At 35.3% G+C, this 120263-nt stretch overlaps 5 protein-coding genes across 6 annotated transcripts; 3 read left to right on the top strand and 2 right to left on the bottom strand.

Moving 5' to 3' along the window:
* Nucleotides 1–1092: 1092 nt before the first annotated feature.
* Nucleotides 1093–5246, top strand: LOC100243420 (40S ribosomal protein S24-2-like). Of its 2 annotated transcripts, XM_002276485.4 has the most exons (5): nucleotides 1093–1365; nucleotides 2036–2077; nucleotides 2214–2384; nucleotides 4763–4849; nucleotides 4935–5246. In XM_002276485.4, exons 1-5 carry the CDS (start codon nucleotides 1294–1296, stop codon nucleotides 4974–4976), a joined length of 414 nt encoding a protein of 137 aa, XP_002276521.1. In that variant the 5' UTR covers nucleotides 1093–1293; the 3' UTR covers nucleotides 4977–5246. The 2 variants fall into 2 exon arrangements, with proteins under 2 accessions (XP_002276521.1, XP_059598458.1); XM_059742475.1 differs by lacking the exon at nucleotides 2036–2077 and having other exon boundaries at nucleotides 1180–1385; nucleotides 2189–2384.
* An 8419-nt stretch (nucleotides 5247–13665) lies between these two features.
* On the top strand, nucleotides 13666–21737 carry LOC100248555 (guanosine deaminase). The gene is made up of 5 exons (XM_002276458.5): nucleotides 13666–13968; nucleotides 15584–15643; nucleotides 16229–16419; nucleotides 21096–21200; nucleotides 21304–21737. Exons 1-5 carry the CDS (start codon nucleotides 13953–13955, stop codon nucleotides 21490–21492), a joined length of 561 nt encoding a protein of 186 aa, XP_002276494.1. The 5' UTR covers nucleotides 13666–13952; the 3' UTR covers nucleotides 21493–21737.
* A 13120-nt stretch (nucleotides 21738–34857) lies between these two features.
* On the bottom strand, nucleotides 34858–36542 carry LOC100253879 (probable transcription factor At3g04930). The gene has a single exon (XM_002276389.4). It carries the CDS (start codon nucleotides 36201–36203, stop codon nucleotides 35016–35018), a length of 1188 nt encoding a protein of 395 aa, XP_002276425.1. The 5' UTR covers nucleotides 36204–36542; the 3' UTR covers nucleotides 34858–35015.
* A 5290-nt stretch (nucleotides 36543–41832) lies between these two features.
* Nucleotides 41833–42787, top strand: LOC100259018 (uncharacterized). Its single transcript, XM_002276370.4, has one exon. The coding sequence runs from the start codon at nucleotides 42067–42069 to the stop codon at nucleotides 42667–42669; it is 603 nt and encodes a 200-aa protein (XP_002276406.1). The 5' UTR covers nucleotides 41833–42066; the 3' UTR covers nucleotides 42670–42787.
* Nucleotides 42788–45962: 3175 nt separating this feature from the next.
* On the bottom strand, nucleotides 45963–119732 carry LOC100253751 (5'-3' exoribonuclease 4). Its single transcript, XM_010661627.3, has 22 exons — nucleotides 119305–119732; nucleotides 106870–106972; nucleotides 106715–106791; nucleotides 106439–106630; nucleotides 106147–106266; nucleotides 105911–105973; nucleotides 105706–105828; nucleotides 105423–105587; nucleotides 104904–104981; nucleotides 99972–100058; nucleotides 85392–85472; nucleotides 66524–66619; nucleotides 62257–62327; nucleotides 61746–61874; nucleotides 61514–61590; nucleotides 61388–61428; nucleotides 61212–61286; nucleotides 51595–51746; nucleotides 51377–51481; nucleotides 51216–51291; nucleotides 47716–47798; nucleotides 45963–47258 (listed from the first exon to the last, which is right to left on the bottom strand). The coding sequence occupies exons 1-22, from the start codon at nucleotides 119497–119499 to the stop codon at nucleotides 46520–46522; spliced, it is 2928 nt and encodes a 975-aa protein (XP_010659929.1). The 5' UTR covers nucleotides 119500–119732; the 3' UTR covers nucleotides 45963–46519.
* Between the last annotated feature and the right edge of the window lie 531 nt (nucleotides 119733–120263).

The raw sequence follows: 120263 nt of genomic DNA, 5'->3' as shown, positions 1-120263 counted from the left end.
TCCCTCATAGATGTCAATTGCTTTTATCCCTCAAAAGGAGCCTATTATGGTTGAATTAAAGGAAAATGATAAAAATATTGGCTTGGCTCCCATTTGCCACTCTACCTATGCATGCCCTTCATCTAGTGATGGCACGAAGAAGCCTATCAATGGTTCCACTCCTATGCCCTCCAAGTCCGCTCCTCAACCAGTAGTCACCTTCATTAATGAGATTGTTGATGTTATAAGTCATTCATTTTTTTATACTTTATTATGTTCTTATTTTCCAACCAATTGTTTTTGCATGCATCAATGTGCTTCAGCTATTGTATTCCTTGTTAATCACTGCTAATAGGTGCAAAATAGGATGAACTTAATGAAATTTGCTTTGTAAAGGAAATACATCACATTAAGAAATGTTCAAAGTTGTTGACTTTTATAAGGTTGACATCGCTTATATTTGAGTTAATGATGGCTGGTCTTAAGGAGGGGAGCCTAAGGAATTCATCATTTTCAATATTTTTTCCATTATAGGAAATTTAAGGTTTTGGATATTAACACAAAATATGATGCTTTGGATATTTGAAAATATATAATTGAATTGTTTTATTTTTTTAATTGGATTTAGGATTATTGATTTATTATTGGTCAAATTATTAGCTTTAAAATGTTTTATACTAATTATATAAAATAGAATAAATATGAAATTTATTATTTGAGGATGATAATGTAAATTATTTATTTGTAATTTTATTATTATAATAATTTTTATTATTTTGAGATTTTTAAAAATGTGTTAAATTATTTCTTGGTGAAACGAGAATTAATTTTCTTAATGCATTAAGATACTGATTTTTAATATATGAAAAACAAACAACTGAATAACTAATACAAGTAAAATATATATATAAAAACTTAATACTTAAAGCTATTAAATTATATCTAGATTTAATAAGTTTGGTTTAGAATTAAGCAAAAAAAAAAACATAAATAAAGGAGTGAATTCATCAATATTAATATATGTATATAATTTTTTTTTTTTTTAAAAAGACGGAAAAAATAATATCATCGCCGGAGCCAAAAAGGGCCGGGCCCAGGCCTAGAAGATGCCCAACTCCAGAAAACAAATGGGCCGGGCATGTGATTTGGTCCAACACAAACCCTAAATTTTTAGGGCAAAGCTGGAAACCCTAAAACTATAAACACGCTAGGGTTTTATGGTTACAGCTCCCTCCCGCATTCGGCTATAGCTACCATTGTTGAGAGGCTGAGATCGCCTGTGTCCTCCTCGACAGCCGACTCCAAGCAACAACAATGGCGGACAAGGCCGTTACCATCCGAACCAGAAAGTTCATGACCAACAGGCTTCTTTCTCGCAAGCAGTTTGTGAGTTTCCTTTTCTTCCTGTTTGGTTCCTTGGAAAGCAAAAGAAAATGAAGGAAAATTTTTGTTCCTGTATTTATCTTAGATTCAATTTACTTTGTTCGTGAGTTTCACAATATTATGTTTTCTTTCGAGAAACAACGAAATGGATTACTCGAGGAACCTCAGAGATCTGAGACCTAGCCCTAGTTTTCAACTTGTTTAGGCGCAGTTGAGTGTCTATTTTCTTTCTCATCAACCAATCGGAGTGTTATCGTTTTGTATGATCTCACTTGGAGAACTTATCTGTAGGAGTAATATAGGTTTTTTTTTTTTTTCTCCAATGCTGATATTATATATTTCTTAGGAGCCAAAGGGAGTATCATTGTCTAATTTGATTTCAATAGAAGAAACTTATCTTTAACTCTCTAGTTTGATTTCAATGGAAGAAACTTATGAGTGACCCCGACCTGGAGTTTTTTGTTTTCTCCCGAGCAAAGTTTCTTTGTTTCTCAGCAACCAAACAGTGTATCGTTGTTTTGACTGGTTGTACTTGCTTCCTTTGATTTTTGACCAATGAAGTGAAGATTTTTGTTTTAAAAAGTTTGATCCTATAGGTTCTGTTACCATTTTCTCCTACCCAATTAATATTGTTTTGAGTACTCACCAAAGTGTTTATTTTTCTGTCTTGCAGATCATTGATGTTCTTCATCCAGGAAGACCCAATGTTTCTAAGGTAATCTCCGCAATCTCCCTTCAGTATTTTATTATCATTTGAAAATTTCATTGGTCTTTGTGCTTGTAGTTTATATTTGTGCATTTCTATAGTGCCTGCTCTGTGTTGTAGAGTGATTGATTATTTGTTTGTGAAGGCTGAGTTGAAGGATAAACTGGCAAGCATGTATGAGGTGAAGGATCCCAATTCAATTTTTGTTTTCAAGTTCCGGACTCACTTTGGAGGTGGGAAGTCTACTGGATTTGGTTTGATTTATGATTCAGTTGAGAATGCGAAGAAGTACGAGCCTAAGTACAGGCTCATCAGGGTAAATTATATAAATCTCTTTTTCTCATTTGATTTCATCAAGCATCAAGCTATTCTGTATATGAGGGTTGTGCGTTTTTGTATTTAGATGATCTTTATTTGATGTGCACATGAATGGATGACAATTCTTGGAATGTCCTGGCTTGTTATATTTTAAATTTAGGCATGGTAAAGCTGGTCTTGTTTTATTGGTAATTAAGGAAATATTGAATGGATGATGTTTGTGACCCAGTATCTGCTTGTTGTTAAACAGATTCAATTTGCAGTATCTGTTGGATTGTAAGTTTGCATGGCTAAAGGAAGAAGCAAATCAGCAACTAAGTGTTCATTTGAATACACTTTCTGTTTTTTGTTTTTAAAACTAGAAACTTCTGCATAGAAATGAAACATCTTGTACAAAAAGTATAGATTTATCTTATATATTTAAATCACTTTCAGAAATTTTAAAATTTGAGGTAGTAAAAAGTTTTTTATATCATAATTTTTTTAAACGGTTTTTAAAGGTAATTACCTTTTCAATGTAAGCCTTGAAGAGTTCTTGTATCTTATATGAAAATTTCTACTATTTTTTTTAAAAAAATCAGAAAATAGGAAGTGTATGTTAATGGACACTAAGTTAATTTCTCTTTGGATCATATGAACATTTCTTTTTTGTGCTATTAACTATCCTTGAATTGTTTGCCGAATGATAACTCTTCACTTGCCACTGATTCTCTTACTTAAGTTCACCTTTTTTTATTTTTTATTTTTCATTTTTCATATTTTTAGGGTGTCTCGTACCTATAGCCTACTCTTTGTGAGGGTCAGGTTTTGGGAAGATGGTTCCCCCAGTTTTCTTTAAGTGGTTCTCTATTGGTGGGTAATCCAAAAGTCAACTTGTTAACTTTGCTGGTAGTTTTCCGGGCTTGAGATATCTAGGAGGGTTAATTGTTATTATTTTAGCATATATTATGGATATGTTGAAGTGCTGGCAAAGCAAACTTAGGATTTAAATTCTGATGTGTTTTAGATAATTAAGATTTTGAGCCTGTCCGGGTAGCCCAGCTGGCCAAGGCGAACACTGGAAAGTGGTGTCCCGGTAAGTGGCATATGGTTTTGGGTTCGAATCCTACCACTAATGATATCCTGAATTTACCCGGTGTTGATTGTTGTGGTGCGGTTAGCACCCTGAGGTTTGGGTCCCCATGGAGAGTCCTAAGGGCTTGGTCATGAAAGGTCCCTCGGTTATATTAAAAAAAAAAGCATCAAAAGGATTGAGGACATATATCTGTAAACTAGAGTGCTCAGTTAATTACAACAAATCTTTGATCACTGTTAGGGGGGGGGGGGGGGGGCAGGAGCATTGGGGATTCAGGACCTGTTTTGTGAGCCAGTCGAGAGTTTTGTTCTGTGATTGGGTTAAGGGGGCTTCAGCTTTCGTGGGTATGGTCGGTTAGTTAGGGTGGTTGGTGTTTACTTTCTTTCTTTTTCTTTTTCCTCTTCCTTTTGCTTGCCCTTTGGCCTTTTTGTACACTCTTTGTGTGCTCTATTGCACCATTTTGCAAGCGCTTTTAATATATCCTCCTTATTTACTTATTAAAAAAAAAAAAAAAAAGAGGATTGAGGACAGAGATGGAGTTCCTCTAGAAAATTGAGACCTTCTCAATGTGGTAACTGGTTTTTCTAGATTGATTTGTGGAGTGGCTGCAGAGTTTGCATATTTAGAACTCATTGTTTGGCAATAAAAATTGAGAATCAGAAGCCCCAATTGAACTCTCTGCCTGACTCAGAGACTGGTTGCACATAAGATATCTGATCCACCTACTTTGTAAATCTTGTGCTATGTGAAGGGACCTTGGTAGCATATAAATCTTACTATTTTAATCCTCATGATTTTTCTAAGTAAGCCTTGTGGATTCATGTCACAAAATCATTTGAAAAAATAGTAAAGGTTAAAATTCTCTGAGTGAGCAGATCAATGCACAGTTGATGGTGGTCATTTAGTGATTTTCTTTTGATTATCTGGCCCCATTTTAATTGATTATTGAAATGTCTAGCATCTCATTACCTCCTAGTGACTGTTTTTGAATTTTCAGAAATTCCCTTCAGTTAGCATTGCTTCTAAGGAGGGGTAAAGGTGTTGAAATCGATAGGTTTCATATTCATTTCACTTGCTTGTACCTAGTCTTTGTCTCCTACTTTCTTTTGTTGCTTTGTATGTCCTTTTTATTATATGTTTCTTCTGGTACATACTTATTAAATTCATCATTAGGTTAGTGATATTTGTGTTTTTTTCCTTCTTTTTAAAAAAATCACGTCTTCCTTTTTTCTTTGAACTTTAATTGCCCTCCTCTCTCTACCCCATTTTCTTCTTGCATTGAATTTGCTGTTTGGTGGCAGAATGGATTGGATACCAAGGTCGAGAAGTCTAGGAAGCAAATGAAGGAGAGGAAGAATAGGTCCAAGAAGGTCCGAGGTGTAAAGAAGGTAAGAAGTGAATAAATTTGCAGTGGTACCTTTTTCTCTCATTTAACTCATTCTCACCTCCCTATTTCCCATTTCTTGCTAACAGACCAAGGCTGGAGATGCTGCCAAGGCCGGAAAGAAGAAATGAGTTTGCTGTGATTTTAGTTGCATCCTGGACCCCATATCTGGCCATGGGGTTTCTAATATTCATATCTTTCTTCTGTGTTATTTAGAGATATTGCCTTTTTGACAAGTATCTTTCTTCTGTGTTATTTAGATATTGCCTTTTTTACAAGTGAGATGATGTTTTATTATTGAGCATTTCCAGCATGCGTTGTCTGTGGTAAGGTGATGAAACCTTAACATTAGAATTAGATAACGTTAGTAAAGGTTTTTGATGTGAGCATTGACTTGAGAATTGGCTACCTGATTTCCCGCTATATTTTTGGTGTGGATGAAAATTAGTTTTGCACTGATTGAGTTATCGAGTTGTGGTATGCTCCTTAATGCAAAGTTTAATTGGTTGGATATAGCAGGAGTTAACATATCTATCTGGTTGGTTTGTGATGGGATATCTTGAACCAATGTGAAGTGTTCCCCAATTCGACAATGGACCGTGCCTGAATCCACTTTTTTTCTTGTTGACCTTTCCTTTCGTGGAGATAACTAGACTAATTCCTGCTCATCAAGGACTGCTACAGCCCCTTCTCGCATCAGGTGTTACTCTCATTGGGAGAGAGTGCTAGGGTTATAAAGTGAACTTCTTGAGGACCCCTTCTTTCTTGGTAGATATTCCTGGAATCATAATCTTTGAAATATGGGACTTTGGGAATGCAAACCATTGCTTCTTTTGCCTCTTTCTTTACTCGCTCGCACTAAGGCTCATAGGAGGAAGGTCATTGAATATGTTAATTGTAATTTGAGATATTTGAATATATATTATAAATTTAATTTTTTATTAATTTTTTAAAATTCTTTTATATAACTTATTTTGCAATATAATTTTGATTAAAAAAAATTAAATTTGTAGTAAAAAAAGAATTAAAATTCAAGTATATAAATATGATATATATACCCCTATTAGAGTAATTATTAGAATGTAATATAATTTTTATTTTATTTATTAGATTAAAAATGGATCTTATTAATATAATTTTCAATATATCTTAATATATTGAAATTCATATATCATCAGAACTCAAAAGTGTATGCATGTTCTATACCTGTACTGTGAATCAAATATGACCTAACCTAAAAGCATAGTGCAGTGTTAAAAGTAAAAGTAGAGGAGAGCCCTTGTGGACAAAGGGTTGTGTCTGGCTTCGTTGCATGCGTCATTTCATGGGTAGCGTTCTATTTCATAGGAAATGAGGAAGACTGCGTCTCCAAAAGGAGATGATGTGCCACAAGAAGTGTGCTTGATTGTATAGGCTTTTGGCCTGAGTGCATAAATGCTATGCCACCAAACTTCATCTAGAAGCCATGTTTTAAGCATGGTTATCTACATTTGCAGGAAGCCAAGTTTTAATTTAGGGTGGAACGTCTCTAGTTGCCATCATCATTAAGATGATGAGGTGGAAAAGCTTATCAGTGTCTTAAGCATTAAGATGATTATGATTCACCGAGAAATCACTTTCGTGCCGTATGCTCCAAGAACCGAATGCTACTTGTGTGATCGCTTTTATTTGTTGGGCCTATGATAAATAGTTATCAGAAAAAATGCTTGGATATCGATAACCCACGTCCTAATCTTGTCTTGTGTAGGCGTCGCAGGCAATTTCTTAACCCTTTCAATAAACAGACTGCAATGTCCTTTCATCTACTTCTGCTTTAAATGCAGGTGGCTGGGGTTTCAACGTCTACTCAAATTATGGAGGTGGTCGGTGATAAGCTATGTTTGGACCCCATCTCTCTCTTTTTCAGACCCTTTTCCCGCTCGTTTTCCGTATGAACATACTTCGTTGACGCAGCCATTGTGGTAGAAAAAGGATTTTCCTCATCCAGCCCATTTCATGCATCATTCTCTTGCGGTGGCTCCGTCTTTTCCAATGAAATCAAGTTTTGTTTGAATTCTAACTTTGAAGGTTATACGTCAAAGACTAAGATTACGTTTGTGATTGTTTTCAGTGAAAGTATTTGTTATAAAGTGTTTTTTTTAAAAATATTATAAAAGTCTGTTTGATAATGATTTTACGAAGTGTGATTAACCTAAAAGGTATTTTTGAAAAAATTTATGCGTTTTGATAAATTTTAGAAAATATTTTTAAAAAACTGAAAAATCACTTATAATGTTTTACGAAAAAACACTTTATAAGTGATTTTCTCAAAAATATTTTAAGAGAAAACATTTTTATTAAAAAAATACTTCGAATAAAAGCATTGTCAAATAGATTTAAATAATTTTTAAAATTTTTAGAAGTGTTTTTTAAATTTTCTCAAACACCTAGCGTTTTAAAAAAAAAACTTATTAAGTTAAAAATACTTTTTAAAATCACTTCTAAACAAACTCTATTAACAATCATTTTATTAAAATGTTTTTGAGATATTGATCGATGAAATGCTTTTTCCAAAAACATTAGAAGTGACTTTTCAATATTTTTAAAATATGATCTAAATTTTGTTAAAAATTTGATTTTTCTTCAATTGAAATTGCTTTTTAAAAGCTTGTCAAATAAACTCTAAATACGAGCTTTTACCACAATTTATGAATACAACTCAGCAACATGAAATTAGAAGGTTTGTCTGGAATCTTTATTTATTGATTTTAATACATGTGACTTTATTTATTGATTTTCTTTAATAAAATCTTTATTAATGAGTTATACTTATATTTGATTATATTTTTAATAAATCATCTCACTAAACAAGCTAAATTAAAATTTATAATTTACATACACGTTTATTGCATGGGTTATGTGAATCTTACAACTATATGTCCAATAAAGAGAATATATTATCATTAAAAGATCATTTGTTTCCTAATAGTGGCATTTGGAGGTCGGTGCTCCACTTAAGTTGGTTTTCTTTGCTTGAGAGGCATCTTGAGGGAAAGTCTTAACTTTGGACCAGATTTAAAGTAGGTGATTCCATTTGGCAAACAGATGTTTTTGTTAGAAATTTGAGGCTAATCTAACCTATGGTAATCACTCTAAAGGGGGGGTGAATAGGGTGATGGTCTCTTTTCGCAAATTTAAACAAGTGAATGCAAGAGACACTTATATGCAAGTATATAATAATCAATATATAGACAATTGCATATAAATTAAAGAGTAGGGAATAGAGAATGCAAACACAAGAGTTTATAGTGGTTCGGCGCAACCTGACCTACATCCACTCTCCTCTAGCTTCAATCCCGAGCTTGAGGTTCCACTAATCCAAGGCTTCCAAACTAAGCCTTTAAGTAATACAATTGGATTATGGTTCCAATTCACCCTCTTGGACTTTTGGCTCCAAGCACCCTTTACACTTCTCAAGAGATATCCCACTCTTGAACAACCCCTCAAGTGATACCCCACACTTGAGAAACTTCCTCTCAAAGATTTACAAATGAATGATCTCTCAAAAATCCTAGTACAAGAACTTTAAGCTTAAATGATACAAGAAAAACTAGGATTAAATGGTGTACTAAAGATATGCAAGTTTTGAAATAATGGTGCACTCAAAAGTACTCTTCCAAGGCTCAAATATAAGCAAGAAAGATTTGAAAAGGTTAAGCTCTTGAAACAATGAAAATTGGAGCCTTTTTATAGAAGAAAAAAGTCAAACTAGTTGTTGGGGGTTCGACCGGTCAAGCTAGGGATCGATCGGTTGACTAGCCGTTAGCATTTAATGCTTGGCAGGTGACCGTTAGGCTTCAATCGAACCTCAATCGGACCTCAACCGGACCTCGATCGGACCTCAACTGGTTGAGGTTCAACCTTGACCGAGAAGAGAAGGCCACTGGGAGAGAGAGAAACTTTTTGGCCTCCCTCAACCGGTCCTTGACCGGACGAGCACAATCGGTCAACTGGTTGAGCCATTTTTTGGCTCAATACCTAACATTTTTCAACTTAAAACCTTTAACACAAATTTGAAAATCATTTAATACAAGGTTTTAGTTGAAAACATGAAATCATTCAATTCTTAATATATTTAAAACAATATTACTCTTGGATGATTTTGGTGCATAAATAAAGAATGAAATGCGTGAAAGTCCTAGTGCACCAACAACCTTACAAAGAGATCTTATGAAGCTTGGATCTTGAAAAACTCTTCTCTTTGAGGTGGTCTTCTTCTTCATGATTTCTCCTTGGCATGATTTGTCTTTGTGATTGCCACTTTGGAAATCGTCTTGCCTAATCACACTTGAAATATGATCATTAGTTCTAAACCTTGTTTTGTTATCATCAAAATCAAGATTAACCAAACCTTGGTTTCACAATTTCCTTTACCTTTTTGAAGTAGAGACGGTTGATCACCTTCTTTTATACTCTACAAAGGTTCGAGTTCTTTGAAATATGTTTTTTTTCCCTTTTTGATGTGTCTTAGGTTTTCACTTGTTCAGTGAAGGAAACTCTTCTTAAGTAGTATGGATTTTTCGTGGGTAAAACTTGTAAAAAAACTTGGTGAGCGGCCTCTTTATGAATATTTTGGGCAGGTGGAAGGAAACGAACATGTTAACGTTTGACAATGAGGAGTTATCAATCAAAAGATTGAAAAAAAAATTTATATGTAATTTGTAATCTTGGTTTAGGGTGCTTATAGATATGAACTCTATTTCTCTTGTTAGCTTCATTGATTGGTTAGGTTCAAAGTAAGGGGATGTGATATTTTCTTCTTCTTTCCCTCCCCCATTAGGATGAGCCTTTAGGCTATTTCTGCATACTTCCTATATACTTTGAGGATGTTGCTTTTGGTGTTTCCTCCTTTCTATTTATATTACTTTTCTTTATCTATATAAAAAAAAATATTCTAATTAAAAGATTTTGTTTTCCACACCCACATCTTTTGGAACACTTTTGATGAAGTGCTTGAAAATTTGAATTCTTTCTTATATTAAAACTTGTGATCCTCGTGGAAATTGAATCCAATTTAATTAGTAAGGCCTTAAATCAAACCTAACCTATTAAACTATTACCTCATTTGAAAGCAAACAATTCATATGTGTTGTTGAAAACTTGAAATGGTGATGTGCTTGTATCCATGGGTCATGGCCTTCTACTTTTTCCATGGCTTCAAGTCAAATTCAACCCAAGTTATATTAAGAAATTGATATTGTGGATGTTGACGTTTGATTAAAAATGGAACCTAGTAGAGAAGGTTTGGTGGCTTGAATCAATTCTCTTCCTCTCTAATGGAAAGACACCATGGCAAGGCAAGCAATAAGGGAGATTGTCCTAATTTAGCATCTTTGATTTTGGAATAGTTTTTACTTTTTCGGATTCTTTGGCTTTGTTTGAGAATTTTTCTTGAAAACAATTTTGTCGTTTTTACACTAAAAGGTGGTTTTTCAATAGCAGAAAACAATGTTTCATAAACCTTCATTAAAAAATTTGTTGTGAGAATATCTTACTTTTCAAAATAAATTTGAGTTTTCAGACTAACAACAAGGTGTCTGTAGGCACGGATAAAAATGATACAAAAACGAGATTTGAATGTGAGACCTCTCGTTAAACCAAACTTTGGTATCATATTGAATTATCAATTTTTCGAAAAGATAAAACACATAGGATTTAGATTCAATATGCATATCATACTCTTTAACATAAAATAATCATAAATTTGTAAACCTAATTTTTCATATTTTTAGGCTTAAGATTCAATTTTTTTTTTATACAAACACCCTTACTTTTTTCTTTTTTAAAAATAATTTATTTTATTTTATTTATAAAACTTACAAAGAAATAATCAAAATATTAATAAAATATTTATGTAAAAAATGAGCTATTTTTCAAAGGAAAACATGGGAAATATTACATTTATAAATTTAGGATTCCTTCATCACTTTTAATGAAATAATTCTTAAAAATATGAAAAATATTTTTGAAAAACAATTTATTTTTAATATTTCATGAATCACTCATCTTCGTCCAACTTGGCTCCATGCCAATTTCTACCAAGATCTAATAAGGAGAAAAGTAAGGGAAGGGGTGGTTGGAAATGAAAGGGAGAGGTTGGGGTGGATGTGAATTGAGCTGAAAAGGTTCGGTATGCTTGCGTAATCCATTCCCACGACGCCAGCATTCCACGCCTCTATCTAGAAGGGGGCAGAAATAGTAAGAGAATATAAAAGCAACAATAAAAAATATTATTCATATTTCGATAAATGTTTTTGTTTTGAAAACTATTATCTACAATTTTATAAAAGAAAAATATACTTAAAAATTTAAAATATTTTTAATATTTTTAAATACATTTTAAAAATAATCTTATATTTAAAATTTTTTTTCTAATCATTTAATATATTTTAATAATTATTATTTTTAAAATAACTCTAAAAAAAATTATAATAACTAAAAAATATTAAAAATATATTTGACAGTAATTTTAGAAAATATTTTTAAAATTATTTTTAAATACATTATAAATTAATACAAAAATAGGATCTCTCCAATTAACTCGTGAGCTCCTTTGACATAATTTTAAAAAATATTTTTAAAATTACTTTGGAATACACCGTAAATTAATACAAAAATAGGATCTCGGCAATTAACTCGTGAGTTCCTTTTAATGACATTGCTCCTCCCCAATCTTCCCTACATGTTGAGTTGGCAGTGAGTTGGTGTGGGGTAATAGACCCTGGTGAAGTCCAGGACAACCACGTGGGTGGCTACATCTTTATTTAATACATAGAATGGAATAGTGAATTTCCAAATCATCCATTCTCATCTATCATCATCCTCTAGTTTCTTCTATCAGAGAGGGATAGAGAAGGTTTTTATTGAAGTCTTGGGCAAAAATGATTTCTTTAAAAAAAAAAAAAAAATATTTTTTTAAATGGTTAAAACCGTAATTATCAATTACGACATTAAATTTAAACTTAAAACCAATGTTAATTATTACAATTTACGTTTAAAAAAATTTCAAACATAATAAAAAAATTCTCGGATCACGTGTATGTGTAAGCGACGGAGATATATTAATTTGAAAATTACTTTCATTGAAAGTTTAGTTTATGGGTTTTTTTTTTCCAAATATATTATTTTTGCTCAAAACTCGTTTTTATTGCCTCAAAAGTATAAAATATTTTCAAATAAAATTCATAGGGTAAAAAGAAATCATGTGATTGTATAAACTTTTCACCATGGTAGTCATTATAAAATATAGGAATTTTTGTGGTCTATGCATCAAAGGGTTGGTAAAATAACTTGAAGCTTATTAATTAATATTTGTGATAGTAAATATTTTAAGTCTAATAATTTTTGAAAATTCTTAAGATAATTTTGTCAAGTGTTTTTAAGTCAACAAATTTATAACTTAGTCCATTAAGATTTAAGTCCTTGATTTAATGAAATGTCACATGGGTCCTTCCATTTTAGGGTACCCATGGTCCCACTTTGAATTAAATGATTTTGAGATGTATATTGTTTGGCATGAACTCAAACCCTAAAGGAGAGTAGAATTAAGAAGAAAAAAGAAAAAAAGAAAGAAAAAAAAAAATCCCTCTATCCCACTAGCTAGTTTAGAAAATAGGGTACTTAAGGAATATGAGAAAAAATGGATGTAGGAAAATGAAACATAATATCTAAAAAAATCATTAAGTCATAAATGCAAATTATATGAAATCTAATGAGATCATATTCATTGATGAGAGTAATGTTGAAAAAAAAAAAAGAATTGATCAAATTCCCATGAAAAAATGATTAAAAATGAAAAATTCGATAATGTTTTTTTATGAGAAAAATAGATAAGGGTATGTTTGGTAACTATTTTTTAAAAACAATTATGAAAAATAGTTTTTAAGAATTGTTTTTAAAAATTATTTTTTAATTTTTGTAAAACAAAAGTCTATTTGAAAATCTAAAATATTTTTAACATGTTTTTAATAATTTTAAAAATAATTTTTATACCTAGTATTTTATTTTAAATATTTTTATGTGTTTGTATAATCACTTTTTAAAATAACCCTAAGAAAATAAGTGAAAATAATATAAAATAATTAAAAGATGTTCTCTAAAATACCTTATTTTCTGTTCTTAAGATCAATAAATAAAAAATAGTTTTTGATTGTCAAACATGTTTTATATATTTTTTATTTTAAAGAGTAGAAAATTATTTTAAAAAACAGTTTTCAAACAAGTCCTAAATAACTTCCTAAAGGAGTTATAAAAACACAATTTTTAAAAACTTTAGGGTCTATCTAGCAGTGATTTTAAGAAGCGAATATTTTGAATAAAAATAAAAATAAAATATTTGATAAAATTTACGAAACACTTCTAAAAATTCGAAAATTCACTTAATTATTAAAAAATTACTTATATTATTTTTTGAATAAACACTTGATAAGTGACTCTTCTAAAAAGCATTTTCTCTAAAAATATTTTGAGAAATATCGTGTTTTTAAAATCTTCTAGTTTTTTTAATATTTGAAAGATAAAAATTTTTAAGTGTTAAAAAAATTAGAAATATTTTAAGGCTTTTATAATCATCTCATTTTCTTGTAATCCAAAAAAATATGAAAGGAAAAAAAAAGGAAATTTTTTATAATCTCCACAACTATGAAAAAAGTTTACAAATCTAATTGTTGTTAATTTACATAGCTTTTTATGGAATATGAGAAGGAGACTCATTCCTAAAACTTTTCCAATAGGGGCCTTTGCGTATTAGTCAGCACAAAATTTAAAGTAAACGGAGAAAATGGAAAAAATAAAAGTACATTACAAAATTTGAGGAGTAGTCGGAGAGAGAATCAGAGAAAAGGATTCTCTTCTTCACCATTGTCTCACCTGTCATTGCCCTTTTCTCTTTCTTTGCCTTTTTGTCCACTGCTTTCTCTCTCATCACTCTATTTCCCTATAAATAATCCAATTCGTGGACTAGTTTTTCTGCGTCTCTATAACAGCTTCCTCCCTCTCTTTTATCTCATTTTTATTTTTTGTTCAATACCCATTTCCAGAATTCACTGATTTGTCTTCTGAGTTTCATCATGGAGGATGCCAAAGGTGAGGCTCTTATAATGGTTTATCCGGGTTCTTTTTTTCTTTATTTTCTTTTCTTCTTCTTCTTCTTCCTTTTTTTTTTTTTTTACTTTTTAATTTCTTTTTTTTCTTTCTTTTTGTGATGGCTGGAGATGATTGGTTTTTTGCTTCAATGTTATGGCATATGGTGCTTTGATCTCTTTTCATTGTTTGTTTATGAATTTTTTTTTAGTTGTGTGTTGAATTCTACCTGGAGTTCTGTTCTTGGTGATTCTGAATGGTTTGAATATTGATTGGTATGCTTTTCGGATCTCTCGGGTTTTATAAATGATGGGTTATGTGCAAAATTGCAATTCTTTGAGCTTTTGGATTTTTGAGTTAGGTTTCTCAGATGGGTCTGTTTCGTTTCATCTTTTGGGGTCAAATCTGCGGGTGGGGTTGTGTCATATTGCACTTTTAGGAGTTTTTTTTCAGTATCCACTCTTTGGGTCTCTCTCTCTCTCTCTCTCTCTCTCTCCATCTGAATTGAATTGTACTTATGCCTGCTTTGTACATTTAGGGAATTGGGTTCTCCTTGTTTGTGCCTTTGCATCTTTGTGGACTTTTGTTGCTGATGGCAATACAGTGGCAGACTAGAATCTTGAGCCATGGATGGGGATTGAATTGAAGCCGCTTTACTGAAATTGTAATCATTTTTAATTACTGAAAATACATGATATCATACAACAATCCGACTAATAGAAATCGATACATATTGCAAAGAAAATTCAAATTCAAATTTATTTTTAAAGAATTAATATATTAATCATTGGTTAAAAATTAATCATAAAAGGGAGAGAGAAGAAAAATAATTCTTCAAGAAAAACTATATTCTTGTTGTCAAAAATAATGTTTGTAGGTAATTAAATTTATTCTAACAATAAATCTATGCATTAAACTCATATTTTGTTAAAGATATAGTTTAACTCTTTAAATCCTACTATCTTTCATGAAATTGGTTATATATCACTCTATGGTTTATGCTTCTGATGCGCGTGCACACACACATTTATACATAATTTCTTCTATATATTTTTTACCATATAAAAAAACTTATAATACATAGTATGATATGATACACGAGACTGAAAAATATAAAAACAATACATGATACATTTTACGAGTTAACAACTATGATCCTAATACATGGCTTGTATATTTTATAATGTCTTTCAAATCCTTTGTACTTCCCTCATTAACTTAGCAATGATGTTTTTAGGGTGTAGAATGGTGTTATTCAATTATCACTTGATGAGATCCAAGCTAGCTCACCCTTTTGGTTTCTTATTGACAATGATGTCCGGTTTATTTGTATTTTTTTTCCATAATGGCCTACATGACTCTCATTTTCTCATTCATGGCTAAATTAAAGCCTACTTTGATACATCTCTGGGAATTGGAATCAGAAAATAGGTGAGATTGTCAGTTTTGATTGTATTTGACTTTCCGACTCTTCCTTGTGCTTATAGTTCACAGCTGTAGTTCCATTTCATTGGAAACTTTTGAAAAGTGTTTTTTTTGTTTTTAATTTTTTTAATTTTTAAAGTAATATCTGAATTATTGAAATGGTACATTCACTAACTTTATTTGTGTTCATTAGTGGTGGAAGCAAAAGATGGAACCATTTCTGTAGCTTCTGCATTCGCAGGCCATCAGGAAGGTAACTGAATCTTGTCTCTTATTTCAATTTGTTCAATTGTTCTTTTTCTAGGAAATTTGTTCAATGAGTTTATTTTTAACAAGCATAAATGATGAGGTTTAATATAAATCACATCAAAATAAGTTTTGGTCAACCAACCTATCACATCTTCTCTTTGGGTAGACAGTTGGGTTTCTATTTCATTTTCTTCCTCTATTTTTTTATCATACTTATTTCCAGACCACATAATTTTTCCTGCCTTGAGATATGACACAATCAGATGGGATGATTATGATTCTGTATGCCTTCCCATTTGGTCCATGAATTTTCCCTTTGTTACCATGTCATTGTGATAGTTTGGATCAGTATCATGCTTAATGAATCAATTTTCTGCTTGGTGATTGCTGTTGCATGTTCGTTCTCACAACTCTTCTTATATATCACATGGATGGGCATTTGATTGACCATAATATGCATAAAGATGAATAGCTTAGCTTAGTCTATGTTATTTAATATTAATTTTGTTGAGGAGGGCTGCAGTCTGAAGCCTACAAAGGTGGTTTATGGTAGTTATCATGGTTTCCTTTCGGGTGATTGTTCAACCAGTTGTACAGGATAGAGACTACAAATTCTTAACAGCAGCAGTTGAGGAGGCATATAAAGGGGTTGAATGTGGAGATGGAGGTCCATTCGGTGCGGTTGTTGTTCATAATGATGAAGTACTTGTGAGCTGTCACAACATGGTTCTGACAAACACCGATCCGACTGCACATGCAGAGGTTACTGCAATAAGAGAGGTCAGACAAAGAATTTATCCTCTGGTCACTTTTACTTTGTTGGTTTGCATTTAAGTTTGGTGGTGCCAATTATTTAGGAATCCTTGTTGCTCTCGAACTGTTTACTATTATATTTTTAGCAAGAAATATTATAGGGTAATTACATATTCATCACAAGCAACCATCTTTTAGATTTGATAGATGTACATTCATGAGCATGATTATAGATCATGATGGCAAACATAATACTCATGTCTTTGGTTGCTCTCAGAAACATATTTTGTGCTTTTTTATTTTCTCTTTCTTTTTCTTGTTTTGTTTTCTACTTAGTTCTTTATTCTTTCTCTCTCATCTGAGAATTGATGCACAAGCTCTCTTCTATTGTTCATAATAGACTCTATGTCTTAGGTATATTGAATGGTAAAATTATGTTCTCAAGATTTGTAAATTTAGATCTTTTTTACTTGTTAGAGTTTCTAATTTGGGAGCTTAGTGTTTTACATTATGAAGAGGGTGACATCTGTACTTGACATCCTCTCTTTTCTCCTTTTGGTTATGTTTCTTATTTCATTGAACAAGGAAAACTAGAAAAAGGGTAATGAGTATCATACATCAACGGTAGTAATGTTGAGATGTTTTAACATCTTTTGGTTCTTTTTTCTTTTCCTTTGTTTTAATAAGGTTTGTAATTAGGAAAGGACTTCTCATCCTTCTCAATTTTACTTTGTTAATAAAAATGTTTATGTTTTTGATCCAAAAAAAAAAAAAAAAGGAATATCAAACATAAAAAATATATCAAGGTCAAATTATGATCATGGACAACATGCATCTCACCTGGTTCTTTTGTATGGTTACCGAACTGATACGAAAATTCTAATAAAAAATTGTTGTATCCTGTCCATGATCAGAAATTTTTAAAATTCTTTGAAGCCGAAGCATGTATAGTTGCTTTTTTTTCAACCCAAAACAAAAATTCATCAATACCGAGTTAGAAGAACATGAGAAGGATGAAAAATCTTTCCCAAATATACAAACTCTAATCAAAAGATCTAATGTATAAAATGGCTTTTATATACTACACATAACTAAACAACAGGAATGAGGTTTTATTCTCCTGAGAAATCAAAGCATCTACAAAAGGAGGTTGAAGCTTTGCTCCAAGATTTGTTGTTTTAAAAACTCTATTCATCAATGTTAAAAAAATCAGCTGGACGGGCTAGTCCAATTAGTCAAACCATTGACTGGAGTGTGGTCCAGTTCAATTCACACATTGAGATGAGGAACTTTTGAACCAGGGTTGAGCTGGACTAACCAGCGGTTCAAGCCCCAAACCAGTGAACCGTTTCAGCTGGTTCTGGTTCTCTTTCATTTTTTGGATTTGGGCAAAAGGGTCACAACCCATGCTTTTGGGGTTTAACATTGGCTCTAGAGGCCACTAGTATGCAACATTGGAATGGCTGAATTTTAATTTTAAGGGCCTCTCTTTCTCCATCAATATCTGATGTGTGCAACCACTAAGCCAAGTGCCAGTTTTGTTAACAATTGCATGTTTAGCTAACTATATCATGTTCATTTATGTAATAACAAATTTGAAAATAATATTAGCAAAATAACCTAATATCTTTTAAAATTATAAAATAATTTGATATTTAATATATAAATAAAATTAAATAATATAATATTCTTTTCATTTTCAATTAATTTATCATATTTATATTTATCTATTGTTTAATTTGAGAATATCAAGCATGAAAAATACATATTATTAATTTGAAGTTTCTTTATACATATTTTAGTTTTTTTATAATTATTTTTAATTTTAATAAAATATAAATTATATATTTATAACATCACTGTTTCGTCCACGGTTCAACCATGGTAATTTTTCTGGTTTGATGACAAGTTTAATTTTGAAAACATTGCCATTTACACACCAAGTTCCAATTGAGCTGAATAACGCTAATAAAAGTGCCCTTGATATCTGAAGCTGTTGAAACCCACAAAGAGGAATAGAAGTAGATTATGTCCTATATTGATTCTATACTTCTCCATCTATCCTAAAAAATCCTTGCATTTCTCTCCTATCATACCATTTGAATCAAAGTGAGGGAAGCAATTTTCCAAAGAGTTTTGCCCCACCTTTATTCTCCAGGCCTTTGAAGGAAAAGATCATCATGTCACTTATACTCCTACGAGGAACCCAATCTAGTTTGACCATGCTGAATAATCTATGCCAAAGCACTATAGTCATCGAATTGTGTAAAAAGAGATGATCAATCATCTCATCACTTATCATATACATAGGGCAATGGCCATGACTAAGGGCTTTGTGAGGTCTTCTCACCTATAGCAAGTCATTGACATTGACCTCTTGTTGGCCACTAGCTAGGCGAAGGCCTTAACCTTAGATGAGGCTTCAGATTTCCATATGAATTTTTCTGGAGAGGAATGAATAGGAGTTGATAGATTGGATTGGCCTAAAAGGAAGGATTTTATTGAAAATATACTTGAAGAAGATAAAGACCAAACTCTCTTGTCAAGGATAGACATAATCAAGTGCACATGAGAGAAAGGAGACGTTAACTTTCCAAATCCTTTATCTCCACATCAGTGATGGTTATATATGCTTGATTAGAATAAGCTTTGCTAAAGAAGTATCTACTAGTTTGCAAAGAGTTTTCAGTGGATCAATGTCCTCTTCATGTTATGGCATGAGGGAGATGCATAGGAAGTCCTTTTTTTCCCTGTTATAATCTGTTTCTTTGGTTGGTTTCTTATTTTGTTTCTGAATTGGCCAGCTGAATATTAATTGTTGTTTCGGTTATGCTTAAGGACCAAAAATGAAAATTTTTGTTTCAGTTCTTGTTCCTTCTATTGATTTATGTATTTCAATTATTTGGTGCAAATATGGTCTTATGTGGGTTGTTAATAAATTTTTTTGTCCATTGTTTCTTCGTCATCACTGGCCTATTTGCTTTCATTTTTCTAGGATTTTGGAAGGAGGGTGTTTTTTTCCTTTTCTTTCTCCACTGACATTCAGGGTCCAGCCGAAATCTCTTGGCATCCTAGGTTGGGGATGGAGTGGAATCTGGGGTTAGCATTTCTTATTAAACTTCATGAAAGTTGAAAATGAGTTAACGAGTTTGATGGAAAGAACTAACTCTGATCTCATGAAAGAATAGGTGTTGGAGAATATGACATCCTGAAGATGTTAGGAGTTTTGAAGATTGTGTTGGTTGCATTGTTTATAGACAGAAAAAAAAAAGGTCATTGTTAAGAGGAGTCATGTGAAGACTTTAATAGGAAAGCGAAAAACATGAAATCATGATGTCACTTAAGTCACTTAAGTCATTAAACATTTAAGTATTCAGTTTTACTGAGTTAATAATTTAACTTAATGTCATGTTTAATCTCTTGTATTTCCCTTATCTTTTATATCTTTGTGGTAGGTGGATGGCCGACTTAAATCCTTTTTTGGTAAGCAAGAAATTTTATTAAAACCACTATAGAAAATATGTACAAACAGTTGAATCATTTACAATTGGATTCACTAATAAATGAAAAAACATTGGTACCTTTATTTGTTTATTTTTGTTCTCTCCTCGTCCTCCTCTTCTTTTTTTCCTCTTTTTTGTTCTCTTATTTTGACAAGAACTTGTGCGACTGAATTCTGTTTGCAATTTCCAAATGGTTGCATGTTACCTTGCCCTCTGTTTGCTTTGAATCTGCCTATGCTCCATATTTTTGTTACTTGCTCATACAAGTTAAACCATTGATTAAACACATTAGTGATCATTAAACTTGAAATGCTCTTTTATGTTTTCTCAAAATTTTAACCATTTCATTGGGAATTATTATGAGCTTCACCGCAGCCCTTTTGGCCAAGTTCATAGGCAGACTTCTAGCGCTTAGAAGAATCCAGAAGGGCCTGATCTATGACCACCCACTATTTTGGATACCCAAGGACTCAAATCATATGGATATGTAAATTACAGGGTTTTCCATCCTAGTAGGAAAAGGAGGGAAATGGATACTCAATGCAAAGTGAGTAAACAGTATTCCATACTCAATGGCTACTTACCCATTCAGTGACTTTGGCGCTGGATGTTCTCAAAATGGTACTATTGGGTTGGGTGAATTCAATAATAGACACCTGTTCCCTGAGTAAGAACCATTGGATCATCACTTATTCTTTTCTTATTCAATGAAAAAACTATAAATATAATGACTTAAATTCAATGCATTGATCTTTTAAATCACATTGACAGACTGTAGCATGGGAAGCATATGGATTGTTTGTTAGGATTTTCCAAGCACTCAGGTGCTACCCTGAATGGTTTTCTTGCTTGAACTTGATAATTATTGGCTGTGTAAGTAGCTGATTGCAATAGATATTGCATTTATTGTATAAATATGGTTATTTTTGCTGTTTGTCGTATCCAATTGGATCAATACTGGCTGGTTTGTAGGTAGGTATAGGTAAGGAAGTGCTGCTGCTGCTGACAGTGGCAGATGCAGTCCAACATTGAAAAATTAGACTCTGCCCTTTCGATATTGTAGGGGTAGAGTATGAAACTATTTCCTTTGTGTTGGCCAAAACTAGATTGTGCTCATTGAATGACAAATCTGCAAGTGATTCACTTCTCTTTTCAGTGATACTCTTTGTTTCTCATGCTTGGAATGAAACCTTCCTGCAGGCATGTAAGAAGCTCAATCAAATTGAGCTATCAGACTGTGAAATCTATGCCTCTTGTGAGCCTTGCCCAATGTGCTTTGGTGCTATACATCTTTCAAGAATTAAGGTCTAAATACCCTACGTCTCTTCATTTTCTTCTAACGTTAACCATCGTACATTACAGCAATTTCCTAATCATTTTTATCCTTCGTATTGCTCTTTTGCCGCAGAGATTGGTCTATGGGGCCAAAGCTGAAGCAGCTATAGCTATTGGATTCGACGATTTTATAGCAGATGCCTTAAGGGGTACTGGATTTTACCAAAAGGCTCACTTGGAGATCAAAAGGGCTGATGGTGATGGTGCTGAAATTGCGGAACAAGTTTTTGAGAATACAAAAGCCAAGTTTCGTATGTATTGATTTCTTCAGCTTGCTGCCTAACTGTCTCAATCTTTAACTTGATGCTTATAATCTGTTCATTGCAAAAACTATTTGAACATGCTGGAAAAACCTAGCTTATGATTTGGGGGTTTGCCCATAAATAGGATAGGATTGTTGATCTCATACTTGTATGTCAACTCTCCCTTTGCTTTCTCCAGAATATCCCATAAATTCTTCTCAAGAAAATGATGATTGAACTGGGCAATGCTCTATTTGATTGCTAAGAAGATGTGCACCATTTGTTGGCTCTTTGCCCATAATGATCACTTTTTACTCTATAGCCAGTGTTGTAGGAGAAGACTTCAAGCTGTCTCTGCATTTCAGTGGAGTTTCATAAAATCTTATGCACCAATATTTATATTTTTAGAAAAAAAGAAGGGCAAAACAGATCAAATGATAGTCAAAGCCATCCTTTTAATATTTAAAATAAAAAAATAAATGTTTGAGGATTTTAATATTTGTTGCTGGATCAACAGAGAAGGCCTTTAGACCAACCACAAGTTAAGGTTTCTTGAGACAAAAGTACAGGTATCTTGTATCATATGATAAGATGGTCAGAGGTGGAAAAGCAAAAGCATTTTGGTTCTCTGTATCTGACAACATTTACTTTGATATATTTTATTAATTGCCCCCATTATTTTATTCCACCCAAGTCCTCTGTTTATATTTTTGGGTTTTTAATTGAGAAATGGTTGGTGTTATGGATCACTATCTATGTGAAGGTTTATGTCATAATTTAAAGTCAAAAGTGTTTGGTGGGACACAATAAAAAGTAAATGTGGAAAGGGGTAGGTCTGGGTTGCAGTGGGAGGAGGGCAGATGGATCATGGAAGCATGTGCTTGGCAACTAAGACTCAAGACTAAGAGGCATTTATAATGTTTGATGTTTGGTTCGATTTAGAACATAGAGCCACTATAGTATACCCACATGTGATGGCAGCAAGAATGGCAACATCCCATGTCCTGCATTTCTGATTCTGACCTTGCCTTCCATATATATTCCTGGCTGGTAGGGTTGGCATCGCTGGTGCTGCTATTAATCCAAGTGTGTAATCCAAATGAATGAGCATTCAACTCTAACATAACTTGAGATATTTAATTTAATTCTAACCTAATCTTATCTTTTTTAAAAGTTAAATTGAGTTCAAAGTTAGTGCATATTAATGTATGTGAGTGTTTTAATGTCCTCACACGTGGAGGATACGGGTATTTCATCACTTTCTTTGATGATTATATATACTTTAGGCATAGAAAATTCGAAGCCTTCTCATGTCATGATTTCAAAAGGTGTATAGTGTGATATCTATTATTGGATGTGATATGGTTATACATGTGAAGTGTAAATTTATAATTTATATTGTGAAAAATAATTGAAATAAGTGTTTCATAAATAATTTTGTTAAAGTCAAAAACCCTTAGGCATAGAAAATCCAAAGCCTTCTCATGTCATGATTTCAAAAGATGTATAGTGTGATATCTATTGTGGGATGTAATATAGTTATACATGTGAAGTGTAAATTTATAATTTATATTGTGAAAAATATTTCAAATAAGTGTTTCATAAATAATTTTGTCAAAGTCAGAAACCCTTCTCTACTAACTATGTTAGAATTAGGTAAAGTTGAATTAGGTTGAATTCATTATAATGAATTGATTTGATTTGATTTGATTTTTTTATATTTAGTTAGGGTTGGGCAAAGTTGAATTCATTTATAATGATTTTATCTTATTTTATTTATTTTACATTTATACTAAAATTAAAATAGGAAATATACAGTATTTTATGATAATAATAAAAAAAACATGATTTTCTTTTGAAATTATTTGAAAATCATATGAAATAAATATTACTAATTATGAATATTGTTGATGCTCAACTAACAATTTCTTTCTTTTTGGATAGCTTCTTCTACTTAGTTGTTAGTGGGACTTGCAAAAAGGTGTCCGGATGTTTATATGAGTAAAACCCCTTTGATGACTAAGTTAGTTTTGGGGAATTTTTGGTATGAGTTAGAGTGCCTACCTTTTCTCTAGGATTTGATGGGCTTTTATAGTGAGTGGTGTGTAATGTTGTTCTTGCTCTTATGATTGTGATTTATTGCAATTTTAATGCGTAACGCCCAATTATTGGTTGTCAATAACATCTAGTTATTTATGATATGTGATGGTTGTTTGATCAACAAATAATGTGTAACTAACACATTTATGACGTCCAACCATCAAGCCTTTTTGAGTGTCAAATCCTGTTTGAGTGTCATGCTACTTGGGTGACTGGCTTACCACTGACCCTAGTGCCCACAAATATCATAGAAATATTAAATTGGATTGGGTTGAGTTGAACCAGAACTAAGGTGGTGTTTGTTTTTTGGCTGAATAGAAAAAGCTAAAAGATTTGACTTTTTCTATTCAAGTAAAAGTAATTCATTTACATTAATCAATATAATTTAACTAAATTTATTGATAATAAGTTCATTTTAGTGATGTTGGTTAATATCAATAAGGTATTTTTAACTGAATAGAAAAAGTCAAATATTTTGGGTTTTTCTATTCAGCTAAAAAACAAACACCACCTAAGTTTCGATTGAGTTTTTATCGAAAATTATCATCCAACATTCATTAACAATGGATTTTGTTTGAGTTGAATCATATCGACTCATGCAAATTACAATCTTATTGGATTAGTGGATTAAAAGTAGAATTTATTATTAAAAACATTTTAAAAATTATAGATGACAATTGCCCACTTGATTCTACTTTAATGGGATGTTTAATTCTTTATGCTTTTTTTACCTTTTGTTTTTCCTTCCTTTTTGTCCACTACTTTAATTGTACAAATGGTGCCTTCCCATGGTGCCTTCCCATGATCCTTTCAAGAATTGTAAAACATCTCATTTCTCATGTCACCATGCATATCTAAAGTTTTAAATCATTGAGTAATTCACAATCTTTTCATTTACATTGTTTTAGGGTTAAGAGTTTAGCTACATTTTGGAAATTTTTTTTATGCTTTAGGGTTTTAATGGATACAGGAGAGGGCACTCCCTTGTCAAATTCTTTTGTCTGGTTTTAATGAAGGAAAATAATTTAAGATATTATCTATTTTTAAATTATTTATTCCATATATAGAAAAAAATTATTTTTAAATTATGTGGAACATAATAAGAATGAACAATGATAATTTAAGAATATTCAAGTAAAACGAGACTAGATATAATGTGGAAAAACCCTATTAAGGGAGATAAAAGGTTGTAGAAAAGTTTCTTTTACTTCAATAAAAATGAGAATAGAAATAAAATTTCACCAGTTTCTTCATCTTAATAACTAGTTGAAACATATATTAATGCTTGGGGTGGAAATCCAACACCTCCGAATAACAAAGAATAGGAAGAGCATAAGGCCTTGTTTGGCAATTGTTCTTTCAAAATTTTTTTTTCTTCAAAATAAAAAATAAAATACAGAAAAACACATTTACCAACCAAAAAAAATGAAAATAGTATTTTATTCTTAAAAACATAAATGTGACATTTTTAGATAATATATTTTAGTTATTTTTCAGTTATTTTCATTTGTTTTTTGTTGTTTTAAAAAATATTTATACATATATGAATAATACTTAAAAAATAAAGTAATGCATATGAAAGTTATTTTAAAACATGGAAAACATGTTGAAAATGTTTTAAGTTCTTAAACGGACTTTTGTTCTACAAAACAATAAAGAACGGTTTTCAAAAATTATTTATTTGGAAGTGTTTTTGAAAATAGTTTTGAAAAACACTTCCAAACAAAGCCTAAAAAATCATACCACATAAGGTTTTCCAAAAGATTGATAAAAAAACATGTATTTGGAGCCTTGAGTCTTAGGACAATACCCAGAACACAACTTTATTTTTCTCTTTCATTTTTCTCAACCACTTTCTTACCATTCTAAAAAAAACCCTAGATGTTACTTATATTTAGGCTAAGGGAATACCCAAAAAAGAATAATCCAATAGATGAACTTAAGAAACCATTCATGGGTTTGGACAAACTTAACCCAACAATCTCCCCTTCCAACACATGACAAAGGAATGCTAATTTATAATTCCATCACATGGAGTTTAAACCTGTCATGCCAATGCACAATTAAAGTTTCTACTTGGGAGCAACCTTTGCCAACATGTTTGAGACATTCTTCTTTGTGTGAATCTTCTTTCGCTTAGCTGCAATTTCTTCAATTATATCCCTCAACCAATGATATCTTACGTCAATATGCTTGGTTTGGGAATGATAATACACGATGCTCTTGCTCAAATCCATAGCACTTTGGTTATCACAATAAACCACATACTCATCTTACTCTAGACTTTGTTCTTGGAGAAAACTATTTAATCACAATATCTCATTCATTGCTTTAGTTGTTGTTGTGGGGAACACTAGATTACTTCATTCTATATCACAGAACTAGGTTAGATGCATGCAATTCTCCCTATGCTTATCTACATCCTACGCACAATGGAAAAACATGCATTTAAAACAAGTTCAAGATCTAGAACATGGGATTAAATAACTTACTTAGATCTGATGTTCCCAAATCTAATCCTTATGGTAAAGATTGTCATAGGATAATCCAAAAGTTGAATATGTTCTTGCAAACCCACAATCTTTGGTCCAATGGCTTGACCTTGAAGCTTGACACTAGAAAATGATAGAAATTTGGAAGGTGGAGGCTAGGGCTCTCTCTTTGGAATGTCGGGAGAATATAGGAGGTAGATTGAAACCTTAACCTTAAAGATAATCAATAGAAAAATAAGTACTTCAAGAATAACAAAATTGAAGCATCACTCCAACAATTTAAGAAAATAATAATAAATTAACCACAAAAATTATCAGACCACAAAAATGTAAAGTAAAAAGCCTAAGATCCTAATAAAATGACTCCCCCTAAAATATAGATCCTAAGTCCTAAAGTCATGAACACAAATATATTCCCTCTAATTGTGAAACTCTTCCCCTAAATTAAAGAAAAAGATTCAAGCACACTAAAAAACTAAGCCTTAAACAGGAAACATAAGAAAAAAAAAACCTAAAGACTCCTAAAACAATAATAGGGATAAGGATGAAACACTAGGCTATGAAACAAAAAATGTTATTGAGAAGGGAAAGTTCCTAAAGATTTATTAGGAGGTGAAATCCTAAGAGAATCTAGAGGAATAGAAAAATAGCAAACTAGACCTTTACTTTAAAGTTCAACAAGGACATCTTTCATAATCCAAATTTGTCTAATCTTAGGGACTCTAAAAGATGAATTTGAAGTACTAATATAGGAATCATGAATATTCATCATAGACTGAGCGTGGGTGGGAGCTTTTGAAACCCATTGAGTATTTTTTCTTTTCCTATCAAATATAAATTTATTTATTAATGCCTTAAACTCAACCACAAGCTTGCTAATTTCCCTATAAATTTCTTTAAACTTCCTAATGTGACACCTATCACTAGTGTGGCCATTTCTATGACAAAACTAACATGTGTGCACGACCTTAGTTGGTGTTTGGACAATAGGAATTACCTTTTTAGCCTTAACAAAATTAGTCTTTCCACTATTAGGACTAATAGACTCATCAAGATATCCTAGGCCTTGCTTATTTCTTGTGGACTTTCCTTTACTAATGATTTCATTCAAAACCTTAGTCCCAGAGTGAAAAATCTCATTGTTTGAAGAAATAGATTATTTTAATGGCGTTCAATCTCTTAAGTTAAATCGTTGTTTCTCTCAAGTAGAGATTGATACTTAGTTTCGAGAAATCGATTTTTCTCAATATAGTTTTATCTTTTCTTCATTTAACATCCCTATATAAGATTTTTGGGATTCATAGGCAATTGTGAGTTTAACATGACTTTGGATCAAATGTTGAAATTCATCAATCACATTTTCAAGAACTGAAGCATTCTCATGATCATTAAATTCACACTTACCATTTATATCATACTCAAAATTAACAAATGTAACAAAAGCAATGTAATCATTTTGATTATTTTTATTTTCATTTAATGATTTACTATCACTTGACTTAGAATCACTCCAAGTTGCTTCCTTTGCTTTTTTATTTTTCTTGGGACTAACTTTTTCCCTATATGATTCTTTCTCGAAATTATTTATTTCAAGAGTTAATGACTCTTTACTTTTATGATACTCATAATTTTCTTTTTCTCATAAAACAACTTTATTAGAAAGTGATAATTTTTCTTCATTCAAATTAACAATTATTTTTTGTTGCCTTTTTAATTCAAGGGATTAAGATTCACACAAAGATTCTAGTTTCTTGAGTTTTGTATTCAAACTTTTATTTTCTTTATGCAATTTTTCTTAATCATAAAAAACTTTTTCACAAGCCAAAAGTAATTTCTTTTTTCTTTTCTTTAAATTCCATGAAAACAAGATCAAAAATAGGAATTGAAGAAAATTTTGATTTATAAATTTTTCTTTAGTCTAATACCAATTGAAAGTTTGTAGATCTTACTTACAAAATATCTAGTAGAGATGAATAACTTAAGATCCAATAAAGTAACACCTAGAGGGGGGTGAATGAGTGTTTTTCAAATATAAGAGTTGACATTTTTCAATTTATTTAATTAATTCTTTGAGAATGAATAATAATTAAAAGCAATGAACCATAAGTGAGACAAATGATTTTTACATAGAAAACCAACCACAAAACGTGTGGATATAAAAACCACGAGATCAGAGACTTTAAGTCAACAATCTACTATATGAGAAAGTAGTACACAAAATTACCTAGCAGATACTACTCGTAGACCTACTTTCTAGAACCTATAATGCAACCTACGTCCGTGACACAGAACCTCGTGTGCTCTAGTGGATCACATCTCAACTCTTGACAAGATGTAGGTCTCTTTAACAACCAAACAAATGAAAAGTCAAACATATTTGAAAGTTTTGGGTTAAACGTAAAGAATAACGACCTAAAAGTTTAACCGCGTTTTCTCTTGAAAGAACTATTTCAATTGACATATATAAGAGAAAACTTAGCGGACTTGGAACCAATTTAGAAATCATATTTGGCTCTAAAATAATTTAAAAACTTAAGAATTTTAAAAAGATTTGAAAATTTTTGATATTTTAAATTCAAAACAATTTGGAAATATTTTTCTTTTAAAATTCCTAATTTATATTCTTTTTCAAATCTATTTTTCCAAATTTCTTAAAAGATTTAGAAGAATTCTTTTTTTAAAATTCTTTTCCAAATTAATTTTATTATTTGTAAAGATTTTTATTTTTAAATTCTTCAATTTAAATTCCTTTTCAAATTATTTTTATTGTTTCAAAAGATTTTTTTTTTTAAAAAAAAAATTCTTTCCAAATTAATTTTATTTCTAATTTCTATAAGTTCACTCTATGCCTTTTATGTCATTATTCTAAAAAAAACTCAACCATATTTGCCTCTTTACTCTCAACTTGATTATGCACCAAATCTTAAATCTTCAAAGGAGTGTAAATTACACTAGAGTACATTGAGTCCTAAACTAGTATGAATGGAACAAATTTGTCAACTTAATCTAACCTAATACACTAATAAAAATACTGTAAATATGAATGTTTAATAAATCAATTTATTACTTAAGATTAATGAAAATAAATATTAGTTAAAATCAAGGAGGATAAATATTAGTTAAAATTAATGAGGGTAAATATATCAATTTGATTAAAATTTTAGGTTAACTTTACTAAATAACCTTAATACTTAAGGTAAAAAATAAGTTATAAGTTTTAAATTAATAATTTAAAAATAATAACTTAAAATCAATTTAAATCATTAAGTAATAAGCATTAGGTTTTATCAAATACCCTCAAAATATTGAACAAAAAGATGGAAGCCAAGTCAATGTGGAGCTCTACATTTACCATCAAGACACAATTAACTTAGATCAAAGAGAAGCCTAAGGCTCTAAAGTCAAAGTGATCCCAAGGGGGTTCCAAAAGGTAGCATCAAGTCCCTACTTGTGTATACATCCTTTGGAACTAGAGAGTCGAATATTTGGCACTTCAATGGTGGGTGCTCTAGGCACATGATTGGTTCCAGGTCATGTTTTTCTATCTTTGAAGACTTGGAATAAGGGAGCGCATTTGGAGATTGGAACATCACAAAAGAGAAAAGCAAAGGGACTATTAAAACCTATGGTTTGCAATCTCTCAATGAGATTTTGTTCATTGAAGGTTCAAAAAAATTAGTCAGATTAGCATTGCTAGATGCATGACAATAATTATAACTTAAGTGTTACATATAGTTTGTTAACTCTCCTTGAGATTTTGTATATTAAAAGTTTAAAAGTGAATCTAATCAACATCCGTCTAACGTGTGACAATAACTATAACATGTGTGTTATTTATGATAAATGCATGGTAAAAGATAAAGCAATCTTTCTAGTTGGATCTAGAATCACTTATGATTGTTCTACTCTATAGGCTAATTTGACTTATGAACATAAGAGAGCAATGCTAAAGCTCATTCGATTAAGGCATCATTGATTAGGTCACTTGAACTTTGTAAATCTAAACTAAGAACTAATTAGAGAAGTTCTAAAGTTGTCTAACATTCCTTAAAGAGATGTGAACTCATTAGCCAGGTAAGAAGAAGACAGCTATGCCGACTCTTAAACTCTAGGACTTATTGCATATGGACTTGACATGGCATATCAGAGCTGAGACTTCAGGGGGTACGAGATATATTTGAGTTATTGTAGATAATTTTTTGAGGTATACCTAGTAGTATAAGTTCAAAAGGAGAAAGGTTGCACCGTAGTTTGAATTAAGAGTAATAGACATGAGGAATTTGATAACTCAAGCTTTGTGAATTTGTGTTGATTAAGAGATTAAGAATAGATTCTCAACTCCCAAAACACTTCAACAAACTGATATGACTAAGAGTAAGAACAAGGGTTTTCAACAAATGGTGGGAAACATGATTCATTTTCGTCTTAGTACTAAAAGGACTTGCAATGATAGTAATGATAAAAAGATGGTGACTAAACATTAAACCAAATTAAATGAAGCAATTTATGCTTGCAACATCTCTCCACTAAACCTATCTCGGATGATAGGTTTTATGAGAAGCTGAACCAAAATGATGTTTAATATTTTGTTCTTAGAGGTAAGAGGTGTAAACATAAGAGGAAATAAATGGATTTTTAAAAATAAGTCAAATAAGTTAGATGAAAAATAAAACTCGGTTAGTAGCTCAAGGGTATGCTCATCTTGAAAGAGTGGGAGTGATGTGTGGAAATATATCTTAACACTTCTGTTTGAAGATCAAGAGGTTGGAGGAGCCCTTTACTCAAGATTGCCCAAAGATCATGGAAGCATTTTCACTTCAGAAATCCATACCCCCTTTAGTCCATTTAGAGTATATTTGATGATAATTTTAGAAAATGTTTATACCATTTTTAACACTCAAAATTTTTTATCTTCAAATATTAAAAAAAATTAAAAACACTTTTTAAAATCACTATCAAACACGTTAATGGTGTGAATTAGTACAGCCAAGGGTGAATTACATTCCATGAACATGATACCCATCTAATGCGATGTGTGAAATAGACAAAGGTGGAGTGTTAAGTGCCCCTTGTACCTTCTGCTGATGGTCTTGCCCCCTTGTGGGTCCAGAGCTACAAACTCTATCGTAAAGAAGGTAAGATCAAAATCCTACATCCTAAACCCGAGGTCACCCTTCAATGCTGATAAAAGGTAAAGATGGGGAGGGCCACACCTCGCTGTTTCTTAGTGTGTACCCAGCTAAAACTGAAAAATGATAATAATATGAAAGAGAAAAAAGAAGAAAAACTCAATGATTTTGTACATGTAAAATGAAGCATCAGTACAAGCATTATAGGCAAATGGAGGGGCTCTACTCGACATGAATGTGCATGGTGGGTTAATTGCCCGTTGTAGTGGTGGTGGTGGGGAAGTGTACCACTACCATATCCCCACTACACTTGGAATATTTGTAAACCTGCTGCTCCTAAGCTCCCCCTTTGTTTTTATATATAAGCATCAAAAAGGCCCTGCTATTACAGTGCATTCAAGAATCTCTGTCTGCTGCAATCATTCTATTAAAAAACATTCTACTTTTGTTGTTTGTCTCTGTAAAAAGAGACCCTCAGACATTGATTTGTTTGATCTTAAAGTCTAAAACACAAGTATCTTATATGGGAATACAGCAAAAGTGAACCATTTCACTTTGGAATTAGGTATAATACATGGAAAATTCTACCCAATTCCGGATATGAGCCACTGATGTTTCCAGTAAAACTTGAGCTATTGAATGTACGTGTGCGCATGTGTATAAATAAAAAAAAATTTCAAGTTTGGATACAAAGTAATGAGACTATGATACAAACAAATGGAACTAAGGCAAAGGTACAAGCAAAAGAAACCATTTTTGTCCCATGACAGACTTCTCATCGACCATCATGTCCCTGTATGGTATTGGAAAGTAACTTTTTGGTAACATAAGATAACCCATGCATATACGTATGCCTAACTATGCTAATGACTCTCTAATCAAGCTCCAAACCTTTTTCAAGTGGCCTTGGAAAGGAATTTCAGACCATGTTCCCAGCTTCTTCAGCAGCAAAAGCTGCTTCATAAACAAACTCACAGTAAAAAACCAAAGCAAAGCATTATATTAGTATTTTGCACCAGAAGGATATGAAACAAAGGATCTGTGGTCAATGCAAACAAGACCTAGGCTGTAGGCTTTTCATAGCATAAAGCATAATAACTTGTGCATGTTTTTGCCATGAAGTCAAAATTGTGCAGAAACCCATACCAAACCTTTTCAAAGATATGACACAACTGATCATAACTACCAGCAAGGAAACATTTGGACATCCCATGTTGATTCAATGATCGTAAATATAGCATTCGCAAAAAGCATATGAAACAGAAACCATGATCACAACTCACAAGTTATGGCAGTCGCCTATGATTGTGAAACAACAGTATTTCATTTTTCTTTTCATTTATTAAACAAGCAAATAATAACATATAATAAATAAAACAGACACAATTGAATTTTCATAATAAGTTTAAAAGCAGCACAATCCTAACATTGTTTGGATATTATAACTAAACATTTGGCTCACAGAAATGATTTCTGCAATTCCCTCATCGGAAGCTGGATTCATCAGGGAATGAAAGTAGAAATCACCTTACCATTGTTGCAACAGTTTTTGGCAATGGCAAATATGAAATAAAAAGAACAATTTTTCTAAAACATACATTTCATTTTGCCTTTACTCTCAGGCAAAGCAGAAAATCTCACTTTCTCAGCTCAGCTGCAAAAGGAACACCCAGAATATAAATAAATAAATAAAATAAAACATTCATTATCCCTTACTTTTCTATTCAGAGTAACAAAAAGGACTTTCTCAGCAACCAAATTTAAGCAAAACATAGAGTTTTAAAGTTTTGAAGTTTAAAAAGTTTCTAGGAAATCTCCACTCCCTTCTTCTTCCCTACGCTTTCTAGGCACCAAACAGAAGATCACCACTTTCTGAACAATAAATAAAACAAAAGAAAAAAAAAGAAAAACTTTATTGCTCTTACTTTTCTCAACCACCTTTGCAATCAAAAGTACACAAATATCAAATTAGAAGAAAATTCATTCTTTCCTCCCCTACACTTTCACAGCAATCATAGGAAAATTTTTCACTTTCCTAGTGAAAAAACTACAGAAAACATGAGATTTGAAATTAAAAGGACCATTATTCTTCCATCCTTTCTACCAAATTCTCTCCAACTAATAGAAAATCCTCAGCAATCAAACTGTACAAAACATCAAATCTAAAAAATAAAAATGGAACTTTTTTTCTTCTATTGCTACACTTTCATTGCAAGAGAACAGAAATTCCCCACTTTATTATCTAAAAAATCATAATCTATCAAAAAAAAAAATTATCTAACAAATCATACAAACCTTATTGTTGAGAATTCATAATGAATATTTTAGAGTTCCACAAATTCTTGTTTGTTTATTTTATTTTATCTTATTTTTATTCTTGAGCCAATTCTCAATGATACCTGGATGAGAATACTGGGTGAAGGGATGGAATGACCCGACTTAGAAATGGATTTCATTCCCACTCCTCCCACTTAACGCATCCTAACACTGGAGTAGGAAAAAAATGGAATTTCTTTCCACCTAGCTTCGCATTACATCAAAACAATCTAATGTGGGACAACAGAAGAGCTACATATATAGAAGAAGAAGGGAATTGGATGAGAACAGAAAAACAAAATAGATGAGAGATTTTGGGGAAGGCGAGAGGAGAGAGACAGAACATGAAATTCAAAATCACAACCTCAACAAGAAGAAAAGATAAATCCCTATGAGTCATAGAGCCAACTTTAAAAAAACTTGGGGGTTACGAAAGTTGTACACATAAATCTCCATGTAATCCCTTAAAATCCACAATTGAAGTGAACATTTGAAATTTCCAAATCTGGGAGTGCTAGCATTTGTTACATAGATGTAGTCACTGCAGCCATTCCAGGTGAAGAAAATGCAATTTCAAACCATCCATTAATTGTCATCCATTGCATAGTGTAGTAAAGGCAATCATTTCAGGTAAGAAGTATATAATTCAAAACTATCAACTAATTTTGTCACCTGCACAGAACACTAGAACCTCCATCGATCAAGGCATATCAAGCCTCTCTAATTAGCAAAGTGCCTTTCACTTATTTCATGGTTTCTGGCTATATGATCACATTTTTCGTAGAGAAAGATAAGCATAGTTTCAGGACTCACAAACTCACACCACCCAAGAATCAAATTCATTTTTCCTCTAACCCATGGAGTCAACAACCAAAAAACAGGCACACCCTTCCCACAACATGGAAATTCCATTTATTTTTCATTCTATAGCTTTGAAAGCACAATTTCAGCAAGACCCCCAATGCATCTTGCCAAAGAGTTGGAGTCTGCCTTCCAGGGGAGATGGCAAGGAGCTAATTTATCATCTAAATGTAAAAACCGCTTGCAGAGCAGCCATCACCAAGCCGCAACCCACCACACATCAACAACATATCACCCAGACTGTATATGATAAAATTTTAGCAAAAAGGCAAGTTTTTACAAACATTACACCACATATTTATATGTCCATCCCCTAATCACAACCATGCAAAGTTTGCCACAAGCAGGAGATGATGATCAGATAAAAGGCACTACTTAATCGGTTTTAACCTATATATTCATTCCATTCAATTTAGGAACCCATTATATCTGTGCACATATTGAAAGAATTTGAACAAACTACTGAAGACTAAATAAACAGAAGCCATTATTCAACAACAATAAATTAAGATAAGCAGAAGTATAAAATTCAAAACGCAATCATCTCAGCTACAATATTAACCATTGATCATCGACCAATAAATTTTATGACCTAAACAAAACTCCAAACACGTACTAGTATCATCCAAACCCAAACCACCCCCATCAACTTCCCATACCTCTCAGCTCCTGTAATGCTGATCTAATCTGTTCTTGCACCAACTCCAATCGCTTTGAGTACACCTCCAACTCCAAAATCTGTTGCTTTCTCCACCTCTCATCCGTCACCTCTGTGCCTCCAAAACTCAAGGGCATTGGATTCAAAGCCATACCTCCAAACCCTCTTGCACCACATGATGGCCCATTAACCGCATTATGCAGCAATTCCTTGAACAACGGCGATAAACAACTCCTCACCGTTTCCTCAATTAAGCTCGGAATCGAGGATGGCATTTCGTGATTCTGATTATTCAGCACAGGCTTTTCATCAAGCTTCGCTCTAGATCGTTTTCGCGACCTAGGCACCTTCTTCTCCGCACTATTCACATCGATGCTATAACTGTTGAACCCTTTAGGGGTGGGATTGGGATTGGGACTAGGGTTGGTGGTGGGGTTAGGGTTAGGGTTTGCGTCATCGTCTTCGAGCACGGTTTCTTCTGGGACACCGGTGATGGCCGTGGTGGTGCTCCAAATTTTGCGAGAGATTTCAAAAGTGGACTGATCGTGAGGGCTTTTAAAGGAAAATTCCTTACCGGAGCTGATCCGACTCACGACGTTCCGGTACTTCTTCTTCAACCTCCGGAGCTTCTCCACAAGCTGGTTCTTATTGAAATCAAGCTGCAATTTTGACTTGATCTGATCGTAAAACGCAGTCGTATCATGATGGTGGGAGGAACTGTTGGGGCCTCGCTGCGCACTGTACTCCAGAAACCCCTGCAACAGCTCGATCTCATCCTCGTCGGTCCACAGCCGCTGAAACAGTCTCCGAGACTCGTCAAAGGGCTTCTTCTCCTCACCGGCACGAGGCCGCTTCGGATCGGAAGCAGAGTCCACAGCGGCAGGGATGGGCTCGCCGTTGGGTACGCCGGGGACGGCGACGGTGACCACCGGAACTGTAACAACAGGAGCGACGGAGGAAGAGGAGATATGAGGATCACCAGAGGTGGAAGGTGAAGCGGAGGCCTCGTCCAAAACGTCGTCGTCTTCGTCATCCTCATCATCTTCATCCAAAACGTCGTCGTCTTGGTGGGAGGGCAAGGCTAGATTCTCCTCCTCCTCTTCGCTGTCTTCGTCCTCATCGTCGTCTAGGTCTTCTTCCCCGAAGACGGTGGTGGGGTCTTCCGCAGAGGCCATGGGGGAGGGGGGTTTGAGAAAGAGAAACAGAAAGAGAGAGAAAGGTAGAGAGAGAAAAAAGAGAACAGGAAAGCGGGGGGTTGAAAGCTGGGGAAGCGTTGGGTGTGGGTTAGGTTTAATGTTGAGGGCAGGGGGGGGTGTGACCGTGTGGGCGTGGCCGCGTGGGTGGGGTTGGACCTGGCTCTCTCTAGGGTGGTTAGGCCTGTGGGTGTTCACGAGTTTCGTGTCACACCGGGTGACGTGTACGTTTCATTTGGTGCCTAGTTAGGGAGGAAATCTCCAAACTAGGCATCTTCCCCTTATGTTTTGGTCATCATTTCATCTTCCTACCATATCATTTAATTTATACTTACTTGATTATGATACTAGTACAATTATGAGTTGAATTTATCTCCTTTCCACCCATTTAATCATTCTTTTTTGTTCTCCTACGAAAATACGAACTCTCGAATTAATATATATAAAAAAAAACTCGAGAATCAGACTGCACCGCATATATATTTTCATTTCATTGTTTTGTATCAAGTTCGATTTGATCACTTATTTTTAATCCTCTTGTTCTTATTGATTTGATCTTCATCCAATGACCTAAATTTTACATGCACTTTCATCGATTGAGGTGTAGAGTTCACTATCCACAAAATCGATATATTAATTTTTTTTTTAGTTATGAATACGACTAACATAATTATTAGTCCAACTCGCATGATATATGTTAATTTTACATAATTTTTGTATAGTTTAAAATTTATTCTAAAATCAAATATAATAAGGGTATATTATCCCTCAACCTTGACTTTATAAAAGTGAAAATATTGATTTTATTGTATGTTTAATAAACTACTAAATAGAAGTAGCTAAATGATTGATTTTTAAGCTTATAGTTGAAGATGGGTAAGGCACTCATAATTGTCCAACTTCAATCAAAATCAAATGTCATCCACTTCCACCTATTTACAAAACAAAAATTACATGAACAATAATATCATGCATGCCCAAATTGGAATACAACATGAAACCAAAATTAGATATCAAAGTCCTGTTTGGGAGACTTTCCTAGATGCTAAAACTAGTGTTTAAATTTTAAAAGCAACTTCTAATAATATTGATTACATCTCTCATGTCCCACACGACTCATAGCAAGGCTTGTTTTTGCTCAAACGTAATGCTAGCTAGAATATAAGTTCAATAAAATTTTAAAAAATGTTCTAGCTATTCTTATTTTTCCTAAGATCACTTTCATGTTCCTAATTAGGTCTAGAGTTACAACTAAGATTCTGTTTGATAATTATTTTTCAAAAATAATTCTAAAAAATAGTTTTTGAAAACTGTTTTATGATGTTTTGTACAATAAAAATATATTTGAAAACTTGAAATGTTTTTAATATATTTTTAAATATATTTTAAAAATAATTTTTATATCCAATGTTCTATTTTCAATCATTCTACATACATACATATATAATTATTTTTTAAAATAGTCATTAGAAAACAAATAAAAATAATATAAAACAACTAAATTTTTTTTGATAAAAATACCCTATAGAAAATAGTTTTTTATTACCAAACCTTTTTTTTTTTTTTTGTTATGGAGAACAGAAAGTTGATTTCGAAAGCAGTTGTCAAACCGATTCTAAATTTCTTTATTTATGTTTTTAAAAATTTCTTTAATTATTATTTAGGTTGGCTTGTGAGTCCGGAGAAAAGTGGGCTTAATGAACATTGGGTTGGTTGGCCCAATAATGTTTGAATTAGTGTTTGGACTCGGCTAAGGTCAACATCGTGGTTTGGTATTAAAACATAGTGTTAAATGGGGAAATTTGTATATAAATCCCTCTTTATTTTTTTATATTTCCCTTCCTTTTTTAAAAAATTTATTTATTTGAAATTAAAATTAGTATGCAAAATTCTTATCCTACCTTTTTCTTTCGTGTCAAAAGACCTTATTCCTACTTTTAGTTATTCCTCTTCTTCTCTTGCACCCTCTTATCCTCCCCACCATTATTTCCTTCCCATCTTCCTTATCTCACCTTCCTTGCTTAAATTTACAAAAATAAAATAAAAAAAATTCCCCTTAATTTCAACTAGGAAAAATGGAGGAACTTGAGATTAGGAACATGGAAGGTAAGAGAAGAGAAGGTTGGAAAAAAGAAAAAGAAGAATTGCATGTAGAGTTCTTATACGTGTGTGGGGGCATGTGTATGGGTGGATTGGAGAAAAAAAAAAGTAGAATAAAGATTTCAAAAATCTATTTAAATTTAAAAAAAAAATAATAATAATAAAATGGGGGAGTATATAGAGAAACAATTGGTGTACATTTACATTTCCCATGTTAGCTTGCATCCCATAGAAAATGAGTAGGGAAAAAGTTTATAGTCATCAAATCAAAAAGGATAAGTAAGAGAGGAAAATTTTGTTCTCATTTCATTTATGACCCATTAGAGTTCAAAATATCTTCCTCTATATTATATTTTATTCTAGAAGGTATAAATGAAAAAAGAAAAAAAATATTAAGAAAAATGATTTTTTTTTCATATTTAATTGTATTATAGAAAATAAAATCTGATTAAAATAAGTTAAAAACTTATGTATTTTCAATCTATTTAATCTTTATATTAAAGATTTAAAATAAATAAAAAATGAATTTGAAGTAATATATAAAAATAATTTATCGATTTTAAATCAATTTTTTATTTTCCTTCATGCTTTCTTTCATTCTACTTTTCCTTTTTATTTTCTTTCCCTCAAATTTTTTTAGAAACTAAACATAGCCTTAATTGTATTGTTTCTTATCTTCTTCTTCCTTAGTCCACTCATAGAAGTACACTCACAAAAAAAAGTGAAAAATGAAAATACTTGTCTGGCTAATTTGATATTTAGAGGGTTATATCACAACTTAAAAAAATAAAAGTTTGTTTTACGATATTTTTAGAAAATACTTTTAACTTCAAAAGTATTTTTGAAGAAAAATTAGACGTTTAATAAAATTTAGAGAACACTTTAAAAAAATTAAATATTTGATAAATGATTCCACTAAGAAACCTTTGAAGATAAATACTATCAAACATATTCTAATTTTTGAAGAATTATTTGGGACATACTAAATTTCAAATTGGTTTTGACTGTTCAAAAGTTTGAAAGAGGAGAAAGTAAATATTGAAAGTTGATAAATTAGTCATAAAAGAATGGTCAATTGATTGACATAAAGGTAGACCAATTGGAATATAACCATCATCTTCGCCTCAATCAATCAACACGTTATACAAGTTGATTGGGTAGGTTAGGCCAACCCTACATTGCAATTTCAAAGAAATACTAAAACTTTAGGATTCGTTTGGATCCAAGGGTGGTAATGTATAGTGAATTTCCTTAAAAGCCTTTTTATTTTTTTATTTGCTTTGTAAAGGATACGAAGTCGCTTTATGTTTCTAAAGATTAACTATATTTTTGGAATATCTTATTTGACTTGACTTTGAAAAAACATTCACTTAATCATTATGGTGGAATTAAGGCTATGATTATTAGAAATAGATAATTTTAGAGTTTACTTTCTATGAATTTCGTTGTCTTAGTAGTTTTCTTTATTATTATTATTATTTTACTTTTATAATAACACACTTCTCATGCTAAAGTCCTTTCTCAATATAAACATGTTTCCTTCAACTTTTTATATTAAAAGCATATTGAAGAGATTTCTTTATTTTATTTTATTTTAATGATTTTTATGTTGAAATGATAATATTATATGGCTAGAAAATACGAAGAAAATAAAATTTTGAATCTTTTTCTCAAACATCCCTCAATAAATATTCTTAATCATGAATTGAAAAAGAATGTTGACATATAATTAATTGACCAAAGTAGAATGAAGCGATTAAGACAAAACTAAACTTAGCTATAGAAATATTAAGACCCGAAATATAGATTGGATATAAGTGAACCTAAAGATATAATTCATTGGATGTAAATGGATCTGAAGTTTGATGCGTGAAGATGGAAAAACTATTAGATACAAATGGATTATTATACAGAAGTATAATTGAAACGAAGGAAAAATATGTTGCATATTACTTCTTGCAATGACTCAATCATGTGGTTGATAGTTCTTAAAAGACTTGATAGATTTTTTATGATGTAGCTACAACATATTTGTGGGGATCCATAGCTAAATATATGAAAATTCTTTAATGATTCAAAATGCATGAAGCAAACAAGTCCATTAAAGATTCAAAATGCTTGAAGCAAATAATTCTCAAGATCAAGCCAAGATGATAATATACTTAATCATATACGTAGATAATCTTGGTCGAACAATCGACTAGAGCCTATTCCAAGTTTACATATTAGGTCGGAAAATCTATAGAACCCCATCTCTGGCCATGCTTTGGGGTATCCATATGGGCTCTACTGAAGCAAGGCCCAGCGAAGCTCAACATTGTAGTGGCTGGATTTTCGATTTTGATTTTAAAGGCTGCTTTTTCTCCATCAGTTTGCAATGTGGGATGACATCTTATGAATACTAAGAGAAGGGACACTGCAACTGCTAGGGCGGGTGTAGGTTTTGTTGACACTTGCAAGATAATAGCTAAACTTATCATGATGGTTTATATAATAATAAATTTGAAAATAATATAAGTAAAATAATTTAATATCTTTGAAAATGATAAAAGAATATGATATTTAAGAAGTAAATAAAATTAAATAATATAATTTTCTTCTCATTTCCAATATATATCTTCATATTTATATTTATCTATTATTTAATCCTAAAAATATTAAATGTGAAAAATAAATATTATTGATTTTAAGTTTCTCTATACATATTTAATTTTTTTATAATTATTTTAAATTTAATAAAAGATAAATTATATATCTGTGATGTTATTGGTTTGACCACAGTTTAATCATTGGTCTAACTATTGAATTGTAAATTGATAATTTTTTCAATTTAATGAGTGACTTGGTTTTGAAAATATTAGTTAGAACTCTTAAAGAGTTTAAAAAATAGAGAACAACGACAATACAATTTAAACCAACCTCAACAGAGGTAAGGAAGGGTGCGGGTTATGTCATTGCACCGAGGCATTAGTTAATTTGTTATATATTTATTGTCTCTCTAATTAAGTTATATATTTGTTTCAACATTAATTTAATAATATTGAAGTTTATTCATCAGTGTATATTTATCTTGCCCATGTTCAATAGTATCAAAGTTTATTGACAAATAAAAATATGGAATATTTGATTAAAAAAGGTAAAATAATCCTTAATTTGCAAAATAGAATGAGTTGTAGGGGAGATAAGAGAATAGATATGACATTAAAAGATGAAATAAGCTCCCTAAAAAGCTTTTATTTGTCTCTTTCTAATATTAACTTAAGTTTCAGAGAGACGTGTCATCCAAGCACAAGTTGTTGTAGGTACACGCGTCGTTGTGAGGAAGCTAGCAGGAAAGGATATTATTGGTCTTGCACCCATAATTTTTACAATTTGATGGTTATTTTGGCCTATGTGCCCGGAGTGACCCTAAAAATATTTGTTCATCAAGAATGGAAATTACTTTCAAAGGAATATAAGCAAATTGGAAAGGAGTATGTGGTAGTTTATACTTTATACACACAACGTTGCTGAGGTAACTTCATATGAGACATGGGTTGTTGGCTACATGGCATGACTCATCATCAAAGACAAAAAATCCAAGAAAAATCAACAATCCCACACACCTTATCCAACTCTCCCTTTCATCACAACAACAGCATATGCTTTGCTATGCCATCGATGATCCCATTTCCTCTCTCTCTCCTCCACCCAAAGCTCCCCATCATAAGCCCTTTGATTTTCCCTTTTCAGTGTCCTTAGAGAGATGGCTTGTGCAACCACAAGACCCACCTTCTCCTTCCACCTCTCCACCACTCTCCCTCAACAATCCCCTCCAAAGCCCAAACCCCATCTCACATTTCCTCCTCATCTCCCCAAAATTCCCTCCATTTCAGCTCTTCACAAACCCCCAAAGGCCCAATTCTCTTCAAGGTCCGTTGATGTCTCCAAAGAAGACAAACCCACCTCAGAACAGCCTGATTCATCAACACCCACCTCGGATTCTCCTCCCCAGGAGCCTGAGAATTTCGACAAACGCCGTCTGGAAGAGAAGTTCGCGGTGTTGAACACCGGAATTTATGAATGCCGGTCTTGTGGGTATAAGTATGATGAGGCTGCTGGTGACCCATCCTACCCTATACCACCAGGGCTGCAATTCGACAAATTGCCCGATGACTGGCGGTGCCCGACGTGCGGGGCGGCCAGGAGCTTCTTTGAGAGCAAGAGTGTGGAGATTGCGGGGTTTGCACAGAATCAGCAGTTTGGATTGGGTGGTAATACACTGACTTCTGGGCAAAAGGCTGTGCTTATATATGGAAGCTTGCTCTTTTTCTTTGTGTTGTTCTTGTCTGGTTACTTTTTGCAATAATAGGCCCTCCCTGTACTTATTTGTATGTGTATTAGAAATATATTTGTGATATGTGAAAATAGAAGAATTTCAGGTTAAATTGGATGATTTGAAATAGCATAGTATGATTTCTATTGAATATCTATGTCATGGTGATATGTGGAATGGAGTTCTCAATACTATAGGAAGTAGTCAATCTTCAGTTTTGGTACTATAGACTTACAAACTGTGGAAGTTTCCCAATTTTCTGTCCAAAATTCATTATTCTATTGAATAATAGAAGGGAAAGTGCTATACTATGGAATGTAGTTGGAAATTGCTTTATTTAGCTCAACAAAGTTTTATAGGAAGGGCTCAAACTATTCCTTTCCAGTCCCTTTTTTCTGTTGAGATTCATCCATCTAAACATCTGCATGTCAAATATGACCTTGTCATTGTTACTCCTCTTGATGATTCATACTTTAAAATATGGCTTGTGTTTGCAATATCTTGTGGAACTTTCCCTTGAATTTGGTCAGTGGCGTTTCCAATGACCCTTTAGGGGCAAACATCCTTCCCATTCGATGCATTGCAACCTCTTTTCAAATCTCTCCATCCTTACATATGTTTGAACCTAGATGGTAACCTAGATGGTCAAAATGGCTGCTAGATGTTTCTGGTCATCATTCTTAACCATTACCTATTTTGTACTCCCAGTTTTATTAAGATTACATTCCATATGTTATCATACCATGCTGTTGTTGAAACCATTTGCTTCAAAATTCTCTCCCTACAATTTCATTGAACTGTTTTCCCCTACTCTGGTTAAGTAAACAAAACTATCTTTCAGCAAATAGCAGTAAAAATGACAATATTGTGTTCTTGCTCCATTGATTTGCTGGGATTGAACTAAAAATAACTAAACCAAGTAAAGAGAAAAGGCAAACTCGTGGTCGGTGGTTTCTAATCTTATTGATGTGTTATATCATACTACCAAAGGGAGTGTAGAACTCTATGGGCTTCAGCTTAATTTGATAGTCTATTCCCTCTTATTTTTAATGAGACAAATAAGGTCAAGAGTTTGGCACTTTCCAAAATTTGAGTTTTATTTGAGGTCAATTTCATAGAATTTATAGAACCAAAATACCTCCTTTTTCCTAAGCCATCCCTTGTGTTATCAACGGTTCTCAAACCATGTCAGGCTCAGTAGCTTTATTGAATTTGTTTTCAAACACAGTATTATCAGACAACCTCAAGGAAGTGAACCAAGAAATCATGATTTTGGTAAGACTAGGTTGCCAAAGGGAATAATGCTTTTGTCGGGATCTCATATGAGCCTATTCAAGTAATGGACTAGCTCTCCATAGTAAGCCTATTTGTTGTAATTCTGGTAAGGTTCATCGGCCCATGATTTTTAACTTCTAGAATTAATTACCCATAAAAGGTCTTCATCCATGGAATTAGAGTCATGCAAGAGGCAAAGTGATGGCAGATTCAAGTTCGGTTAGGATTAATCCATATAGCTCATGAAATATGATTAAAGTTGGTTATGTATAGATGCAAAAATTCAAGGTTGGGTTAAAATAACCAAAATGAAATTTGAGAATAATGATGGAAGCATCATGGTTAAAGGATTCTCTTAATTAAATGGTAACCATAATTGTCTTGGCAGGATGGTATGGAGTGGGCAGAATTCATTATTCACAAAGAAAGAAAGGGATAAAACAAATGAAAAAGAAAAAAAAGGCTCCTAGTGGCATGATGAGCCATCATGCATGAGAGAGTACATATTTTGGAAGCCATCAACAATCTATGCAAGCTAATGGTTATACAATCAGATGGTTGTTGACATGCTTAGCACCATTATTCAATCTAATCATGCACATGCTTGACAATTTTACTCTCTTTAATCCAGCATGGAATTATTGATTTACTGAATGCGGACATGGTGGCTTCATTCCAGTGCATTATTTGCCTGCTTGTACAGAAGTCCAAATGGGTCTTGGCCTTCAAATTGCTTCTTCTCATGGTTGTGATTGTGGGGTTTGGATCCTTTCCATTGTACCCTTTCTCCATCCCTTAGTTTCTGAGCAGGTCTTCAATGTATTGCTAATCAGGGATTTTGATATTCATGGCTGCTATGCAATCAACTCGTCTTTATTACCTACTGTGAATCCTGAAAGACTTTTAAACACATTGCATCCAAGTCTTTATCATCTGATCAGAACAAAGAAGGGAGGGGGAGGTCCAGTTGAGAAAAGTGAGGTAGATGGGAAGGGTGTGATAGAGGGGAGGTAAACCAGGGACTGTAGCATGGATGAGTTTTACCTGAATGGTAATAAAGTCTAAAGCAAAGGAACTAATATCATGAATCAGGTATCCGCAGTTACAAGAAATCCATTCCAGGCAAGGAAAACCCACAACACCCCAACCCCACCACTCCACACCCCCACCCCCGCCCTTGCTTGGCCACTGTGAAAAGTAAAAAAGGCTCATTGTTCTACCAACGTTCTATGGTCACGTTAGTTTAGTTTGATGATACCCCTTGGCTTCTGGTTAACTTATTGATGGGGTTCTAGTCTTGGAGAAGGCTCATCGTTCTGCCCAATATCTTTTTCTGATACGTGTCTACAGTCTGCTGCATTGTGTATGGTTATGACCCAGGTCCAACAAGTTTTAACACCGCACAAAATAGTCTCTCTTTGGAATCAGCCAGACGATTGTATAGAAGAATATCTAATATCGGACTTATTTCAGGCACCTTTGCTCTTCATTTCCTCTCTATTGGAACAAGAAAACTGAAAGGTTTCCTGAGGTATGAACGTCACTGAAATGCAGGAATTGTTGCCTTCAGTTGCAGAAAATATGTTCCAGCAAGTTTAAACAAAGAACTTTACATTCAACCACGACCGTGGAGCCTCTTCCAATAAGCATTTGAATACCACTGAGGCATAGCTCAATGGTGAATTAACTTTCTGGCTTCAATGGCTTTAGAAACCTATTCCAAGCAAATGAGAAACCCCAAAGCACAATCAAATTTGCTATGCTTCACAAATGTTCTTTTGCAAAGAAGCAGGGAGACAGAATCCTGAATGTTTCAGAAAGACAAAAAGAGAAGAACAATACAGAATGGGCTGCAAAAAATGGCATATTATAAGAACTCAGAACAGCTTGCAAGAAATGGACAATGAACCCGAAGGGCAGCAGGCATAAGAACATAATACTCATCAGCAACCACAAACAAGAGCCAACTCAAAACCGAGTTATCTTTCGAGTCATACAGCCTGCAACCAACCCTCTCACCAGATTCCACATTACCATTTCATTGTCAGAGATTTATAAACTCTTTCCGAGTCATGATTTAATTTGAGGAAATTGTAAAGAAAATAATAATTTCAAGTACAAGTTGATGCCCATAAACAGAAAGTTCTGTGTGGGTTACATCTCCAGAAAGAAGAAAAAAATTGTTACATCTGCTGTTGTTTTGTCCCGGTGAAACTGTGATTTAAAAACATCCTAAAAGAATACAATCACAATGTTTTGTATGCTCCTTAAACCCAACTGCAACTCAGGTGTCTATTTTACATCCCACTATATCAACCCACCAGAAGTGAGTGTCCTTGTAGCACTTTCCTCCCACCAAAATATGCAAAATCATGCAGGACTTGCACATATTCTACACAAGAAATCCATCTCCAATGTAGCCTGGCATGCCAAACAGCTACGTGTCAAACTTGGTGCAAAAGAAAATTAAAGCTGGGGCTATGCTCACAACCACATCGTCAAGTTTTGGGATGCTGTGCATGTCAGGCCCCAACAAGTGTCAGGCATGTCCTCTGGAAACATCTGCTCTAATCATAGAGACAGCCAGATTCAAGAAAAGCCACAAGAATCATTGCTGGGATCCAGGATCAGATGAATCCTGCAAGTGTTGCATCTTAACCTGATAAACCTTTTTTATAGGTTTCTCATATGTTCCAGCTGACACATTGTCCTGTTGTCTAACAATCATTCCAGCATTTCCAGTTGCTTGTCTCTCTATCCACTTTGAGGGTGGTGCTGGAGGACTTTTGTTCTGTACAAACTGGTTATTAGTGTTCAGTGTGTCTGCTGCACTTGGCATCCTTGATGGCCTTACTATAGGTTGCCTGGTTCTAACCCCTTCTTCTATAGTCAAAGTAGACATTCCCATACTTAATTCAGAGAACTGGTCTTGATATGGTGGTCTATGTTGAACCCTGAAATTCTGCTCTGTTGTCAAAGCAGACATTCCTGTCCTTGAGTTGCGATATTGGTCCTGAAATGTTGATCTATCTTGCACCCTGAAATTCTGTCTGTTGCCTTGCATATTGTTGGGAGAGGGGGGGAACCGAGGGATACTGAGTGCACCTCGGGGGTTGTCATAATGTCCATAGTAATAATTTGAGTCTCCATTGAAGCCCTTCTCATACCCAGAGGGTCCAGCTGGCCTTGGCCGGTTTACTACATAATTGCTTGGCATATTACGATATGGTGTTTGTAACAACATTCCAGAAGATGTGTTGTTGGGTTTGATATTCAGTGTGTTCTTAAGTAGCCGGTGTGCTGCTTCTCCCAATAGAGGACCAGATATTGCCCGTGGCACTTGTGGCCTGAAAGAGCAATATTTTGAGATGAGTTGCAGTTGGCAAAATTACTAAAAAAAGGGAAATGAAAAAAGAAAGGAAAGAAAGAGTGAACTAGTTATTTTTCTTTTCTTTTTTCTTTTTTCAAAGATCGAATAGTGCTACTCATCCTTTTGAATGAAATTTAAACTTTTAGTTTGAAATTTTGTGCTGAAGTACACTGGAAAGGTGAATACTCCAACATTGCGAAAAGTGTTTAATAGCCAGAGAGGAAAAGGGAAAGGGAGGCCGATAGTAGCTCCAACTTTGTTCTCCTGATGGATTCCAAAGACCTCCAATCAAAACTTCTTGATGTATATTTTACTTTTTGTCTGGTAGGTGCACGTTTCCCAAGCTCTCAAGTCAAAGAGGCAACTTTTAGCACTGTAACAATGATGGGGAGACTGCAGATTTGCAACAGAAAATTGTGGAAATAAAATTTTACCTCTCTCTGCCTTGCTGGCGCCGACCACCATTGTCCTCATGCCACAACACAGGCAAGGGCTTTATGTCGAAAGGTCTTAAAACCTGCAAACAAATAAAATAGCAAAAGTGGACTATGACTACATGAAAATAAAACTACCTAATAGCATCCAAAATAATAGTGCATGAGATAGCACCCACAATGATAAGCAAGTTTCTTTATAATATATATATATACTGACTATGACCTGAGCCTCGCCAACCTTGTTGAAAATCAACCCTCCGATTTTTATTTCCTACTGGATTTACTTCCTTGATTCTAAGCTGATTGACCGACTATATTTAGGTTCCTGGTTTACCTTTACCTTTTATGGCTATTCTTTTGAACACGTTTTCTTCTTGATTTCTAGTTGTAATTTAGGAATGCTATCACTGTAAATCTTCATTTCCTAGGTGGTTCCCATTGACCTATTGTACAATTTTTTTTTAAAAAAAATATAAAATTATAATCAGAATTTGCACATGATATTGTCTTACAGTTTCTGGGTATTGTCAGATATTCTCTTGTTGGTGGTTCTTTATTTTTATTTTTATTTTATTCTTAATTTTTTTGCTAGTGTAAATTACAGGTCGTTCTGTTTTATTTTTTGGCTCCTTTGTTAACCCTATTGGTTGGCCTTCATTGCAGACATAAGTTTGAGTTTGGTTTCAGCCTTCATCGCCGATCAAGGAGTTTAATATTTCTCTATTCTTGATTAATTATTTAATAGAAGAATGTCAAAGATCTTTGAATTTCTAGCTGTTTAAATCTAGTTTTGGATCAAGTACGTGGGCAAGTTCTTAGCAAAGAATTCCACCACTTAGAGGTTTATGCTTTGATTTCTACTACTTCACACGCATTTGCTTGGCAAAGTGAGCGGAAAAATACAAATAATTCTGCCATTAACCCAAGAAGACAAGAAACAATTCTCTTTACCAAAGAACAGTTGGAACAACTATATAGGTTTATAAATAAGTACATTTTTCTTCTAACCCTTCTTTGTTGTCCAACCTAGCCAAACAGGTAATTTTTTTAACTGCATTAAAAGTCACCTCAAGAAATTCTATTCCTTGGATCATAGATTCAGGGCAACTAATCATATGACTAGCGTGTCAAGTTTGTTTTCTACTTATTTCACTTGTTAAGATAGGCAAAAAATTAAAATTGCCGATGGATCTTTTTCTTCTATTGTTGGAAAGGTAGAAAGGGTTCTATTACTATTTCTAAACACCTAGTCCTAAATTCAATGTTACATGTTCCTCAGCTAACTTGCAATCTCCTTTCAATTAGCAAAATTTGACAAAGGATCTTAATTGTGTGGCTAAATTTTTTCCTACTCATTGTGAATTTCAGGACCTATGCACGGGGAAAAGATTGACAATATTAGAGAGGTAGATGAGCTCTATTACTTTGAGGAGGATCTAGAGTTTCAGGATGTTTATCCCAATCTACTCATGTTGGTGCCGCTTTCTTCTATGAGAATGAAATCAAATTATGGCATTAAAGATTAGGACATCCAAGTTTTCCACATTTGAAGGTTTTATACCAAACTTTATTGAGGAGTAAAAAGGTTGCTGATTTTCAATGTGAAATGTGTGAATTGCCCGAACATCATCGCGTTCATTTTCCTATCCAAACCTATAAACAACCACAACCTCAGATTCTTATAGTATATGTAGATGATATCATCTTGACCGACAGTGATATGCATGAGATGAAAAATTTGAAGCAACTTATAGCCAAAGAGTTTGAGATTAAATATCTTGGGGCATCAGGTATTTTTTGGGGGGGTTAAGGTTGTAAGGCCACAAAGAGGGATATTTTTATCACAAAGGAAGTATTTGCTAGGCCTTCTAAAGGAGGTTGACATGATGGGGTGCAAACCAAGTGATACTTCAATTGAGCCAAACCATAGGCTAGGAGTTTATGTTGAAAGCAAACCAATTGACAAAGGCCGATACTAAAGATTGGTTAGGAAGCTAATTTATTTATCTCATACCAATTTATGTACTCACCAAATAAGGCTCATATGGAGGTAGTTTTTAACATCTCGAGATACTTCAAGGGCACACATGGGAAAGATATTCTTTTTTCCAAGAATGATCACCTATGAGTAGAGGCTTACACAAATGCAGACTAAGCTAGATCTATTGATGATAGGTCTACTTGAGGGTATTGCACTCTAATTAGAGGTAATCTAGTGACTTGGAGAAGCAAAAAGCAAGTCATTGTAACTAGGCCAAGTGTTGAAGTTGAGTTTAGAGCAACGACATAAGGAATTTATAAGTTACTATGGTTGAGAATTCTTCTAACAGAATTGAGGACGGAAAAAATAGATCCTATGAGGCTATACTAGGACAACAAGGCAATTCTTAATATTGCTCATAACATAGTTCAACATGATTGAACTAAACATATTGAAATTGATAGACACTTCCTCAAGGAAAAATTAGAGTGGTTTAATTTGTATTCTATTTGTGATAACATGAGTAGTTAGCAAATGTTCCCTCAAAAGGCTTGTTAAAACAAGTGTTTCACTCTCTAATAGGCAAGTTGGATATGATAGACTTCTTTGAACCAGCTTGAGAACCTTCAGATTTTTATTTTCTAACCATATTTATTTCCTTGATTCTAGGCCAATTGATTGACTATAATTAGATAGGTTCCTAGTTTACCCTTTTTTTTTTTTTTAATCATTCTTTGTTATTCTTTTGCACAAATTTTCTCCTTGATTTTTTATTGCAATTTTGGAATGTTATAGCTGTAAGTCTTCCTTCCTTCCCTAGGTGCTTCCCATTGTATATAAATGAACTATTGTACAATTTTGAGAAGATATAAAATATTATTCAGAATTTGCACAAACCTCAGGCTTAGAATAGTATTACCAAGCCCAGTGCTAAACATGCAAGGTCAGGGTATGGACCAGCCCCTAATCAATATTTTTCTTTTGCTATACTGAAGTAGGCTTGGTTGTGAACAGGTGATTAAGGAGTGATACAATTCGTCTGTCTTTTTGCATACATGCAGAAAAAACAGATCATGTATATTCATAGATAGCACCAACGCAAGGTTAGGCAAGGTTAGGTCAGATTGATTTGGGTCTATGCTCCAGTCCCAAGCCAGGCAGACATTTGATCAGGAATTCCAATCACAGTCTAGCCAGGTCCTATAGCCTATATGCCTAGGAAAGGCCCAGTATATGATTAGTCTGGGCCATTCAAGCTGTGCAGGTCACCTAGCAATGGTCACCAGTGCTCATAGCACAAATACAAGATATACAAAGCCACCAACTGATAAGGTTAAGCAAGGAAATCTACTTTGCTAAAGAAAGAATATGGCAAGCAACCTATTCCAAATGTTATAATCAACAGGGAGGGATGAAGTACCACTGCATCAGGTTTCCTATTTCCTCGCATATCTCCCCATAAATAAATTGTAATTACAAGAAATTCTAAGAGTAAGAAGGAAGGTGGTTCACATACTTTTTCAGGCATGACCACTCCCATGGGAGGTTCCGGAATATGCTTGTGATGTGGAGGATTAACATAGGTAACATTGCTGCAAAAATATAAACACTCAAACTTCAGGAAAGTAAAGGATCCTTAAGCTTCCTAAAAAGAATAGCACAAAAATGGTAACTTACAAGACTTGGTTATGTTCAATATTTTGCAATCCACTAATGGAAGAAGGAAATTCTGATCTCCAACCATTCCTCTCACATAACCATAGGTATCCATTCATTCCACCACTGTCAAAAATTAACAACAAATGAAGCTAGTAAAATTAACCAACCTCTGCCTAGACTGATAAGAACCATTCAAACAAGAAAAGACTATACATTCTGAAATTAAACAAACCAACCTGGCATTTATGTCAATAGGCCATATAACTCTTGCAAGTGGAGGTGAACTCTGATAAAAATGGTAGTAATAAATAATTTGTGTAGCTAAAGGATGAACAGCATGGACATATAGCAAATCAAACATCACACTATTCCGGACTTGCTCTTCCACCTGCATATACCACATGGTGAATGAGAACACTTGAGGATTCAAGAAAGAAATGAATTTAATATTATGGTTTTATCTGGGTGCGCCTAATTATCAGATTATTAGAGAGAGCACAATTAGAGGATGATCTTAGAGGTGTAGAAACATTATCTATGGGGTGAGTGATGGATAATTAGGTGCAGGCATGGAGATGGGGCTCATGGACAAGCCTAATTTAAGGAGGAGATCCTGAACCTTATTTATGGTCTTAGAAGTGCAGAAACATTTGTCGAGGATCTTTGAGACAAGATGGGATCTCAGCCCATCAAAATATAAGGGGGGAAAAAAACAGAAACAAAAAAATCAAGAGGTTGATTCCTAGGAGAAGAGAGAAAGCAAAGATGAGCATCGCACTGGGGATCACTTCGCTCCTCTCTAGTTTCTAGGGTGATTTTTGGTTTCCCTCTAGTTCTTTGTCATTCTTTTTATAGCTACACTGAGTGATTCCTATTCAGAGGTTTCCTCCTCCTTTCAAATCCAATTTTCTAAAATAAAAATCTCCTCCCTGTTAAAAACAAATGTAACTGCCAAAAAAGAAAAAGAAAAAAAGAAAAACAACAACAACAATGCAGAATAAAGGGGATTATGAGAACTTCAACAAATGTAGCACACTTGTCAAGACATTCCTCTTAGAAACTGAGTTCATATGACCTGATCTTTCAGAAAGCAGCACCCTCATAAAGAAAGTAGAAAAGAGTTTTCTAATGGGGTCTAAACAAGCTGGAGATGAAGATCAACATCAAATCAATCAAATAAGAGGATGACAAAAACAACATATTTTGATAAGAGTACCTAGTGGCAACACTTTTTTTTTTTTCAGTGTACCTAATAGAAGAAATAAATTTACCTCCAAGATTGTTACAGAAAGTTCTCATGAGAGGAGGAGGTACAATTCAGATGGCATAACAAAAGAGATACTGGAAGCTTATGTTGGAAATCAGTACTCCAAATAATCTAGCTTAGGAATTTGATCAAGAGGAACTAAAGGCAGATGTCTTTGATCTTGAAGGAGCCAACATTATCAAACTTAATATATCTTTGATTTTGAGAAAACCAACACCCTCAAAACCAATGGTTTGATCAATCCTTTACCACTTTAAGTCTGGCCTTAAGGGCAGAATCTAGAATATCATCTTTACTAGGAACTCTTATGATAAGAAGTTTTGAAAAAGTTTTGAAGTTTTTAATTCTAGAAAGAAAGTTGCTATTATCATATAAGGTTAGGTTTCCTTTTTCATGGTTTTATTCAATTTTCAAGATTTTCTAAAGCCAATAAATAAAGCTCATTGTTGTAAAATGAGATTAATGATTGATGATGAATAATATGAATTTTTTTTCATAAACCTTGTAATTTATAATAGTGAGACTTCATTACTTTCTTTTAGATGAGATTTCTAGAAGACCTTAGTGAGATTCTAGGTTTCCTCTCTCTCTTCTTTATCTACTTGTTTTTTCTGTTTTTCATTTTCATTTCCCCACTAGCACAAGTTTATTTCATTGTTGCTGTTCTTGAATCATAAAGGATTGAAGCCTAATTCACCTATTTGATTGTACACAAATCTTCCTAAGGTTGTCCTACATCACTCTTCCACCAGTAAAAATGATACTCCCATGGGTATGATAAGTATGCTCTTCTTTCCTCTTGTAACCTTTACCCTACTTGGATTATTAAATCTGGTGTCTCATTTGTTAGGTACATACTTCATCCATCTCACCAAACTTTTTTGTATGGTTGGTAGATCATTAGATCATTCTTTTTCACTTCTTGGTGGTCAAGGTGTTCACAATACCTACTACTTCTACTTACCTCTTCACTATGACAATAGGTACAAGCTTAACATTGGACGGATATGAGGTACATATGGCCAGGGAATTTAAGCTAGTAGGTACTGTCATGGATTTTCTTCACAATCTCATATGGCTAGGCAATTTAAGCTAGTAGGTACATATGGATTTTCTTCACCCATGGGCCTCTGCTCATTGTTCAGTTAGATGGCTTAGATGAAGAGAGGTCAACAAACCTGGTGAATTTTGTGGGTGGTGAAGTCAACGAAGGAATAGTTGAGGATGCCTTCTTTGACGATGCTTTTGGAAAATTGCTTTCGTTCAGAGAGTTCATGGGGTTGCCGATGGAGGGTTTATAGAACAAAATCTTGACACTGCTACGAAGGCTGGAGTGTAGAGAAAAGGGCAAAGATTCAGCTCTTGGAGGAAAAAAGAGTTCTTTTCTCAGGTCTAAATTTGAGAGAATTACACAAGCTAGAGTGCTCCATTAATTATGGGTCGTCTTCAGGTTCAAGAAAAAGGAGTGGAAAAATGTTGGGAAGTCTCCGAGGTATGTTGATGTTAATTAGAATCCTCTCTTGGAATGTCAAGGGAATAAATGATGAGGATAAGAGGAAGGAAGTGAAAGCCTTTTTAAGATCACGAAGGGTAGACCTAGTTTGTTTGTAGGAGACAATAATCCAGTTCATGTTGGATCTAGTAGTGAGAAGTCTAAGAACAGGCAGATTTTTGAAATGGGGTAGTGTGGACTCTAAAGGGCATGTAGGGGTTATTTTAGTCTTTTAGGATAGCAAAGTGTTGGAGCTTCTGGAGATGGAGACGGGGGAGCACTCTATCTTGTGTCAGTTCAAAAATTGTGATGATAATTTCATTTGAGTGTTTTCCGAAGTGTATGGGCTAGTCAATAATGCTAAGCGAGAAGCTCTTTGGTCAGAACTTGGGGACATCAGGAGTTTGTGGAATGATCCTTGATGCATTGGTGGAGACTTCAAAGTGGTCAAATTGTCTAGGAAAAGGAGAAACTGTTTGAGAATGTCTATGACAATGAGGCATTTTTTGGAGGTAATTGATTAGCTGTAGTTGAGGGATTTGCTTCTCATAAGGGGCTCCTTCACTTAGTGTGTCAGTTTAAATAATAAGTCTTCTTCTAGGCTTGATCATTTCTTAGTTTTAGAAGACTAGGAGAGTCATTTCAGTGGTCTCTTTCACTGTTTGCTCCCTAAACCCACATTTGACCATGCTCCTATTTTACTAGATGGAGAAGGGATCAGAGGCAGAAAAACACCTTTTCACTTCAAAACTATGTAGCTAAAAGTGGAGGAGTTCAAAGACTTGGTCAAGAGTTGGTAGTAAGTTAAAGGCTCTAAAGCAAGATCTTAAAGTTTGGAACATAAAGTTGATAGGGAATGTCTCTATGAATAAAAGCATCGTCCTTGGTCGGATTGGTTTTTAGGACGCCAAAGAAAGAGACTGTGGTCTCTCTTATGAGGAATCCGAGGCTAGAAGAAATGTAGTGGAGGATTTCAGCAAAAGGGCAAGCATGGAAGAGACCTCTTAGATGCAAAAGTCAAGAGAATTGTGGTTGAAAGAAGATGATAAAAACTCAAAAGTTCTTTCACAAGATGGTTAATGACTAGAGAAGAGGGAATTTCTTGTCTTCTATTATAGTGGATGTTAGCAAGTTTGTCAAGGAGGTTGAGATAAAGGAAGGGGCAGTTAACGTGTTTCAGAATATTTTGTCAAAGCCAGGGGATTGGAGACCAAGCATTATTAGTTGCCTTTTCCTCTTTGGACAGTGATGAGGTGGAGACCCTTGAGGATGCATTTTCTGAGGAAGAGATCCACACAGCTCTCTCTAGTTTGAGAGGAGATAAAGCCCCTGGACTAGATAGGTTCGCTTTTGCTTGTTAGCAGTTTTGTTAAGATACAGTCAAGTATGAAGCAATGGGCTTTTCACAAAGTTCCATGAATTGGGCCACTTCGATAGAAGTTTAAACTCCACCTTTATTGTACTCATACCTAAGAAAGGGGGAAAAATGATTTGAAGGATTTTCACCCTATTAGTTTGATGGGGAGTCTTTATAAGCTCCTAGCTAAAGTTTTGGGAAATAGATTGAAAAGAGTGGTGGGGAAAGTGATATCGAATTCCCAACATGCCTTTGTTGAAGGTAGACAAATATTGGATACAATCCTCATAGCAAATGAGGCCTTAGACTCAAGACTAAAAAGCTTAAAGGGTGGATTATTTGCAAAATGGAAATTGAAAAAACTTATAACCATGTGAATTGGGGTTTCTTGTTAGTAATCATGGAAAAAATGGGGTTTAGTGTAAAGTAGGTTAGTTGGATGAGGTGCTACATTTCTTCATATCACTTTTCTATTTTGTTTAACACTTCCCCAATAGGCTTTTTCCAAAGCTCTAGTGGCCTAAGATAAGGAGGTCCTCTTTCTTTTTTCCTCTTCATTATGATAATGCGAACGTTTTCTTGTATTTTGAAGAGGGCTTCACAAGGAGGTTTTCTAAAGGGCTTCTTGGCTAGTGGGAGAGGAGGTGAATGGGGAAGGTTTGAATGGAGAGGAGGTGAAGCCTTCTTGGCTTGTATTTTGAAGGCATGACAGTGCCTCATCTTTTATTTGCTAATGATACCTTAATTTTTTGTGACTCAAGTAAAGAGCATTTGGAGGTCATGAGTTAGGCTTTCATGTGGTTTGAGGCGGTTTTCGAGTTAAAGATTAATTTGAATAAAAGTAAGTTGATTGCAATGGGGAAGGTTTCTAATTTTAAAGATTTGGCTAGGGTATTGGGGTGTAAGGTGCGTTCTTTCCCCACTTGTTATTTGGGCCTCCCTTTAGGAGCCTCTTTTAAATCCCCTCGTGAATGGGATGCAGTGGAAGAGAGATTTTAGAAGTGGCTCAGTTTGTGGAAGAGGCAATACTCATCCAAAGGAAGGAGATTGACTTTGATAAAGAGCACTCTTTATAGGCTTCCAATCTACTACATGTCTTTGTTTGTCATTCCTTTGCAAGGTGAGGTTAAGGCTAAAAAAGATTCAAAAGGACTTTTTGGGGGGAGGAGAGCCCCAAAGTAGGCCTTATCTAGTGAATTGGTCTATAGTTTGCATGGAGAAAAAGGATGGGGGCTTGGGTATCATAAATCCTTCTACGCTGAATAAAGCCCTTCTTAGAAAATGGTGTTAGAGATTTGCTTTTGAGAATAAGCCTTTCTAGAAACTGGTGATTGTAGCGAAATATGGAGGAAGAGATAGGTTGGTGTTTTGGTACTTCAAAGGAAGGTTATGGAGTGGGTCCTTGGAAGGCCATCAAGAATGGGTGGATGAAGTTTAGTAAAAGGGTGGCTTTTATGGTGGGGAATGGTAGAAGAGCACATTTCTGGAAGGATAGGTGGTGTCAGTGGCGAAGCTAGAAAATAAGTTGAAAGGGAGAAAGAGAAGGGGGGCACAAGAATAATAATTTATTTTCAAGGGGGCAAAGAGGAGCAAAAATCAATTGCATAGTTGTGTGGTAAGTTAGGTTGTCTTGTATATTAAAGGGCAAAGGTTCAAATCCTCATATATGAATGTTTTTTCTTTTTTTTTTAAAAAATTTCAGGGGGTGCATATGGCACTAAGCCGTAGTTGGCTCCACCCTTGGGTGGTGTTGAGAGGATTCCTTGGAAAAGGCTTTCCCAAGCTTGTACTCATTAACCTCCTCTAAAGATGCTTGGGTAACACAGTTATGGGAGCAATTAGAGGTAGTGGTCATTGGAACCCTATATTCACAAGACATAATAATGATAGGGAAAGAAGAGAGGTGGAAGCACTCTTCAAAAGGTTGCAAGGACTAGTGCTTAGAAGGGACAATGAGAATGTCATGACCTTGTAGGCTTCAAAGAAAAGCCTCTTTATAGTTAAATCCTTTTACTCCTCCCTAACTGTAACACCCCAAAATTTAATCTAGGGGCAAAGTAGTAATTTATAAAGTAATTAAGTAATTAATTAAATTCATTAAGGGTAAAAGAGTCCTTTTACAATTAAAAATCTTAGGTGTAAATTGGACTTTTCCTCGTCTTCTTCATTCAGAAAACCTTATCACCTAGAAGTAGAGAATTGGAAATCGTAGGGCTCAAGGGTTAGTAAGTTTTTCCAGGTAAGATTCTAAACCCTAGATTAATATTTTAGATTCATTAGTTAATTTCAAACACATTAGATATTTTTTGGAAAATCCAAATCTAGGTTAGGGTTTTTTTATTTAACTTTTAGATCAAAATGTTTGAAAAATTGCAAGTATAGGTTGATTTATTGATGAAGATAGGAAAATTTCAAAAATTTCAATGGAATAGAAAAAATAAATAAATAAATTTAAAATGAAAAAAAAAATCAGAGGAAGAAAAGAAATTTTAGATTTAGATAATAAATAAATAAGTCGTTTGTGGAGGCTTTAGATTGAAAAGAAAATAAATAAATAATAGGAAGAATTACATGATTTCTGGATTTTGGAGGGGTGATCTAGATACTTGTATTTATGGTATTGAGGCATTGTAGTTGTGTGCACGTTGCTGGAAGAAAAAAAAAAGGGGCGTGTCAGGGTTAAGAAAGAATTAAAAAAAAAAAAAAAGGTGTTTACATTGGATGGAAGGAAGCAATGTAAGAAACAAGCAAGCAGAAAACCTAGTAAAGAAAAGTTCTATGGGGTAGACTACTAGGAGACCTTTTCACCAATTCCTCATTTTAATTAGGTTCATATCCTCATTTCTTTAGACATTAAGTTTAATTGGAAGATCAATCAGTTGGATGTCAAAAATGTTTTCTTATGTGGACATCTAAATGAGGAAGTATAAGTGGATCAACCACTTAGGTTTGTTGCTTAAGGAGAGTCTAAGTCCAAGTATGTCATATAGAGAAGGCAATCCATAGGTTCAAGAAATCTCCTCATAAATGATTTGTTAAGTTCAATATTGTGGTAAGAGAGTCCGAGTCCAAGTATGTCGTCTAGAGAAGGCAATCTATAGGTTCAAGAAATCTCCTCATGAATAATTTGATAAGTTCAGTATTGAATTGAACACTTATGGATTCTATCGGAAGTCAATAAAAAAAGGAGCTTAAAATAGTAATATTGATAGTATATGTGGATGATATAGTCATTTCAGGAAATGATTATGCAAAAATTGAACAAGTAAAGCCCTTAAGACCTAACTAAAGTGGTAAAGGGATGGGGAGGGTTTGTAAGAGGCTCCAAGTTCAAGTCCCAATGAGGACAAAAATTTACCTATCAAATATATATATATATATATATAACAAGTAAAGAACAATTTAAGAAAGAACTTCTAAATCAAAGATTTTGGATTATTACACTCAAAAGGTTTACTCAAGAAAATGAATTAAAGAAAGAAAAGGAGAGAAAAAGAAAATTATGTTGATTAAAGTTATTTAGATTCAAGTTTAGTGCTAGTTGGCTATTTAAGTCTTAGTTAAAATTTATAGAGTTTTCTTTAAAAATTCCACATTGCAATAAGTTCTATGGTTTAAACTCTCCATTTCCTAAAAGCTATTGTTTTATAAAAGTTCCTCATGTTCTAAAAGCTTCTATTTTTCTAAGAAGTCTTTGTCTTTGTTTTCTATAAATTTTTATCTAGGTAAAAAAAAATCATCTTATCAGTTGGGACAAAGTGTATAGGCTAAAGTAGTCTCGAGGCTTAGGGTGTGGGAGGACTACTCTAAGGAATCAAGCATGCTCTCTAAGGAAAGTGACTTTAAGGGTTCCTCGAGGAAAGTTCTACCCTTTAGCATCAAGTTATTTTGAGTATTTATGGGCACATCCTAACAGATGGGACGCCAACATGCTAGTTAGATGGTCACACCATTGTCCTTGAAAGGACATTGCACAAGTATTTCGGGATTTTACTTCACAAACTCACTTTGTGGTGGGTGATAGGGAGAATATTCATTTTTGGAAAGATTTGTAGAAGGGTAATCAACCTTGATGTCCACAATTTTTAGGTCTTTACAGAGTCGTCACATTAAAAAATCTCATCATTTCAACTATACTTGGTAACTCTTCTTCTACTTCTCTTTCTTTGAACCTTAACTTTCATTGCAACCTCACTAATGTGAAAATTGAGAATCTTGAAAGGCTCATGTCCTCAATCACCCTCGTGCACTTATATCCATCTGTCCTATATACAAGAGCTTAGTTTTTATCCTCTACAAGTTTATTCTTAGTAAAATCACTCTTTTTGGCCATGTCTAATTTTTCAAATCCAATTCCCTTCTCTCCAATCAATTTTTTTTGGAAATCTAAAGTCTTATCTAAGGTTAAGGTCTTTGCTTGGTTAGTGACGTCCAAGAAAGTAAACACCAATGACATGCTACAATTTAGAAGACTTTACAAATCTCTTAGTCTTGATTGGTACATCTTATGCATGGGGAGTGGAGAATTGATTGACCATCTTTTTCTACATTGTCTAATAACTTTAAGGTTGTGACACAATCCATTCAATCTAGTCAAGATGGATTGGGTTCCGCTTAGAAGCATATACGACATGATAACCATTTCTTATAGGGGTTTGAGGAGTTCTATTAGAGACAAGACTCTTTGGCAAATCGCTTGCCTCATATTGCTTTGGATTGTGTGTCGAGAGAGAAACATTAGTATCTTTGAGAAAAAGTAGAGGACAGTAAAGATCTCGAGGTATCTACTTCACTTCTACTCCTTCTGGGCTTTTATACTAACGCATTTAATGGCAATCCACTCAATGTTATTCAGATTAGTTGGCCTCTTTTGCAATCCAAAGGGTTAGACAACAATGAGAGGAGCTTATTCCATAATCGATAGATATCCTTAAGTGGACTAAACATTTGTATATAGGTCTCCTTGGATGGTAGAGGAGCTTATCCATACTTTGATTAGTCTTTTGCATTTTGTGGGGAAGACCCCTCATTCTTATTATGTTCTTTTTATCCATAATAAATACATCTTTGATTCTGATAAAAAAAAAAAGAAAATTTGTTTTCTAAAAGTTTCTACTTTCTAAAAAAGATTTCTAGTTTCCAAGAAGTTTCTATTTTCTTCTAAGTGGAAGGTTCAATAATTTTAGAAGGAATTAAAAGTTTTATTAAATATAAAGATCAGTTTTTTTTTTTCAATGAATGGATAATGAGCGATATGAGTTTTTCTGCAATCCTTACAAATTTCTTTTCCACTAGTGAGACTTCATTATTCTTCTTCTAGGTAAGACTCTTAAAAGGCCTTAATGAGGACCCTCAACTTTTCATTTCTTCTTTATTTTTCTCTTCCTTTCCTTACATTTAATTCATTTTTCCCCACACAATAATTTTAAATCCTTATCCTAAAAAAGTGAAGCTCTAGCCCACCTTGTTTGATTGTAGACAACCACCTCAAGGTTGTTCCATCAAGTTTTCTGCTCTTCTAGTGGCCTCCCTTCTTATTTTAATTCATTTTTTTTATTTATATTACCTAAAGGTTTTATCTTGGTCAAGCCCATTGTTAGTTTGAATTAGTAGGCTTATCTGTTCTTAAAAACTCATTACCTCTCAGAGAAGGTTCAACCTAAGAAGATGTTGATGCATATCTAGTCATGTATTCTTTAAGCATAAAACACAGTAAAAGCAATAAAATATTTCAAACCGTTAAAGTGACTTCTAGCTTCTTTGTTTCAGCAAGTAATTTCTCCTCATCAATGAATGGCAACTTGGCAACACCCTGAAATTCCAAATGCACAGGGAAAAAAAATGAAGATCACTTCCATTACCTTGTAAAGTAAGGATCCAGAGAGACAATGGTAATGACAGGGAAGCCTATACCTGCCATGCATAGCGCTTGCCATTCATGTCAATTTCAAAATCTGTCCAGAGAGAAACCCAAGAAACACTGAAAAGGAGAAAAGATTTTGGAAAATCAAAGTGAACTGAAACAGTCAATCAATTTACCAGAAGGATAGAAGTCAAGGATAGGTGATGATTGATCAGTCATCAATTTCCTGTAATTTTCAGGAAGAGAACTTGCACTGCAACATAAAAGAGTTAAGCCTCAAACGTCAGTAGGCAGCATAAAGAAAAATAACCAATAGGGAGGGTAATGGATTTTCCATCTTCAATAAATTCAAATTGCAGATATCAAAATAAGCAAAATAATTATTGAAAAAAAAAAAAACTAAAAAACCTTGCAGCTGGTAGAGTTCCCATGAGCTGATCAAACGGCTTAAATGGCTCTCCCAAGAAAAATGTAATCTCCAAATCAACAAGATCTTTAAGATCAGAAGCAAAAGGAGCATAGTGGAATGGATAATACCTGAAACATGCAGCAAAGAGAAGTAAGTTTTAAAAATCATTGTGGTGACCGACAATACTGTTCTATAGTGTGAGATGGGAACAAAAAAAAGGAAAAATCTCTAAAAAGGTTACAAGTGCATGATAAGACCCAAAAGGATGACAAACTTTGCAAATTCCTGGCAAGGTCCTAGATAATTCTCCTAAGTCCCCAAAAGGTTGTTTGTGCCATTAATTACAAAAATGCCCTCTTCAGTTTTTAAGTACTAAATTAGGTGTATTTTAAGAGGGTTTAGCTTTTCGTAAAATAGTAAAGTCACATGTATAAGCACATACAAGTAAATTAACATTGACACAACATTTAGCAAGAAAATGGAAATACTATCAATAAGGAACAAACTAACCATTGCCAAGAACAAACACCTTGGTAGTAATACCGGCAAACCCAACATAAACCTTCAACGTACTTCATAACCTGCAAAGACATGTTGCATTAACTATGCTATTGAATACGGACTTATGAACTGTAGCTACAGTCTTCATATATTATAAAATCTGACACTTGATTGGGAAGAAAATGAAAACTTGCATCAAGGAATCATTAATTATAGCAAAACGCAGTGCAGTAAAATTTTATCTCAATATATATAAATGAACTTCTGTCATTAAGTACAAAACTGCAACTATTATTAACAACATAACCAAAACACAATTTGCAAACCCAACACCAATCTTCCAAATACTTAAACCCTCTTTGATAACTGTTTTCAAAATTTGAAAAACAATTTTTTAGTTTGAAAACCGTTCTCTAATGTTTTTAGAACAAAAGTCTGTTTGGAAACTTAAAACGTTTTTAACCTATTTTTAATGTTTTTAAATATATTCTTAAAATAATTTTTATAACTAATGTTTTATTTTTAATCATTTTCCATGTTTGTATAATTATTTTTAAAACAATCCTCAAAAAACAAGTGAAAACAACTAAAAAATGTTCTCTTAAAACACTTTATTTTATGTTTTTAAAAACAGAAAACAGATTTTTAATTATCAAATGTGTTTTCTTGTTTTTTGGTTCTACAAAACAAAAAACCGTTTTCAAAAACAGGTGCCAAAAAGAGTCTTAAAAACCTAAAAGCCAACTTGATTCATCAAAGGTACCCTCCATATTGAAGGGTTCTTATAGCCTTATGGCAACTACTGTGTACTTTGGTGTTCCCTTTTTGGTGTTTTATTTATACTATCAAAAAAAAATAAAAAATAGTGTAGGGATCTTATGGACTGTAATATGATGTTTCATTAGTTTGGATACTTGATTCATCAAAACCCAAAATAAAAATTAAAAATTAAAAAAAAAAATAAATTCTTCTTAAAATACATAAAATTAGACAATCATTAAAGAAGGAAAAAGGGTATATTGATTGGAGAATTAGGAAACTTTTTCATATAATGAAGTGAGGATTATACTATGAACAATAACCTTAAATAAGATGCCAATAATCTTGGTGGTAAACAAAAGAGATTCATCCTCAAATGGATAAAGAAGTTTATGTCGAAAGGGCACCACATTCCCGCACTAACAAATTTCACAAGCACAAGAGGATTGCAATGTCTTGACTTGATTTAGATTGGAATACTAGGTTGCATTAGAAGAAAAACACTGCAACTCAATGACTACCTGTCCAATAGGTAAGAAGTTCATCCAATTACAATAAGAAGCAATTTCATTAAAAACTAACTTAGAGACTAGAAGGCAGGAACCCATTCATATATGCTGATAAACCCAAAAAAAAAAGAAAAAAAAAATCATTAATAAATTAAAAATTAAAAATAAAAAATTGAAGAACTAACAAAGGACACAAATTTTCTAGTAAAAACGAAACATTGTTTCACCAAGAAAAGGTGATAATAAATATGAAAGGCCATTGGATTCTGTAGCTGACGTGAGCAGATTTCAGTTCACTGACTCATAGGATGAAGAGATCACCAAGTTCAGTCTCGAGTGCTTGATAAACAAGACAATATCTCTCATGGGAGATCTTGAGTTTCTATGGGAGACTTCAGGGCAAATGCTGGATTGGTCTCCAATCTCAATGGAGTGCACTAGGTGGTTGGAGTGCCCTTCACTATGGAGGAAATTCATGAAGCTGCTTTTCACCTGGATTTAGGAAAAGGCTTCTGACCCCAATGGTTCCTCCTTAGTTTAGTGCTAAGATTCTAGGAGACTATTAAGGAGGATCTATTAAAAGGTTTTTTCAAAATTTTACAACAGTAGGGTTATTAATAAGAGTACTAATGCCATATCTGTTCCTTTGGTGCCTAAGAGGAGTGAAACTACAAGAACTTCAAATTTTAGATCCATTGATTTAGTGACTAGTCTCTATAAGATTATAGTCAAGGTCTTGTATTACTGAGACCATTACTTCTTGCAAACAGATTCTATACATGACTCAATGGAGAATGAAGCAGCAAACGAAAATGAATGATTAGAACAGGAGGGGGTAATGTTCAACATTGATTTTGAGAAGGATTGTTATGGATATAGCATCGTCATTTGTTCCTTGTTATTTATCATCTTTCTTCTTCTTATTCTTGTTTTTCCTAAGTAAATAATGTATATGTTATCTCTAAGAAATCCTCATCATGAACTCCATAATTCATTTGAATGTTATCTATCACCTTTTATTCATGTTAATTGTAGAGTTGGTGTCATAATACTTAGAGTACTGATTTTTTTTAGCGTTGATTCCATTAATAAACATATTATCGAGAGTTTTTGGTGGACTATTGTTTTTTTTATGCTTATTAATTAATTGCAAAAGATTATATTTGGATATTTTGTCAAATATCATAAAATAGAAAAAATGCTACTGAAATTTTGGCCAATTTATTATTTGCATGCATGAATAAAAAATTGGAAATCAACTGTAAATAAATATGTTTACATTGCAAAGCTTTGCTTTTAAAAGTGATGAAAGTATTTAAAAATAGATGCATGTTGTTTTTCAAATGGAAGAGATTAATTTTTAATGTTTTAATTAAGTATATATTTGTAAAAATTTAATTTTATAAATCTATAAATTATTTGTTGCAGGGATGAAGATGGGAAGCGGTGTAGCAAAGTCTGGGGGGGAAAATGGTAGAGAGTTTAGGTTGGAGCGTCGTTCAAACAGGGCAGGCAGATTCATTCTTTTTGTGGTGAATTCAGTGGAGGCTAAGATATTTTCTCTGTATTTTCCTGAGGGAAGGAGTCTAGCTACGGGGTGGTCTGTGCTGGCCGAGAAGCTTCGCCACCTTGGTGTTGGTTCTCTTTCTATGGCAAGTTCATCTCCCCTCTCGGTCACCCCTAGGATTGTGGATGATGAGGGTACGAAGGAGGGGGCAAAAGGTTCGTAGGCTGAGGCTGTCAAGAAGGCTCATGGTAGGTTGGGTGATGCAATCTGGATTCAGGTGGGGAATGAAGAGGTTCAAAAAAGAAAGGATAAGTTGAAGCATTGTTTGATTGGATGGTGAGGTAAGGGATCTTCCCCTGGCCCAGGTATAAGCACTTTATACAGCTGGGTGACCTTTAATTGGCCTTTGACAGGGGAAGTGAAGATCTCTCAGTTAGGGAGAGCTTTCTTGTAGTTCAATTTTAAGGTTTTTCTAATGCGAAGAGAGCTAAATGGGTGTTTGAAGGTTTAAGGATAAGGTGTTAAAATTGGAAAGGTGGAACCCTGAGGTAGGCTACTACCGAAAAGAAGTCCACACAAAGGAAGTGTGGTTAGAGTGGTGGGACTCCCTCTTCTCCTCTTGTGCAGGGAGATTTTTTTTTTTTTTTTTTTTTTTGATAACTGAGGAACCTTCCATGGCCAAGCCTTTAGGACTCTCCATGGGGACCCAAACCTCAGGGGGCTAACCCCCATCCATCTTGGTCTTCCTTTGGGTGCTTCATTCAAATCTTCTATGATGTGAGATGTAGTAGAGAAGACATTCCTCAAAAAGCTAGGCTCATGGACAAGCTAGTATTTGTCTAAAGGAAATATGATGAGGAAGAGGGAAGATGGTGCACTAGAGTTGTCAGAGAAAGGTATGGCGTGGGAGTGTGGAAGGTAATCAAAAGTGGGTGGAAGACCTTCAGGAGTAGGATCAGGTTTAAGGTGATAAAGAAGAGAACATTATTAAGAAAGCAATTGGTCACCATACAATAATTCCTCCTGAAAACTGATCTTCAATCCATCACCAAAAATGGTTCAAGCATGACAAATGAAGTCATGATAACCCAGCAGTGTGAACTCCTAATCAGAGCATCAATATCCCAACATTATATGCAGCCCGTTCTTAGTAAACATCTACTAAGTCATTCTCCACTAGACATTCAACTTAGTCTACTAGCATATGTTAATTATGAAAACAAAAAATGCTAATTCCAAATCCACAACTGTCCATCATTGACAGGTTCCAAATTATTTCTTAAAAAAATTCCTTAAATAACTCCATTAAAATGATAGCCTATTCCCACAATTCTTAAAAGGGGTAACTATCATGAAATTTCCAATAAAACAGCACACCATGATTATAGCAACTGCAGATCTTAAACACAAACATCTCAAATTCACCAAAAAAAAAATTGATAACTTAAATTCAAAATAAATTAATAACTTAAATTCACTACAGGGAAAAGAAAGAACTTACTATTTCTTTCCTAACTTTATCAATCTCCTCTGGATTGGATAAATTAAATTTTTCAGTATAATATCTTTCTTTGTATCCAGGCTCCCCCAATTTCACCTGAAAAGAATATTCATGACTAATTTAATATTATTCAATTAGGAGAAAACCACTACTCCGAGTATCTATCATGTGCAGGCAGGTATGTAGATAAATCAAGGATTTGGAGACCCAGAACAAAGTGAAAAAGCAACTACTTTTCAAACGTAAACTAAACGGAAATACAAATACAAGCCTTCAGCACCTGTTTTGAATTATAATTTTTCTTTTATCAGAAACAAACTAATTTATTGATATGAATTTTTAAGTACAAATGAAGGATGAGAAATCCTTCGAAAATATACAAAATCTGATCAAAAAAAGAGAAAGACAACTTTTCTGATAAACTTACAAGAATAAGAGAATACCTTTAGTCTAGGAATTAAAAAAAAGGGTCAGGTGTCGGGTCTGGATTTGAGAGAGACTTGCAAAATTTGGAGTGCTCCATCAATCATTCCTCTGCTACAAGCAAAGGGGCAAGAAGTGGGAGAGGGAATTGGGAGTTATCCAAGTTTTGTTGATGAAGCACTGCATTCTTTCTTGGAATGTTAGGGAATAAATGAGGGGGATAAGCGGAAAGTTATTAAATCTCTTATCAGATCTCAAAGGGTAGACCATGTGCGCCTTCAAGAAACTAAGGTCCAGCACATGCCTGTTCAGGTGGTGAAGAGTGTGTGAGTAGGTAGATTCTTAAGTTGGGGTGTCATGGATACTAAATGTCAAGCAGGGGGGATCCTGGTTATTTACAACAACAAAGTGTTGGGAGTTAGTCGATATGGAGCTAGGGGCTTACTCTATCTGTTGGAGGTTCAAAAACAGTGAAGAAAGCTTGATCTAGATATTTTCAGGAATGCATGGGCTGGTCCAAAGTGGGGAAAGAGAGGATTTTTGGACAGAAATGTATGATATTAGAGGGCCTTGGAATGACCCATGGTATATTGGTGGTGATTTCAACATAGTAGCAAATGAGGAACTGCCTAAGAAGTTCAGCAGCAATGTGACATTTCTCAGTCTTAATTGAAGAGCTTCACTTGAGGGACCTCCCCCTGGCAGTGATACTTTTACTAGGAGAGGTCAGTCAAATAACCAGTCTTCTTCTAGGCTGGATCGCTTCTTGGTTTCTGAACAATAGGAAAATCACTTCAGTGTCCTGATCCAATGTGTTTTGCCAAGACTGGTCTCAAATCACACTCCCATTTTATTAGATAAAGTGATGAGGAGGGGTAAAACACCATTTAGATTTGAAAGTATGTGACTAAAAGAAGAAGGGTTCAAGGAACTTATTAGAAGCTAGTGAACGAGCTACGCTATTAGGGGTTCGTATAGCCACATCTTGGCAATCAAGCTCAAAGCTCCAAAGCATGATACTAAAATTTGGAATAAAGATGTTTTTAGGAACATTGCCACCAACAAAGATGCTGCCTTGAATCAAACCGGTTTTTGGGATGCAAAGGAAAGAGAAACAATTTGGCAATGGGGAAGTATTGCAAGTGGGCAGAAATTGAAAAAATTTTGCATAGATAAAAGTCTTGTGAATTATTGCTTAAAGAGGGAGATAAGAACATAAAGTTTTTCCATAAGACATTCAATGAAGGAATTATTTGAATAAAGTTAGGGTAAATAGTGTTACTTTGTCAGAGGAAGCAAACATAAAGGAGGGGATGACTAATGTTTTTTAATGCCTTCTTTTTGAATCAGGGGACTAGAGACCAAGTATTAGTGAAATGATTTTTGAAATTTTGGATCAAGAACATTCAGGGCATTTGGAGGCTCCTTTTCTAAAAGGAGGAAGTATTTTTAGCCTCTTTAGTTTGAGTAGGCCCCTAGGCCAGATGGCTTCTCTATAGCCTTCTGGTAATACAATTGGGACTTTGTGAAAAGTGGACAAATGGACTTTTTTAGGAAGTTCTACGAGCTGGGCACTTTTCAAATAAGTCTAAATGCAACCTTCAAGTGTTAGTTCCAAAAAGGGGGTGCTAAAGACTTACAAAGATTTCAAAAGAAAAATCACTTGCAAAGTGGGAAATAGGCATAGAGTATGTTTTAGACAAACCGGTGGTGTGGGACTAAGCCCTTAGGTGAGGCTTTCCTTACACTATTCTCAATAGCTCCCACTAAAAATGCATGGATAGTCAAGATGTGGGATCAAATTGGAGAGGGTGGTGGGTGTTGAAACCCTAGATTAACAAGATAGATTTGCGACTAGGAAATAGATGAGGTGGAAGACTTTTTCATGAAAGCTCAACTGCAGTCGATTAGTAGTGGTATAAAGAATAAGAAGATTTGGTAGCACACAAGAAGTGGCAATTTCTCAATTAAGTTTCTTTATTCCTCCTTTTCAACTGTAAATTTTGAAGCGTTCCCTATAAGCTTGGTTTTGAATTCGTGGGTCCCCATGAGGGTGAGTTTCTTCACATAGGAAGCTACTTGGGGGAGGATTTCAACATTAGCCACCTTAAAAGAAGGGAATGGACAATTCTAAATAGATGTTATATGTGCAAACGTAACGAAAAAAAAAAATTGATCATATCCTCCTTCACAGTTTGAAAACAAACATGTTGTGGCATCTTATTTATGCTCTATTTAAGATAAATGGGTGATGCACTCTGCTACAAGAGAGGCCTTTTTAAGTTGGAATGGATCATGTGTTAGGAAGAAAAAGAAGAAAGCTTGGAGAGCTACCCCTTGTGTTTATTTTGGACAATTTGGAAAGAAATAAATAGGAGAGCTTTTGAAAACATTGAAAAAGGGGATCAAGTAATCAAGCAAACTTTCATATATATATATATATAGATATTTTAAGAGGGGGTTAGAATGTACATAGGTGATACCTATTTGTCCCTATTAGACTTCTATAATTAGTTAAGCTTTAAGAGATGCAAAGAAGTTTTTTGTTTTTCTTTAGCATTGTTTGCCTATTGGCTCATTTGTATACATTGTGTATACCTTTGTGCAACTTTTTATAGGCGCTAAGAGGAGGTTTTTTGAAGGCTTCTTAATTGGGAAAAGAGAGGGTACAGGGGTGGAGATCTTCCCTTTTTTTTATTTGCTAACAACACCCTTGTTTTTTGTGATGCTAGTAAAGAGAACATAGAGTACCTGGGATGGGCTTTTATGTGATTTGAGGTTTTATCAAGGCTAAGGATCAACATGGAGAAAAAGAGATGATCCCTAGTGGGGATGTTCCAAACTTGGAGGATCTTGCAAGGGTTCTAAGGTGCAAGGTGGGTGCACTTCCCACCCGTTAAGGTAGTCCAGTTGGTCAGGGCAAACACTGGGAAGTGTGGTCCCAGTAAATGGCACATGGTGTTGGGTTCGAATCCTACCACTGATGATACCCTGACTTTACCTAGTGCTGATTGTTATGGGGTGGTCAAGACCCTGTGATTTGGGTCCCCATGGAGAGTCCCAAGGGTTTGGCTATGGAAGGTTCCTCGATTATCCAAAAATAAAAAAAAATAAAAAAAAAAGGTGGGTGTTCTCCCAACCACTTACTTAGGCCTTCCCTTGGGAACAAGTCATCCAGGATTTGGGAAGGGGTGGAAAAAAGATTCCATAAAAGACTTGTTTTGTGGAAGAGACAATACCTCTCAAAAAGTGAAAGACTTACTCTAATAAAAAGCACCTTATCAAACTTGCCAATTTATTTCATGTTCCTTTTTGTCATCTCTAGGAGGATAGTTATTAGATTGGAAAAGATTCAAAAGGACTTTCTTTGGGGAAGGGGGGCCTTGGACCAAAAGTTGAATCTAGTTAACTGGGTTACAATGTGCTTGGGAAAACAAAAAGGGGCCTGAGCATTAGAAATTTATCCATCCTTAATAAGGCTCTTTTGGGGAAATGATCTTAGAGATTTGCGAGTGAAAGGAACCCCCTTTGGAAACAGATAATTGTAGGCAAGTATAGGCAAATAGGAGGGGGGTGGTGCACTAAAGAGGTGAGAGAGGGATATGGAGATATGGGAACAGGGTGAAATTTTGGAAGGAGAAATGGTGCGGGGACACACCTTTGAGGGAGTCTTTCCCGAAACTCTTTTCTATAGCCTCTTCAAAAAATGCCTAGGTGGTAAATGTTTAGGACAATGGCAGTTGGAATCCTAAATTTGGGAGCCAATTGCATGATTGGGAATTAAAAGAGGTTGAAGTCTTTTTTGGGAGGTTGTATGAGTACTCCATTACTGTGGGTATTGAGGGTATTATGGTGTGGCTGGTTACAAAGAATGGTAGTTTCTCAATTAAGTTTTTTTGCTCTTCTTTGGCAGTTAGGAGAACAAAGACATTTCTAACTCATAGTTTTTTTTTTGATAAGTAAACGATTATATTAACGAAGGCAAAAAGCCAAAGAGCATACAGGGAGTATACAAGGCTACAAACCCTTAACCAAAAAACAAAAGAACCCAACCCCTACTTGGAAGCTATCCACTCCAAGAAACCTATAAGGGAATTCGACTCCATATCAATGTACACTTTAGCCCAACCCCAAAAATTATACACAAACGAAGTCTTTAATTTCTGAAAGGCTAATACACCCCCTTTAAAGGCGAGCCTATTCCTCTCCTTCCAAATTGTCCAAAAAATGAAAAGTGGGATGGACTTCCACACTTTCTTTCTTTTTCTCCCCACAAAAGAGCCTTTCCAACTACTAAGGACCTCCATTACAGAATTAGGAAAGACTCACTGTACACCACACAATGCAAGAATAATATCCCATAAACCTTTTGCCACCGTACAATGAATTAGTATATGATTGATAGTTTCCTCTTCACATCCACACAAGAAGCACCGATTAGGAAGGTGCCATCCTCTTCTCTGCAACCTATCCAATGTAAGAACCTTCCCCCAAGTAGCTTCCCAAGCAAAGAAAATAATTTTTGTTGGAACTTTGGCCACCCAAACATTGCTATGGGGGAAGGCCGCTTCATCAGCATTAATCAACACCCTATATGCTTCCTTAACTTTAAACAGCCCGTCCGCTCCTCCCCTCCAAAAAACCGAATCTTCCTCCATAGATACTCTATAGTTCCTCAACTCAACTAACATATTGTCCACCAACCCCAATTCCCAATCATTGAAGTCTCTCAACAGTCTTAAGCTCCACCCTCCTTGACTCAGATTCTGATCCCAATAATCCTCCACAGTGGCGTTTCTTTGGGCAGCCATGGAGAAGAGGTCCGGGAAAGCTTCGGACAGCACGTTGTTTGCACACCAAGGATCAATCCAAAACCTTACTTTATTGCCTTTTCCCACCTTGAATACCATGTTATCCCAACACCAAGTGGACTCCTTCAGAATTTCCTTCCACACACCAACCCCAAACACCCCATTTGCCTTCCTTGTACTCCACCCAAACTCCTCTTTCCCATACTTAGCCTCAAGCACTTTTTTCCACAGCTCCTCCTTAGCCCGCGCAAACCTCCAAATCCATTTGCCAAGGAGAGCTTTGTTTAACCAAATTAACTTTCTTAACCCCAACCCTCCCTTCTTTTTATCCGTACACACAACCTCCCACTTGATTAGATGAGCCTTATTCCCTCCATTGGCTCCTCCCCACAAAAAATTCCTTTGAAGCTTTTCTAGTCTTCTTGCCACTGATTTAGGCATGCGGAAAAGTGACATTTGATACAAAGGAATGCTGGCCAGCGTGCTCTTAATGAGAGTAATTCTCCCTCCTTTGGACAGAAATTGACGCTTCCAAAGAGCAAGCTTCCTCCTCATTTTCTCCTCCACCCCATCCCAAACGGAGGAGGCCCTATTAGGCGCCCCAAGGGGCAGCCCCAAATAAACAGTGGGCAGCTGTCCCACCTTACACCCAATTTCCGCAGCCATATCAAGCGCCCCTTCCACCTCCCCTACCGGAATGACCATGCTTTTCTCCAAGTTAATTTTTAAACCTGAGGCGGCCTCGAACCATAATAGGATCCAGCTCAAGTACAACAGGGACTCTTTCTTTGCCTCACAAAAGACAATTGTATCATCCGCAAACAGGAGATGAGTTATGTTTACGGGCTGCCCTCTTCCTTTCCATATCCTACAGCCATAAATGAACCCCCCTTCAACGGCCCTCCATATTAACGCACTAAGGACTTCCATTCCCATGATAAATAGGTAGGGGGATAGGGGATCCCCTTGCCTAAGCCCTTTAGAACTTGAAAAGAAACCAGCTGGAACCCCATTCACCAGCATTGAATATTTGATGGTAGAAATACAGCTCCACATCCATCCTATCCATTTTGATCCGAAGCCCATCTTATGCATAACCTTTAATAAAAACTGTCAATTGATATTATCAAACGCCTTCTCAATGTCCAACTTACAGATTAGGCCTTTCTCTCCCCTTTTTTGCCAAGAGTCTATTACCTCATTTGCGATTAGGGAACCGTCAAGAATCTGTCTCCCTTTGATGAAGGCGTTCTGATCAGGAGAAATCACCTTATCTATGATTTTTTTGAGCCTATTGGCCAGCACCTTAGCCAATAATTTATAAAGACCCCCAAGCAAACTGATTGGCCTGTAGTCCCCCAAGTCCTCTGCCCCCCCTTTCTTCGGAATCAAGACCAGAAATGTATGATTTAGGCTCTTGATGAAAGAATTCTGATCATAGAATTCTTTGAACATATCCAAGACATCCTCCTTGACAATCTCCCAACAATTTTGCCAAAATGCTACAGTGAAACCATCCGGACCCGGGGCCTTGTCCCCATTCAACCCCATTAATGCAGCATAGATCTCAGCCTCAGAGAAAGGGAGCTCAAGAGCATCCGCTTCTGATAGGCTGATCTGCTTCAGCACAAGACCCCCTATATCCGCCTTCCAATCCGAGTTTTCCGAAAGAAGATGCTGATAAGCATTTACTATTCCATCCCTCACTTCTTGATCTTCTGTAAGCCTCACCCCATTAATCTTAATTTTGATCAGATTATTGACTCTCCTGTGGGCATTAGCCATACGGTGAAAGAATCCCGTGTTCCTATCCCCTTCCCTAAGCCATATTTCCCTTGATAGCTGTCTCCAATGCACTTCTTCCATCGACACCCATTTTGAATAATTCTCCTTAGCTGTTTTTTTGTGACCTAACTCTTCCTCTGATAGAGCCCTCTCTTCTTCCACTACATCCCATCGCTCCACTTGCTGAAGGGCTTCAGCTTTGTTTTTCTCCAACCTTCCAAAAACCTCCTTATTCCAGATCTTTAAATTGTGTTTCAGACCCCTCATCTTAGCTGCTAACCTGTAGCTCGGCCTTCCTCTAACCACTATCCCTTGCCACCACCCCTCTATCAGCTCTTTGAACCCCTCAGCTTTGAGCCACATGTTTTCAAATTTGAAGGGGTAAGGACCTCTCCTTAGGCCACCTCCCTCAAGCAAAATCGGAAAATGATCCGAGATTGGGCGAGGCAATCTTCTTTGAATAGCCCTACTGTATTGATCTATCCAATTGGGGGACACCAGGAATCTATCCAACCTGGCCCACGATTGATTATTGAGCCCCCCACTCCAAGTGAAGGATCCCCCTTGCAAGGGAATATCAATTAGCCCTAACTCATCTATGACCTGGGCAAACCTCCTCATAGCTGAAGTGATCCTCCCATTTCTACTCCTTTCAGCTTGGTATAGAGTTGAATTAAAGTCACCTCCTAAACACCATGGGTCCTCCCACAGTCCTCTAATTGCCCCGAACTCCTCCCATAAACACTCCCTATCCTTTCTGGAACAAGGACCATAAACCCCTGTGAACACCCAGATTACTCCATCTCCCACATTCCTGAATCTACAGGAAATGGAGAATTGGCCCTCTTCCACCCCCAGCAAATCTAGAGATCTTTTGTCCCAGCAAATCAAGACACCCCTTGTTGTCCCCATAGCATTTAAAGCCTTCCAATCAAGATGTCTCCCCGGCCCTAGACTCCTCACCACCTCTTCAGACATAACTTGCATCTTTGTTTCTTGAATACAGAACAGGTCCACCTTTTGGCTTCTGATAACTGACTTGATTACTTTCCTCTTGGACCTATCATTCACGCCCCTCACATTCCAACTCAGAAGTCTTACATTCATTGGACAACTGAACTTTGGATCCCTCTGCCCTGTTGAGGGCCTTTCTTCCTAGTGTCCCCTTCATAGTTAACAGAGCACTCCAATCTCTTAAGCTCTCTTTCAAATCTTGTAGTCTCCAATAGCCCTTTGTCTATTATTTTCTCCCTTCTTTTCCTGATTTTTCCTAAAAAATTCAGAATTTCCTTCTCTAGACCTTTCGTTGAGAAACCCAAAAAGTGGCTGAATTTAATCAGGCTACTTTCCTCCCAATTGAGCTGGTCTTCCTTTCTGCCCTCTTGACTAGCCCACTGGTCTGTAGTCCACCCCAAATTCCTACCCGTAGGGTCATCGCTGCTGATTTCAACCAGGTCCCAACAGCCATCCCTTCTTCCTGAATGATCTTCTGTATTTGGTCTTCGCGACCCACTTCCAACCAGAATTCCCTCTCTTCTCCCCCCAGAATGGTCGTAATACTCCCTCTCCGGAGTCCGACCGAAACAAAGAAGATTAGAAGAGGAAGACCCTTGTGCCCTGGTACCCCCCATATTTATCTCTGAGACATACCTCGCAGCTTCTTCTTCTAGCATTCTTTCAGCGCTCGGGTTGTTTGGGTCCAGCTGTTGTCTTCTCCCCATTTCTTCCTCTCTGCATCTGGTGAACTCTTTCTCTAAGTCATCAGCTTTAAAATGACCGTTGGAGCAAGAAGAAGGGGTTTTTAAAAGAAGCCCAATATCTGAAAGGTGGGTCTGGGCTAAATTGGATTTCCCCTTATGAGTCTGGCCCATACCATAGCCTGCACCCCGCCCCAACCTATTAGAATGCCTCGGCCCAGACTGATCCCCCTTTGGGGCTTCAGAAGCTAGAGGTAACTTGGGCCCATAGGCCCAAAGCAGCCCAGAAGCTGTAAGCCCAGATTTCAAGCCAGGCCCCTGCGGCGAGCCCACTCGCGTTTGGGCTCTCTTTACAGAGGGGCCCATGTCCTGCGACAGACAGTCAGTCCCATCATCTGACTGACTCTGCGCCTCGGTTCCCACGCCCACCAACTGCTCCACTCGCGTAGCAGCGCGTGAAGCTTCGTCACCTTCAACCTCCCTCGTTGTTGGATTCCACAGGCTTTGCTTTCTCCCCTCTTCCGTCCTTATCGACGGCATCCTCTCCCACCATAGGGTTACAGAGTATGTCGTCTCTTCAATCCCTAACTCTAGAGTGTCAGGGAAAGTCTCGCCGTCCGATCTGACCAAGACCCTGGCCCACTGCAACTCCTCCAAGCTCTCCGTCTGAGGATCGACGTCAAGAAACCCTCCACACGCATCTCCCACCCTTCTCAGCACCGACAGAACCCATAACGACATTGGTAACCCTAATATTCTCACCCACACTTCCTTTCTTGTCTCCCCTTCCTCCAAACAGCCTGAGTTTGGGTCCCAGCACTCCAAGCCCATTTGAACACCTCTCACAGCCCTAATGCCTGATAGATTAACCCGTCTCGCTTCTTCCACAAATTCAAATTCCAGCAACACACGTCCTTTTCCCATACTCGCCATCCCCATCTTGCCTTTCAAACCCCAAGCTTTGGCCATTTCCCCACCCAAGGTTTCCAAGGTTTCCCCTGTTGTATTGTTGGGGCTCTAGCTTCCGATCAAGCAATGTTCTAGCCTACTGAGATTTCTACTTAGTTCCTCCCGAGCCACCTCCACTCATATGATCTTGGACTCCTTGTTCCACCCACCCTTCACCGCATCTGCAAACGACCTCCCTTTCGTCATCTCCGTGCACTGCCTTCCCCTTACCCTCATTTCTTCTTGTTTTTCCTTATTAATAATACTGTTATCCAACTGATAGAGAGCCTCCACCATCGCCGACCATCCCCCCTTGCCTCCTTTGCCCTTCGGAATACAAATACTATAACTTTTCAACTCCAAATCAATAACCCCCAACCGCAAAAAACAACCCCCCCTATTCGTAATGCGCACCAGAGAAAAGTTCCTCCCCTTCTCCTTCCAACCCTTTTCCCATCTGCCTTCATTCACATCTTCAATGCACTGATGAAGGCCTTCCATGAACAGTCCGACGCTGAACATCCCCATGCGCACCCAAGACGATACCCCTTTCTTGCTTTCCGTGATGGTTATTAGGGTTTTTCCTCTCCTCTCCTCCATTTCCAGCTCGAAGGACTTGGACTCCACCCCGAAACTCCTCGTCTTCCTTTTCCTCCTATTCTCCGCGCGAGAAACATTCTCGCCGCCGGCGGGTTCACTCACTTCCTCGCTCTCGGCCGCCCTCGTTCTCTCACTCGCTCTCTCACTCATGACGTTGATTTAAAACAATATTTTAATTTTGACAAATAAAAATAAAATAACCTGCACTAGACATGTTTACTTTGGTGAGACAGGAAAGTAATTGATTGGAAGGCTTTAAACACAGAATTACCTTCCTATTGTCTTCAAAATAAGATCTAAGAAAGTAACGAGAATACTTCTCACATTTCTGACTCATAGTTGCTATCAAGAATCAGCTTTTTTGCACATGAAGCAACATGGGGCAAGATTTTGACGTTAAATCAGCTCAAAAGGAGGGGTTGGAGAGTTCCCAATAAATGCTACTTGTGTAAAACAAAAGAAGAAACAATTGATCATATTCCCCTTCATTGTTCGAAAGCGCAATCTTTGTAGCATTTGATTTTTGCTCTCTTTGGGGTTTAGTGGGTGATGCATTCCACAGTTAGTTGTGTTCTCTTAAGCTAATGCAGGATTTTTGTTGGCAAAAAGATAAAGAAAGCTTGGAAGGCTGTTTTTTTGTGCCTATTTTGGACCATTTGGAGGGAGAGAAATAGGAGTGTCTTTTATAATTGTGAAACCATGGATAAATTGATTATAAATTCTTTTTTGTAACTTCTTTAGGATTGCGTTAGATTGTATAGTGGGGTCAACTCCATGTCATTGGTTGACTTTGTGGATTGGCTAGGCTCTGTGTAAAGTGTGGTTATAGTTTTTTGTGTCTTCACATTGTTTTTTGGTAGTTGGGTCTCTTTGTATACACCGTGTATACCTTTTTTTTCCTTTAATACGTTTTCATTTTCCCTATCAAAAAAAAATCACTTGATAGTTCAATGAAAGAAAGTCATTTGAATTTTAATTAGTGAAAGAGTTATCATCAAAGAAGACATAATGATGTTAATCAAAAGTTTCCCTCCAACAGGATTATCAAAAACTGCAGCTATTCCAGTTCAACACCTTGTACGAAAGTCGTTAAACCTATCACATAGGTGATTAATACTCAAAAAGAACATATTTTAGATAGTAATTCTCATGAGTTTCACATATTTTGAGTAGCAATTATGATTAAAATACTCAATTAACAAGTTGTTGCCCTAGCAAAAGTTATTAACAAGTTTTATGAAGTTTTGGAGTCATTTCAAGGTATGATTTTGATAAATTGGTGATGAAAGAGATGAATCGAATTGAAGAGTGCAAATAATGTGAATGATGAGGAAGAAGCAATGTAATTGGATCGAGATTTGGAGGTAGTTAAAGGGGAGTCAAAAGAAGAAAATGGAAGAAATGATAAAAAGAAGGTCAAAAACAAAATATTACAAATTCGCATGATCATGCGAAAATTTCGCATAACTGTGCGAAATGGACCAAGGGAGGAAAATTGGTTGCAGTATAAGGAGGATGCCTAAGTTGATTTTGCATGAACATGCGAAAATTTCGCATAGTCATGCAAAATGGTCTAGAAAGCTGTTGTTGTTGTTGTTGTTGTTGCTGCTACTGCTACTCCATTGATTTCGCACGACCATGCAAAAATGACAGTCATCGTGTGAAATGGCTGAAGCTCGTACGAAATCATGATTTTGATGCTAAACTCCAGATTTGTGAATCTAAAAGGTTCTAGAAGACCAATGAGAGGTTGTCAAGTGTCCACTTGACCTTGGCCTATAAATAGAAACTTGAATTTATCATGTCGTAGTTTTTTTGGATACTTTGGATTTGAAATTTTTTCTAGAAACTTTTTTTGTAAATAGAATTCTCTATTTACTTTCATTTTCCCTCATTTTCTCACTAGCCAAACACGCCTTGTGAGATCAAATCTCCAAGTATGAGTGGCTAAATCTCGTTTTTTTTTTTTTAGGAAAGAGTAGAGGCAAGATCCATGGTGAATTAGAGAAATAAACCTTAATTGCAAAGGTAAATTGATCCAATTGATTGATTAATTGAATTTTGGGAATTTTTCTCTTCAAATTGTCTTAAATGACTATTACATTGCAAACTAAGAAGATTCATTAAATTCTTAAAACTAGATTTAATGAGATCGAATAGTTGCATTGTATGAAACATTAGAAGATGATTTTACGATGAATTGAATATATTGTTTAAATTAATCTCTTGGATTAAATAATCCAACTTGAAGAGAAATTAGATCTAGGCCTAAAGCTAAATAAAAAATCGGCTTAAATGAGAATTTAGATTTTCAATCTAACTTGATGAAAAATAGATCTCAACATCTATTCACTATGGAAATTGTTTTCTAGAAAATCCAAATTCCGAAAATTTCTTTTCCAATTAATTCTCTCTTATTTTACATTCTATTGTTCTTCTCAATTAGAAATCATTGTTATATTGAATTTTCACCATGAATTGTCAAATCAATTTCACTTGATCACAATCATTTCTTTTCCCCCATTCAAGCCTTAATTACTAGAAATAATCCATCCCAGTGGACGACACCTAAGACCACTATACTACGGTAACTTTTGCTAAAAACCTTTTTTGATCAGGTAAGAGTTACTTTAGCATGGTTGAATTAGGTTATAAATTTTATTTTAATGCGATAAACAACAAAAAATAAATCAATTAAAAATGGCGTCGTTGTTGGGGATGGTGCCAAGGTGATTAAGGAAAATTTTTTGGTGAGGATTTACCCTTGTGATCCAGATCACAAGATTGGTGAAGTTCCCTTAACCGATTCTCCATTTTTCTTCTTATTTTTTTATTCGATTTTTGTTTTTTATTTCCCTTTTTGTTCTTCTTGGTTTGTTTTGGCTTTTCTTGGCTTGTTTTGTAGGCGAGAATTGCATGCTACATTGAGAATAAAATTTGAGGGAGAGCTTTCAAAGGATTATATTGCTAATCATCTTTGGTTTGTAATCCAATTTTTGAGGAAATGGAAAATCAAGGGGAAGACCAACAAAGTCAACATGGACTAAACAATGACAATTCTCGCATGTCTAGGTCAATGAGAGAATATATGCGCATCCTCAATGGATAGGTGTGGGATCTTGTATGGTTCTTCCTAACGAGCCTATTGAGATAAAAACTCACTTGGTACCATTTCTACCTCAATTCCATGGAATGGGAAATGAAAATCCATACACTCACATCAAAGATTTTGAAAAGGTTTGTCATACATTTCATGAGGGAAATACATCCATTGAGCTTATAAGATTAAAGCTTTTTCCATTCACATTGAAGGATAAGGCAAAGTTGTGGTTCAACTCATTGAGGCCCCAAAGTATAAGGTCATGGTCGGAACTACAAACAACCTTCTTGTAGAAATTTTTTCCTACACACAAAACAAGTGGCTCGAAAAGGCAAATTACCAACTTTGTAGCATTGGAGAATGAAAAATTTTATGCTTGTTGGGAAAAATATATGGAAGTAGTCAATGCTTGTCCTCATCATGGTTGTGACACTTGGATGTTGGTAGGCTACTTTTATGAAGGCATGTCACCAACTATGAAGCAATTGCTAGAACCATGACTGGAGGTGACTTTATGAGCAAAAATCCAAATGAAGCCTTTGAATTTTTGAATTATGTGACTGAAATATCAAGGTCATGGCATGAGTTGTGGAAAGGATTCACACGAGTCCAAGTCTCAAAACAATTCAAATGGAGGAATGCATATGGTGAATGAAGATGTTGATCTAGAAGCTAAAATGATAGCTTTGACAAGGCTAGAGGAACTTGAAGCCAAGGGATTTCATGAAGCAAATGCAATATATGATAATCCAATTTACATGGAGCAATGTTCTAGCTGTCAATTTGTGGAACATCAAATGAGTGATTATCCTACAATACCAGCTATGAGAGAAATGAATGTTGAGAATCATTCGAACATGTCATGGAATTGTGGACAAGAGCAATTTTCTTCAAACCAACACTTCATGCAAGACTCTCCACTACAAGTTTCTTTCATTGAGCAAGCTATTGTAAACTTGAGTAAAATTTTGGGTTGGTGATCAAAAGAATCAATACTCAAGTAAACCAAAGGATAGACCATGTGGAGACATCTTTGAATCAGAAATCTGAAAGCTTGCAAATCAATCTCACACAAAAAAATTGATAATATGCAGCTTGCTATTTCCAAACTTACAAGCATGCATACGGTGCAAGAAAAAGGAAAATTCTATTCACAACCCCAACAAAATCCAAAGGGAGTCCATGAAATTGGAGAGACAAGTGAAAGTTCTACGAAGGAGGATGAATTCAAAGCAACCATTACCTTAAAAGGCGGTAAGCAAGTTGATCAACCTATGCCAAAACCAAAAGAGAAGAAAGAGAAGAATGAAGATGATGGGAAGAGTGAAAGAACAAAAGTTGAAAGTTTTGAAAAAGAAAAGGAGGAGAAGTGTGAAGCTAAAATGAACAAGGGTATGCTCTTAGCTCCACCTTTTCCCATGGCTCTTCAATCTAGGAAGGAGGTAAACAATGCTCCTAAAATTTTTGAAGTTTTGAAGCAAGTAAAAGTCAATATACCACTCCTTGACATGATTAGACAAGTTTCACCCTATGCCAAGTTTCTTAAGGATTTGTGTACCATAAAGAGAGGGATGCATTTGAAAAAGAAAGCTTTCTTGACCAAACAAGTTAGTGCAATCATTCAATGCAACACCCCAATCAAGTATAAGGATCTGGGATGTCCAACAAACTCGGTGAATATTGCAACACTTTTGTGAAAAGAGCACTTTTAGACTTGAGGGCAAGTGTGAATCTTCTTCCCTACTCGGTATATAAGCAATTGGGGCTTGGAGAACTAAAGTCTACCTCCATCACACTTTCATTGACAGATAGACCGAATAAGTTTTCAAGAGGAATTATTGAAGATGTGCTGATCCAAATCAATAACTTCTATTGTTTGGTTGATTTTGTGGTGCTTGATACGGAACAAGGAACTAGTGGACTCAACCATGTTCCTATTATACTTGGTCGACCTTTCCTTGCCACAGCAAATGCATTGATTAATTGTCGAAGTGGGGTGATGCAACTTACCTTTGGTAACATGACAATTGAGCTAAACATTTTCCATTCATGTAAGAAACATGGTACCAAAGAGGAAGAGAAATTTATGAAGGCTTATTTGATTGAATTGTCTATGGAATAGCTAGTGAAAGAAAAGGTTGAAGAAAATTTTGCAAAACTTGGTGAAGCAATTTCCAATGAACGGGTTGAAGTTTAGAGGATCAATGAAGAAATTCAACCTATGAAGTTAATAAAGGGGTGCTTCGGCTTGAAGAAGGCAAAAACAATGAAACATGGTATGCACAATAATCTAAAGGCCATTAAAAAGAAACTCAAGAAATGGCATGACCAGCTTATTCAAAGGAACAAGTTCAAGGAAGGTTATTTCAAGGCATATCCTTTTGCGGGAAAGCTTAAATACCGAGGAGTTGGTCCATTCATTGTTTGCAAGCAATATTCAAATTGAGAAAATATAAGGGTCGATGGGCTTAGTCATATCAATGGCTAGCTAGCCCAATGGTTTCTTGTTTCTCTACTTTCTTTTGAATCTTGATTTTTTTTTTCCCGTTGAATAAAAATCCATCTTAACTCCTTGATTTGTGTTTTGAAGGACTTATAAAGAAGATGGAGTCTATGAAGCAATGCAAGAGGACATTCTAATGGCCTATCACCATTTTGCACAACCATGCGAAAACAGGGGAAGCCATGCCAAAACAGGGGAGTGTTCATATCGTTGAAAATTCAAAAGTTTTAAGCCTCTATCTCATTTTGCATGATTGTGCGAAACTGATGTGAATGATTGAAACAATTTCAAGCCTCTGAACCAATTTGCATGAATAAGCGAATTTTTGCATGGCTATGCGAAAATTATGTTGAAGGCTACAATAAGAAAGAGCTCTCTGGACCAATTCACAAGTACATGCAAATTTTCACATGACTATGCCAAATTCTTTTAAACGAAGAGAGTAGTTGCAGTACACTTCACCTTCTTGTCTAGTTTGCACACTTGTGTGAAACTTTAAAATTCCATGCGAACCATTAACTCATCATTGAAATCATGTTTCCTTTGGAGATTGTCATCATCTATACCTTGATTTTACTCCACACATTGTGTTTCTAACATAGTTTTTCCTTTATATTTTTTTTCCATATTTTCTTCTCTTGTATCATTTTATATCCTACAATGCTCATGTTTAATCTTATTTTTGTTTCAGCTCTTGAAGATGAAATTCATGAGAGATTGAGGTATTTTCCCTTCCTTTCTTCGTATATTTTCATTACACATTGAGGACAGTGTACAAGTTAGGTTGGAAGGAGGATTAGAAAGGAAGCGAAGGAAATATGTTGTTAGTTTTTCTATAATTTTTTTTTTTTCATAAATTACATTTGTGACTTATTTAGTGAAATTTTTTTTTAGAAGACTAGCATTTGTGATTGATGAATAAGCATACCTAACTTGAAAGAAGTTGATTTAGAATACTAGCTTATTTGTTTGATCTTCGAAGACTTGTTATGTAAATTAAAGTTGATTTGACTTTAAAGTTTTCATTTTCCCAAGGGTCATTTCTATTCGAGTTTTGACACATATTGTACACTCTATACCCCGGATATAAGATGAAAAACTAGTCTAACCTTGAAACTTGGACTTAATTGTCTTGGTAACATGGATTACTTTTGAATTGAGTTGAGACACCTTGAAAAGAGGCCAATGTGCCCAAATTGAAAAAAAAATACATATATATATATAAAATATGAAGAAAACAAAAGGTTGATGAATAAAAAGGTTGAGTTATGCTTATCTTGAAATCCGAGCAAGGTCCGAGGGGTATATGGCCCAAAGGTCTTTGAAGCCCAATGCCCTAAGCCATTTTGGTTGGAAGCCATTGACCTCAATGCTCGCTACATGGGTGGATGGGTGGAGTATGAGCTCAATTGTAGGTGCTAAGGTATTGGATTCTAATTTGAGGAGTCTGGGGTGAAGTCCGAGGAGTTAGTGGCTGGTGAAATAGTCATATAAACTTAGTGCCCTATGCCTTATGGTTGGGAGTCATCAATGAATTCCCGCTACATAGACCATATGCTTGGAGATACCTTTAGCATTGCACTTCTACAATTAGTCCTTTGAAAAAAATAGTAATAATAAATAAAGATAGGTGCATTCTTGACCTATGAAAGAGTGGTTTTTGTTGCTTGAGATGAATTAAGCTAGGTTGGGGGGAGGATTAGTTTTGAGCATTATATTCAGGGGCTAGCTTAATTACACTCAAGACTTGTTTGGAAAGATTGTTTGAGGAATGAATATGGATATGTTTTGATACCTTAATTTGCATGATATTTTTTCTATTAGAGATAGTAAATAAGTTGGGATTTTGTTGATACCTATGGATGGTAGGGTGTGCTTGCTTATCAACCATTTACGCTATGGAAATTTCAAAGATATTTTCCAAATAATTTGCTTATGTGACTTGTGATTTCCTTTTTAGTATTCTTTTTTCTTTCTTTTTGTCATACAATTGCTAAGGGACAAGCAATGTGTTGGTTAGGGGGAATTAATTGAATTTTGGGGATTTTTATCTTCAAATTATCTTGAATGACTATTACGTTGCAAACTAGGTAGATTCATTAAATTATTAAAGTTAGATTTAATGAGATCAAATAATTGCATTGTGTGAAACATTGGAAGATGATTTAAGATGAATTGAATATATAGTTTAAATTAATCTCTTGGATCAAATAATCTAATTTGAAGAAAAATTAGATCTAGACCTAAAGCTAAATCAAAAATCGATTTAGATGAGAATTTAGATTTTCAATCTAACTTGATGAAAAATAGATCTCAACATCTATTCACTATGAAAATTGTTTTCTAGAAAATCCTAATTCCGATAATTTCTTTTCCTATTAATTTTCTCTTATTTTACATTTTATTGTTCTTCTCAATTAAAAATCATTGCTATTTTGAATTTTCACCAAGAATTGCCAAATCAATTTCACTTTATCACAATCATTTATTTTCCCCCATTCAAGCCTTAATTACCAAAAACAATCCATCCCAATGGATGACACCTAAGACCATTATACTACCGTAACTTTTGCTAAAAACCCTTTTTGATTGGGCAAGAGTTACTTTGGCATAGTTGAATTAGGTTATAAATTTTGTTTTAAGGCGATAAACGATGAAAAATCAATCGATCAATAGGTGATAGGGCACTAGTTCTACAAAATCAAATACTCTACAAAATAACATATTTGTTGTACCCATGTTTCCTTCCTAAGAAGCTTTTATAAGAAAAAGGGGAAAATCCTAGATGCAAGTCATAGCCAATAACCATGTTGAGCAAGAAAGAAATCTAATGAAGGTGTCATGGTTAAGCTTAATTTGAAAAGCCACTACTATTCCACTAGATGTTTGATAAGCAGAAAAAGCAATTTAAGCAAGTCCAGATTCCATGTTACCAATTCAAGTTAATCGAAGAGTCCACTACTTCAGATATATTGCAAAGAAAACCTGGGTACATACACACCTTGTCTTCAACTGGAGCCCGTGGCTCTTCAGAAGCCTCTCTCTTTGTTCTAAGCTTCATCTCTTCATTATTCTCCAGTGCCTGGAACAAAATAACCAGTATTAGTAACAAGGCCTTTCTATTTATTAAATATATGAAGATATAAAACCCATGAATCAATTTGAGGAGAATGCCTATACCACCCTCCTAGGAAAATGACTCTAAATAACATTAACAGTGGAAACACATATTATTGCAGCTTTGAATGATTTCAGGGCAGAGCAAAAGTATGCTAGAATCCATGAGCCTACAAGAGCCCATGGCTTTAAGATTGTGCTGAGAAATACATTTAAATCACAACTGAAACTTTCTATAAAAGGCATGGCAGCATTCATTCTGAAAGGCAGCATCAATGCCATGAAAGCCTAAGCTTCTCAAAAGGCATGAGCTTGGTGAAACTTGCTTTGATACAAAGACCATAAGGTGCCAAGGAGCTAAAGTACAGATGATAACAACAAATCACACCGATACTTCTTGACATATGATAGGAACAGCAATATAGTAGGATTTCAGAATTGTTGGATGCCAATCCTCATCACCATAACAAGATCTACAATTAAGCATTATTACTCCATAATGTAGGTAGCCCCATAACTGATTCATGAGATGACTAAGGACAAGTCAGGATTCACAAGTTACAATGCAGATTGTTTATGTAAATAAGGCTTGACACCTTATAACTTGAAACAGCATATCTTTGTGATAAGGCTTGACACCTTATCTGAAGAACTGTAACTCACTTGACTTTTGTAAGATAGGATGGCTCCTCATGATCATCTAAGTGTTTGGCTCTATGTAAATGTGTTCATCTATTTTGAATACATTGAACAAGTTCAATGTTAGGACATATCAGAGGAAAATTACTGTCTCCTGTTGCTGTTATTCCTGTTACTAACAAATTTAAAAGACTGTCAATCCTGAGAAGTTTAGCAGACTCAAGTTTTGGTACTGATTGATTTGACAGCAAAATCCTTTCCAATCAAAACCCGAACATCTAGGGTGATTAGTGTTAAGCTTGTGGGAACACATGCTCAGTAAGAAATCAACTACTCTCTTTGGAGTAAGATGTCCCATTGAGTCCATTTTAGGACTTATGATGAGGATAAATCTTCAAGACATACTAACAAAAGGAAGAAAAGAGAATAAAGAAATCCTAATTTACTCCATCAAGGGTATATGGGTAATATGGAGATTTTTAGTTACTTACCATCATATAGTTAGTTATTTTAGTCCTACTTAAAAAGTCCACTTTATAAGTTTCTTATTCTAATAAAGGTACACGAAAAGAATTCTACTTTCTAAAAATTGCTATTTCTTAAAAATATAGTCTTTCTAAAGCTTCTAGGTTTTGGAAGGTTTAAAAGTTTTAATAAAGAATAAAGAGTCATGATGGGTACCATATAGGTTAGATTTCTTCATATAATTTGTTGAGTCTGGGTTGGCTAAAGCCTATAAATAACATGATTTTGATGCAGAAACCAAGGAAACTATGAAAAACAATGTATGATATCAATTTCTTTTTCCTTCTTATACTTTGCAACTTTAAATGGTGAGACTCCGTTGTTTCTTTTATAAACAAGAATCCTAAAAGGGCTTAAGTTAGATCATGGTTTAAGATTTCCCAAAATTGGGCCAAAATTTCGGATATCAGCTGGGGTCAATATAATAAATTAAGAAAAAAAATCTGTTGAGAAAAATTTCCACAATTTTCCTTGTAACCCGCTTTCTTTGGTTTTTTGCCTTTAGGGGTCTGTTGTATACTTCTTGTATGTATTGGGTTGGCCTTTGGGCGCCCTATTTTATTATTATATACTTTCTCTATGCTTTTACCTATCAAACAAACCACAAGAACCAACTGCTGATTCCCTCTACATTTCAAGGCTAATAACAACCTCCATAGGATGACACATTCAACTTTCCAGAAAAGTAAGGGCCTCTACTTCAATAGCTTTAAGCCAGAACTTAATGGCTTAGAGAATCCTCTAATAATCCTATCCTTGCTAGGAACTAAAAGCACAACCAAATAATGTAGTAATGGCCGCTAAAAACCCAAGGACAGTAAGTAAATTATGAGAATCTCCTCAAACCATTGACAGGATCAATTTCCTACGAAGGATTTACATGAGCACCAATTGAGGTTAACACATGACAAGCAATTTTTTTGCTTTCAGATATGTACTGAGAGTGTAAACTAAAACATCAATACAAAGAAATGAACAACAATCAGTCAATTAAGCATGCCATCATCCCCAAACAGTCATGAAACACTAGGACTATATTTAATTGGCCGGATAGGATAGGATAGGATATGTATATCCTAAGATATCACATCCCATTAGATAGGAAATGAATAATCCAAAATATGATATCCAATGGGATATAATATCCTTGGAAATTAAATCCAATGCACATGATATCCTAAGATAACATATCCAATGAGATATGTTATGTTTATATTTAGTTTGTAAAATGAAAAAAATAAAATAAAATGAAATATATATTATTTTTTAATGTTTAAAATAAAAATTATATTGCATTTCAATATTTTATATTTGAAAAAATATAAAATTTCTTTTACGTTTAACAATATTCATGATTAAACTATTTAAACTTCATAAATAAATAAAAAATTATATTATGTTATTCAATATATAAAAATAATTTATATATATTAAATAAGACATATTTAATATTATTTTACAATATATTTTATAAATATTTTTTTAGTTTTTTTTAACCACAAATTTAATTTTATAATAAAAAAAAATTATTTGAACAATAAGTGATAGAATAACTTATCCTATCTCATCACCAACCAAATATGAGATTGATGTGTTATTCCTTCTCTTACCCTATCCCATGTTATACCCAACCAACCAAGTATAGCCTAAGAGTTTATTTGGAAACGTTTTAGTAAACAGTTCTCAAAAAATAGCTTTGAGAAAAGTTTTTAAAACAATTTTTTGATGTTTTCTAGAATAAGATTCTGTTTAGGAACTTGGAATGTTCTCAACCTATTTTCTATGTTTTCAAATATTTTTTAAAAATAACTTTTATCTATAATGTTTTATTTTCAATCATTCTCCATATTTGTACAATTATATTTTAAAACAACTCCCAAAAAATAAGTGAAAATAACTTAAAATAATTAAAATATGTTCTCAAAAAGCACCACATTTTTATAACATTTCTCAAAAACCTGTTTTGGGAACAATTGATAACCAAGCATAGCCTAAGGTACCTAAATTTTTCTCTTGTGTATAATGTATAGAAAATCAAGTTAGAAGTAAACAACTTTCAGAACTTAATTGAACCATAATAAAAGAAATAATATAAAACAGTATTCAACATGGTGCATATTCTGAGAACTAAAGACAAATAATCAAAATCTCAAGGAAATTGAAGACAAAGAGTTGATTGAAGCAAAGGGCCAATTCAAACTCTTTTCACAAAGATAACCCCAAGTATACTAAGAAATTCTACAAATCATGGCCATTGATATACAGTTGCTTATAGTGGCGCCATGTATCAAATATGAAAGTCCTATGCCATTTATGATGTCACGTGCCTAGCATGTGACTGCTCAAGTTGAGGTTAATAACCCCCAAAGTACAAGGATAATACATAGAATTTAAAATATGATAACAACACAATAGCACATGATTTAATTAAGTCCTCAAACAAATAAAAAGTAAAATGACAAAAAAAATAATGATGGATCACAGAATTTATGGACAAATTGGGGTAAAGGAATAAGCCACATCGCCAAATGATTCCAAGCTCTACTAGTTTTGCTAATAAGCTATTTCTTTCAAAAGGCTAAGTTGCATCACCATTTACAGTCCAGATTTTAGAAACTCTCCCCTCTTGCCACATTTATTCTAAACAAGAAATTTGAAACATCAATCACTTATGTCATAAAAAGAACAGCTAATCTCTGAGGAAGCAGTTTGGGAAATCAAACTTTCCAACCATTTATCATTTTTAATCCATTGAAAATGATCAAATTAAATTCAATTACCGATAGCCAATAACATTCAAAACCTGTCTGGTTCCATTATAATGAAATAAAATGTGATTTATTGATTTTTCACTAGCTTTTTAAAGACTACATTTGTTCATTGTTGTCCACCTTCTCCCCATAAGGAGATTAATGGTTAGGATCACCTCAACCCGGGCCAAAAAAAGGGTCCTTAATGGGGAACAAGTACCCCAAACTTCTTCAACAGGGAACTGCTCTAATTCTCAGCATATACACAGTCATAAAAAGATTTCACTTAGAATCTCCCCTTCTTATCCTCCATCCACAATAAACTGTCTTCCCCTGTGGCCTACTGCTTGCAAATTCACAGCATGAACAAGCACCATAAACTAATCTAGTCCCCCATCTCCCAATCCTGAAAATGCCTTCAGAAACGAAGAGAACAATGCCTCCTTCCTCCCCAACCTCCCACAAATGTGCTACCCTAGGATCAAAGGAAAGTCTCTTTCAAAGAGCACTCCCTGCCCTACTAAACCTAAACCCCACCCTCATCTCCCATTCTAGACTGCAATAGAGGCTCTAAGCTGAAATCTCCCATCCTATTCTAATTTCTTCCCACGATCCCCCACCAAAAGTTTCTCGCATGTCTAACATGCACTACCCCCATCCAACACTCATAAGCATATCTCCACAACCATTTGCTGAGCAATGCACTATTTTAGAGCATCCAACTTTCTAATTCCCAACAGTCCAAACTTTATTTCCTAGCATATCATCATTCAACCTATTAGTTGCACTTTCTTCCCTTTGAATGACTCCTCTACCAAAAAACAAAACAACTCTCTCTATCTTTTCTAGTCTAATTCTTACTTTCTTAGGAATTACAAAGAAATAAATGAAACATATTGCAAAGCTAAAGAAGGTGCTCTTAGTAAGGGTTAATCTTTACCCCTTAGAGAAGTATTGCTTCTTCCAAGAGGCCAATTTCCTTTTAACCTCTCTTCCAACACTACACAAGACCTATGAGTCACTCCCAAAGGCAATCCAAGATATATGGCAAGAAGGCTCCCAACCCTAAAACGGAGCAAGGAGGCCAACATATAACCCCCTCTCCCTCACAAATGAAAGCAGGCTTTGTCTTTTCTTTTTCTTTTCCTTCTCTTTTTCCTTATTTAATTTTTTTTTTCTCTTTTTTGGTTTGGGAAGCAGCTTAGAAAAGATCTTACAGTGGATCAACAGAAGAAAAGCAAATGGCATAAACTGACTAGTGTTGTGTGTGTAAAAGCAATAAGGAAGTTTCTTTGGAGAAGAAGGTCGGGCCGTTGAGCTTAAGGCCCAGTCCGTGCTTAACCCTAGGCCATTGTCAGACAACACCGTGGGCTGTAAGTTTAAAGGCCCGTCGGGGTTGGGCCAAAACTTAGGAGGAACGAAGCCCTCTGGTATGGAAGTTTGGTCGCGAAGAGAAGAAATCGAAGCGAGGAAGGGGAAAGCCCCCGCGGTTCACATGAGGGATGCTATGCAGGAGGAAGAGACGGCAATTTCAAAGAAGACGTGGTCTACCCTCTTCCCTCCAAGCGCCGATCGACGACAGGGACATCGATGCTGCAGTGAGCCTATTTTCACACGAGGTTCGTCGTCGTCAAGTGAAGACCGCAACATGGAAGAGGAGTTTGGGATGGGCTCTCAGATGGAGCGAGGTACCAGAGTGAATCCTCTCTCCAGATGTCCTATGTCTGGTAATCTTTCGAAGGAGGACACCTCGGCGAGACGCGTTGAACTCAAAGGAGGGCTAACGGGACGAGTGGGGTTTGATCCTCGTGGCTATTCAGTCATGGGTTCACCTTCTAATTCAATAATCAGAGGTAAAGGACTCATCTTTGAGGGGTTTTGCGAAATTCCGGGAGCCAAAATCTTGGAGGTATGTCAGCCCTCTTCTTCTCAGCCACCCGAGTCACCTCCTTTTCCTTCATGTAGTCCGGATTCCCCTTTGACGAATCCCTCTAGTCCAATTCTTCCCAATTCAGTCCCTCTTTCTCAGTCTCCTACGGAAAACCAAGGCATCTCAAAAAAATTTTATGAAAAAGGTGGTGTTGACTATTTAAATCATGGTGACATACCTGACCGTGTTGAGGAAGAGAACCAGTGTGCTTTTTCTAACCAGATGACAGAGAGCTGTACCCCTAAGGATTCTATTGTCAGGTCGCATAAGGAGGTTTTGGGTGATTTCCTTATTGATGGTATGTCCCCCGGGAAAATGGACAAAGTGCGAGAGGTATTATGCTCTCTTGACATTAAGGTGTATTCTAGGAGGAAGAGCAGAGGCCCCACAGGGCATTGAGACATGTTGGTTTTGGCTTGGAAGGTTAGGGTCTGTGTGTTTTCCCATGAAAATTATTAGCTGGAACGTTAGGGGTTTGGGTTCAAGGAATAAGCGTAGGATGGTTAAAGATTTTCTTAGGTCAGAGAATCCGGATGTTGTGATGATTCAGGAAACAAAAAAGGAGAATTGTGATAGAAGGTTTGTGGGTAGTGTCTGGACGGCCAGAAATAAGGATTGGGTTGCTCTTCCGGCGTCTGGGGCATCAGGTGGGATTTTGATCATCTGGGATTCAAAAAATCTGCGTAGAGAGGAGGTGGTAACAGGATCTTTCTCGGTCTCAGTCAAGTTCTCTTCGGACGATTGTGGACCTCCTTGGATTTCTGCTGTTTATGGTCCAAACAGTCCCTCACTTAGGAAGGATTTTTGGGTGGAACTTTTTGATATTTATGGATTAACTTATCCGCTATGGTGTGTGGGCGGTGATTTTAATGTCATTAGGAGAAGCTCATAAAAAATGGGGGGTTCTAGCCTAACTCCAAGCATGAGGAACTTTGATAGTTTTATTAGAGAATGCGAATTACTTGACCCACCCCTTCGGAATGCTTCATTCACTTGGTCAAATATGCAAGAGTCTCCCGTGTGTAAGAGATTAGACCGTTTTCTCTACTCAAATGAGTGGGGGCTGCTCTTTCCCCAAGGCCTTCAAGAAGCCTTAATCAGAAGGACATCGGATCACTGGCCAATTGTTATGGATACCAACCCGTTTATGTGGGGGCCAACACCTTTTAGGTTTGAGAATATGTGGTTACAACACACTAATTTCAAGGAGAACTTTAGAGATTGGTGGAGTGGGTTTCAAGGAAACGGATGGGAAGGTCATAAGTTTATGAGGAGACTTCAATATGTTAAAGCTAAATTGAAGGAGTGGAATAAGTTTTCTTTTGGAGAGCTTAAAGAAAAGAAAAAAAGTATTCTCAATGATTTAGCTAACTTTGACGCCATTGAGCAGGAAGGGGGTCTCAATCCTGATTTGTTAAGCCAAAGAGCCTCAAGAAAAGGGGAGCTAGAGGAATTAATATTGAGGGAGGAAATTCATTGGAGACAAAAAGCCATAGTGAAATGGGTCAAGGAAAGGGATTGCAACTCTAAGTTTTATCATAAAGTGGCTAATGGCAGGCGAAATAGGAAATATATCAAGGAGTTGGAGAATGAGAGGGGCTTAGTGCTGAAGAATGCCGAGAGTATCACAGAGGAGATCTTACATTACTTTGAGAAGCTTAACACAAATCCGACAGGAGAGTCTTGGGGTGTTGAAGGTTTAGATTGGTCCCCTATTTCGGAAGAGAGCACGTTAAGGTTAGACTCCCCTTTCACCGAAGAAGAGATTTCTAAGGCCATTTTTCAGTTGGATAGGGGCAAGGCTCCGGGGCCAGATGGCTTTACTATTGCCGTATTCCAAGAGTGTTCGGATGTGATTAAGGAGGATTTGGTGAGAGTGTTCGTTGAATTTCATAGGAGCGGAATTATCAATCAAAGCACTAATGCCTCTTTCATTATTCTAATACCCAAAAAGTGTTTGTCAAAGAGAATATCAGACTTTAGACCCATTAGTTTGATCGCTAGTCTCTACAAGATAATAGCCAAAGTGCTCTCTGGGCGTCTAAGAGGGGTTCTACATGAGACCATCCACTATACTCAAGGCGCTTTTGTTCAAGGGAGACAAATATTGGATGCGGTTCTTATAGCGAATGAGATAGTGGACGAGAGAAGAAGGTCAGGGGAGGAAGGCGTCGTATTCAAAATAGACTTTGAAAAGGCATATGATCACGTGAAGTGGGATTTTTTGGATCAGGTGTTAGAAAAGAAAGGGTTCAGTCCTAGATGGAGGAAATGGATGAGTGGATGTTTATCTTCAGTATCTTATGCAATCTTGGTGAATGGTAGTGCTAAAGGTTGGGTTAAGGCATCAAGGGGATTAAGACAAGGCGACCCTTTATCCCCTTTTTTGTTTACTTTAGTCGCAGACGTACTGAGCAGGATGCTTATGAGAGCTGAGGAAAGAAATATGATGGAGGGTTTCAGGGTGGGTAGATTTAGAACTAGGGTGTCCCATTTGCAATTTGTGGATGACACCATATTCTTTTCTAACTCAAGGGAGGAAGAGCTGCAGACTCTGAAGAGTCTTTTGCTAGTGTTTGGGCAAATTTCTGGGCTCAAGGTCAATCTTAACAAGAGTAGTATTTATGGCATCAATCTTGATCAGGCTCATCTTTCAAGATTGGCTGAGATGCTTGATTGTAAGGCGTCTGGATGGCCTATTCTCTATCTGGGTCTTCCTTTGGGCGGGAATCCTAAGGCGTGTGGATTTTGGGACCCAGTGGTTGAGAGAATCTCAAGTAGATTAGATGGGTGGCAAAAGGCCTACTTATCCTTCGGGGGGAGGATAACTCTTATCCAATCTTGTCTTACCCATTTGCCAAGTTACTTCCTATCCTTATTTAAAATTCCCGCTTCAGTGGCTGCAAAAATAGAGAGGATGCAAAGGGATTTTTTATGGTCAGGGGTTGGGGAAGGCAAAAGGGACCATTTAGTGAGGTGGGATGTTGTGTGCAAACCGAAGACAATAGGGGGTTTGGGTTTGGGGAATATTTCTTGGAGGAATCTCGCTCTTCTAGGGAAATGGTTATGGAGGTATCCTAGAGAGGGATCAGCTCTTTGGCATCAAGTCATTTTAAGCATTTATGGTTCACACTCTAATGGTTGGGATGCTAACACTTTAGTAAGATGGTCACATCGCTGTCCTTGGAAGGCTATTGCTCAAGTCTTTCAAGTGTTTTCTTTGATTACTCGGTATGTGGTAGGAAATGGGGAAAGAATTCGGTTCTGGGAAGATTTGTGGTGGGGGAACCAACCTTTGGGAACCCAATATCCAAGACTATTTAGAGTAGTCGTGGATAAAAACATTTCTATTTCTTCAGTTCTCGGTCCATCTCGGCCTTTCTTGTGGAATTTGAATTTCCGTCGTAACCTGTCAAATTCTGAGATTGAGGACTTAGAAGGCCTCATGCGGTCTCTTGATGATTTGTATCTCTCTCCTTCGGTCCCAGATGCCAGATTATGGCCATTATCCTCTTCAGGGCTTTTTTCAGTCAAATCCTTTTTTCTAACATTATCTCAATCTTCTGGTTCTCCTCATAACTTTCCTTCAAAGTTCGTGTGGAATTCTCAAGTTCCTTTCAAAGTGAAGTCCTTTGTCTGGTTAGTGGCACACAAGAAGGTGAATATTAATGATATGTTACAAGTGAGAAGACCCTACAAAGCCCTTAGTCCTGATATTTGTATCCTGTGCATAAAGCACGGGGAATCAGCAGATCATCTTTTTCTTCATTGCTCCTTGACGATTGGGTTGTGGCACAAGTTATTTCAGTTAGCTAAGATGGATTGGGTTCCCCCAAGGAGCATATATGACATGATGTCCATCAAATTTAAAGGCTTCGGTAATTCTAAGAGAGGGATAGTTTTGTGGCAAGCTGCGAGCATAGCTCTAATTCGGGTTGTGTGGTGGGAAAGAAACGTAAGGATTTTTTAGGATAAAGCAAGGAATCCAGGGTTCCTTTGGGACTCTATTGTTTTCCTTGCTTCCCTTTGGGCTTTCCGTTCCAAGGCATTTAAGGGGATTCCCCTTAATGTGATTCAACTGGATTGGATAGCGGTGTGTACTCCATAGGGATTGGTCCTTAGTGGGAGGTCTTTTGTTTTAAGTGTATTTTCTTGTAATTTAGTTGTCTTTGGTGGGAGGATTTCTCATCCTTCTTCTTGTACTTCTTTTTATATTAATATATCTTTGTGGCGTTTCCAATCAAAAAAAAAAAAAAAAAAGTGTCTAGCCATATCATTCTTCATTGTGTGTAGAGGGAAGTTCATGGCCCTTGTGAAAAGAGAGAAAAGGGAGAATTCCTAATTTTTGTTAATAATACACATTGGACTTGAGTATATATATACATGTTAGTAGGACCCACAATACAATAAGGAAAAAAAAAGAAAAGTAAATAACTGAAATAACTGTACACTATCTAACACTTCCCCTCAAATTGGAGCATATATGTCATATGCACCAAGCTTGTTACAAATGTATTTAATTCTAGGACCTCTGAGAGATTTAGTAAAAATATCTACTAGTTGATCATTTGAATTGACAAAACTAGTCGCCACACATACTGATGTGATCTTCTCTCTAATGAAGTGACAGTCAACTTCAATGTGTTTGGTCCTTTCATGGAAGACTGGATTGGATGCAATATGCAAAGCGGCTTGGTTGTCACAGATGAGCTTCATCTGTTCATCCTTTCCAAATCGCAACTCCTGAAGAAGATGTTTCAGCCATATGAGTTCACATGTTGCCAAAGCCATAACTCGATACTCGACTTCAGCACTAAATTTGGCCACTACATCTTGTTTCTTACTCTTCCAAGATATTAGGTTACCTCCAATAAAAACACAATACCCGGAAGTGGAACGTCTATCTGTGGGTGAGCCAGCTCAATCTGCATCTGTGTAACCAACAACCTGGGTATGACATCTATTATCGTACAACACACCTTGGCCTAGTGTGCTTTTGATATATCGAAGAATGCGGATTATAGCATCCCAATGGCTATCACATGGTAACTGTAGGAATTGACTAACAACACTTACAGGAAAAGAAATGTCTGGACCAGTAATGGTGAGGTAGTTCAGTTTACCTACAAGTCGCCGATATCTCCTAGGATCTCATAAAGGCTCCCCCTGTCCTGGTATAAGTTTGACATTTGGATCCATAGGAGTGTCTACCGGTTTACAGTCTAAAATACCGGTTTCTTCCAACATGTTTAAAGCATACTTCCTTTGGGAAAGAACCACACCGAAACTGAATTAAGCTATCTCAATCCCTAAGAAATACTTGAGTTTCCCCAAGTCTTTAGTCTGAAAGTGGGTGAAAAGGTGTTGCTTTAGTTTCTGAATACCATTTTGATCACTACCTTTAATGACGATGTCATCCACATAAACTACTAGATAAATACACTGCCCCGAAGAGTTATGATGATAGAAAACAGAATGGTCTGTTGTACTGCGAAACATGCCAAACTCCTTAACAACAGAACTAAAACGGCTAAACCATGCTCGAGGAGATTGTTTCAAGTCATATAGAGAACGGCGTAACCTGCACACTAAACCAGACTCCCCCTGAGCAACAAAACCAGGTGGTTGCTCCATATAAACTTCCTCAGCAAGATCCTCATGAAGGAAAGCATTTTTAATATCTAACTAATAAAGAGGCCTTGAGACTCACGTCCTATGCCAATCGTCTTCCCCGTACTCCGGTCTTGCAAGGTCACAAATTTATCAGAAAAAGTAATAGAGCAGTTAAGAGTACGAGTGATTTTGCTAATGGAGATAAGATTAAAGGAACACTCAGGAGTATAAAGGACAGAAGTGAGAGGTAGAGAAGGGAGAGGATGTGTCAAACCAATGCCTTTAGCCACAGTTTGAGAACCATTAGCTAAGGTAACAGTAGGTAAGGCAAAGGTAGTAGTAATAGAAGAGAAAAGATCTTTATTACCAGATATGTGATCAGAAGCGCCAGAATCTAGAATCCAAGGTCCAAGAGAAGATGTGTGGGTAAAACAAGCAGAAGCATTACCAGTCTGGGCAACAGAAGCTGACTTGGTGGCCTAATAGCGCAGATAGCCATCATACTCACTGTCAGTGAGGGAAATACCCTGAGATGTGGAGGAACTCGGAGGCTGAGGCGGTTGTGGATCAGATGACTAGGCCACGTGGGCAGTGCGGGGAGGCCGCCCATGTAACTAATAACACCGATCACAAGTGTCGCAAGCTTATTGCAATAGGTGCAATGAGGACGTTGGCCTCTACCTCTGTTACCACTGCATCCTCCTCGAGAGTTAGTTTGAGAAACTAACACAGAAGAATATGAAGTGTTATCAGATGGCAAAGTCTAAGTGGAGGAGATACGGAGGAGGCGAGCAAACACATCATCCAAGGATGGAACGGAGGAACTGCCAAGAATCTGATCACGGACGGTCTCAAGATCTGTACGGAGGCCAATAAGCGTAAGAACCATGAAGAACTTGTCAATCTATGTTCATTGATCCCCAACATCAGTAGTAAGAGGCATCACGGTCAAGAATTCCTCCTTAAGAGAGGCAATCTGGCCAATATAAGTAGATAAATCCACGTCTTGTTGTTTGACATTGACAATAGAAGAAGTCACCTTATAAAGACGTTGGATATCATTCGTGTATAGCCCTTTCGCCTGATTCCAAAATTTAAAGCATGTTTTGTAGGCCCGACGATGAAGCAGAATCTTAGGATCAACTGATTGCCATAACACACTACATAATTGTGCATCTATCTTCCTCCATTGTACTTTGTCAACCTCAGGGATATCTGCCTCCTGCATAACAAGGTGATCCTCATAACCTTGACCAATAAACCAAAGCTCCACAGAGGCAGACCAGGACAAATAATTTTCACTGCCAACCAATTTCTCCGAAGTAATCATAGGACATCCAGATATAACAGAGGAAAAAATGGAACTTTTAGTAGCCATATCTACTTATCTGGAGAACGAAATATGTTTGGATCGAAGAGAGCCCTAATACGGCTTCAAATCGCGGCTGAAAGAAGAAAAACCGAGGATCTACGGTTGTGAGAGACCAAATAGTAAAGAAAAACAAATGTTGCACTACTGGAAGGGTAGAAGAACACTTCCTAAGACTCGTGCAGGGCTCGAGGTGGAGAGGAAGTCACCGGAGGTCGCCGGAAAGGCTGTTTAGAGGGCCGACGGAGACAAAAACCCCCAAAAAATGCACTTGTAGGGCTCGAATGGCACAAACACAGATGGAGAGTGGCTAGACGGCGTCAGGCGAGGCTGGAGGTGGAAGCGCGTTGCCAGAAAGTGCTCCACGCTCCCTCACGCACCGGCGTATGAGCTTCAAGCCGCCGGAGAAGAAACGCGCATGGCCGGCACGTGATTGAGAATCTCCCTCCGGTGCTTTAACAAAACTTGAAGATCTCCTCCTTGCGCACCTGATGGTATGGTCGGTGTCGGAAAAGGACATTGCCGGAAAAAGTTGCCGAAAAAGTTGCCCGCGGTGAGGGTTTTCTGACAACGGTGAGGGTTTTCTAACGGCGATACGGTTGACAGGAAAGCTTTAGGAGATGGGAAAGGTGACCGGAATGAAACACGGTCACTGTAAGGTTTCCCAAAATTGATTCACAGATAAACCGGAAATAATTAGGTTTTTTTCTCCTTAGACTCTGATACCATGTGAAAAGAGAGAAAATGGAGAATCTCTAATTTTTGTTATTAAAAATTGTTAATAATACACATTGGACTTGGGTATATATATACATGTTAGTGGGACCCACAATACAATAAGGAAAGAAAAGGAAAAGAAAATAACTGAAATAACTGTACACTATCTAACAACCCTGTTATTCTCACTCTTCGGTTTCTCCTAGTTGCTACCTCAATCAGTAAGGGAGGTGTTATTTAGTTGGTATGGGAGTTCCATAGAAAAAGCATGGAGGATGCTTCCATTGTGTTTGTTTGAGATTATTTGCAGGAGAAGAAACGTAGGTTGTTCAATGGTTTAAAGTGTCAGGTTCAATTGTTGAAAGAGACTCTTACCCAATCCCTTTTTTCTCTGGTCTAGGAGTTGCTTGAGTGTAGATTGTCTATCCTTGCATGATTCCATTGATTGTATAAGGTCACACTAGATTTGTTTTGGCTCTCTTCTTTTCTGGCTTCTTGGCACCCTCTATAGGCTTCCTATGTGCTAGGGATGAGGCCCCACTTGGTTGAGCTTGTAAATTAAATCTCTGTTTGCATATTGAAAAACAAAATGAAATTTCTAGAACAAACCAATAATTCTACCATTCAACCTAAAAAAAACTACACAAAACATATTTGCATTTTCATTTTAGAATCATGTCATTCCATATAATAAGAATATTAAACCGCATAATATCATAACAATAATAATATATAGTAGTAAGTGCCTACAAAACAGCCCATTCATGATCATGACAATTGGGAGAATTCGAACCAAGACATGAGGACTGTGTACATAGTGTCTCCTCTTTTGTTCAGCGTTTTTCAATAATATCAATATTGCCTATCAGAAGAAGGGGAGAAAAAAAGGGAGGGAGAGCCAACATATGAGGAGAGCAGAACCTGTTGTATACGAGTTCGCTTCTGAAATATTTGGTCTTCATAAACTGCAACAGACTCAATAAAATGTTCTACTCTATCCAGCAAGACCTGAACATGTAAAATAATTGGCATGACAACATATATTTAAGAAGCAACCACTACCAAGCAGACAGCAAATGCGTTGAATAATGGGTGCTGAATCAAGTAATTGAAAAATGATTATCATGTACTCATGAAATATTAATTTAATTTTTAAAGCCATTATTAAGCTCAAGAAAAGAGAAGGATTAGATCTACAAACCCCTTGAGACCCCTTTCTAATGCCCAAGACACAACGCATGCTAAAATGAAATACAAAAGATCACATAAATCCATCCATCAGCTTCACAATCCCAACAAACTTCCAACACCTTTAGTCTAACCCATATCAAGATATCTACTTCTCAACATAGAGCTCCTTCAACAACCTACAAGCACCTAACTCATTGCAAAACAAGGAAAGCTCAAACTTAAGTCATATCCTCTAGTATAAATGAAAGAAGAGATGAGGAACTGCTTTGATGAATAGGAATTTGTCTGATGTAGCACCATTGAAGCTAAGCCCTACATCTTAGCACCTTCCAGCTGAATAATTCAGAAACCTCCTCTCATTCATGGCAAAGACATATCTTTAGAGGTTATTTGTCCTCACCTCCAATCAATAAAGCTGCTTTCATCCTCATGAAGTTCCTAAATCAATTATCTTTCTAAGGACCAATTGCACTGTTCAGACCCACCACTTTCTAACCGAAGCAATTTTGAGAAACCCTAACCACACTGTACCCCATGGTTTTAAAAGGCGCAAGGTACACTAAAGGCACAAAGTCATTCTAGAGCCTAGGCACAAGGCACAAGCTTAAGTGAAGCACACCCTAAGTCAAATGTATAATTTATATAATACAGGAGTAAATATTTACAATAAATGAATAAAAAGTTTAATAGCTTTAGTTATCAACATAAATAAATAGATAGATAAATAAATAAAATAAAATAGAAATATTACATAATTCAATTTTTTTTTAAAAAAACATGTAGATAATAAATAAGTAGTTTCACAATTTAAACTTTCATTGTATAATTATCACAAGAAATGGATAATAAATAATTCACAATATATTCAGTTTTTTTATAAAAAAAAAAAAAAGTTTAAAGATAAAAAAACAGATGAGTAAGTTGTTTTGATCTTCAAAATGCAGATCTTCATCAGCTAGGTATCAAATTATCATAAAAAATAAACAAATAAATAAAATAAAAATATCCCAGTGGATCATGAGTACACTATACACAGGAGAAAAGGAGAAAAATGAGCCCTCTCCAAGAATTACCAGCAGCCACCAGGTATGCAAGACCCTTCTCTCTATCCTTCCTCACTTCGTCTTCCCCTCTCCTTTACTACTCTTCCATATTCTCTTCTCAGCTTTTTCTATCAAGCCTTAACTTGGGCTTTTTTTTTACTCCATCAAAATACTAAAAGCAAAGGTTCAAAACAACATCATTTCACCTTGGTTTTTTTAATTTGGAGAGCCTTGCACCTAGCTCAAGGTGCACACCTTTTGTGCCTAAGTTGAATCAGCTCCTTCATGAAAACCTATAATTGTCTACTGTAGATTCAAATCTATCTCAATGTAACATATTTATATATCTGTATGCATCTATATATATAAACAAAACCATGGAACGATAGATATTGAGTTTAGTAATTAACAACACAAAGAGCATGATCAAAGTCAATATAACTTAAATCCAACCACAAGAAGTTAAATCTAAAATTCTGAAGCAATGAAATATATGACTTGAATGAAAATGATGAGTGCATGTAGAAGCAATGCTCATAGAAGAAGGAACTTTATGGCCAAGCTAAGGGTAGATGGTGTAATGTTAGATGGGGAGGATGACATCAAAGAAGCAGTCACAAATGCTTTTCAAAGAATTCTGGAAGAAACGGGGGAATGGAGGCTGAGTATAGATGGGTTGGTCTTTGATTCCTTGCAGCTTGCTGATTCTGAAGCTTTGGAGACCCCCTTCTCTGAAGAGGAGGTCCTTGTAGCTTTATCCAACTTGAGTGGAGATAAGGCCCCAGGCCCGGATGGTTTTTCCTTGGCGTTTTGGCAGCAGTGTTGGGATTTTGTCAAACTCGAGGTTATGGGTTTTTTTTGCTGAATTCTATGGCTAGGGGTCTTTAGAGAGAAGTTTGAATGCTACATTCTTAGTTTTGGTGCCTAAGAAAGGGGGGGCAAATGACCCAAAGGACTTTAGACCTATTAGTTTGGTTGGAGGGCTTTACAAACTTTTGGCTAAGGTACTAGCAAACAGACTTAAAAAGCTACTGGGCTCCTTAGTTTCAGATTTTCAGCATGCCTTTGTGGTGGGAAGACAAATTTTGGATGTTGTGTTGATAGCAAATGAGACCATTGATTCCAAAATAAGGAAGATTTGAGAGGTGTTTTATGCAAGTTGGACATCAAAAAGGCCTATGACCATGTTAATTAGAATTTTGTCCTAGCAGTTACGGAGAAAATGGGGTTTGGCTCCAAGTGGATGGGATGGATTAGATGATGTATTTCTATAGCGCACTTCTCTGTTTTGGTAAATGGCTCCCCTTTAGGTTTTTTCCAAAATTCTAGAGGACTAAGACAAGGAGACTCTTTGTTTCCCTATCTGTTCATTTTGGCGATGAAAGACTCTTTCCTGTTTGCTCTCTAGGGCAAAGGAAGGTGGTTTTATTAATGGTTTTCTAGTCGGAGGAAAGAGTGGTGTGGGAGTGGAGATGTCTCACTTGTTGTTCGCAGACGATACCCTCATTCTGTGTGATACTAGTAAGGAAAATCTTGAGTAGCTAAGTTGGATTTTCATCTGGTTTGAGGCATGTTCAAGACTGAAGATTAACCTGGAGAAAAGTGAGATGATTCTAGTAGGGAATGTCCCAAATTTGGAGCAGCTTGCTAAGGTTTTACGTTGCAAGGTGGGTGCCATTCCAACCACCTACCTTGGTCTCCCTTTAGGTGTTTCCTACAAGTCTTCTAAGGTTTGGGAAGGGGTGGAGGAGAGGTTTCAGAAAAGGTTGCTTAATGGAAGCAACAGTATCTCTCAAAAGGTAGAAGACAGACCTTGATTAAGAGCAACTTATCTAGCTTACCGATTTACTATATGTCCCTCTTTGTCATCACTAAGAGGGTAGCGGCTAGATTGGAAAAGATTTAAAGGGATTTCCTGTGGGGTGGGGGAGCTTTGGTTAACAAGCCCCATCTATCGAGTTGGTCAGTTGTTTGCTTGGAAAAAGTGAATGGGGGATTGGGATTTAGAAATCTTGGGACTTTTAACAAGGCCCTACTGGGTAAGTGGTGTTGGAGATTTGTGACTGAAAGAAATCCTCTTTGGAAACAAGTAATTGTTGGCAAGTATAGGCAAGAAGAAAGGCTTGGCAAATGGCCCCCTTATGTTTATTTTGGTCAGTTTAGAAGGAAAGAAATTTGTTAGCTTTTGGGAATGAGGAGTTTTCGCTTCAAAAGCTAAAATATTCTTTTGTATGTAATCTTTGGTCTTGAGTTAGGGTGTTTATAGTTTTGAGCCCTTCTTCTCTTGTTAGCTTTTTGAGTGGCTAGGCTCTAAGTAAGGGTAGGGGTTGTTGTTTATATCCTCCTCCCTTGGTTTCGAGTCTTTGGGCTGCTTTTGTATACTCCCTGTATACTTAGAAAGCAATATTTTGGTGTTTCCTCTTTCCGTTTAATATTATTCTCTTTATCTATCAAAAAAAAAGATGAGGGTTGGTACACAAATGGGGTGAGAGAGAGATATGGAGTGGGGGTTTGGAAGGCAATCAGAAATGGTTTAGAGGATTTCAAAGTTAGAACTCGTTTTAGGGTTAAATCTAGGAATAGGGTAAAGTTTTGGAAGGATAGATGGCGAACGGATTTGTCATTAAGGGATGCTTTCCCAAATCTTTTTTCTATAACCTCCTTTAAAAATGCTCAAGTGGTTGATGTTTGGGATGGTGGTAGTTGGAATCCTAGGTTTATTAGACAGTTAAATGATTGGGAGTTGAAGAAAGTAAACAACTTCTTTGGGAGGCAACATGATCATTCCCTTTCTATGGATTCTGAGGACTTAGTGGAGTGGGCGGACACAAAGAGTGGTGTTTTTTCAATTAGGTCCTTCTACTCCCCCTTGGCTAACAGGAGAGCGGATCCTTTTCCTCATGGTATAATTTGAAACTCGTGGGCCCTTGTTAGAGTTAGCTTTTTTGCATGAGAGGCAACTTGGGCCAAGACTTTAACTTTGGATCAACTCAAAAAGAGGAGTTGGAAGATGCTACATGTGCAAAGAAAAAGAAGAAACAAGTGATCATATTCTTCTTTATTGTCTGAATGCGCATATTATGTGGCAGCTGATTTTTGCTTTATTTTGTGTACAGTGGATGATGCACTCTTCGGTGTGAGGGTTGCTCTTGAGTTGGGGAGGCTTTTTTATTGGTAGAAAAAGGAAAAAGGCTTGGAAGGTTGCTCCTTTATACCTTTTTGGAACCATTTGTAGGGAAAGAAATAGGAGAGCCTTTGAGAATTGTGAAAGTTTAGATCATTCTTTTAAAAGTTCTTTTTTGTATCTATTTTGGGATTGGGTTAGGTTGTATATTGGGGATGGCCTATGTCAATGTTTGATTTTGTGGATTGGTCAGAAACTCCGTAAAGTGAGGTTGTTTGTTTTTGTGTATCCACGCCTTTTTACTTTTTGGTTGCTTGTATACATCGTGTAAACTCCTTTCTTTTTAATACAATTGGTTTTACCTATCAAAAATAATGAGTGCGCACTCACTTAGATGTTACATAATTTGACATATCCTAAAGCAATTTTTATCATCTAGACAAACGGTATTCAGTAGAATATATGCTTTACAGAACATGTAAACAAGAAAATTACCTCACCCGCATCAGTAAGATATCCACCCATAGCAGAAAACTCACGCCTATAGACATGCATCAGCAAATTTATAGCACCCTGACATGTAAGGAATATTTTACGTGTAAAGAATGTGTTTATGAAGCAAAAAAGTGCAGTATAAGAGGACAATATATCAACAAAAACATGTAGATTGGGTTAGGGTGCATGTAGATTGTACATCATGGTCCATTTTCGATTTCATTGATTGGTTGGGATGTAAGTAAGGGGTTTTATTGGCTATTCCTTTTCTTTTTGGCCTTGTTGCCTTGTATACATCGTGTATACCTTTAGGTGTACTCTAGGCTTTCTTAATACAATTGATTTTACTTATCAAAAAAAATATATATATATATATATATATATATATATATATATCAACAAAAACATGTAGTCTAACAATTTCTATCACTGTGATCTAAGAGAAGAAATGGTAAATTGTCATAAAATTGCTCTGAGAATAACTTATAAGAGGTACCAGAAAGTATTCATGTTACATACCTCCCGGATTTCCAATGTAGGCATATGTGGGAGAAAATCATTGCCCACAAAGAAACAGAGAAATACAAAATCATCCAGCAGACGTTCAAAGTTAATCTCAAATGGAGGGTTGAGAATCTCCAAATCATATTGCAAATATTCTCGTAGTACCCATATGTTCAGGAACTGCTCACGAAATAAACAAGTTTAAGACTAATGTCAGGCATGATGAAATAAATTCAAAAAAAAAAAAAAAAAAAAGACAATATTGAAGTTGCAACAAGCAGGATGAAAATTATCCAACCTGATATTTTTTTTTGTGAATCGGAGTGTCATCTACCACTTCAATACCACGACATTCAGCAGCCAGATGACCAACTTGACCACAAAGATAACATTTCTCCTGTTGCCCAGGCGGAGTGATCATCTGTACAGACAGAAAAAGGTTTATCAATACACAACCATGGACTTAGCAACCCAAGCATACTCGGAAAAAGTTAGCTATCAACCTCTCTCAAAATCGAAAAATGAACCTCATGTGTAGCTAAAGATAGCATAATCAGATCTGCATCCTGATATTTATAAATCAAATGAACCCATTAGGACAAAACATATTAAAAGATTATAAAGGAGAAATAAAGAATGAGTTTCATATTTAAGGAACCAAATAACATGAAAAACAACAAAAGAAGTTTTGTCTGTAATTTGGGTAGAGGGAGGCATTTAGGATTGAATGTGGACTCACCAAACCATATAAACAATGACGAGTGTTTGGATTAAAACCCAGAAGATTACGCTGTGACCGAATGTAGGACATAATTTTGTGTTCTCCCTCACCCGGAACGTTCGAATCAGAAAGAATAACCTTCAAATAATCATCCAATGCAGCCCGATAAATAAATTAAGAGAGAAAGTATCCTGAGAACCAGAAATATATGGACAAAAGAACCAGAAGGGATTACTCCACAGACGAGGAATCATCCGATCTTGAAGGGACTAAGGGAAGCAAGAACTATCTAAGATAGTGTCAGTCAAACCTTCGTTGAGCACCAGCCAGGATTGCGATTCAACCTAGAGTGTATATAATATTGAAGTGCTACTGAGAGAACAGCCATAAATTTAGTCCCAGGAGTGATGACATTTGAATCAGATGTTTCAGGCTTTTCTTTGGGAGACAGCATTTTTCCCTCCACCTCAAACTCTTTCCTCAACCTTTCCTCTTCAGCTTCCTAAAATGTGTAACATTAATGAAGAAAATATTTACTGAATCAAGTGTAACATGAAACCTTAATATAGGATAAAGAGGATCTTACTGCCTCAGCAGCATCTTTTGCAGCTCTGAAGCGCCGAGAGCGTTGCTGATTCATTTTAGCTCTTGGTGCGACCCCATCTACAAAATTCAAATAACTAACTCCAATTATAGTGCAACTAGGGAAGGAAAGAGTGAAAAGTCTTAAATGATGCTCACCAATAGCCATATAAAGAAGCCTTCTTGGGCGAACCAATGAAAATAGGTGGTCAATGTAATCAAATATCGATTTAAACACATCATCATAGGTGGTAGGCGCAGGCTGCACAACCAGAGAATAAAATGTCATTCAGGTCTATTATTGGAAGGTCAAATTCATGAACAGAGAGGGAAGAGAGAGCTGATATATTCCCTTTTTTATTTAACCATGGTACCAATTCATCCAACAGGCCTCTTAGTCAATAATCGTCTTTTCTTACATGTGAAAAAATGTGAGTTTGAGATCTCTTTTCAGGAAGAATGATGCACCACAAACTCACCAAGGCTCATATTATAATAATCAACCAGAAGCCTTAACGAGATAATTCAGTAAGAAATGTTATTTTCTATATTTAAACAGTTGATTCATCCATTCTATATCTCTGCCCATGTGGTCTATGGATTCTAAAAAGTCAGAAGATGATATTTCCAGGTGTTGCTCTGTAATAGCTTTGCAGCAAATACATTGTTTGAAAAAATGATCAAACTTATGTCAATAATTTGCCTTCAAAATAAGGCAAAATAATGCACTAAACATATTTCTATATTTTATAACCCACACAATAAAACTCATTTTCAACCATTTCTTCAGCCTCTCATGAACAAGGCCCTTGACATTTTCTCTCAGATAAACATCGACTACTCTTAACAATTTTTATACTAGATTTTGGGGAAGCCATCTGGTGTATTGAATAGGGGTTAAACATGGTCCATTTTCCCTATAAACACAGTAACTCCATGCAGTTTTCCACAACAATGAGGGGTTCCTCTGATTTCATTGACAAGTTCAACCTCATGGATATTGTATTGAACAGGGGTTAAATATGGTCCATTTCCCCCATGAACACAGTAATACCATGCAGTTTTCCTCAACAATGAGGGGTTCCTCTGAATTCATTGGCAAGTTCAACCTCATGGAAATTTATTTCACAGGTGATGCTTCCACTTGGTATGGGGTCTATGATGGTCAATTTTCTTTCATTTGGACTATGTTGTAGTCCAAGTGGATTTGGGAAAAATGCTTTTCGAGTGCTTCTCATTGAATTCTTCATAGGCCATTGTTAAATCATTGCCCAACTATCCTTTTTGATGACAAAGGCTTTAGACGTAGCAAAGCCTTGTTTCAAATAGTGTTTAACTTTTGCTTGTAACCATAGAAGAAATAAAAGCAAAAGTAATTATTAATGTGATGCGAATTTTATGTTAGGGAACTATATTTTAAAAATACTTTCATTAAAAATAAGAATAATTATGACATTTTTTAATTTTTTTTAATGAAATAAAGATTTGTTTCCCACATCACATTTGAGGAAAAAAATACTTCTCCCTACTTCTTCAAAACACAAATAAATCATGTTGGGAAATGTAGGGCCCATGATTTGAGTGTTTTATCTAAACACTCCCAAATATTGCGATTAACCTTCAAAGACTACTTTTCATGTTTGAGTTGTTCTCCCAACAAGGGCTTAGACGTCCTTTCAAATTTGAAAACATATTGCTTAAGGAGGAAGGGTTTAGGGATATGATGTGAAAATGGCGAGAGTTATGCTGTTAGGGGTCATTAATTAGTTTGCATAAAAAGTGTGGGCATTCAAGAAAGATTTGGAAATATAGAACAAAATAGGTGTTCATAATGAGCAATAACAGAGAAGACTTCTTGTAGGTAAAGATCTTAGGCTTTGTGGCTCAAGAATGAAGGTAAAACTACAAACCACGTGATGGCTGATGATCAAAGGAGGTAAAACTTCATTAGCAGATTGAGAGTTGAGAGGACTTGGCTTGCTGAGGGATTGGTTTTCTGTTGAATCAATTGACCATATTACTTTCCTGTCTAACGGCTTCAATGTGCTGGCAAAAGTTGTTCAAACTTGCCAAGATAAATTGGGTTCCTCCCAGGACTGTGATCAATATACATCTCTTTTAGAGGCTTTACGAGTCTGGTTTTTTGGAGTTCTCTTAAGAGGCAAAATATCATGACAAATAATGGTCTCACTTTCATTTGAACAACTTAGCACAAAAAGAATGTTAGGAGATGAGGATAAGTAAAGGATGGATTATATTAGGACTTATGGCATGTCATTTGATTCCTAAGGAAACAAATGAGAGGGAGTAATTCCCTTTCCTTCCATTTCATGTGTTCATTTAGATTTGGAGTCAATAATGGAGTGAGACCCACCCAATTTTAGGAATCCCATTCTCCACAATGAAGAATGGATTTCCTTCAAGCTCTCTAAAGAAGCCCATGCCATTTCCTTAGGAATGAGAATTGGACAAAAATACCCCTAAGATTAATGTAATTATCTCAATTCAATACAATGATATTTTTAATTACGTTAAATTTATATATTGAATTTCACAAGATAGTACAATTAAGACCTTGTTAGGATTGACTTCTAAGAAGCCAAAAACTCTCTACTAAGCTTAATAAGAGCTTTTATGCCTATTAGGTTGATTTTGTTCAACGAGATTATGGCTTAAAAAATAGCTTACTATGGAAGTCAAGAAAATGTTGCTCCCTATGGAAGCTTTATTTTGGTTTATACAGCAAGTTCTTTCATGTTTAATACAAATTTAAGGAAAATGCTCAAGTTCTTTCATCTATTTTAGAAAGATTTCTCTAAAGAAATGACCCCTTGTAGGGAAATGACTTTGGAGGTATCCTATGGAAGTTTCAACTCCTTGGCATGAAGTCATTTTGAGCATTTGTGGGACAAATCCTAATGATTGGGATGTCAACATTACAATTAGATGGTCACATCAAAGTCCTTGGAAAGCCATTGCCCAAGTTTTTCCAAGACTTTTTTCAACACACCCACTTTGTGGTGGATGATGGGGAAAGAATCTGTTTTGGGAAGATTTGTGATGAGGGAAACAACCTTTGTGTTTACAATATTCTAGTCTTTTCAAAGTTGTCATACCTAAAAATCTCCCTATCTCAATTATCCTTGGCATCTCTCCTTTTTTATATCATAACCTTAATTTTTGTAACAACCTCACTGATTCAAAGATTAGGGACCTCAAAAGACTCAAGTCCTCTCTCTTTCGACTTGTCCCCATCAACCTCAAAAACAAGAGCTTAATCATTATCCTTTTCAGTTCCTTTCTCTCTCACTAAATTTCTTCAAAAATCTAAAGCATCATCTAAAGTCAAGGTCTTAGTTTAGTTAGTGAAGTAAAAAAAGGTAAACACCAATGACATGCTACAATTGCGAAGATCATATAAAACCCCTAACTCTGACTATTGCATTTTGCACATGGAGAATGCGGAAACAATTGATTATCTTTTTCTATACTATCCACTAACTTTGGGGCTTTAGCACATATTATTCAATCTTGCTAGTTTGGATTAGGTTCCCTCAAAGAGTATGTGACATATTGACCATCTCTTATAGGGGTTTAAGGAGCACCACAAGAAGCAAGTTCCTTTGTCAAATAGCTTGCCTCACCTTAATTTGTTTTGTGTGGCAAGAAACAAATGGCAGAATCTTTGAGGACAAGTGAAGAACCTTAGAAACTCTTTGGGACCTAATTCATTTTTACTCCTCTTTTTAGCCATCCTATACCATTGCTTTTAAAAGCATTCCTCTCAATGTTGTTATGCTTGATTGGAACTCAACGTGTAGAACAAAACGTATGTATAGCAAGGAGAGGAGCATTGAATAGGACTTTATTGGAAGGAGATGAGATGAACCTTATAGAGTGATAAGATGTTTTATTTGTATATTCCCATGAGGTAGTATTTTGATGTAGAGGTCTCCTTAATATAGCGAAGTTCAATCATATACTTTTTAATCAGTTTTTGTATTCTTAGGGAGGACTCATCATCCTTCTCATGTACTTTTTATCATACTTATTTCATATCATTTTCATAAAAAAAATGTTTAACAAAAAATTTTATAATAACAATATTGACCTTTTTTTTTTATAGGTAATAATAACAATATTGACCTTTAAAAATTGTGACTTCGGCTTCAATTTCAATTTCCAAGTCAAAAATAGGCAACTCTTCCAACCAAGCCTTAAAAGTAATAATATATTTTCTAAAAAATTAAATATAATGACACAATGACTAAAGATAATAAATTACTTTTAATTGAGATAATAACATGTTTAATCATCAAAATTTTAAATAAAAAGATTTTATATATTATAGTGTAAGTTAATGCATCTATTACATATTTTAATTTATTTAGTTTAATATTAAATCTTCTTAATAAATTGAGGATATTTATTTAATAAATAATACCAAATTCAAGAGGCTTTCGCATATAAAAGGAAAATTAATGAACAATAGTTTTAGATTTGTTTTATTTTATTTATGTAAATATTAATTATCAATTATAAAATTATTGTAAAAAGATTAAAAATATCTTCTAAATAACTATTTTTAATTAATGAAATAAATATTTTAATTCAAATTCCTTTTAATTTTATATACATATATATATATAAGATGAAAATATAACCATCTCAAAATATAACATTGAAATGAGGATTATTTTAAAAAAATATTATTAATATTAAAAAAAATTATCTCTTTGCATAAGGGTACTTAGTTTCACTCCTATTCCATTTTTTAATATTTTTGTAAACACTTCAATGGAATTCTCAATTCTAATTTTGGTTCCTTTCATTTTCTTTCCTTCCCATTCTAATTCCCTTTCCTTAATAAGTTTAGTAAACATGTCATTAGTGCATTTCTATTCCTCTCTTTAATCTTCTACCTTTGCAATTTATTTTTTATGAGAAACAACGGTAGAGTATACTAAAGTAGTAAAAATAAGTACAAAGAATGATGAAAGATCCTCCAAAAAGTACACAAAAAGAAAGTAAAAAACCTCCAAGTTCAAGAATCTATACAACTATGAGGTTCCACAAACTATGTCTCATGTGAGAATATACAAAAATAATCTATCCTTGCTAGCCCACACCCTTGGAACTGCATAGCAACATCCAATCAAGTTAGATCAAATTAAGGGTAACACCCTTAAAAGTTGTGGTGCAAAGGACCCAAAAGGAGACTAAGAAATGAATTATGTCCCAAAGACCCTCCGAAGTTCTCGCCTTGTCCTAAAAAATCCTAGCATTTCTTTTCCACCACACAACCCACATTAGAGCAAGACAAGCAAACTGCCACAACACCTTGCCTCTACTAGTACTTCTCAATCCTTTATATAAAATAACCACCATGTCACATATAAACCTAAAATGAACCAATCCATATGAACCAAGTTGAATAGTCTATGTCAAAGCTCCAAACTCAATGGGCAATGTAAGAAGATATGATCTACCGTTTCACCACTCTCCATACACAATAAATAAACATCAGGACTGAGGGCTTTGTAGGATCTTTTCAGTTGTAGCATGTCAATGGTGTTTACCTTCTTAAGTGTCACTAACCAAGCAAAGGATTTAACCTTAAATAGGGCTTGCGATTTCCAAACAAAATCAATAGGTAATGATGGAGTTAAATCAATATGGTTGGACATGATTGAAAAGAACGACTTTACCATGAATAAACCTCAAGAAAATAGGGACCAAGCTCTCGAGTTAGGACCGGATCAAGATAAATGCAAGTATAAAAGAGAGGACATGAGTCTTTCAAGATCTTCTATGTCAAGATCCAAAAGATTGCGACGAAAGTTTAGATTCCACAAGAAAGGATTAGCGAATCCAAGAACTGATGAGATAGTGAGGTTTTTAACTATGACAATTTTGAATAGACCTAGGAATTGAGAACACAAAGGTTGATTCCCTCAACACCAGTCTTCTCATAACCAGGAAAGAAAATATCGGTGTGTCGGCAAGTCCCGAAACAATATATAGCATGGATATATCGGTGGTCTGGTCAACGCGGGTGGTCAACGCGATCAAAGCTCAAAATTGAGCTATTTTTTTGCTGCTGTTGGGGCAATTTGAACCCCCAACAAAAGGTTCATCATGCATCACAGGCTCCCCTAGGGCAAGCTTGCCCTTTGATATATAATATGCACTAAAGAAATATATATCAAAAGTTAGGATATAAATAAAATATTAAAAAAAAAAACACTTTAAAGAACAAATTAATTATAACTATTTTATAATTGAATGAAAATTTTTCATTTAATTGATTAGTAAAAATATATCATAATTTTCTTCATAGTGTTTTTAATATTATTAATATATTAATTAAATATTAAAAATTTATACATTTATCATCATTTATTTTATAATGTATCATAATTTTAATATTAAATAGATTTTAAAATTAAACATATTATAATCACATATCACAATATTATCATCAAATAATATTTGATATAATTTAATAATCAATGTACACTTATCAAATTTATATTTTTTATTAACACGTACAATATTATATGTGTATATATATATATATATATATATATATATCAATTTATTCAAAAAACTAACTTTTTTTTAAATATCTATCATGCTTTTAATTTCATTTCTAAGAGTTTTATTTTATATTTTTATAAGTTTTGATCAATTTTAGATTTATCGATATTTTGTGTCAAAACATCCACCGAAATATATTATAATCAAATATCACAATATAATCATCAAATAATATTTGATATAATTTAATAATCAATATACACTTATCAAATTTATATTTTTTATTGATACGTACAATATTATATATATATATATATATATATATACACACACACACACATTAATTTATTCAACAAAAACACTTTAAAATATCTATTATACTTTTAATTTCATTTCTAAAAGTTTTATTTTATATTTTTATAAGTTTTGATCAATTTTAGGTCTACCAATATTTTATGTCAAAATATCAACCGATATATTTGATATATCCGTAAAATCGAAATACCGATATATCCGTGATTACCGATATTTTCATCCTTGCTCCTAACCAAATTCTTGTCTCATCTCCCACCACAATGTGACCACTTGACTATTGTATTGGCATTTCATCCATTTGTATGTGTCTCATATATACTTAGAATAACCTAATGCCAAAGAGTATACCTTTCACTAGGAAACCTCCAAATCCATTTCCCTAATAGAGCGCGATTCCTTACAAAAAATTTCCCAAACCCTGATCCTCTTCCCCCTTAGACTAATACACTATGTCCTAACTAACGAGATAGTCTCTCTTATGCTCCCTAAACCCTAACCATAGAAAATTCCTTTGCAATTTCTCAATTTTTAACGCCAATGAAAAAGGGATCTTGCATGCAAAGAAAGTAACTAGGAATATGAGATAAGCATGAGGGGATAAGAGTTATCCTCCCACCTAAAGACAAATAAACTTTTTTCTACCCATCTAATCTTCGCAAAACTCTCTCAATCACCGGATCCCAAAACACACTTGCCTTTAGGTTCCCCCCTAATGGAAGTCCTAAATAGGAAACAGGCTAATCCGACACCTTGCAATCAAGGACCAATGCCATCCTATTAAGTTGATCTAAATCAACGTTGATGCCAAAGAGAATACTCTTTTCTCGATTGACTTTAAGTCTAGAAATATGTCCAAACACTAACAGAATTATCTTGAGTGTCTTTAATTCTTCCAGACAAGCTCTTCAAAAAAAAATGGTCTCATCTGCAAATTGCAAGTGGGAAACAATAGCCTCACTCCTACCAACATTGAATCCTTCCAATAACCCACTCTCCTCGACCCTCAACATCAATCTACTTAGCACATCAACTACAATGGAAAAGAGAAATGGAGATAGAGGATCTCTTTGTTGCAATCCTCTAGAAATTTGAGCCACCGTTTGGCATTACCATTTACTAGAACTGCAAAAGAGACAAAGGATAAACAACCTCTCATTCAAGTCCTCCATCTAGAACTAAACCCCTTCCTTTCAAGTACATGGTCTATAAAGCCCCAATTCACATGGTCATAAGCCTTTTCAAAATCAATCTTGAAAACTACCCTTTCCTCTCCAAATTGTCTTTTCTCATCCACTATCTCATCAACTATCAGCACGGCGTCCAATATTTGCCTTCCCTAAACAAAAGCTCCTTATGATAGTTTCATTAAGAACACCTCGTAACCGCCTGGATAAGACTTTGGCTATAACCTTATACAAACAAGTGACCAAGTTGATAGGTCTAAAATTAGACATCCTTTTAGTCTAACTCTTTTTAGGCACTAAGGCAACAAAGGTAGCATCTATGCTCTGATTAACTACCCTGTTTCTATGAAACTATGAGAACACCTTCATTAAATCCTCCTTAATCACATCCCAACACATTTGGAACACGGTAATAGTGAAGTCATCAAGGCCAGGAGTTTTATCCTAATCTAACTGAAAAATGGCTTGATGAATCTCTTCTTCAACAAAGGCATGTTCCAACCTAGAAGCACTCTCTACCGAAATGGGTGACCAATCTAAACCTTCTAACCTGCAAGATTCTCCATGGGGACTCGCATATGGTTTCCCAAAAAAATGCAAAATCTCCATCGAAACACTATCAATGTTATCCAGAATTATTCCTTCATTCTCCAAGGCCTTTATATAATTCCTGTTGCACTTGAAATTAGCCACCCTATGGAAAAGTTTTGAATTACAATCCCCTTCTATTACGTCTGCCATTAGCCACCCTTAAAAAAGAGTAATTTTGGGGGTACTCCTTAAGAATCTTTTTTTATTGGCAAACAAGAATACATAAAAGACGTCAATCAAAGAGGAGAGGCTCCTTTAAGAACCTATAACTTGATCGGAACTTGGTTTGCAAGTTAAAGAGTTTAGGTGGGGAGTTGCACCAATGCAAATTCCACTCTCCATGGATTCAATTAAGTAATGCACTTTCTTTAACTCTAGTTAGCTAAGAATTGGAGGACCTTTATAAGGCATATATGATCATGTTAACTGCAACTTCTCAATTGCGTTCTTGTAAAAGAGGGTTTGGCCAAAATTTAGGCTAGATGTATAAAATGGTGTATTTCCTCGACAAGATTTTCTTTTTTTGTTAATGGAACCTCATTTGGTTTCTTTCAGAGCTCTAAGAGTTTGAAGTAGGGTGATCCCCTCTTTCCATATTTTTTCACTTGGCAATGGAGGTCCTTATTCAAACGTCGACCGAAGCCGATGGTGGAGGCTTTGTATTGACTTTTAAGGCGAGTAGAAAGAGTGGGGAGGGGATGGAAGTGTATCACCTTTTGTTTGTCAATAACACTATGACTCACTGTGATGTCAATCGTAAATCAACTGAGATATTTGAGTTGGGTTTTTATGTGGTTTGAGGCAACATCTAGCTTAAAAGTTAAGTTGGATAAAAATGAGATAATTCCTATTGGGGAGTAGCTAACGCAGAGGAATTAGCCTCAATGTTGGGTTGTAGAATAAGAAAGTTGCCCTCTACCCATTTGGGTCTCCCTTTTGAAGCCTCTCACAAATCTTCTAAAATGTGGGATGCAATGGAGGAGAGATTTGGAAAAAAAAACTAGCAATGAGGAAGAGGCAATAACTTTCTAAGAGAAAGAGACTTACCCTAATCAAAAGCACTTTATCAAGTCTTCCAATTTATTTCATGCACTTATTTGTCATTCCATAAAAGGCCGGTTCAAAATTCAAGAAGATCAAAAAGACTTTTTGTGGAGAGGTGGTGCAGTAGAGAAAAAACCTCATTTGGTTAATTAGACCATAATTTGCTTAGGAAAGAAGGAAGGGAGTCATGGCAGTCACAATCTTTTAATCTTAAACAAGGCTTTGCTTGATAAGTGGAATTGAAGATTTGCTACTAAAAAGGTGTCCTTGAGAAAACAAATTATAACAGAGAAGTTCAGAGAGGAGGAAGAGGGGTGGTGTTCGAGAGGGTAAGATAAAGATATGGAGTGGGGATGTGGAAAACCCTTCAGAATTGAGTAGGAGGGTATAAAAGTTTCACTTTTCAGTTGGTAATGGGAAAAGGATTAAATTCTGGAAGTACTTATGGTGTGAGGATTTACCTTTGGAAGAAGCCTTTCAAAACTTATTCTTTTTTGCATCCAGCAAAGATGGATGGGTTGCAAAGGCATGAGAGCAAGTTGGGGAAGGGGGTGGTTGGAGCCCTTACTTTTCAAGGAAGTTTAATGATTGGGATCTTGACAAAGTGGAGATTTTCTTGTGGAAATTGCAATCGTTCTCAATTGAAAGGGAAGAGGAGGACAAATTAAGATGGAATGAATTCAAGAGTAGCAATATTCGACCAAATCCCTCTATCCATCCTTATCCAGGGGAGATAGAAAGCCTTTCCCAACAAGTGTAGTGTGGATCACATGGGCACCAACAAAGTTAGTTTCTACCTGGGAAGCAACTTAGGACAGAATTCTAACTCTTGATCAACTCAAAAGGAGGGAGTAGACTTTGTTGAACAGGCGTTATTTATGCAAAGGCTATGAGTAAATGATAGACCACTTGCTTCTCCACTATTCCAAAGTAAGCATGTCGTGGTAGTTGTTACTTTCACTCTTTTGAGTGGTTTAGGTAATGCACGCTTCAGTTAGAAGGAACCTTTTGAGCCGGCATACTCGTTCATGGGGAAGAAACGGAAAAAAAAACCTAGAGGGTCACACCCTTATACTTATTTTAGACTCTTTGGAAAGAAAGGAACAAAAAGGCTTTTAATGATGTTGAGACCAAGCAATCAAATCTAACTTTATATATACTTTTGTGAATTAGGTTAAGGTGTACATGGAGGACCAATCAATAACTAGGATAGATTTTTTAGATTGGTTGAGCTTCAAGCAAGGATAGGGATTTTTTATTTATCTTCTTCTTGCCTAGATTAGGCATCCATTGTATATATCATGTGTACATTGGTGCGTCTTCTTTTAGGCGCTTTTAATATATTTTCTCATTTGCCTATCCAAAAATAAATAAAAATAATCAAGGATCATTATGATTTTTTGATAGGCATCAAAGATTATTATGTTATAGTATTGAGAGCCTTTTAAAACCAAAGGGAAAGGATTTGGCTGTAAAGGCAGAGATAGCACTCTTAGAGGGCTCACTGCAAGTCAAGGCTGTGATTTTATCTCATTACTAGGTGAAAGAGAATTCTACTATTGTGATTTCTTGGGTGCCTAAATCAAAAACAGACCCTTGGAAAGTACGATGGGGGCTTTGCCTAGTTTTAGATGTTACTTGTCACTTGGGTTGCTCTTGCTTTTGGACTTCATGTTTAGCCAACCATATTACAGACTAGTTAGCAGAGTAAGGAGCCAAGGACAAGGCTTCTTTTGTAGGTGATTTTCATCCCCTGAAATTGTGGAGAGTTCCTCTTACTTGTACTCATTCTTATTATATCTTGAAGTTGTACAGCCGTTTTTGCTCCTCTTTTCAAGAAGTTTCTCACTCTTTAGCTTTTATAAATTTTGGAAAGATTTATTGTAGTTCAATATACTTGCAAGTTTATATCAATGAATCAGTTTGTTTCTGATTCTAAAGGCATTTCTAGTTTCTTTCAACTGGTTCTTTCAAATTCTTGGGTTCACCATCCTGGTGTTGTCAAGGGAGGATGCCAGAAGATAATGCACTATAAGAGAGAAATAAAGATATGAACTTAAAATGAAGAGTTACTAAATTCACTTCTCTGTCTTTCAACTTTCTCAGAAATCAAAAGGAGAGGAATCTAACTCCGCACAATTTTCATTCTAGAACCAAAAGAATCTGAGACTCAAATATTTAAGAAATTTGTCAGGAAAATGTCACTTAAAAAAAAAAAAAAAAGGAAAGAAAAAAAACATGCCTTGCCTTCAAGGCAGTGTTAATAAAAAAAAATTAAAAAAAAGGTAAATAAAAAATTAAAAACTATATATATATTACACTTCAAGGCAGCGTAAACAAGGGGGGAACGTTGCCCTAAAATTCAGGTCTCAATAGAAATTTCAAAGTCGATGTCATTGCTGTAGCATCCTCTACATATTCCGATTGCAGCTTTGGCTGCTGGAGAAGTTACGAATATAATTTTTTTAAAAAGAAATATGAATTTTAGAGGGGGAAGCCCACTCAACTAAGCCCAACACAACAATTCAGCTACGCCGAGGTGATTTAGCCATTTTTTTCAAAACCAAAACAACAAAATTCATAATATTGCAAATACCTTTTCCCCAGTTTTCTCAGCAACCAAGCAGCCTGCAAAATAAACCTCAATCTCCCATTTTCATAAAAAATAACCTCATCAAAAACACCAAAATTAATGAATTCAATGATCAAAGCGACCCTTAGTTCCCCAAATCTATCAATTTCATACCAGAATAGTCAAATTCCAACCAGAGAAAATAAACATTTTCCGGTTGAGACCAAATTTTCATTTCAACTCATTGTTTTCTATTCCTTCCTCACTATGTCACCAGCTAAACAACATAAACAGCTAAAGATTCCTCGCAAAAACAAATTAAACTACACAAATTCTGACCAAAATTACCTTGCCGTCGGGATGAAAACAAGGGTGAATGATCCCATTCATGTCCAAGTAAAGATTATCAAACTCCATGCCGTTAGGGTTAGGTCTGGAGACATCAATCTCAGCCCCACCCTCCGACGGCTCTTCTTCGACCACGTCCATAACGGCCAGAGGGTACCGATCTGCGAGCCACCGGTAAAACGCTGGAACCCCCATCCGTGATCTGCTGAATAGGGTTTTTGGAACGTGAATCCAAGGTGAATAGGATTTTGCTGGTTCTCGATGAAAAAAAAAAAAGACGTGTCAGTGAGTTAGATCCATGTGGAGAGTGTGACAGTACAAATCCGCTGTCAGGAGTGGGGATTGGGCAAGGGATTTTCGAGAGAAAATCTCAGGAAATTTTTTCTTTTTCTTTTTCTTTTTCTTTTTTCTCTTTTTTTTCTTTTTATTTTTCTCAACTTCACTACCCACCGCTTACTCAAGGATGTTTGGTGAGGAAAATTAAAATTGCCTTTTGAAAAATTAGGTTCAATCATTGAAGCTCGATACAAGCTTATTTTGATAAATTGGAGTTGAAAATGAATTTAACTTGAATTAATAAAAATATTTTATCTCCGTTATATCATCCAAATTCATACCATCCAGAAAATGAAATTAGAAATGTAAATAATCTTAAGATAAGCGCGCGTAGATTGGTTTCTAAATGTTGAAATTCTTTTTTAATTTAACAAAAGTTTTTATACCCATTTGAATAATTTTAGTAATATTTTTTATTAAAAATAATTTAATATGATTTTTTTTAAGATATTGTTTCTCTTAAATGCTTTTTTTTCCTTATATTCATATTATGTTAACTTTTAAATATGAGATAATTATATTTTGGACCCAGCTCAGCCCAAAAATTAAGATTTAGCCCATAATAATTACATAATTGATGGGAATAATATAAAATATGAAGAGATTAATATACCCTTCAAAAC

Source organism: Vitis vinifera, chromosome 14, assembly GCF_030704535.1.
Source record: "Vitis vinifera cultivar Pinot Noir 40024 chromosome 14, ASM3070453v1".
Classification (NCBI taxonomy): Eukaryota; Viridiplantae; Streptophyta; class Magnoliopsida; order Vitales; family Vitaceae; genus Vitis; species Vitis vinifera.
This window is presented reverse-complemented; position numbering and strand designations above follow the sequence as displayed.

Bases quoted from the DNA above. Each gene is read 5' to 3' on its own strand.
- LOC100243420 (XM_059742475.1), top strand. From the start codon at position 1,294: ATGGCGGACAAGGCCGTTACCATCCGAACCAGAAAGTTCATGACCAAC. The intron at 1,386-2,188 runs GTTTGGTTCCTT...TCTGTGTTGTAG, and splicing joins GTGAGTTTCCTTTTCTTCCT to AGTGATTGATTATTTGTTTG. The intron at 2,385-4,762 runs GTAAATTATATA...GTTTGGTGGCAG, and splicing joins CTAAGTACAGGCTCATCAGG to AATGGATTGGATACCAAGGT.
- LOC100248555 (XM_002276458.5), top strand. The intron at 15,644-16,228 runs GTAACTGAATCT...TTGTTCAACCAG, and splicing joins ATTCGCAGGCCATCAGGAAG to TTGTACAGGATAGAGACTAC. The intron at 21,201-21,303 runs GTCTAAATACCC...CTTTTGCCGCAG, and splicing joins TACATCTTTCAAGAATTAAG to AGATTGGTCTATGGGGCCAA.
- LOC100253879 (XM_002276389.4), bottom strand. From the start codon at position 36,203: ATGGCCTCTGCGGAAGACCCCACCACCGTCTTCGGGGAAGAAGACCTA.
- LOC100259018 (XM_002276370.4), top strand. From the start codon at position 42,067: ATGGCTTGTGCAACCACAAGACCCACCTTCTCCTTCCACCTCTCCACC.
- LOC100253751 (XM_010661627.3), bottom strand. From the start codon at position 119,499: ATGGGGGTTCCAGCGTTTTACCGGTGGCTCGCAGATCGGTACCCTCTG. The intron at 62,328-66,523 runs GTAAGTTCTTTC...ATGTCTTTGCAG, and splicing joins ATAAAGTTAGGAAAGAAATA to GTTATGAAGTACGTTGAAGG. The intron at 61,591-61,745 runs GTTTTTTAGTTT...TTTATGTTGCAG, and splicing joins GGAACTCTACCAGCTGCAAG to TGCAAGTTCTCTTCCTGAAA.